Below are 125063 nucleotides of genomic sequence, written 5' to 3'. Positions count from 1 at the left end.
GTGCAAATGGAAAACAAAAAGAGCTAGGTTGCTCTTTTCTAAATTAAGCAGTCTATCATTACACCTACTAAAGAAAGCTGGACACTACCCCTACAAATTGCTTAATCATACAAAGTTATGTTACAAATCCTATAAACAGCATTGCTTTGTCTAGTCATAGCTGTCTTGTCTGCATACTAGCTTTATCAAACAGTGACATCACATGAAGTAACATGATGAAATGATGAAAGAATAAATTTGAATGGGGAGATTCAAACTGTCTTTGCTCTCAAAACCACTACAATTTTAACTTCTATGCTGTAAATGTAAAGCTCAATTCATTCAACTAAGGTTAAAAAACATCCTACTCCAAAAATGTTTGGGCATAGAACATAACGGGCTTCAATCTGTCTAGTTAATTAGTTATTTATTTACACAATAAAAAACACCAACTCCCAACAGATCCACCAGGAAATAAATGAAATGTGCTGGAGAGTCAGGCAAACTTCAAAGGGCTTATTATAAATCCTACCACAAAAGTATTAACTTACTTATTAAGTACATAGCATCATTAGTTTTAACATGTAGCCACACTGCCCTGCTCTGGCAGGTCTCCTGTGAAAACCTGTTCCCCCTGTAGAAACCTGTTCCCCCCTGTAGAAACCTGTTCCCCCTGTAGAAACCTGTTCCCCCTGTAGAAACCTGTTCCCCCTGTAGAAACCTGTTCCCCCCTGTAGAAACCTGTTCCCCCTGTGAAAACCTGTTCCCCCTGTAGAAACCTGTTCCCCCCTGTAGAAACCTGTTCCCCCTGTGGAAACCTGTTCCCCCTGTGAAAACCTGTTCCCCCTGTAGAAACCTGTTCCCCCTGTAGAAACCTGTTCCCCCTGTAGAAACCTGTTCCCCCTGTAGAAACCTGTTCCTCCTGTAGAAACCTGTTCCCCCTGTAGAAACCTGTTCCCCCTGTAGAAACCTGTTCCCCCTGTAGAAACCTGTTCCCCCTGTGAAAACCTGTTCCCCCTGTAGAAACCTGTTCCTCCTGTAGAAACCTGTTCCAACTGTGAAAACCTGTTCCCCAATGTTAAATTTCTGGAAAGTCTAATATATTTTATAAACTAACAGCTGCCATTATAGTTGGGTGTAGTACCCAGATGTGATACTCTAATGACGAGTAGCACTACTTCAATATAGTTTTAGTAAGTAACTGCAATAAACTACACAAGTAAGAGTAACACTGCGTACACTGCAGTCATTTTCGACCATTTTCACGGCACTTCTTATTGATTTCTCGGTAAAACAACTCATAATTATGTCAAGGTTGAGACTTTCAGTTTCATCAGCAGCTGATGTTACAAAAAGCAGTAACAAAATTGTGAAATAAATAAACTAGGTCTTGTGTGGACGTCTTCTTACACAGTTTTGTGTTTTAATCGCCAAGAGAATTTTTCCAACTTTTGTCACTTAAGCCAGACAAATACAAGTAAGTCACCAAACATAGTTTTCCATCACATTTTGTGTACTGTATTTATAATTGTAAGGTCTTGGTTTTTTCTCTGTGTTAATTTAGGTTTTTGTGTTGTTTTCAGTTAATTGAGTTTCCATGTTGTCCTGTCCACCCCTTGGTTGTCCCCAGCTGTCCCTTGTTTCTCCTTATTGTCTCTCTGTGTATTTAAACCCATCTGTGTTCCTTGTTCTTTGTCAGGTCCTTGTCTTGCTGTCTTGTTTGTCCAGATTGTTATTGTTTACCAGTTGCTACCAGTTTTGAGCCTTAGCCTTCTGCTCATGCTGTGCTACCTGGATTTTGGACTTTGGATTTGTATTTTCACCATTAAATCACCATTTAATTTCTACAACCTGGGTCCACTGCGTCTGCCTCACCTTCATAACCACACTTCTTGACAATAATTTTTCATTGCTGATATAATAGGATGGAAGCTGGTTAATAGCAGGACATGAAAAATAGACTTTCTGAAAAGATGAGAGTGGCTTTCTGGAAAATCCCATTCTAGTGTAAAATATTACAGATTATGGGATAAAAAAAATTTCTAGTTAATTTTTGGTGGCTAAATCATACTAATGTAACGGGTACCAGGGTTCCGGACCGTCAGCAGCAGATAAAGCTGAAAAACAGCATGTAAATGAGCACACGGGAGACGCAGTCTGTGTTACTCCAATTTCTCTCAGCTTATATTTATTGAACAAACCAGCTCATTTAACTGTCAATACAGCCCAATTTATAGCTCAGTAATTTACTGTACATATTAGACATATTCCATCATTGACATAAACATCAACATTCGCTTTCCTTAAACCAGAAATAATCAAATAACATCATATTTTGTCACAATTCCCTCAGGTAACATGTACCTTCAATTCACTGCACTTTATATGCATATTTAATCACACACAGTGACATATTTCATGGGCATGTATCTTAAAGTTATTGTAAACTGGCATAACTATCTTAGAATTCAAACTACTTTAATTAAGTGAATGCATTACATCACAGTTTAACCTTTCACCAGTGTTTAGAACACAAATAAACCCTGGAGCCTGATAACCGCATATTACTCTCATATCATGGAATATATACTGTATATCCCAACTTCCTTTATAAGCAAGTACACCTCGCTGCAGCAAACAGAAAGGGGCGGGGACGGACCAATGTCAGTCTCATACCTTATATGGAAATGGGACTATTGCATTCCGAAAATGAAGGGGGCGCTAGTGACACTATTTCCTGTACCAACCGTATTATAATAATTATAATAATAATAACGTATTTTATTTGACAACGCCTTTTAAAACACCCAAGAACACTTTCAACATTAAAAATACAAATTTAATAGTAACGAAATGGCTACAAAACGTGATATGTCACGTGGTATGTCTGTCACGTGGTATGTCCCTTTTTTATTTTTAAATCTTTATTTAAAATTATATTAGTAACAATCTAAAATAAGCAACAATAAGGAAACATGGAGATGTATTTATCTATCCTTACAGCCTATGTATCACAAACAAAAGTCATAAAACATAAATCAAATTCATATTTTGGAGACAAATGTACATTATATTAAGAGCACATTTATCCATCCATTATCATGAATTATCCCTATCGTGGGGTCATGAGGGCTGCTGACCCTGGACAGATCGCCAGTCCGTCGTAGATTAAGAAAACAGATATAAACAAATGAAGTTCAAATAATATATTTTGATGTTGTGAATGGTACTCTTAAAATAAATAAGTTAATATCTAAAATATAATAGCCTCTGGCTTATTAAATAAGAACTAGATGGAAAAGAGGTTTGGTCGGTAAAACATTTAGTCAACAATTTTGGCCAACTTAGTACGTCCATTCATACTGCACTTTTGTTGTTTATTTGCCAAATATTTTTCTTATTATTCACATTGTGAATATAATTTACAAACAAACCAAAGGACTTCTGAACTTCTAACAAGTGCCATTCTGAAAACTAGAATATTTTTGGTTGCAGGTGACCTGGCTCAGCTATTATCATTGTTTACCATAATGTCTCATTGGAAACTTTTGCTATAAGGACTCCAGTTCAACCAGTAAACTGATTGGTGTTCCACTATTCCATTTAGAAATCCCATATCAATTCTACCAATTGCAATCGATTCATAAAATAAAGACCTTAAATATCCAATTGTTGCAAAACCCAAAGTGATTCATTTAAAACTTTAAATGTAGCTTCAACCTGGAAAGACTCACACAGAAAGAAAGTAGGTTTTAGAAAGTTTATTTGACAAGAAATAATCTTTGGTGCTCGGACCCCGGCAGTAGACACTGCACTGGTAACTGCCAGAGAGAATGATCTTTTTTCTATATGAAAACCTTTTTGAATAAAGTCACTGGTTACATAAATTAAACCAGTGTGTAATTTCTAACTATAACTGTCTTTATCTCACCTGCTCAGGTAATCACCTGATCATGTGTCTCCATCCCAGCCTAACGGCGCCGGGCTCATCTCTCTTCATAAAGTCCGGCTCAGGATACCTTTAGTCTTATGTTTGTATTATGACTTTGTAACCGAACAATATGTTTCTGTATGTGCTTACTTTATTACAAAAAAACCCAACAGTTGATTCTGTTAAAACATAAAACAACTTAGCTATATGTCAGGTTTGTAAAGAAAATTTGTATTGATCAAAAAGTATAGGAAACATTGTATTTACACATATAAAATATTGCAAGTTATTAGCTTTGCTTGCATTTAAAATTTTTAAAACAAGGTTATCCTATTGCTAAACAACGCTGTTACAATATATTTACAACTACTTTATTGGTTCTACTCTCTCCAACAAATTACAGCCACAAAGTAACTTTGTGTGGAAACGGCACCATTTCTATGAAAACTAAATAATGCAAATCAACTGAGCTACAACAAAAGGAACATTCAAAAATGTAAATAATATTGAAAGAACACATTATTAAAAAGGATGACTGCACAAATCAAAAGGCAAATATTCTTTAGCAGAAATGATTTAAAATGGCTTGTCACAAAAAAAACGAACAATGTGTGACAACTGAAATGTGTGAAAGACTGAGGAAAGCAACTAATATTCTCCTTACATTCAGTATTGACAGTCAGTGCAGTGTCCAGGTCGGCCATCACAGTAGTAACCAGGGTACTCTCCTCGTCTTCCATTGCCGGTGAAGCCCACAGTCTTTATATTACCGGCTGCAGCAAGAACACGTTACAACCGCAAAAGGAATCCGGTTTTCTGCCTTGAATGTTTTTGAAAATTTGCCCCAGTTGATCTCACCCGTTAATGAAAAATCGATTTCATGTAGTTGAAATCTAATTTCACATGTTTTAGGTGAAAAAAGTCAAAGGTCCTTATCATCCAGCCAAGCAAAGTGAGTCTTCTTCCTGAAAACTGGCTCAGACTCAACGGCTTCAAAGCACTTGCAGGTCAATGCCAAGGTGAGGTAAGCTGAGTCTCCCTGTGCTGGTATCACCTCCTGGAGAACAGCTTCAAGAACATTTAAAGGCATCTGAAAAAAACAAAAAACCAAACAAAATAAAAAATCACATTGCACATTATGATCAGTAAAACAGTAGTTAATAATAGCCATTTCACCAAATACTTTGTTACTCTTACTTGTGTAGTTTATTGCAGTTACTTACTAAAACTATATTGAAGTAGTGCTACTCGTCATTAGAGTATCACATCTGGGTACTACACCCAACTATAATGGCTGCTGTTAGTTTATAAAATATATTAGACTTTCCAGAAATTTAACATTGGTGTACAAAACATATTTAAAAAAGATTAACCTTTAAAAATAAAATAAAAACACTAGAAAACTGATAAGTATGTAAAAAATATTTTATATTTTTCAAGTGTAGTTATACACACCGTTATGTTGAACCATAGCAGTTTGTGCTATATGGTTCTGTAGCTTGTATGAGCAAAGGGAACAGCAATATTTATCGTTCATGCAATACGGAAGAATCTTCTCTCCGTTCCGAATGTTGCAAATAGATACGTGGATCTGTATAATGAAAATAAAAAATAAAATTTGAGCATAAAATACATTTCTCAATTATACATGTTATCTATTTTTTTATTTTTATCTAATGGTGCCCTGCGGGATAATAATTAGCTATGCTACATGCTAAAATTAGCCTTCCCCTGTATGAATTACGAATTTCACTAGTTTACAGCTGTTAATTGTATTTTCAACCTAATCTAGAAAAGCGTATTGATTTACTATGTGAAAAAATTTAAGAAGGTAAAAATACCTTTTGTTGACTTTGTGAGGTTTGCATTGTTGATCGTGTGCCGAACACCAGTGGAAGAACTTCTTTCTTTCTTCTTCCTTTCCTCTCAACTCCGCGTCTTAAGGTATTTATACTAGTGATTATGAAAATAGCGCCCCCTTCATTTCCGGAATGCAATAGTCCCATTTCCAAATAAGGTATGGGACTGACGCAAAGGTCCGTCCCCGCCCCTTTCTGTTTGCAGCAGCGAGGTCCTTCTCAGCATCACGGCATGTTGGCTACTTCCTCTAGCCGCTGCTGGCTCCGAAACACATCAAAACTCTTTCAATATCTTTCACCCATTGACGCATTTCCTTAAACATTTCTCGAACAGTACCAAATAATCAAAAAGTACTTAATTAAAACGAACTTGAAGGTTATTCTCACCTGAAAAACAGCATATAAATGAGCACACGGGAGACGCAGTCTGTGTTACTCCAATTTCTCTCAGCTTATGAGAAACGGCAGAGCAACAGGCAGCTCAGAGTCTCCATGCGCCACCTACTGGTGAAACACCATTACTACACCCATCGTCATTAACCCCATAAACATTTAAAGAATTGCATTCTCCTTTTTTTTCTATTGTGAGCACACACCCGTGGGCATCACACTAACATACATAACAATCATTGAGAATTTCAAAACATTTTTTCTTTATTTGCCAAAGTTATGAGGGGAGAACGAAATATTTTAAATATTCCAAATATTCAAATATTCTCTTGGCGATTAAAAAACACAACACAAAACTGTAAAAAGACGTTCATACTGTGGTGTATCTGAATACAGTGCATTAAGGGTTAATGCTTTACGCAGGTTACGTTACAGAAAGTACAGTAGACCAATAGGATTGTGTGTGGGGGATCACGGGGTTGGACGTCTTACGTCTGGAGAGGGGGGGTTCAATAAAGTGGAGAATAACGTCAAGACACAGTTGGTCCGCGCTGAATTATGCTCCTTAAACAGGAGATACGACACGACATGGTGTCAGAAGTACTGTGTTTATGACGGGAAAGTAAAATTGAAACAGAACTCGGCCCACGGCGACAGAGACGGAGGGAGAGACATTGGTGGACATTATGACCGAACAACGTGAGGAAAACGTTAACGTGCAGCAAAGGGAAGTGAGCATGGCGGCTAGCGCACCCACTGCTACATTTAACATCCAGCCACCGGAGCCCTTCGATTTCGGCAAACCGCTCGAATGGACAAAATGGATCCGGAGGTTCGAGAGATTTCGGCAAGCGAGCAACTTGGCCTCGAACTCCGAGGTGAATCAGATTAACACTCTGATATATTGTATGGGGGATGAAGCCGACGATATATTGAGAGGGCTAAAGCTGAGTGATGCTGACAAGGAAGAGTATGACAAAGTAAAAAACGGATTCGGGGACTTTTTTGTTGTGAAAAAGAACATTGTGTTTGAACGCGCATGCTTCAATATGCGAAAACAAGAGCCAAATGAGACTGTCGAAGCATTTGTCACTGCCCTGCATGCTCTACTAGGATAGCTCAGTTTTCGAGTCCTTCCCATATCGGCTCACCAGGGCCAAAAGGCCGGAGTCCACCCTGACGACTCTGATGGCTCAAATTAGCATCCCTTCTTCAATTGTAAATGTGGTCGTTGACCGTCAGGCCAGAAGGTAGGAATGTGAATAGTCCATGTTGGGGGTGGGTGCAATCTATGATGGAGGCAGCTCTACAGTAGACTCTCCTGTAGGTAGTGCTCTTCAGTTTAGTTTTGAAGCATACATGAAGTGTTTTTGGAGAGATGTGACCTTTTGCAGCTGATCCATGATGTTGTGCTGCATTATCCAGGTCATTTTGCCAAATGTACATAGAGTTTGCAAAACATACAATCTGTTTCAAGAAATGTGCAAAGGTTTTTCTAAAAGAAATTAGTAATGTTTCTCTTTGAAATAAAGCTAAGAGGGTATAAAATGACAGTTTAGAAAGAGCAGCATGCACAGCGTGGTTGAGACTGAGGATACCACCAAAAGGAAGCCAAACACGGTCACAGATTACAACAAAACAAAGTGTGGTGTGGATGTGATGGACCAAATGGTGCGGGAGTACAGCGTGCGTGCAGGAACACGGAGATGGCCAGTTGCGGTGTTCTACAACCTGATTGACATGGCAGCACTGAATGCACATGTGCTTTATCAGGCATGCACTGGGGTGAAGGAGAGACGGGTAGACTTCCTTGTTGAACTTGCTAAAGAGTTCGGTAACTCTCATGTGAATGAGAAGAAGGCACACAAGGAGAAACTGCTTCGGGAACAACCTTCCACACCCAGCCCAGGCAAAAGGGCGAAGTGTCAGGTCAACCAGCGAACATTTTTCTCCTCAAACATTGTCCTGAGCCGTATGCAACGAAATTTCGTTCTTTATACACCCTGTGCATTGAAAATGACAACAAAGTCAGTCTAAGTCGAAGTCGAAGTCTAAGTCTATTGTGCAACTGTGAGATGCGTTGAGGCCATTACCAGGGTACTGATAAGGTAATGGCCCTATTTACTGAACAAAAGCACCTGCTAGATAAAATCCTTCAGGCCAGTTGGACTATCGAAGCCGAAATAGGTATACGTCAAAGTGGACTAACTTGAGCTATTCTAGTGCTAGCAGAGCACTGTATATACGGGGACTTGCATGATGAACTCATACGAGATAGGATTGTAGTGGGGCTTGCAGACACCAGACTTTCCGAACGACTGCAGATAGAGGGAAATTTGACTTTGTAAAAAGCCATAGATATGGCAAGACAGTCGGAAGAAGTAAAGAAGCAACAGAGCACACTTAGGAGTGACGCTAGCAGTGTGATGCAGATGGAGGGTAGCTCCATAGACAGACTGATAAAGAAGGGACAGAAATATTCAAACCTGAAAAACAGTAGTGCACGTGCACGCCAACACACGCAAGGCAGAGACAAAGACATGCAACGCAGCGCTCAGTGTTTCAAATGTGGAGGTCCTTCTCACGCCAGAGCGGAATGCCCCGCCAACAACGCAAAATGCCGGGGCTGCGGAAAAAAAGGCCACTACCAGCGCGTCTGTAGAAACAAGGCTGTAGTAGCGTGCATTGAGGAAGAAGAGAGGAAAAGTTTCTTCCTGGGTTCTGTGACATGCAAAACCAATAAGTGGGAGGTGGATGTGGAGATAAAAGGGAAACTGCTGAAGTTCAAACTTGACACTGGCGCAGATGTAACTGCCATTTCTGAAAGTGACCTGAAAGACTTGTACCCGGGGGCACAAAGGCCTGTTCTCCATGAGCCAGAGAAACCCTTGCTGGGTCCAGGAAAGATACAGCTGGAGGTAGTAGGCTATGCAAAAATGCAGCTGACTTACAAAGCCAAGCAGACAGAGGAGAAGGTTTATGTGGTCAAAAACCTGGGCACACCTTTGCTCGGGTTACCAGCCATTATTGCCTTGGGCATACTTATTCGAGTCGACAGTGTCACTATGGACTCTTTAAAGACAACCTACCCAAAACTTTGCAAGGGCCTAGGCGACATTCAACGACCTTACCATATCAAGCTCAAGCCAAATGCTATACCATTCTCTTTAAAGACGCCACGGAGAATCCCTCTGCCTCTGATGGAAAAGGTGAAGAAGGAGCTCCAGCGGATGGAAGAGATGGGGGTCATCAGGCGCGTTGAAGAGCCTACAGATTGGTGCGCTGGCATCGTCGTCATCCCAAAGAAGAAGAGCCAGCGACTACGCCTGTGTGTGGACTTCACAGGCTTGAACCAGTATGTGTGCCGCGAGAAGTATGTCCTGCCATCAGTTGATCAGAGCCTAGCTGGAGCCAGAGTCTTCAGTAAACTAGACGCGAACATGGGTTTCTGGCAGATTCCCTTAGCAGAGGAGTCAGCAAAACTCACAACATTTATGTGTTGTGAGTTTTGCTAACACCTTTCGGACGGTACCATTTCCAGCGTCTTCCGTTTGGGATCAACTCTGCGCCCGAGCACTTCCAGCGTGTTATGGCAGAGGTCATAGATGGACTGGACGGGGTAGTCTGCCACATCGATGACCTGCTGGTGTGTGGAAAAGACCAAGATCAGCACGACGTTCGTCTACATGCCCTGCTGAAAAAGCTCGAGCAAGCAGGGGTAACTTTGAACACAGACAAGTGCGAGCTCTCCAGGAGTGAGGTGGTCTTCCTCGGGCACGTCATCACCACGTCAGGTATCAGGCCCAATCCAGAGAAGATAAAGGCTATCAGGGACATGAAAGAGTCTATGAACGTGAGCGAGTTGAGGAGCTTCCTGGGAATGGTAAACCAGGTGGGAAAATTCATACCCCAGCTGGCAGAGAAAGACAAAGCTCTCCGTGACCTCCTCTCAAAGAAAAACTGCTGGCTGTGGGGTGTGGACCAGGCGGCGGCTTTCAGGGTGCTGAAAGAGGCACTAACCTCTCCACCGGTCCTGGCCATGTATGACACGAGCAGGGACACCAAAGTATCGGCAGACGCTTCATCGTATGGACTGGGGGGCGTGCTCCTCCAGAAATGGGACAGTGAGTGGAGGCCGGTAGCTTACGCATCCCGCTCACTTTCACCCACCGAGCAACGCTACGCGCAAGTCGAAAAGGAGGCCCTGGGTCTAACCTGGGCTTGTGAGCGCTTCCGGGACTTCCTGTTAGGAAAGCACTTCTGCCTAGAGACTGACCATAAACCACTCATTTGCTTACTGGGCGCACAAGCACTCGACCTGTTGCCACCAAGGATACAGCGTTTTCGAATGAGGCTCTTGCGCTACTCCTATGACATTGTGCATGTTCCGGGGAAGTCACTCTGGACTGCCGACACGTTGTCACGGTCACCGGTACAGAAACAAATGACCGCAAATGACACTGAACTGATGGAGAGCACGAACATTTACGTGGACTGCATTGTCAACAATTTACCTCTCAGTCCCACGTTTATGGACACACTCAAGGCACAGCTGGAGGCTGACAGTGTATGCTCTCGCGTCATGAAAATGTGTGCAGACGGATGGCCAGAGCACGCAAAGCAGGAACCACTCCTAAAACACTTTTGGCCCGAGCAGGCCACACTCACAGTACAAGATGGACTGTTGCTGAAGGACACGCGTCTGGTCATTCCAGCAGCAATGCGGAATGACATGCTGGACAGGCTGCACGAGGGCCATCAAGGGGTCGTGAAGTGTAAAGCACGTGCCCGTCAGACCGTGTGGTGGCCTGGGCTCGGACAACAAATCATGGAGATGGTGCTCAGATATAGAACGTGTCTGCAAGAGCGCCGCAATCACAGTGAGCCACTCATGCCGTCAGACTGCCCTGCGCGCCCGTGGCAAAAGCTGGGGGCCGACCTCTTTGAGCTGGGGGGGGGGAAAACCTATCTCCTTGTTGTTGATTACCTCTCCAGATATGTCGAACTTGCCCTGCTGACACACACAAAATGTAAGGATGTGATTAACCATCTAAAATCAATGTTTGCCAGGCACGGCATCCCAGAGAGTCTCATGTCTGACAATGGGCCTCAATTTTCCGGCCAGGCGTTCGCTTCCTTCGCCACAGCATATGGGTTCAAACACCTTACCAGTAGCCCCAAATTCCCACGTAGCAATGGCGAGGCTGAGCGAGCTGTACAGACCATGAAAAGTCTTCTGAAGAAGGCAACCGACCCGTACATGGCTCTTCTTGCATACAGAGCCACTCCTCTTCAGAACGGATACAGCCCGGCACAGTTGCTCATGGGTCGACGTCTCCGCACCACGGTGCCGACACATCCCTCTGAGCTTCAACCTGGCTGCCTGATCGCAGCTCGCTGTTTCAGAAAGAAAGGGAGAAGAGGATGTCAGATGCTGCAAACTTCAACAGGCATCATTGTGCGAAGCCACTCAGTAGCCTGTCACCAGGTCAGGAGGTGTGGATAACTGACAAAAACATCAGGGACAGTGATCCAGAGTCACACCTCGCCGAGATCATACCTTGTACATGGACGAAACCGCCTGCATCTTATACCACTCCAGTCTCCAGCACAAGACGAGGGTGGACAGCAGAAACAGGAGCCACTGCCGGTCCTAGAGCAGGATCATGCACCACCTGCTCTGGGGTCTCCCGTGCCCTCTCCGGGGGTTTCTACTCCCAGAACCAGGTCTGGGAGAGTGATTAAACAGCCCACTAGACTGAACTTATAAGTAAAAAAAAAAAAAAAAAAGAGAGAGAGATTTTGTTAATGTTCATGATGTGCTGAAAATGTTGTTTTACAATGTACCAGTTACAGGGGAAATATGTACTACAGAAAATAAGTTTGAAAACGTTGTATTTGGAAATAGGATTTAAGAAGTTAAGAAAGTAATAGAAAGAGTATCAGAAGTATTTGTTTAACAGGATTTGTTTAACCCTGCTTTCTTCCACAGGTTTAGATGGACTTTTATAAAAGAAAATAAAAAAAAGGGGGGGAGATGTGGTGTATCTGAATACAGTGCATTAAGGGTTAATGCTTTACGCAGGTTACGTTACAGAAAGTACAGTAGACCAATAGGATTGTGTGTGGGGGATCATGGGGTTGGACGTCTTACGTCTGGAGAGGGGGGGTTCAATAAAGTGGAGAATAACGTCAAGACACAGTTGGTCCGCGCTGAATTATGCTCCTTAAACAGGAGATACGACACATACAAGACCTAGTTTATTTATTTTTACAATTTTATTGCTTTTTTTTTAACAGCAGCTGCTGGATAAACTGAAAGTCACAACCTTGACATGATTATATGAGTTGTTTTACCGAGAAATCAATCAGAAGCGCCGTGGAAATGAACAGAAGATTCTGTTCCCATGTGAAAATCTGCCCCCCTGTGTCGGGACCGAGCATTACAGCCAGGGAGGCGGATCTGACGGATCTGACCATTTCCACAGCGCTTCTGATCGATTTCTCGGTAAAACAACTCATATAATCATGTCAAGGCTGTAATATTCAGTTTAATCGGCAGCTGTTTAAAAAAAAGAAGAAATAACAAAATTGTAAAATAAATAAATAAACGAGGTCTTCTTACCCTGTTTTGTGTTTTTAATCGCCAAAATTAAAAACTACTTTTTATTTTTTCCTACTTTTCCCCCCCTACTTTTGTCACTCAAGCTTGACAAAAAAGTAAGCCACCAAACACAGTTTTCCAACACATTGCGTGAATTTATAATACTATCACATAACAATCATTGAGAATTTGTCAGGATCTGTGGTTTTCGATGTGTCTTGAGTTTTCCGAGTCTCTGTGCCGTCCTGTCTCCCCTTGATCATTCCCAGGTGTGTCTCGTTTCCTTGATTACTCCCTGTGTATTTGACCCCACCTGTGTTCCTTGTTCCTCGTTGGGTCCTTGTCAGTTCAGTGTGGTATGCACCAGTCTGTTTTGCTGTCCCTTCATTTAGCCTGTTTGCTACCGACGTTGAGCCCTGGCTTCCGCTCAGTCGTGCTGCTTGGTTTTGTGGACTTTTTGGACTTCATTTTTAAAAATCATTTCCTCTCATCTACCTGGGTCATCTGTGTCTGCCTCACCACCTCACACCACCGCAATTCATGACAGAATTTGGAAATGGTTGCTCTTTATTTGCCAAAGTTAAAGGAGGGAACCATATATTTTAGCTGGATAAAATAACCTATTCTTTGTAGGGGGAGCAGAATATTTCATGTGGCTAAAATATTTGGTTCCCCTCTCATAACTCTGGCAAATAAATAGCTAATTTTACAAAAAATAACAGGACTTATTGTTGATGATGACAGGAATAAACACAGTTAAAAACTTGCTGGTAAATTAATTTGTTCCCATGTTATGGAGGGGGAACGGATTATTTCAAGCAGCTAAAATATGTGGTTCCCCCCTCATAACTTTGGCAAAACACCTGGAAGAATTTTCAAACTTGCAGGATTTATTGGTGATGAAGAGAGGAATGAGCACAGTTAAAGATTTTGAGAAAAAACTAATTAGCTCCCCTTTTTGGAGGTGGAATGGATTATTTAAGGTAGCTAAAATATTTAGTTCCTCCCCTTTAACTTTGACTAATAATGAGCAACATTTTCCAAAATCACATGATTTGTTGTTGAGGATGAGAGGAATAAATACAGTTAAAGACTTGCTGGTAAAGTAATTTGTTCTAATATTATGGTGGGGGCACAGATTATTTCAGGTTGCTAAAATAATCTGTGCCCCCAAGTAACCTTGGCAAATAATGAGAAAATCTTACCAAAATTACAGCTCTGTGAAGCTGACACCCCACCCTCGTCAAAAAATCCAGCAAATAGTCTGGGTGGTTAGTGCTCCGTTTGTGGGGAGTCAGCTTCACTCAGCTGATTTTCACAGGGAAACAGAATTTCACACAAGACCGCCTCTCTGGCTGCAATGCGGACTCCCATACACAGAGGGAACAGGTTGTCAGACAAGATCTCAACACAGAGAGGAGGCTACGCCTTGACTGTTTTCATAAGCACGTAACCTTCCGCTTCACAAAGTAGTGCCAACCAAAATACAACAGTGGCAAACATCGTACTCAACAATTTCTGATTCTATCGTTAACATTTTTTCAGAGCCATAGACTGAATTACAATTTAGATTTAAGTATTCCACAGTTATCTGTGGCCTGTATTAGGATTTGTTGTCAATAAGGTTTAAAATGGACCCCAGTATAGAGTCAGCCAGTTACTTTTATAAATAAAAGCAGCTTAAATATTTATTTTTATGCAAAGTTGTTAGGATCTTAGAAAATCCGTTGTTTGTGTAACAAATGAACTTTAATAATATTATTTTTAAACCATATTTGCTTGATGCACAGATTGGCTCGTCTCTTTTCGCCAGCTCAGAGGGTTCGGGTCTGTTCATCGGCCTGGCTGGGACAGGAGCCGCTGGCGGAATCGCTGTCGCTGGATTTGAATGGAATGTGAGTAAGAAGCACAGGATCCATCAGTATTGGTCTGGTGACCAGACACTTTACAACCTGCAATGAAACACATCTGGCCTGCTGATATCTCCGCATGTTGTTTCTTTTGTTATTTAATGGTTTGAAAAAAGTTAAACACAGAGCACAAAAACTAATCTCCCCTTTGTGTTTGCAAACAAAAGATCTGGATTTGCAGCTTTTGTATCCATTCTCTCCGAAGACTTGAAATATGAAATCACCTTCAGGTTTGGTGTAACATGCAGCATACAGCAGGTGGCAGCATGGCGACCCTTTAACCCAGCGGTGTCCAAAGTCAGGCCTCAGGGGCCGGTATCCTGCATGTTTTAGCATGTTTCCTGGTTCCACACACCTGAATCAAATGATGGTTCATCAGCAGAACTTCATGGCATCCTGAGGAGGCAGTTGCTCCATTTGAGCAGCTGTTAGAACAAAGACATGTCTAAAATTGGCAGGATGCTTGCGCTGTAGGACTGGAGCTGGATACTCATGCCTCAACCCAGCCCAGGCTTGCAAACATGAGATTGTTGTCTTCTTCTAAAGTGTTCATAGTAGATTTTCATCATGTGTTTCTTTACAGTCTGCTCATCATCATTTCTTTTGTTTGCCCAATTTCAGGCAACTTATGTGCTGCTGGCACTCGCTTGGATATTTGTACCTGTCTACATCTCCTCTGGGGTTAGTTTACACACACACACACACACACACACCCCTTCACAGGTGTGTGTTTTCTTGTCAAGGCTAGTTCTGCAGGTACATTTAGGTGCCAAAACATTTTTTCAACCAAGGATTCCCCGCCTTATAAATTCTTTAACAGGGTGTTTCACTCACAGCTACTATATCAAAACAAATGTCAAAGGTTACTCTATACCTCAATGTTGTACATTTAAAGTTGAAGTAATGTGAACTCATTAAGCTTGTCTGCTGTCAGCAATCAAAATACTGATATTTAATAACTGAAGTATTCACATACTTTTTTTTCTTTTTTTAAAAAATTTCTCAAGCTACAATTACAATTTCATGTGGTTAAATACCACATGAAATTGCTGACCCCTTTTTGCACACAACAAATGTGTTTGTCTCTATCAGATTTACACATCTAATCTGTGAATAAGAGTCTCGCCACAGATTCTCAGTTGGTTGGACCAGGACTTTAGAGACATTGTCCTGCTGGAAGGTGAAGCTCTGCGTTTTGTCTCTAACAGATTTTCTCCTGTCAGTTTTGGTAGATGACCTTGTCTTGTTAGGTTTCCACTACCATGCATGTTTTATTTGCTCAATGAGACATTCAAAGTGTGGGCTATTATCTAGTAACCTGCTTTAGAACTTAACTACCACTTTATTTCTGCAGATTGGTGTTTTCCTTGATTTTTATTCTTCTGTTTTTTCACTAATTTATTCAGAGATGAACTGACCCACATGTGGACTCTGTTTGCCAAATAGGTCACAATTTCACTGTGGCATCAGAGTTTGGGGATGGAGACAACAATGCAAAGTGTACTATTTAGATTTTTATAAAGTATTTTTGAAAATCCTTTTTCTTCCACTTTTACAAGTATACACTCCTTGATGCTGGCCAATCAACAAAATCGCATTAAAAGGCATTGAAATTGTGACTTAACATTCTGTGAAATTGAGCATTATGAATTGTTAATTCCAGTACAATGTAAGCAGTTTTGAAATGTAAACAGTTGTGGTTAGAGGCAGTCCTAACCTGTTGGGAGGCACTCATGCCACCCCCATAAGATGCCGCCCAGGGTGGTGGCCTGTGTCGCCCATATCAGAAACCGTCACTGATTGTGGGATCTTTAACAATGTGAAAATGCGTGTTTTCAGATCGTGACAATGCCAGAGTATCTGGGGCGTCGTTTTGGAGGGGAACGGATCCGAACGTACCTCGCTGTCCTCTCACTCCTGCTTTCTGTCTTCACCAAGATATCGGTACAGCAGGAACAAAGTGACACGAAGAAAAGTGCAACAACAGTACAGCTAAAAATAACAACAAAAAATTAAAAATGAACTTTTACTGCCTGCATTAAAAATGTGTTTTGTTTGCTCGGCCAGACTGACTTGTACTCTGGAGCCCTGTTCGTCCAGGTGTGCCTGGGATGGAACCTCTACCTGTCCACTGTCCTCATGCTGGTGGTCACTGCTCTCTACACCATAGCAGGTAGACACGATCATAAAACTGCATCTATTGCATTTTGACTTTTGCTTTTTAGGTTTTAGATCCAAAATATGACATGCACAAGTGTTGTTTTTTCTGCCTCTGATGATGTAATTAATAATAATTATATTCATTTGTTGTTAACAGAGCTGTTTTTGACTGTAATAGTTACTAAAAAGTCGTTTGGAAGACATCAGAAAACAAATGACTGGTGAAAATGTTCCTCTCTTCTCTTTAACCAGGTGGACTGGCTGCTGTCATCTACACAGACACTTTACAGACATTTATCATGATCATCGGTGCAATCATTCTAACAATTACTGGTATGTGCAAATTCTATCATTTCAAGGCAAATTCCATCTATAAAATACATAAACATATACAGTGTTGTCTAAATGTCATTTTCTCCAGGTTTTGCATTCAGGTATGATCATCCTGTGGTGTGTTGAATGAGCTTAATGAACATGTTTTTGAGGCATTACAAGGATGTTTCAACATTTTTCTTTAGTCTGTTTGCGTTTTCACTCATTTCCAGTCCAGTAACTGTACATTTCCAAAGGACCAGTGAGGTCCAATATAGGCTTCACTGCTACCAGTGACTTCTTATGGTGCACCAGAGAGTACTGCAGAGCCCCTGATCTAGTTCTGTATCTAAAAAAATATAAACAATGACAGCTTGATAGTTGGAACATAGTATTAGGACCACATGGTGATTCATGAAGGGCTACTGGTTGGAAATGAATGTCGTAGGTCTCATCCTGAGCAACATGTTAAGATGACTGGACTGAAAATGAAGAAAAAAATAATAAATAAATGTTTCAGGACCACTTCAACATATTACAAGAATACCCAAGTATTGAGTTTTAATTTTTAAAAAGTGTGTGTGTGTGTATGTGTGTGGGTGTGCGCGCATGTAGCTTTTAACAAGATAGGTGGCTACAACAATCTGGAGCAAGTTTACAGCATCGCGGTGCCAAGTAAAATTATCCCCAACAGTACCTGCCATCTGCCTCGGGCCGACGCCATGCACCTGTTCAGAGACGCCGTCACTGGAGACCTGCCGTGGCCAGGCATGACGTTAGGGCTCACCATACTGGCCACCTGGTACTGGTGCACAGACCAGGTACATGCCAAGTACATACAGAGCTGAAATTAGGTCTTCATTTATTAAATATTGTTATCTGTAACAGTGAAATATGTGAGTAAGGAAATTTTAACCAAGAGACCACATGGTTTGAGATTTTTTTTTTCTGAATGCTCCAAAGATTTTACTGCTTAGTTCAGCCCATGTAGAAAGACTTTAAGTTTAATTTATTGTAGCCAAGAGGCTTTTTTATTGATGGTAAATGTTGATTATAATTAACTTGGTTGATTTACTTGACAAGCTAAACATAAGGTGAGTCAGGCTAAACTATTTTAAAGAAATTCAAAGCCTCTGTGAAGAAATTTCTTCCTTAGGGTCTCTCAGTGGAACCTTAGAGGTCATCAAGTTGAGAAATTTGAAAAAAGTCATTCTTTTTCTAGTGGAGGTAAAACAGACTGAAGTAGCTCACTCTTCTGTTTTAGTGGGAATATTCTTCTTCTATGTTCAGTAACTGTTACTTCTGAAAAACACACGGCTGTTTTATCAGTCCTCCAAGAAGTACAGACATGAACATGTAGACCTCCATAATCCATGGAGGATTATTAAGGTATTAAGGTATTCACGTAATACCTTAAGTTTAAGTGAATACCTTAAATTTAAGGTATTCAAGTTTAAGTATTGACTTAAACTTGAATACCTTAACACTTTGTCATGTTACAATCACAAACTTCAATATTAGGGCCGGGACTTTAATTTTTTCTGCAAAAAACAATCTGATGGGATGCTGAAAAAGACTAGTATGTGCAGGTTTGTGCAGTGAAGCTATTCAAGCATAAAATAGCATGTCAAACACTTTAATAACCCTTCTTGAAACATTTAAACTGTCTTTCAGTTGGATTCTGGCTGATTTAGTCAACAGTTGGCTAAGAAATAGTCTCTCCTTTTATTTAAAACATTAATTTTTGGTCCCTTAACAGTACTTGATATTACATCTACATTTGCACAGGTTATCAACAACCTTTGTCAAATATGTAAAAGTAATCAACATAGCCTTCTGTAACCAATCACAGTGCTGTCAGTGCTAAAGGCTGATTTGTTTCCAGAAGTAGACAATCTCTCATAACTCAGACACATTTCATCTGTTTATGTTGGATATGAACAAACTTAGAAGGAAAAAGAAAAGCAACTGCGATAAGTCCAGGCTCAACATGCTTTGGGGGGAATTGAAGTGTCTGGTTAGGCAGAGAAGAATGCCGGAGCTCACTGGATGTAGTACCACATGGAGAAAACATTTCAGTCTTTTGGTCAAAACAAATTATCCGTGGTACATTTGCATTTCTGTAGACACAAATATGAACTGCTTTGTCACTACCCCAGGTTCTTCCTCACAGACATTTCTTCTTACCATAAATAGTTCTTGTAAGTAGGCCTGTCACAATAACAAATTTTTCTGGGAAATTAATTGTTTCAGAAAATATGATAAACTATAACATTGTCATTTTGAGACCATTGTTAACTAATAGCATAAAAATTGTCTAACAATGCAAATACACCCTCTAAGGGGTCAATAAACTAATTTCAAAAGACCATTTAACACTGGAACTGTAAGACCTTTCAAATCTAAAAAATTGTGAGGTGCTGGAGGGGTTCACATTAAGCACTGTTGATGGCAGGGAAGAGAGGAGTATGTAGCGGCTCTGCAGGTTCAGTGGTTCACCACGGTCATTCAGTTTGAATCCAAAGCCTCCCAGACTGAAGCTGTCACGTTCGGCTAAACCAGCGTTTCTCCAGCTCGCTCCTCCTCACTGGGCTTTCTGCTGCGCTCTGTGGTAGGAGACCAGGAGCCTGGCAGGTAACTGAGGTAATGGTCGCACAGTGACGACTGGAGACAGCGCTGCTCCCTCTCCATTTATTTCTATGGAGTTTGTGCAGTGAGGCGACAGACACTTGCACTCATCCCGACAAGTGAACAGCGTAATTCATTCATGTGAAATCTCTAGCTTGCACACGCGGACTACATAAGAAAGTTGAAAATTGTTCAACATTTGTCATTTTTGCCATCTGTCCCTTGTGTGGCAGGCTGAACCTCCACTCAGGTTCAGCCTGAGAGGAGGAAAACTGAGGCTTTTAGCTCCCTGTGTGTTTAGCCGTTACCAAGGAAACCAGAGGGGAGGAGTAACTCCAGGCAGCAGAATTGAGCTTTCTGTCATCCAGTTTCTGGTAGAAAGAGAGATGACGAAAACAAACAAGCAATAGTACTGCCCTCATTTTATTATTGAGCTCATTTTAATTTATCGTGCAATTAATTGATTTGTTTATTGCGACAGGCCTAGACTGTGTTACATTGTAGGTCTTAAAATGGAGATGACAGAAACGAGTCCAGACTGAAGTTTCCAGTTTCTAAACTGGAAGTTTTGTCAGCAAAACTCTCGTCTGTTTTGAGCCACTGCTCTACCTAGCAGCTTTATTAGTCTGAGAGGCTTTTTTCTGAGAGCTTCCTGCTCGCCCTTTCAAATTTCTAAAGGAGCTGAGTTTTGACAGAGACACTCCAAACAACCCCATTTGGTCGGCTGTTGGCTGAGGCGATGTCTTCCTGTATCCGGGGCTGTGTCTCCGCGGTGACCTCCCTGAGCGGGGCTCCACCTGCAGCTGGCCCAAGTCGGGTGGCACCAACTGCCCCTGCCAGTAACGGTGTCCTCCGATCACGAGCCCAGCGGTCCGGGGTGGGCGGTGGAAACTTCCTGGTTTTGCAAGGATTACTTTGGGTCCCCTGATCCTCGCTTCACGAGCTGCAGACCTTGAGGTCTGGAACCGAAGCAGAGACAGAATACAAAGAGATGAGTGACCGACTGAGCACCACAAGGCTTGATTATTGGTGTTATGTCTTCAGTTTTCATAAACTCAAGCATTTAAGCATTTTATTAGTTGCATTTTATCAGTGATTTCAACTTAAGTTGAAATTATATAACAAGATAAAGGCATATCAGAAGGTAACTTATTTATTTAGCTCCAAGATATTTTTTATGTTCTACTAATCAAAGCTCCCCTTGCTATCCTTGTAATAAATATTTGACCTTACAGACTGCTTCACTTTACTTGACATCCTTTCAAAATATATGCAATTTCTTATGACAATTTGGTTATTAGGATAACAGGATAACAATGATTACCAACTAAATCTCATGCATACAAATTTTATATTAGACAATTTAAGGCTCTGGCACATTCAGGGGGGGCTTGAGCCCCTGCCCCTTTTATCTTTGATGCCCCCACTGCCCTTTTTGGGTTTTTTTTGTTTTTTTTAATGCACAGCACATTGTATTAGCGTAGTGAGTCTAATGCAGTGGTGCCCAAAGTGGGTCCTGGAGAACCGGCATCCTGCATGTCCTAGTTCTCTCCCTGGTGGTACCAACAACCTTTTCAGCAGGTCAATGTTCTTCTTAGGCCTCTAATGAGCCATCATTGGATCCAGGTGCGTTAAACCAGGGAGAGTACTAGAACATGCAGGACCGGCCCAAAGTGATCAGGGGCCCCACTTTGCAATAGACTATGCTAATGGCCTCTAGTAAATGTGAATATCTAACTGCAGTTAAAGATTTTAAGTTGTGGCTAGATGGGCAGTTGGAGTGGAGCCACACAGTTTTTTTTACCTCTTTCGTCTCTTTCGTTTTATTCTTTTTGTGGATAAGTAACATTTGTATCGTTTTTATTTTTGAAGTAAACTGTTTAACTTTATCAAGAGGATCCAGTTTGGTTTTTTGTCATTTCGTCATCAAGTGGACCGAAGGGGAAATACAGAGAGCGTCAAGCTTATGGCTACATTATTATCTACAGAAAATAAGCTATAAAATATACCTACCTACTTAAAACTCTAGAAGTGTGTCAAACAAAGCTGACTGATTTATTTAGCCACCAAACTTAGTGGGGAAAATGGCAAAAGAAAAAAAGTCTCCAATGCTCTCAGTTAGAGGTCTGCAATGTTTTTCTACTGTGAAACTACACGATTGCAGAAACGGTTTATGTGTTTAAAGAATAATATTTCTGTATGTAATAACTGTAGAATTTCTCACTCTATTTTAACCCTCTTCAGCTTTCCACATCATTTTCTATGCTCTTTATCAGTGTGTTATTTCAGTATCTGGACCAAAATAATTGGAGTAAACTCAAAAATATTTCTCTCTCACTCAAAGTCATGCAGTTTGTCATCTCTTGCACCGAGTGGCGAACAATACACCAACAATCTTATCAGACGCAAACAGAAAATAAACTGAAGCTGCTAAGAACAGTTTCTATAAGTGTAAATGCAAGTACAAAAAGGAATAGGAAGCCAGTCACATTTTTATTTCATCTTTTTACCACACTGCTCCACAAGCTAAACCATATGATATGCAATAAAACTATGTCTACAGAGATACAATAACTCCCTTTGCTCACCTTTGTCACTGTTGATGTCAAACATTGCTAAAATGACTGCTTACCAAAGTCATTAATGTATATTGTGTAAAAATGTCTTATTTTTAACAGATACATTAAAATATATATCTTTTAAATGTGTCAGAACTCATTGCCTTAATTTTTAAGTGTCTAAGATGTCTAAATAAAAAACTACAAAAAACAAAATGGAGCAGCCATATCTATTAAAAATCTCATGACAGAACAAAAGTAGCCAGTCATTTATGCTTTAGGTATTTACAAAAGTCACACAGATGATCTTTTTTACTAATTGTTTTGCTCCTGAGTGCTACTCTGAGTTCAAAACTATCTTACTTCTAAAACAAACATGAAAATCCCTCAAATCCTCTTACAACACAATCTAACATTTTAGCAAGCGAGAACATTTGCTAAGAACAGAAAATTATTACAAGTGAAACTTTCTTTAATCTCATTGTAGATGTGTACAGTGTAAACTATCAATTCTAATTCTAACTTCTTCCATGATTATTACCAACCTCAGTAAAATGTAGAAAAAATGTAATCTTTGAATGCATTGACAAAATCAGTAATAAACTTAAAGTAGTTTTCTAATCGTAAACTTCAGGGAATATCTTTTAATCCCTCCCTGTTCACTGTGGGGAAAAACAGCTGGAAAAGAGTGATTTTGACCCAGCATACTGACGTGAGGGTCAGTAATAAACCACAACTAGTAACAGCACATTTGCGCTGCCTGAGTCAAATGCTGATGTTTGCATATCCGCACCTGGAGCAGGGGGTGAAGGTAGGTGAAGGGATTTGGGGGACATGGAGAGCCAGCTGGTGGGAGGTGTTAATTGACTCTCGTTTGTCACAGTTTCCTGTTGCTTTTAATGGTTTAGCCGTTGTTCTGACAGCAGGTAGGGGCAAATGTAGGCAACTGGCGTGTTTCTTGACTTGACTCACATCTGCCTTACTTAAAGGACATGTTGCAGGATGACGTGACAAAACTCATTTGTGACCCATTTTTTCTTAAAGTGGGATTTTATTTTAAGTTGGATCTTTCAAATCATATTACTGAAATTTGTTACATGTCTGTTATAGGGGTGCCAATAGATTTGGAGAATGCTGTTTATGAACACTTGAATTGAATCTATGTGGAGAACTGCAAAATCTCTTCTGAGATCGTCAACTTTTCCTGAGTCACTTAGCTTTCAAAAGTATTTACTTTTCTTTTTTTAATTGATGGTGGGATATAAATGGTATGTTATATTTCAATCAAATGTTGACAAGTATAGCATAACAATCAACAAATTCGTCTGATATGAAGTGTTCATCAAATGAAGGAACTAACAGTTGATCACAAGAAAGATTGATTATGTTAAACAAACTCACCTAACGTTGAATACATTTTTTTATTAAAATTATTAAGAAATTAATTCAACTGAGGTTATTTCTTTTGTCTCCTGAATAGCATTGCAGTGTAGAATTGGTTTAAACTTGTGTAGTGAGTGGAGAAAAAGGAAAATAAATGACATAAAAAACAGAAATAATAAACAACTGACATTTTTAGTTATTTTTACTTGACATGTAGAAAAAAATGAACTCTTTTGGTTCATTGAAATGATTATCTGTATGATCATTTAAAATTATATTTCTATTTATGTACATTTCTACAGTTGACCTATAAGTTAAAAGTAGGCATTATCAGAGTTTTGTATTACTGTTTAAGACTTCTCTGTTTTTTTCCTAAGTTTGAGTATCTGAATTGTCCCCTGTGAAAAACACAGGTTTGCATTTTATTTCAAAGGTAGTTGACTGGATTTAGTTTTAATGGAGAATGAACCTTATTTCACCCTGTCGGTTCACCCTGTAGTCTCTTGATCTAATCATTTCTTCCTGTTTTATTTCCTTTGAACATGCAGGTTATTGTACAACGGTCCCTGTCAGCTAAAAACATGAGTCATGTGAAGGGAGCGTCGATCTTTGCCGCCTATCTAAAGTTGCTGCCCTTCATCTTCATCATCCTGCCGGGTATGATTAGCCGAGCTCTCTATCCAGGTGCGTACACACACAAACACACACACACAAACACAAACACTGAACAACATGCTGGCACAGATTTTAATTAAGAAAACAAAGGTAAAACATCCCAGGTTTATGCAGGTAGAAACTTGCTTTGCTATCAGAGATGAAATGAACTGATTTTGACATCAGTTTGTAAAACAGGTGTGTGTATGAGAGTGTGTGTGTGTGCTGCTTGCGTATCTGTGTGCTTTTCTTGTAAGTCTATTGCGATTTCGGGGAAGCTCAGGACTTTCCCAGTGATCACTTTAACCTGAAGAGGTTAAAGGTCATGCAGGATAGCTGTAATTCATCTCGATTATTTTTTAGATCTAAAAATTAATTTCAGCCTTTTTAAAGGAGTGATGATAGCATGCTTTGATTTTTTTATTACACACTAAAAACAAGAAAACTACAAAATTTTAAATTACACAAAATATGCAAACACAACATCCTATAATTTTTCCCTTTTTGATTGAAGATTTACTTAAAATATACAACACCATAGTATGCCTACTCATTTAAATCTTTCACGTCACTAAACGTGTTTAATACAATTTTATGTCACTATTTGTGACATAAAATTGCACACTTGTAAAGTGAGAATGATGCATGGTTTGAAAGACGTTAAGGAATAAAAAGCTGAAGGTGTGCTGTTCGCTTGGATCCATCAGAGCTGGTGGAACCTCCTGGCCTCCTTTTCCACAGATGGAAATGCTACCCATTCTTCTTTGCTAATATCTCAATCTCTATCACACTGGATTTAGAGAATCTGAACAGAAATTTTCAAGTTTTGCCACAGATTCTAAGTTGGATTTGGAATTTGACTAGGCCATTCTAACACACTTTAATCCAAGCCTTTCCATTATAGCTTTGGCTATAAGTTTAAGGTCATATGCTTGAAGCCCTGTCCCAGTCTCAAGTCTTACAGCCTCTAACAAGTTTGTCTTCCTGAACTGCCCTGGATTTAGCTCCATCTTATCAACTCTTATCTCCCTCCTAGTCCAGCATCATGCAGAAGACATGAAGCTGCAGTAAACACGTCTTCTTATGGCCTCTGGGCTGCTTCTCTGAATGAGTCTGAGCCTGTCAGTTCAGGTCAGGGGTCTACAACCGTAGGCTCCAGAGCTACAGGCTCATCATTTTCTCAAAATGTATTAACCTGGATCAATAATTATGTCAGATAATAAATATTTTAATTATATAAACAATATATAGTCAGGCTGGTTTGAACAGTTGCTATATTGTTATGCATTATCAGTTTAGATATTTCCCACCAGATTGATCCTAATGGTTTATGGAATGTTCTTTTATATCATTTAGCTTATTTTCTTAGGTGGACTTTCTATTTTTCCACACTTTTTACATGTGGATGGAAAAGACTCTGCTGGCCTCATTTTACAAGAAACTTGTTTTCTTTGCAAAAGTTTAACTTTTATTTTTGAAATGATATTGCATATGGAGAACAAAGACTGACAAATTACAAAAATGACTAAACAATTTAAATGTGTGAAATTATTATAACTGGAAATAAATCAATTTAATACATTATTTGTGTATTTATTTCCAGTTTTAATAAATTAATGGCATTTAAATAATTTCATAAGTTATTTATGGGAATTTGGCACTCTTCACTCTCCATAAATAGAGAGCAATGGCCTTTATTAATTGATTAGATGACTTCTGAAAGCAGATGCTTCAACTGTATTTTAATTTATGGTATCAGTGAAATGGGAGCTGAATGAAAGTACATATTACATATTGTAAATCATTATATTTTTCTTCTTCTTTGCAGTTTTATGCTACCTTGTGTGAGTCTTTCACACAAAATCTCAAGACAGCACAACAAATTCTGTTGTAACCTGAGAAGAAGTGGAAGAGAGCATGGGGCTAGGTTTTTAAGGCCCTGGATCAAATGGTTCAAACCAAGCAAGTTGTCTTGACTGGTAACTGAAGAACCTAAACTCACACACAGCCAAAAACACAGTAAAGCCACACAGAGTATATGAGATGATCATAGGTCATTTTAGTTCTTTTCTGTGACCAGCTCATTCTTTTAGCACCTCATACAGACTAGCACGTGGGTAGAATTCTGTAGTGTGTGCTCACCTGTCCGAGGTGCCGGTGTGGGGAAGCATGTTCCAGTCCGCGTAGTTGCTGGGACTGACGAATGAGGGAAGCGCCTCCCTCCGATTGGCGGGGTTCACGCAGGTCCAGCATGCTCTGAGAGAAGCGAGCCATCATGTTGAGTCCGTCTCCATGGGACTGCCCTCTGCCGGATCCAGTCTGCCCGCCGTTGATCAGCAGGTCACTGGCCTCCTGTTGAGGACAGTCATAAAACTCCTCCTCTGATGCCGTCGATAAACTTGAGGGGTCTTCGTTGACTGCTCGGTCACATATGACCTTAGTGCTGTCTTGGCTCCCCTCTTCATTGCTGCCTGAGTCTCCGCCATCGTTCTTTGAAGTTAACTGGCTGTGGTTGGGAACCAGCTCCTTGTGAGCGCGCTCTGTGTGCAAATTATCAACCTGATCCATTTTTATCAGCGTGACCTGAGCCTCACCAGGGTGCTCTGCCGAGGTGGGGTCTATGACTAACTGCAGCGTGCGGCGTTTGGGGACAGGAGGTCCTGCATGTGCTGTATCTAGAGTTTTTCCAGCACTGTGTGTAGGATGTGAATCAGCAGCAACTTTGGCTTGGGTTGGAGACTTTGGCGGTTGTGGATTATGTTGTGGAGTTGTGGTTGGTTGCTGAGGGGGATCTGGAGATTCTGTTTGCTTGTTTTCTGCTGAAAGTATGGCCGTAGGACCTTTAGGATTGCTATGTTTTTCTGTTTTTAGCTCTTTTTTGTCCTGATTTGAGGTGGATTCCTCAGCTGCCACTGGCTGAGTCAGTGGTGCACTGAAGCGTATAGCCTGACTAACCTCAAACCTTTCTGACCTCTGTAAGTGAACCTGATGCGCCCTCTTTTCATCTCTAATATTGATGAAGCCGATCACGTCACTCGGGGGGTCTGGCTCTGGCCAGGTGGGAAGATAGGGGATTAAGTTGGCTTTCTCCAGATTGACTAAGCCCGGATGTAATGGCGCCTCTTTCATAACTTCCTTAAGACGTCCTTTCATCACCTTCAGCCCAGCAAGATTCTGGGTGTTTGATTCTTTTTTACTTGAGTTCTGGTCAGAGGAGGTGGGGCTGGTGTGATTTCCTGCTGCCACCAGTGCATATTTGGGATTGATGAGCTTCCTTGCGACAGAAGCCGGGACAGGAGCCGGTACCGCCTGAGGGAGTGGGTCAGGGATCGGCTCGTCCTTCAAGGAAACCTTGCTCAGGGACACTCCCCGGGACATGAGGTAGAGATCCCGGAACTGCAGGTCAAAGGTCTCCACTGCTTGCCCTGTGATGACGGTGATGAGGTTCCGGTCCAGACGGGATGAGGACCAGGTGAAACTGGAATAACACATAGATTAAAGCATAAGGTCACAGCGATAACTGAACATGCTTCGGTCTGCAGATTCCTACACTGTGGGTAATACTGTAATGTAGTTTAATAATTACACCAGATGTCTGTTTGCTGAAGTCAAACATCATCTAATTATGTTTTGATCAAATTGCACAATTGTCTAGGACAGGGGTCTCAAACTCACGGCCTGCGGGCCAACTGCGGCCCTCGGGACGATAGTTTGTGGCCCCCGCCTTAATATGAAAGTTTAATGTTAGTGCGGCCCGCGAGTTTGATATAATTGGCACTTTTCAGTGTTGTGTGCGGAGCTGAACGAACTTACCAATCACGGTTGAGTATATTGCTCTCGGGGGCGGGACATCGGCCGGGCCTATTTGCATTTTCTATTTGTCATTATTTGCATGCGGTACATGCACAATTTCCGCGGCCGCTCCTGCTTCACGTGCTTCAGCATCCAGTCTAGACCCGGAAGTTGCTGATCAGTGTAACGTAATTAAGGTTAGGCGCTGTAACGCTTGGGTTGTGTTTAAGGGAGGAGAGGAGGCGGCAGATTCGTCAGGACGGTCAAAAACTCACAACCACACTGGTACTGGGAATTCCAAAGTGTTGTCCTTTAATAAATACCCTCTTCACCAACCTTACAAAGCCCGATTGAACGGCTGCTATATTATCAGACATGAAAATTGAGCAGCGTCCAAACAACCCGTAACATTACTAAAAAGTTAGGGAGCTAACATGTCCGTCTAGCACGTTTCTCCCACGCTCTCTACAGAGAAGCCGTGGCGCATACTTCTGACATCATTAGCAATACTAGAGTATCTTAAAGAGACACTACACAATTACGGCTGTTACAGCGCCTGACTATGGCCAAATATGGTAATAGGCAATCAGATAGGTTCGGCTGAGGAGACCGTGTGTGTGAATGTGGCCCAGCCTCACCCAGACTCTACCTCCAGAGGCCCCTGGGTAAATTGAGTTTGAGACCCCTGATCTAGGAGGACATTTTCTGGAAGAATCAGTGGCGATGCAGAAGGCAGGAACGGCTCAGAACTGAAGACTAAGGTTTCAGTGTTAGCATGCAGGAAATTCAGGCTAATTTACTTCAACTGGCATCAGATGATGACAGTAATGCATCATGCAGCAACAGGTCTGAAAGGAAAACATTGGATAGTGAAACCATTACACAGGGTGTAATGTCTCTGAAAGTGATTTGCTTGTACAGAGGTTTCACAATAACTGATGAATTTTACTGTTTTGCCTTCTACTCCTTTATCATATTCTCAGGTCAACTGGCAGTCAAAAAGGAGGACATGATATGATGAACTGACAGTTCTAAAAAATCGTTCACTAAGGTCCTTGCATAAGTATTCTTATTCCTTGGACATTTTCACACATAAACCCCCCCAAATTTCTAGGGATGCAGCTATCCACGTTGTTCACTTCTGATACAGATATTTCATATCGGCTGCTACCGATCAGTTACAGAAAAACAGATGAATTATTTTTTGTTTTTTTTATTTCTAACAGTCAAATGTACTGAATTACAAATTTATTTAATAACTCTGCACCAGTACACCAACAGCTTCACAAGCTTGGTCAAGCATGTACAAACACAACTTTAATGTATTCAGTCAGTGCAATTAGGAGTAGAACAGCCAATGTAAAATAAAGAATAAAAGAAACTGAAACTGACAAAAACAATAGGTTGACTACCTTGGTCAAACATGTAAAAAATAAACTGCAATAGAATAGATCTGCTCTTATAGATCTGATTGTCACCAATACTGATCTGGAATTTCTTTCAATATTGGGACCAATACAGATATTGACATCAGACCGATTCACCTCTACAAAATCTCACGATACCTGGCCCCAGTCATCCTCTCCTTAATACAGCGCAGTCATCCTGTCCCATGTGCAGAAAAACATCCCCAAAGCATGATGCTTCCACCCCCAAGATTCACAGTAGGGATGGTGTTTTTGGGATGGTACTCATCATTCTTTGTCCTCCAAAGCTCTATTTTGCTCTCATCTGATCACATAACTTTCTCCCATGACTCCTCTGGATCATCCAAATGGTCATGGGCAAACTTAAGATGGGCCTGGACGTGTGCTGATTTAAGCAAAGGAACCTTCTGTGCCGTGCATGATTTTAAACCATGACGTCTTAGTGTACTACCCACAGTAACCTTGTTAACAGAGGTGCCTGCTCTCTTCAGGACATTGACAAGCTCCTCCCGTGTAGTGATGGGCTGATTCCTCGCCTTTCTTAGGTGAGATCTTGAATGGAGCTCCAGTCCAGAGGAGATTGACAATCATGTTTAGCTTCTTCCATTTTCTTTTTTTTTTTCCTCCCCTCCAGGGGGTCTTTTGTGGGCTTATATGGAAGTAGGCTGACAGGAAAGGGGGAAAAAAAGGTGGGAAGACATGCGGTAAATTTTCTAATAATTGATCAACAGTTGATCTTTTTCACCAAGCTGCTTGGCAATTGCCCCATAGCCCTGTCCAGCCTGGTGGAGGTCTGTAATTTAGTCTCTGGTGTCTTTGGACAGCTCTTTGGTCTTAGCCATGTTAGTGGTTGGAGTCTGATTGTGTGAGGTGAGCATGAATCTTTATGCAGCTAACGACCTCAAACTGGAAGTGGACTTTTTAGAGGTGAGCTAACAGGTCTTTGAGGGCAAGTCTTTTTGCTGATTGGCAGCAGTAACACACAAATAAATTATTTTTAAAAAAATCATACATTGTGATTTCCAGATTTTTTTTTTCAGATTCTCTCAGAGTGGACATGACCATAAAATGAACATTTCAGACCCCTCCATGATTTCTAAATGGGAGAACTTGCAAAGTTGCAAAGAGTGCTCAAACACTTATTTTCCTCACTGTATATATGCAGTATATTTTATCGTTCTGATATGATGCCCTCAAAGACGGGGCCAGGTTGTTTTGCATGGCTGGAAGGTTGCCATGGAAATTAAAGGATTTCTCAAACATGCATGAAAGAATCAAGGCAACACTCAGGTGTTTTTTGAGGAGAGGATAACATTATAACATGATGTAAAGCTAAAAAAAAAAGTTAAAGTGCATTTTATTTGTTGACACACTGGTTTCTCTGGATTTCACTAGCCGTTTGTGCTTGAATGCTCAGGTCAGATTTAAAGTGGCTTGATTTCACTGGAAATGGTCAGGCATTGAAAAAAAATATGTAAAAACACTGTGTGAAAACCTCAAGAAAATCTGACAAACCTTTAGTCTAAAAAAGTTAGACTTAAACAAAAATCCTACAAGGCAGTCTTGCAATATTTTAACACATTATATTCAGTATGTTAGTGTCAAAGCACTAACTCATGGGCTGCTCACCTGTATGAGCCGGAGATGGCTCTGTCTCCATCTACAAGGAGAAACTTCTCGTTCAAGGAACCCCGCACCTTCTGTGCCGATCGTGTGAAGAATTCCAAGCCTCCACAGCAGCGTACTCGCAGATTCTATGCACACATACGCATACATACAGTGTTAACACTATATAACTCTACAGGATTTGGCATTCATTGCAGAAAGGCCTTTAATGCACAAAGGAAACATAATGGCAACAACAGACTGGAGAGCCCCCCCAAATAAGCCTTTCCTTGTTGCTTAAGAGTCAGCTTTAATGACCTCCACATGATGTTGAGTGACTGTGCAGGTTAGAGCTTGGACTGTCGTGCTTCATTGACACACCCTGTAGTGTTTGTCTTGGGTTCTGTGATAAGGGTGTGGTTCCTGGCTGAGCAATAGTTCTGTGTGAAATCTCTCAGGAGCAGCTAAAGAAAGGAGCTGGAAAAGCTCGCAATAACAAAGAGGAAAGATAAAAGGGAAAAGTTAAGAGAGGAGATAAAGTTAAGAAAGCAGATAATGCTGTTTGAAAGTAAGAAGAGGAACAGAAAAAGAAACCTATAAGCAACAGCAAATTGAGAGTGTGTGTGGTTTATCTAATTGCCTGCAGCACAGACAGGAATGTATTCAGCATCTTCCTGGCCTCCAGTCTAAAAAAAAAAAACCTGTAGAAAATTTCCGTGAAACGCTAAGTATTTTCTGTTAGTGCCTGAACCAGTTTACCTCAGAGGCAAAAAATAACAAAGGGGTTAAGTGAATGACTGGCTGGTGCAAGTTAGATGCCTGCAGGCAAAAGCTTGCAACTCTAAATCAATAAAGAACTTTGATCTCTAATATTAGTGATGTACATCTAAATGTGTGATCTTATGGTTAAAAACAGTCATTTTCCTAAGAATATGTTCTCTGGGAGATCAAAACTGTTTTAATTATAATTATTGCCATTTATGTGACTCCAGACTTGTTATCTAATCCAAGCTTCTCATCAAAATAGTGTGTGTATGTGCATGCAGACCTTTAGGTGCCCCCGGTGCATATCAGCTCTGCCACACATGGAAAGAAAGCAGGGCACTGCAGCCATATCCAGAATGATGTACACAGGGATTTTACGCTTATAGGACGCGTCCAGAAGGTCTCGAAAGATATCCACATCTGTAAACACGTCCATCACCACAGCTATCACCTGCGCACACACACACAGGAAACCAGAAGTTGTTAGAGTTTCCTGTTTCAAGGGTGGGTTCAGTTTGTTCTACTGTTATCAACAATATTAAACCCATTAATCTACAGAGGAAGCTGGGCACTTTGGAGAATCTAACAATAAATTAAGAAAACATTTATTCCAGTCCAGAAAGTACAGGTTTCGTCAGATGACTGTTAGAGACAAAAAGTGTTTTGCAGAGAGGTGATAAAATGCTGTTTGACTGGACACTGTGTTCCTCTGCTGCACAGAAAAACAACAGTCCCATTGACTTAACCAAACTAGAAGCTTAAAACTGCACAGCTAGAAGATAATCAAGATGACTATAATTAATCTGCCAACAACATTGCACTGCCTCTCTTAGGTTCATTGGAAAATGAATCAATCAGTAGGAACTTATGATTTTTGGACCAAGTCTAATTATTTTAATGGTTTTTGCTTCTTTTGTAGACTAAACCAGTGAATAAGCATGTACCAAGATTTATGAGTAAGAAAGGTAAAAGTGATGTACATTGTGCAGGCATGTGAACTGGTTCAGTGACGTAAGTGCATTTCTTTCCACTGACACTTCAAGCTCAAACTTGTCTCAATAAAACGCTGTAGGCGTGTCTAAGGGTGGCACATGGATGAGGCGAAGCAAAATTTATGAGACAGAAAATTGTGGCAGATGGTGAGATTTAAACTGAAAAGTCAAAACAGAGTTTGCCAAGTGAGCGGAAACATGGCCGCTGGTTCTACAAAGAGCAAATCAAATATGCTGTTCTGTCACTAAAAGAATTTACAGTCAAGCAGTACTTATTATAGTGACTAGCATGTAACCACATTATCATTGTTATAAAAGTATTTTTTATTAATAATTAAGACCTCTAAACTTATTTTTCCACTGCAAGAGTGCAAACACACCAACACCTATCATGTGAAAGGGGAATTTGTTTCAGGTTAGTGACCAGTACACAGGAAGCAGCTTAAGTCACTATTAGTATTATACAAGATATGTATAACATGTATAAACATAGACATGCTCTATAGTTCCCTGGTACATGGCTGAGCTGACACAGTAGACCAACAGCAGCAGATAATACAGCTCTAGTGGGAAACGTCACACTGGACATCAACCAGATTGGATTCTGTGACTTTCCACTCTCCTCCAGCCTGGGGTTTTGATTTCCAAAATATACTTTGACATAAAAAAAAGTACTTTGCCGACTAATCATCAAACCACTGCTTTCTCTCCTTCACCAATGAGTGGGTCCAACATGAAGTTTGTGATAGGTATAGCTGTCTGTGTGTGTTGTCTGTGTTTGTGGTGACTCTTGAAGTCCTGAGGGGTTTGACTCCCAATTCTCTTAAGGCTGAGATTATTGCTGTTGCTTGTGTGTCCAACTTTTTTTTCTCCACTAAACTTTTCATTGATATACCTGGATACAGCCTTCTGTGAAACGCTAGGTTCTTTAGTGATTACCTTTTTGGCATTTCCTCCTTATAAAGTTAAGTCAGCAATCTTCTATCTTAACATAGCACTTGCTAAATAAATGATAAACATTATTTTTTTAAAAAACACTAACCATTTAGTTTATTAAGCTATAAGCTACAATGACCTGAGTTTAAGCTTAGCACAGCTTACTTTGACCAATGAGCCATAGAGTTTACAAGATTATCCTCATTTATTCATCATAGTATGTATCCCTAGTCTTTATCTAATTTTAATAAGCTCAAGACAATGTGCATCAAAGAAAATGTAATTTGATTAGCTTAAAGACAAAATGTGCATATCGTTTAATGGGTTTAAAAATCATGATGCACAGTGTTTTATTGTTTCACAAGAAATATTAGCTGTATTTTGGGTCTCCAGCTATCCTGATTTAGCTCGTGTATATTCTGTTTTTGGAGGAAAACTTCTGTTATTATTACTTTCTACCAATAAAGTCGTTATTATTGCCATACTCCTCATTACCACCTACCTTCTGGGCTGATGCAATGCTCTTGCGAACCACCTCCTTGATGTGCGTGTGACCCTCAGTGGGAGGCTGCGTGTACACGGTCACGCGCGTGACCCCTCGGTATGAGATGGCTTCAGGCCAGCCAAGGTCCAACTCCGCCACCGAGGCTTCGGACCGGTCTGGCCAATATGCGAGAGACACCTCCCCGTCTTCTGCGTCTTCCCCGGACCCTGGAGTCAAATTCCCCGGCCCTGGCGTCTCTGGCTTCTGGTGGTGTTCGTACCCGGGTCGGTACGCCTCCGCGGTGCGCGTGACTCGCTCCAGCTCTCTTTCCGAGAGGAACTCCCGGACTTCGTGTTTCTGGATGTAGTCCGTGAACGCATCGCGGCCCTTGGTGATGAGTGCTTCGATGGCCAGTCGTTGGTCCTCGCTGTAGAAAAACTCTGGCTTGCTCTCGCTAATGCGCCAGTTGACGTGGTTCTCATCCAGACACTGGATCTGAGACAACGCCATGACCTCCCAGTTAAAATAAACAGATAAGCACTAAAACTAGTCTGACCAAGTTTCCTCTCGTCGGTCAGAGGGGTCAAAACTCAAATACGTGCTATAAGTCATTACGGTTCACAGAGTCCGAGTGACCCTAGATTTGCTCCAGTCTTACTAAACGGATCCATTTAGTAGAATTTTAATAAGCTAACAGCAGCTACCAGCTCAACCCGGACCGCTCGGTTAACTGAATCTCTCAGTCAGGTGTAGGCTGAACAAAGCTCTCTCTCCCAGAGCCACGCCTTTCACCTGAAAGGGGCCGGAGAACCCCGGCCGCGGCCCCTTCTCCTCACAACGGCAGCTGCAGGGCTCAGCAGACTCGGGAGACAGATGTCCCGGTCGACGAGCTTGAATGTGTCTGTCCGTGAGTCAACGCGACGGTGAAAACACACGTCAGACACAGACAGAAGTTATTAATCCCCCGTTGCTAAAACTGCGTGACTCAGACTAACTGTTGCGCTGACGAGTCACATTTCCTCTTTGTTGTCGGAGCTCGGAGGTTTCTGTCCTGGCAGCTGAGGGAGCCGTGCGCTTCATGAACGTGGCACGAAAGAATCTCAGATGTCATTACTGTATCCGGGGTCACAGCAGTTCTTGTGTTCTAAACTTCTTATAAAAACTTTTAAAACTTTATCTAATTGATACAGGGACTGTATCTTAGTCATTGAATCCGGGAACGGAAGCTCGGCCCCGTGGGCATAAAGGCGGAGTGTACGGCTCGGAAGTTGGTGAGGAAAGAGAAGCGCTAAACCCCACCCTCCTCCAAACCGGACGGAGAAAGAAATATGTGTGGATTTTTTCTACCTCAAATCAGAAACCTTAAGACAGCGTGACAACCAACTCACAAAAAGATTAACTGACTTTGAGGAGCGTTAATGAGAAGTATTAATGGATATACTGCAGTGTTAGAAGAGTTTAGCCTAAATGAGCCAACTGTCAACCCATGAAAAGCAGTAAGTGCAGATTCCTCTCTAAAAGAAAATTGCTGAGTAGACTAGATGGCATGAATTTAAAGCAGGGGTGTCAAACTCAAATACACAGTGGGCCAAAATTTTAAATTGAACAAAGCCGCGGGCCAAGGTTGAACAAATGAATCTTTTAATATGGACCCAAACAAGTTTTGATTTAACAATAAATATTGAACAAGCAAGGCTTATATAACTTAAAAGTGCAGGCGTGCAAAATTGAATTGCTAAAAATAATAATAAAACATAAATGGCATATTAAATAAAATTTAAATAAAAATTGAATGCCTCCTTTCTGAGGTAAATGTCAAAATTAGCTTCGTACACAGACTAATAAATTTGAAAATAAAATAACATAACAACTATGAATAAATCATTAAATAAACTATGAATAAACCATTCAGGCCTTGGAGTAACAAGAAAAGGTGCATAGAAAACTTATTTATTGCTCATTTTGCGACACACTGATCTACTCTGATGCAGCCAAAGTCAGATACCTGGCATCTTTTCTTGGATGCCAGTTCATCAATGTCGGGGCTCAGGGTTTGAGCTGAGGAAACCTTCATTATCGAACAAAGATGTTCGTCAGTCAGAGGTCTCCTGTGAGACGTTTTCGTCATCTTCACTGAGGAGAAAAGTTGCTCACATACATATGTAAACAGATATTCTGTCTCCCACCTGTCCAGAAAAGTTCTATTTTCTGTCTTTCTTTTCGCCATGTTTTGGTAGGGTAACACAGTGACGGCTGTAGTTTGAGGTCGCAGTGAGGTTTGGGGGAGAGGCACGGGGATGCGGGGTGCGCCGGGGCTTTCAACCGAAGGAGTGCGCAAGAAGGCGGATCACCACCTTCCTAATACATCCATGTCCGCTACCATAAGTGCTACTGACACAGAGGAGGAGGCGTGTCTGCCTCTGTCCTGATTGACGCGCCAAAAAAAACAGCAGAGCATTATGGGATTTGTAGTATAAGCGGTGAATGCGGCGTCACAGCGTTGCCACCGTATAATACCGGCGGGCCGGCTCTAATATTAATTTGAAATTGCCTCGCGGGCCAAATATAATTACACTGCGGGCCAATTTTGGCCCGTGGGCCAGAGTTTGACACCTATGATTTAAAGGGTCTGCTGTTTTTGTTTTTTGTGATAAAACATAGTAAAAAAACTTTTTAAAATAAATTCGGTGTTTGGAGCTTGGTTTCTGGAATTTTAGGTATAACTTCATTAATTGTAAAAGTTCTTAGGATTTTGATATTAAGTATCTTTTTGTATTCATTAATAAAACACATTAAGCTCTACATATGACTTATGTCATGAGAACATTTATAATATATATCATGTTATAAAGATACCTACATTAGACCATAAAGGTCATTTAATAAAATAGTTTAAGGAAAGTAAGTGTGTGCTCTGGCTTGGTCAAAAAATTGGTACATACATGTAGAGCCCTGAAAATATTTTAGGAACATGATAATGTTTAAGTAATAAGTATATTGATCTTATTGGGTAAGCATTTATTTCATTTAGTATTTGATTAAAACAATTCTTTTGGTTTATGGCTAAATATGTGCTAAAACTACTTCATCTTTTTATTTCATAGATTTCTGTCTTAATAATGCCCCTTTAAGAACTACATATTGCATGATGGGAGTTCAAAGTTCATGACCTGTGAATGTGTATGGAAAAGAGAAAACTACACGCACTGTATGCTCGAACCTGGATTTTGTTTAATAAAGTTGCACAAAAGCAAAAAGCTGAGTTTTTAAGTTCTTTTTTAGGGTGCAACAAACACAGACGTTGTGTTTTCAGCTAATCTTATTTGCTGAAACTTTTTGTCACTACGTTTAGTGAAAAAAAATCTAGTCTCACAATCCTATCTACAAGTAGTACATCAAATTTGTGTAGCATTATTTCTACACAAATAATGCTACACAATGCTACTTACCAACTAATGAACTCTAGTTAGTCTAGACTTCATGTTCTAGACCAATTCCTGACCAGTAGTGAGTCATGATTGTCATTAGTTCTTGATCATATCTCATTGGCTTTTGTCCTGCATTCAGATAACTGTCCACAGGTTTTCAATAGGTATACGTTCTGTGGAGTCTCCTGGCCACAAGTCATGCATTTTAATGTGGTGACTCTAGATTTGTTCAAGTCTTAGAGTAGAAAATGCCTTTATTGTCCCACAAAGGGGAAAGTCAAATGTCACAGCAGCGTCAGATACAAAATATCTGCTCTCCATACTTGTCCTTCCTGCTTCTTTAATGTTTTTCTTGAAAAGAAGTGGCTCCTTAGCTGCTGTTCCAGTCACAGAGTCATCAACTAAAAGTCTTAACCTAACTGTATATCCATCATCTAAATATGTTTTTTCTTCTGGCGAAGAATTTGTAGCAGCCGTTTCCTTACATGTGGCAGCATTTTGATGATGATTTCATGCTAATCTTTCAGCTTATTGCAAATTCAAAAATATGGATGTTTTAGGCACAGATTGCTTGTTTAAAGCAAGTAATCTGTTAAATAAATTTCTTCCAGGCTGTCATAATATTATTATACAACAATTAAGTTATCTGCCACTGCCTTTCAGTCATTCCTGCTAATAAAGCTAGTTGCGATAAAGTCATGTGCATCTGATCAGTCTACACAATAATGTAAAGACAACAAAATGTCCACAAATATTCAAAGTTTGCAAAATACAATTTTTGCATCACTGCCAGTGCCTTTGGCCATGACACCTTAAGAGTTTCCTGCTGGGTGGAAAAAGAAACAGGTTTTGTTTTCCACTCCGTTTGTGACAATATTCAACTATTCTTTGTTTTTCAGACACTGTGGGATGTGTTGATCCAGAGGAGTGTGTACGGGTGTGTGGAGCAGAGGTTGGATGTTCCAACATTGCCTTTCCCAAACTGGTCATTGAGCTCATGCCAAGTGGTGAGTTTTTTCCCCTCTATGTTCCTTTCTGAATATTTCAGTCACTTTAAGTTTTTCCCAGCACACATCTCTCCATATGTGTGTGTCTGTTTGGACTGCAGGCTTGAGGGGGCTCATGATAGCAGTGATGATGGCAGCTCTGATGTCGTCTCTGACCTCCATCTTCAACAGCAGCTCCACACTTTTTACCATGGACATCTGGAAAAAACACCGCCCTCGAGCCTCTGAGAGGGAGCTGCTGTTGGTTGGCAGGTACCCTACATCACCTGTACACTTCATCACTAGGATGCTGTTTTATTATGCAATGATCCATAACAGATCAATAACAAAATATCTTTGGATTCTGTTACTGTTAATGTTTGTCCAGGATTGTCACTGTGATCCTGGTGGTGGTGAGCGTGGTGTGGATCCCCATCCTTCAATCAGCCAATAGCGGCCAGCTCTACGTCTACATCCAATCAGTGACAAGCTACCTGGCCCCGCCAGTCACAGCCGTCTTCACACTGGCAGTCTTTTGGAAGAGAACCAATGAGCAAGTACGACTTTAGCACAAACATGCTCACAGTTTGTGCTTTGCAAAACAAATGTTTGCTTTAGCAATAATTTATCACATACTTAACATTTTTCACTTGTTTTTATATCTGTTTTTGCAAAGTTATTATCAAATTTTAATAAATATAGAAGAGAAGCAATGCGTTGTGGGAAAACATATTGACCCATAATAAGCTGCAGCTACCTACAGAAGTATTAAAATTTTATAATAACTTTTCAAAAATAGATATAAAAAGCTCCTCCTTGGGCTGCCACCTTATCGTGGTGGAGGGGTTTGAGTGTCCCAATGATCCTAGGAGCTATGCTGTCTGGGGCTTCATGCCCCTGGTAGGGTCACCCAAGGCAGACAGGTCCTAGGTGAGGGACCAGACAAAGCGCAGCCCGAAGACCCCAATGACGAAAGAAAACCTTGGACTTGGTGCTCCCTTGCCCGGACGCGGGTCACCGGGGCCCCACTCTGGAGCCAGGCCTGGAGGGGGGGCACGATGGCGAGCGTCTGGTGGCCGGGCTTTTACCCATGGAGCCCGGCCGGGCTCAGCCCGAAGGGGAAACATGGGCCCCCCCTCCCATGGGCCCACCACCCGTGGGAGGGGCCAAAGGGGTCGGGTGCACTGTGTGATGGGTGGCGGCCAAGGGAGGGGACCCTGGCGGTCCGATCCTCGGTTGCAGAAACTGGCTCTTGGGACGTGGAATGTCACCTCTCTGGTGGGGAAGGAGCCGGAGCTAGTGTGTGAGGTCGAGAGGTTCCGGCTAGAAATAGTCGGTCTCACCTCGACGCATGGCTCTGGTTCTGGAACCAGTCTCCTTGAGAGGGGCTGGACATACTTCCACTCTGGAGTTGCCCAGGGTGAGAGACGTCGGGCAGGAGTGGGCATACTTGTTGCTCCCCATCTCGGCGCCTGTACGTTGGGGTTTACCCCGGTGAACGAGAGGGTAGCATCCCTCCGCCTACGGGTAGGGGGACGGGTTCTGACTGTCGTTTGTGCTTACGGGCCGAACGACAGTTCAGATTACCCACCCTTTTTGGAGTCCTTAGAGGGGCTACTGGAGAGTGCTCCTCCTGGGGACTCCCTTGTTCTGCTGGGGGACTTCAACGCTCACGTGGGCGGCGACAGTGAGACCTGGAGGGGCGTGGTTGGGAGGAACTGCCCGCCCGACCTGAACTCGAGCGGTGTTCTGTTGCTGGACTTCTGTGCTCGCCATGGATTGTCCATAACGAACACCATGTTCAAGCATAAGGGTGTCCATATGTGCACTTGGCACCAGGACACCGTAGGCCGCAGTTCGATGATCGACTTTGTCATCGTTTCATCGGATCTGCGGCCGAATGTCTTGGACACTCGGGTGAAAAGAGGTGCGGAGCTGTCCACTGACCACTACCTGGTGGTGAGTTGGCTCCGGTGGTGGGGGCGAAAGCCGGTCAGACCTGGCAGGCCCAAACGTGTTGTGAGGGTCTGCTGGGAACGTCTGGCGGAATCCCCTGTGAGACGGAGCTTTAACTCCCATCTCCGGCAAAACTTCGAACACGTCCCGGGGGAGGTGGGGAACATGAAGTCTGAGTGGACCGTGTTCCGTGCCTCCATTGTCGAGGCGGCCGATCGGAGCTGTGGCCGCAAGGTTGTCGGTGCCTGTCGCGGCGGCAACCCTCGAACCCGTTGGTGGACACCTTCGGTGAGGGATGCCGTCAGGCTGAAGAAGGAGTCCTATCGGACCTTTTTGGCCTGTGGGACTCCGGAAGCAGCTGACGGGTACCGGCGGGCGAAGCGGCATGCGGCTCGGGCGGTTGCTGAGGCAAAAACTCGGGCGTGGGAGGAGTTTGGAGAGGCCATGGAGAAAGACTTCCATACGGCTTCGAGGCGATTCTGGTCCACCATCCAGCATCTCAGGGGGGGGAAGCGGTGCAGCACCAACACTGTTTATAGTGGGGATGGTGTGCTGCTGACCTCTACTCGGGACATTGTGGGCCGGTGGGCAGAGTACTTCGAAGACCTCCTCAATCCCACCAACATGCCTTCCACTGAGGAAGCGGAGCCTGGGGACTCTGGGTTGGGCTCTCCAATCTCTGGGGACGAGGTCGCCGAGGTGGTTAAAAAGCTCCTCGGTGGCAAGGCCCCGGGGGTGGATGAGATCCACCCGGAGTTCCTTAAGGCTCTGGATGTTGTAGGGTTGTGTTGGTTGACGCGACTCTGCAATATCGCATGGACATCGGGGGCAGTTCCCCTGGATTGGCAGACTGGGGTGGTGGTCCCCCTGTTCAAAAAGGGGGACCGGAGGGTATGCTCCAATTATAGAGGGGTCACACTCTTAAGCCTCCCTGGCAAGGTCTATTCCGGGGTACTGGAGAGGAGGGTCCGTCGGATAGTCGAACCTCGGATTCAGGAAGAGCAGTGTGGTTTTCGTCCTGGTCGTGGAACACTGGACCAGCTCTACACCCTCGGCAGGGTCCTGGAGGGTGCATGGGAGTTCGCCCAACCAGTCTACATGTGTTTTGTGGACTTGGAGAAGGCGTTCGACCGTGTCCCTCAGGGAGCCCTGTGGGGGGTTCTCCGGGAGTATGGGGTACCGGGCCCTTTGATACGGGCTGTCAGGTCCCTGTATGACCGGTGTCAGAGTCTGGTCCGCATTGCCGGCAGTAAGTCGGGCTCGTTTCCGGTGAGAGTTGGACTCCGCCAGGGCTGCCCTTTGTCACCGATTCTGTTCATCACTTTCATGGACAGAATTTCTAGGCGCAGCCAAGGTGTTGAGGGGATCCGATTTGGTGGCCTTAGGATCTCGTCTCTGCTTTTTGCAGACGATGTGGTCCTTTTGGCTTCATCAGATCGTGATCTGCAGCTCTCGCTGGAGCGGTTCGCAGCCGAGTGTGAAGCGGCCGGGATGGGGATCAGTGCCTCCAAATCCGAGGCCATGGTCTTGAGCCGGTAAAGGGTAGAGTGCCTTCTCCAGGTCAGGGGGGGTGTCCTGCCCCAAGTGGAGGAGTTTAAGTATCTCGAGATCTTGTTCACGAATGGGGGAAGAAGGGAGCGGGAGGTCGACAGGCGGATTGGTGCAGCGTCTGCCGTTAAGCGGGCGTTGTACCGGTCCGTCGTGGTGAAGGAAGAGCTGAGCCAAAAAGCGAAGCTCTCGATTTACCGGTCGATCTACGTTCCCACCCTCATCTATGGTCATGAGCTTTGGGTCATGACCGAAAGAACGAGATCGCGGATACAAGCGGCCGAAATGGGTTTCCTCCGTAGGGTGGCTGGGCTCTCCCTTAGAGATAGGGTGAGAAGCTCAGTCATCCGGGAGGGACTCAGAGTAGAGCCGCTGCTCCTTCACATCGAGAGGAGCCAGTTGAGGTGGCTGGGGCATCTGGTCAGGATGCCTCCTGGACGCCTCCCTGGTGAGGTGTTCCGGGCACGTCCCACCGGGAGGAGGCCCCGGGGAAGACCCAGGACACGCTGGAGGGACTATGTCTCTCGGCTGGCCTGGGAACGCCTCGGGATTCCCCCGGAAGAGCTAGAAGAAGTGGCCAGGGAGAGGGAAGTCTGGGTCTCCCTCCTGAAGCTGCTACCCCCGCGACCCGACCTCGGATAAGCGGAAGAAGATGGATGGATGGATGGAGATATAAAAAGAAGTAAAAAAGGTTATGTATGTGATAAATTATTGCTAAATACTTAGGGCTTAATAACCATGCTCTCTGAAATGGGGTCCCGCTCTCACTCCTTCAATTTCTTGAATTTTGCAGTTCAAGAAATCTTCAAAGTGGGTGAGTTCCTTGGAAATTTATTGGAATTTATAAGAATTAACAAGAATTTATGGGCGCATATGTGATTTAAAATTACAGAGGTTGACCTTGGGAAAATATATGTTGTTATAATGTGTAGGCAGTTCTCTAAATCTGTAAAACAGTGCCTAGATAAATCTGTGGTCATATTTAGAATAATGACTGTTGCATATAACTGATGTGTTTTTAACTTTCTCTTCTGCAAAATTTTTGATTTTTCCATTTGAAACCAAGTAATTAAAATCCAACACATGTACAGATGATAACTAGAACATTAAACTATTGTGGCCACATCTTTTCACCCAGAGCACAAGACTACTGTAATTACACCTGTGAGTTTATGTAATACATAAAGTAAGGTACGTTTTGGTCATATTTAATGTCAAATATTTCACTTGCAAATATAATTCCTATGGATTTTGTTCTTTTTGGAACTTGATTTTGCATCTACATTTAAAATTTCAGCCTCTTTTTGACCATAAATCAACAAGTATATTAGGAAGTTTACCCCATTTGTAGCCCCGTACTGCAGTATAATACTGAGCTTTCAGGGTTTTATCTCGGAACTGTTTGTGTTTCCTTCTGTATTGTACTGCAGACTGTTTTATTAGCCTTGCACAGAAGTTCCTCTCACTGCTTTGCATGGAGTTGATTTCTTTTCTTTTTTTTGTTTATATGTGTGAACACACTTGAGTTTGTTTGTGGTTCTCACTCATTTTATGAAGTGTATTGTCTATCATTTCCTGTGTAGAAACCAGCTTGAATGAAGTTTGTGCTCAGATGAAAGAATGTAAGTCATTGTTTTAACAAGGTGTGAGTGAAAGTTTAGAGCTGCAATATAAAGACGATATGGAGTGACAGAAAGGAGATAACAATGCTGGAGTAAGATTGTGTGCTCAAAGATAATAAGTAGTGTGTTGAAATATTGTTTCCCTGCATGTAAAGACCAATCTGCTGCAGTTCGCTTTCTAATAGAACACGTTCTGGGTGTGTGCTGTCCTCTGGCATGCAGCTCAACAACTCAAACCAAGAGAATTTTTTCAAGAACAAGATTTCTCCCTCAGTGATCTGCTAAACATAAATAAAGGCATGCACCACTTCAGGAAGCAAAGATTATTTGGAGTTTACCATTAGCTTGTCTGAGGTTGCATTATGACACAGTGGTCAAAGAGCATTTCTGTTTTCTGAAATCCCATGGGATTCACACTAGCCTCATAATTTGTTACAACAGTCTGACACCTGGTCAGTAAACCAATTTAGTCCAATATGTTTTAGTGGATACTTGCTGACTCTGGTTAGCAGGTCAACACCCTGGTTTAAAGACTCTCAGATGCATTTCCATGAAATGTGCTACTTACATTCACACTGCTTTGAGTTTAAATTTGAATTTAAATGAGATTAATATGTTACTTCTACCACAAACTAATATAACTAACTAACGTTACTACTATAAAAAACTCACATTGCAACTAATATTACTTGTCTTCATGCGTTCCATACGGATAGGGTGTTGTCATTAACGTCATAAACTGTTTTTTTCTCCCACAGTACTTTAATGTGCTGCTGCTCTTACAAAACCAACAGTAGAAAACTAGTAAAAGTAACAGTAGCAATAATACTTTTGCTGTTATTGCTGCTTTTGGTTTTGGGGTTTTGTCACAATAAATCAGAAGTGTTATGACATAAAAAAAACCATACTGTCTTCAGTATCATTACGGTATGATAATTGCCCATCCCTACTCTTGGCTCAGTATTTCTGTGTTTAGTAGTTCCTTTCCCTGCATGGAACAACTGGTGAAGCTATTATTGCCATTAACTTGCATACTTGTGTAATGCTTTTTTCCATGTTGAAAGTATTCCTGGCCCAGTGCTTCTGTGTTTAGCTCTGTCTGAAACCAACTTTCCTATAGATAATGGTAAAGGCTTAGGATACCTGTGCTTGCTGTGTTTCTCTTTTAGTCAAAGTTGTCATGATGGTTGACGTGACGTGATGTTGTCCCAAATACAGATAGGCAGAAGCGGTGAGTCAATTTGGTAATTTAAATGAAAAAATGAAGAATAAAAACTTACAAAAGCCACAGGGAACCAGGACAGAACAAAAACAGGAATGCAGGAGCAAAGACAGCAAGGAATAACATAAGAATTACAGAGAAGTAAAGGGGTGTAAACAAGAAAGTAGTGGGAGGAGTGAGAGCATCACCCCGTTTCAGTTAGAAAGCAGTTACTCTGAACTAACCAACCCAGCTTTATGATAATCAGGATTTTTGGTTTCAGAACAGGAGAAATTAACTAGGTAACTCCATTCTGAGTCAAGTTACCACGAGTTAAGCGTGAGTGAGAATATAGAAGAAGCTCTCAATTCAGATAACACAATTCACGATGCATTTACTGGTATCTTCGAAACAATAAAGTTGCAGCTTAACAACTATACCATTTTAAATAAATTGTGTGGAATAAAATTCCATAAAGATTCTGGAATTTCCAAACACCTTTTAATCCATTTGACTTTTAAAAGTGTTGCTTAGGTGGAAAAAATGTAAAAGTTCTAACCCCCAACACCTCATAAAGTATATATTTTTAGGTGGTGATATTTGTTTTTCCAAACAAATTTAACAAATAAACTGTTGATTTTGCTACATAGTACATCACTAATGTAAAAGGAGAGAGCAGGATAAACAAACTTTGAATTTTTGACAACAACACTCTACCAAAAATAGAACAATCCTTTTGGAGCCCTATATTAAGAATTGATTTAGTTTTTTTTTTATCTTTGTTGTCTAAAAGTCTTTTATTTTGCTATATGATTTCCTAAATATTTAACACTTTGCTTGACTGGAATATTAAATGTATAGCATTCATCAGCATCATATAAACATAAAATTTCAATTTTGTCAATATTTAGTTAAGAGACCTGAAGCTTCTGAAAATATTTGAATTGCTTCTAAAACATCTATTGTCTGTTTGTGTCTAAGAAACAAGACTGTGTCATCTACAAATTGACATCTTAACTTCTTTATTAAAACTTGATAAACCAGGAATATTCACACTGAGGAAACATTTAAGAATAAAGGTTCAGCCATGATCAAAAACAAAATGTAAGAAATTGGACAGCCCTGTCAAAATAATTGAGCTGTTTATGTTGTTATAAAACATTTTAATAATCTTCATAAATGACTCTCCAAAAAATAAAATTTGTAGTGTTTGTTGAATTTAGTCAAATGCTTCATAAAAGTCAAGGGAAATCATCAAAGCACTGGAGTTTATAAAATAAGAATAATCTATTAAATCCAATGCCAGGAAATCCACTTTGGTTTTCACTTATTATCTTTAGTCTTTTTCTTAGCATACACCAGAGCAAACATTTTAGAATCAATATTTGAAAGTCAGACAAGTCTCCAATTTTCTATTTTTAAAGGATCTTTGTCGGCCTTATGTATGAGAGCTATTAGACCCTGTTTTATGGTTCTAGTCATTTCTTGCTTACTTATACAATCTTTGAACATTAGTTAGAGATGATCACTGATTAATTCCCACACAGTTTCCATGAATCCTAAAAATGAAAGCTCTGTCTCACAGGTACCTTTAAAGGCTTCCCATATCAGAAGTGTAGGAATCCCAATGTGATTCATAAATGTGCCACACTTACTTTAGTTACCGGTACATTTGAAGAATATAAATTGCTATAAAATGAGCAATTTTGGAGATTGCAATAGGATCTGAGCTTATAACACCAGTAATGTTAAGAGCCAGGATTCTATTTCTTTTCTCTAATGCAAAAGAGCAACTAGAGTTTCTCTCTCATTCTTCCAACCATTTAGCTCTGGACCTTATGAACACTCCTTTAGCTAAATTCACAAACATTTTATCAAGCTCATCCTTCAGATTGTACAGAATTTTCAATTCACTTTCAGATAAATCATGCCTAGATATCCAATATTATTATTATTTATGTACAATGCGTCATTGCCGCTCCAACAATCCAAAAGATTATTATGAAGTTTTCGAAAGCCTAATATGTGGTTGTTCCTTAATTCTTTTTAATGTAAGACTTATTCATTTATGATCTGTTAATGGAACATAAGAATGAGATTTATCGGTGACATATTGTACTCCAATTGTTGACATCAATGGTAAATCTATGGATGAGTGGGAATTCCTGCGGGAATTGGCCCATGTATACTTGTGGCATCAGGATTCATTATATTGCCAAAAGTATTTGCTCATCTGCCTTGACTCATATGAGAGTATGTGACATCCCATACCTAATCCATATGGTTAAATATGACATTGGTCCACCCTTTGCAGCTAGAAGAGCTTCTGGGAACTTTTCTGGGAATGGCTTGGATGCAGGTGGTCACCATGGAAACCCATTCCATGAAGCTTTTGTGCACTGTTCTTGAGCTAATCTGAAGGCATCATGAAGTTTGGAAGTCTGTAGTGATTGACTTTGCAGAAAGTTGTTGACCTCTTCGCACCATGCGCTTCAGGATCCGCTGACCCCGCTCTGTCAGTTTATGTGGCCTACCACTTCATGGCTGAGTTGCTGTTGTTCCCAAGCACTTCCATTTTCTTATAATACAGCTGAAATTTGACTGTGGAATATTTAGGAGTGAGAAAATTTCACATCTGGATTTGTTGCACAAGTGGCATCCTATCACAGTTCCATGCTGGAATTCACTGAGCTCCCAAGATTGAGCCAATCTTTCACATGTTTGCAGTTTTTGGGCTTTCAAATAAGTAGACATAACATAAACCCCAGAATGTGTCTGACCTCCAGTTAGTTTTAGTCAGGCTCTCCCTCTCCATCATTTCCCGGATCATCTGTCCCGCTGAGTCTTTGTTAATGTCAAGTTAATATATTACCTCTGAATTACGTTGAGCTTCGCTTTGCGCTCCAGAAAACTGCAAACATCGAGACTAATATGAACAACGCAATAAACGTGAAAACAGCCATGAATGAACGAGTAAAGTTGGGCTACTAAACGCCATTATAATTATTAATATTAAGATAAGTGTCACAAATCTGTGCAGCCATCTGAGTTGAAGAGCCGCAGGAGGAGCTCTGTGCGCTGCGCTCTGACAGCAGACACAGGGCCGTAAAGCACAACCTGGAGACTGGGGCAGGGAGGAGGGGGGGAGTGTCCAAAATACTATTTATAGTTTTCCAGACAATAGAAACGCACAAAAACATGCACAAATTACTAAAGATTTTTTTTTGTACTGTTGTAACCGTTAAACAGTCTCCCCTTCTTATAAGTGGAGACACATTGTTACATTGTTGATGTTAACATTATAAAATAACTTGAAATTAAGAATCGGCAAAGACCAATGTAACTTTCACAGGTGGCGAAGAATTGTTGTTAGCAGCTGCTGAAAGTAACTAAAAAAGTTACTTTTAATGAAACTTACCGTATTTTCCGCACTACAAGGCGCACCTAAAAACCTTCAATTTTGTCAAAAGCCGACAGCGCGCCTTATAATCCGGTGTGCCTTATATATGGACCAATATTGAGCCACAACAGATCTCGCATCTACGGTAAGCAGCCGCCGACTTCATTTTCCCCGTAGAAGAAGAAACAGGGAAAAGCAGACGCTGACTTCATATTCCCCGTAGAAGAAGAAACAGGGAAAAGCAGCCGCCGACTTCATTTTCCCAGTAGAAGAAGAAACGGAGGAAAGCAGCCGCCGATGCAGCCAGCGGTGCACGCTGGGTTTTGTGTAAAGACCCCAAAATGGCTCCTATTAAGAGACACGCTTACGACGCAGAGTTTAAACTCAAGGCGATCAGTCACGCAGTAGAACACGGGAATAGAGCAGCAGCGAGAGAATTTAACATGAACGAATCAATGGTGCAGAAGTGGAGGAAGCAACAGCTGTTTATTCATTTTGGGAATGAACGGAGTTTTCAGAATGCTGGTTTGTAATCTATTAATAACGTTTGACTGACCTACATGACTGTTTTGTTGACATTCCCTTTAGCACAGTTCCATCTAATGGATGCAAAACGTAACCCCAGCCTCTACTGTAGCGTCTATTCTATGCGCCTTATATATGAAAACAGTTTTAAAATAGGCCATTCATTGAAGGTGCGCCTTTAATGTGGTGCGCCTTATAGTGCGGAAATACGGTAGTTACTTTCCAAATCAAGTAATCAGAAATCTAAGTAAGTTACTTTTTCAAGAAGTAATCAGTTATCCGATTAAAGTTACTTTGAAAAAGTAACTATGCCACCACTGTCCATAAAGTGGTAATTTGTACTCAAGAATTCGGTAGACTTGATTCTTGATGATGTAAACCTGGGAGTGTTGCGGTCCGCAGTATCGTCTGAGACATTGTTAAGAGACATTGTATTTTGCTTTAAAATTTCAAGTTTCAGAATTCCTGAAAAACATTCTTTTCATGAGTTTAGCAGAGCTACCGCCAAGCTCCGCTCCCCCCTTAAGCTCTCGGAGGTTCACTTAGGCTCTAAGTAAGTGAGCCGAAGTAAGCGGCTTTAGAGCCCAAAGTGAACCTCCGAGAGCTTGAGGAAGGAGCGGTAGAAAACGGCTGGCCAAAATTAGCATTCATAAATCAGATCAACTTACACCGTGAAGCGCCAATATTCAACTTAACTAAAGTTGGCTAACTTCACTGTGGTTTCAACGCATGCGTGATCAGATCTCCAAATTATGCCCCGCCTCTTCCGTGACAACTCTCACACATACAAACAATGAGTCTCAAAAAATATGTGCAATCTTAGTCTTTTATGTAAGCATGTGACAAAAACGATTGTATGCGAGTGTGATATTTTAGTAGTGAATATGCGCAGCTTTAGTATTTTGTGTGTACATCTGAGAGAAAAATTGTATGTGTGTGTGACATTTTAATAGTATGTATGTGAAATTTTAATATTTTTTGTGTGTGTATGAGTCTTTAGTAGTGTGCAACAGTATTTTTCCTAAATGGCCCCTCATATGTGTGGGTGTGCGTGTGTTTATAAAAAACACTAAGTGGGTTACTATAAAAATCTACAGTGTTGATCCGTGGGGGTCAAAGGACACACTTTGCTGCACAGTTTATGTCACACCTGAGTTGTCTGAACAGAATTGGGCTTACATATAAATATGGCAAGTGTTACATAATCATCTTGTCGTTATTTAATCTTGAAAGCCAAAACAGAGCCTTGGATGATGTTACCTGGCAATACTTTCTTCAGAGCCAACAAACAAGACCCCAACATGATATATTTACTTCATATTCCTGGTTCCTCAGTAACTTACCCACCTAGTCTGGACATTGAGCAAATAAGAGACAATCAGCAGTTACTTTACATATTAACGGGATTACAGTGATCTTATTATTTGTCTGTCTGATTCATGATGTGACGAGACATTTGTTCATAAAGAGAGTTAAGTCAACTGGACTGTTTGCAATCTTTCTCAAAGATAATAGGAAATGGATACCTGATTGTGTTGTTGCAGATCTGTATTCATAGAGTCTCTGAGAAGTGACATGAAAGTCTAACATGGTGGGAAAGTTTGAGTGAAACAATCCAAACCAAGAGTTGTCTCTGGAATTACACTAAGTCTTCCAAGAGGAAGAAGCTTTCCATTTTATTCAGAAACCCAGAACCATATGCAGCAGTATTCATTCTCCGTATATTTTTTCACATTTTGTAATATGACAGACAGAGTTACAGCTGGAAGCATTGCAGCTGTAAGGGGATATCTCAACAAGCTTTGCAGACTGAAAATGTTGACCAATATTCTCTGCAAAGTAGTTTGAGTCTAGTTGATCTGAACATGATTTTTTTATTCCTTTCCACAGATTCTCAGTTGATGTAGGTCTGTAGTTTCACTGGCCCAGCAGGGGTGCCGCCAGGAATCTTGGGCCCCATGACAAAAAAATGAAATTGGGCCCCGTCTGTCTGTCTGTCTGGTTCAGAATGATGTGTAGAATTGTTTTTTTTTTTTGCCACATATGGCATTTTACATGTTAGCCCAAAAGTTTAAGTTATAAAGGGGAAGATTTGCAGAGTACAAATGCATATGCATACCTGGCATATGATCTGTTACCAGATTCTCTCTGAGGATCTCTGCTGCTCCAGCAGGGCTAACATGGTGGGCTCTTGTCTGCTTCTTTACCTGACCCATTAGGTCAGGTAAAAAACAATGTCTTACACTGGGGCCACATTCTTTCTATTTTCAGAGTTCTATGAGATGTTCACAGTTTGAGTAAACATCTCACAGATGGAAAATGCACACTACATTCTGTGTGTCTGTTGTTTTAGTTTGTGGTTTTAATGAGACAAAATAAGAAAATGGTTGAGTGGTGTAGGTACTTTGCTAGAGAACTGTACCTGACCAGGGCGGTTTCTGTTTTTTCAGGGTGCATTCTGGGGCCTCATGGTGGGTTTGGTGGTAGGCGTGTGCAGGATGGTGCTGGAATTCGCCTTCCCTCCTCCCAGATGTGGCATTGTGGACTCAGCTCCCCTGGTGTTACGTGGCGTTCATTATCTTCACTTCGCCATCCTGCTCTGTGGACTCACTGCTGTCGTCGTAGCCGTGGTGTCATTTGTCACACCGCCACCCAGCCATGAACAGGTTGGCACTCTTGCAAGCATAAAACATCAGATCCTCCAGAGAATGGTTCTGTAAATTGTTTGAAGTTTCATTCCAACAACATGACCTAATTTGTTACGTCTTTCATTGCTCAAGCAGCCTGTGTATGAACCCAAAAGGCAAACGTCAGCTTTCTGAACCAACGCCCTGTCTTAGCATGTTTTAGCAGATTTGTGACAGTCATTCCTGTCTAATACAACCTTTATACTATGTGCGTAAACTACTGCAGAGTCTCAGGTATTCAAACTGTGACACCACAGTATTTGCAAAAACAGTAAACATATTTGCATCTATCATATCCTTAGACATACAAACCATACTACTGTCCACACTGTAACCACAGTCATATGTATCCTCCCTTTTCCCTTAGTCATTCACTGAGTGGGTTAGTGCAACGGTTTTATGATAAAGAATGATTGCCTAAGAAAAAAGTGCAATAATATAACAGAAAAACAAAGCTCAGCACCCACAGTGGTTTCCATTAATCACAAATTAAAACACAAACTGTCCACAGTTTATGGGGGAACAAGATTTAATTTCTAGTTTTCCCCTCGTACATTTTAAATCTTTATATGGCATGTACTCATGTTTTATTTTAACTAGGCAAGTAGCTTAAAATTTATTCTAAACTTGCCCTGTTCAAATAGGTAGCAGCTTACAACAGCACAACTGTGCAAGATGCATCAAAATTTTATGCATTGCACACAAACATACCCACTGACACATGAAAAGATGCAAATAGAGTCAAATTGTCATAACTTAGGTTGGAAAATAAAGACCCAAATGCAGAGCAAAGATGTGGTTTAAATGGAAAACGAAAAGGTGTTCCAGGTCATGGAACATGAAGCAATCAAATGAACGAGGACCAGGAAGCTTAAATACTGAGGCAGGAGGAACCAGATCAACTAATCAGATGAGAGGTGGTACGACTGTGGCAGGGAGAAAGGAGGGAAACTGATGGAGGAGAGTAATTAATACTGAAATACATGTTCATGAAATACATGAAACTGAAAGTCAAACTGCAAACCATGAGGCATGCTGACCTACAGGTCCTCACATGCTGACAGACGCCTTAATCCTAGATACACCCACTGCAGTCTGCATGTTTCAATCAAAAGAAATAGTTGAATTTGTTCAATTGTTCAATAAACAATAAAATAACAGGCCAGAAGTGGAATTATGGTCAAGGGTTCTTACTTATTCTCTTTTATGACTTTTAATGGAAACTTGCCACCATAAAAACACAAAGTTCATAAATACATTGAGGTTATCAGTTAGGGCAGTGGTTCCCAAAGTGTGGGGCGTGCCCCCTAGTGGGGGACGCAGTGCCATTGCAGGGGGGGGAGGCGCAGGAAGCGGTATGGATGAATGAAAAAAAAAACAGTTACACAAAAGTGTTTGACTGTAAAGATGGTTTGTAGTTTGTTTTGTTGCAACCTGAAGTGTGAAGTAAACTTCAGTGGATTTTGAAAACAAAATGTGTGTTTAGGTTTATGTCTGGTTGAACGATGTGTGTGCCCAGTTGATTTTTTTTTTTCTTATTTGGGGGGGATTTTATTGTAATCAATAGGGGGGCCCAGAAAATCTTTGGAAACCACTGAGTTAGGGTATCTGCCAGTTTCTGCCAGGTTTAGTTTTTTAACATTAGTCAGGAAAATTATTTGTAGTTTACACGAGCTTCCCGACATGGTTTATAAAGCCAACCTTTCAGTTGTTTGTTTAGATTTTATACACCCAATATGAGAAGAAACCCAAATTGTAAATACCTATTTCTGTAAGCTGCTAAAGTCTTTCATGCATAAGCAAGGTAAAGAGCCTGTGGACGGGTTACATTAATTCAACCATTTTTCTTCTCTGTATTTAACCTTTCCCAGGTGTGCAACCTGACCTGGTGGACAATAATTGAGGAGCCAGAAAGAGAGATTCCTCTCCAGAAAGTGTCTTCTGTCAGCCTCCGTAACTCGCAGGGTAAGAGTGTGAGAATATTTCAGGTATTATTTTCAGCGTCATATATGTAACCATGTGGTTACATATGTGTGTGTGATGCAGGATCTGAACAGGCTCGCCGGGCGATGTGCGGACAGGGAGCAGGATTGTGCCTCTCAGCGATGCGGCACTCAGAGCAGACTGCCAGAGTTCCCACGATTCGGGAGAGTGTGTTCTGGTCCAGGTTCTGTTGTGCCAATGCTCTCCTCTTAGTCTGCATTAATATTTTCCTATATGCATACTTTGCCTGAACGGGTTGCCAGGTTTGGTAGTGTTCCTCACCATGCCTCCTGCTGAACTCTGTTCAACCTGTAAACTGCAAACTGGAAGAGGTTTTTGACAAGACATTTTTTTATTTTGTCTTGTTTACCTGTTAGATACCTGAGAGGTACAGCTCTGTGTAAAAGTTTTAAATCAACTTAATTTCTTCACACTTTGATCAAAATTAGCCTGATTGTTTCATAAACCCTAAGAGGTTTTCAACACATGGATGTATGAAGGTTTTTCTTCATCGGCTCATTTACAGTGTATCTCTAGTTTAAACTGGTCTGATTTAAATTAATATAAATAAAAGAATTGCAGCATTTAGAATTTTCAAGATCAGTATGAAAGTTCACAAACTGAGCTTTAAAGAATCTGTGTTTAGAGGTGTTTTGTGGTGCTATGATCCAGACTTGATGGGACTAACTGTTGTAAATGTAGAACCAGAGCTGATTATAGTAGGTCCAAATGCAGTCAGAGCAGCAAAATGCCCTTTTAGCACAATCAGAAGCCAGCTTCAGCATTGTTGATTTATGATTTGCAGATCATGCTAATGCCATTTAGTATATTTTAATATTGAAAATTGGTTGAATATTTTATAAAATACTCATGACTTTAGATATTGTTTGATCTAAAGTCAGATATTGTTTTCTGTTGTTTTTGTTCATTTTTACACATAACAATTTAACAATAAAGGAAAGATTTATTAGACAACAGCTTCTGAAATAAAATCAATAACTTTTTTTAATGTCTCCTGGTATTAACTTTTAGAGATGTTTTGTGAAATATTGTTTGTAGTAAAGAATTAATATTTTTTGTTTTTCATTGGCATATGTTAAATAAATTGAAAGATAGTTGCACAACAAAACAAACATGGACACAATCAATCCATGACTGGAAATATTTAGCAAGAAGAAAAATGTAAGATTTACTGCTGTGTTTGGACCCGGTATATGCTGATAACAGCAGGGTTTGTGACCAAAGACAAAATAATAAAACAGATTACAAAGTAAATGTCTTTCTAAAACTCTTTATTTTAACAGGTCACGTTGATTCACTCTAAAGCTGCGACACTTTTATTAAATTAAGAAGTGATGAGGTAAATCTCAGTCTTGTGATTAACTGACAAGTTAATCATAATGCCCAGAAATCAATGTGAGATCTTCAAATTGCTTAATGAAGAACAGAAAAATTTCCAAATATATTGACAGATTACTAAGGTAGATCAAACAACCACGCCTGATACAGTTTCTAAGATTTAAGAACATGGATTCAGGTCTGGCATGAACAAATGGAAATATGGAAAAGCATGAAAACATATGTTGGAGTGGACGGCATCATCTCTTTGAAATACAAAAGAAATTTTAAATCTTTGATGGCGTCTACCAGAAATCTAAAAATGGGTCATCATTGGGCAAATAAGCATAGAAATGGTTCATCAGACACCAAATCAGTGTTTTCCCATGACCCCTCAGTAGCTTAACCTAAACACATACACAGCACACACATAGCCTTGTTTTTCATACTGTGTTATAAGTATGAATGGTTGTATTTGGGTTACCTTTATATGTGCTTCAAGAACATTGTTGAAAGTTATTTACCTTGTAAATGGTAAATGAAGCCAGTTAGCTGTAGAGCTAATAAGCACAAACATTCAACAGCGTACAGTTCTGTACAACAAACATACTCTTCTCAAAAGTTAAATGCATAGCAGAATAAGTACAGTAGATAAACATAATCAAAGCAGATGACCAAGAACAGGTGATTCTACATTGTATCTACCTCTGAAGTTGTAACCTGGATCTAGAAATAGCATCAAATTCACTTTAATCAGATTTGATTTGTGGCTTGGGAAATCTGTAAGGCTTATTAATCGTTGTGCTTGGTGACCAGGCTAATAAGTCTTAGCAATAAAAGTTGTGATCTAAATAAAGTTAAACCCAACATTATATTTTCATTCAACAAAGAAATGTCTTTCTGACAGGAAATGAGATAGGTATCTCTCAAATGATAATAAAATGACTATTTCAAGTCAATTAATATTTATATCCTTCTCAATAATCAGTGGGAAAATCTTTGTTGGTGCAGTGCAGCTATCAACCTCTTCTTGTAATTGCTGACCAGTTTTTCATATGTTTCCACTGGTATCTTGATGCTTTAGCTTTGAGAATGATCTCCAACTCTTTGAGTTCAGAAGTCCTCCATGCCATGACTCTAATCTTTAGCTCCCTCCACACATTTGTTGAGAGTCTGGGGGGCTGCTTCAAAACGTTAATATTACAAGGCAAAAGAAATAGTGTGGTAAAACAAATAAAAAGTACAACAAATGGGAGAAGTCCACATTCTGTTCTAGTTCAGTTCCAAAATTTTGAGTGTTGCTTGGAGAACTTTGTATTTACTGAAGTGGTTCTTGTTATTAAAAGCTTCAAAAATGCACCTACGGAAGACTTTGGGAAAATAGGAATTGCAAAAGACCTCCCACATACTCCAACTTGGTTAATGTTTTCAGACAGGAATAAGTCCTGTGCTATTGACATGAAGGGGACATACAGTGTGTTAACAGGAGGTTTACCTTTTGAAGTGTGGTATTGGTTATATTGGTAAAAAAAAAAAAAAAAAAAGCAATTATTTCTAAACATTTTAATTCATTTTTTATACATGTAACTATGTATACAGTTATGCTGCTGCAATCAAGGTTAATTTATTATTTATAAGCTTTTAACAAATTTTTACAAGGGTGGTCAAATGTTGAGGATATCATATCATCATACTGGTTATGCATCTGTTTGCATGTATTCATCTTTAAATAACCACACTTTTTGCATTCTTTTGCAAGGACCACATCTACCCAGTTCCAAATATAGAGTGAAATAAATCCTGCTTTTCTTGCTCTGAACTGACCAAATGTTTGTTATTCAAAACATACCAACAAATACTTTTTTTATATATATATTTGTTTTTTATTAACCCGCAAGGAGTCTTTTTTGTGAGCTCTAGTGTCCCTTTTTCAAAGTAGGCTAACAGGAAAGGGGGAAGTAGAGGGGGGAAGACATGCGTTGTCGGGTCCGGGAGTCGAACCCGCGACAGCCGCGTCGAGGCCACGTTGCCTCTGAATGTGGGTCGCGCAAACCCCTCCGCCACCACGGCACGCCCCACAAATACTTCTTTTAACAGGATCAATCTGCAAAACCTTTCTTAGGTGTACACATCTCTTTCCAACAAAAAACTGGCTACTTCATTTGTTTAATAAAACTATTACATTATCAGGTAGGTAAAGAACACATCACAATATAAGTTTTTTATTAACAATATAACATTACTTGGTCCTTATGTTCAATTTTAACCCACGTGACAAAACGTTTTGACACCCCTGTTCTACCAACTACTCTTTAGAGCTGAACCACGTAATTTTAATAAGAAATATGTTTTTACATATTTGTTAAAACTGTCACCATGTGGTGCCAGCAAAATGAGATAGGTGATCTGTGAAAAGATTGATCTCCTCCCTGTGCTCTACTTCTATCTGACCAAAAACAACTAATCAGAACCAGAAAGAGGTTCTTGCTGCTATCAATCACCCTCGTGTACGTAGTGCTCAATATGATAAAGGCAGAGAAGCACCTTGTTTTTCCAGAAAAACCATTTATTTACCATCAGGATGAGCAGTGCATACACAAGCATGATTGACTGTGCCAAAATCCTCCTCCTGGCTCTGATTGGTTGTTTGTAGTTAGAACTGGGAGAAGGCAGAGGAGCTCAATTTTTTCACAGATTATCTGTGTCATACCATGGAAGCAGTGTTTTAAATATTTAATAAATATGTGAAAAGATTGTTATTGTATATATAAAAGCTTCATCCTGCAGCTCCAAAAAAATGGAGCCAAGTTAATGTAGGGGTAACAGTTGACAGTGGGGTATTTCCTGACCAGTGGCGCTTTTTGATCTGGGCCACAGGGCAGTGGCCCAGGGCAGCCGTAGGAAGAGAGACCACAAGCACCAGATAAAAAAAAATCTGTCCAAGCACTTTGGACAAAGTTTCTATTTGTATTTACGTGCTGTGCAAAGGAAGACTATCGTACATACCTAGTGTGGTACTGTAATGTATTTGATCTTGTCCTAGAAATGCATTTTCACTTTTTGGGGGATGGCAGAAAGGGGGGCTGCCCAATTTATCATTCACGCAAGAACCACCACCCATCCTGACTGAGAAGCATCAGACATAAACATCATAGACACCAAATAGCTGATATGGAGTTAATGGAGCACTGGTTGGACAAACTCTGGAGGGAAGATGCCCACTCTGCCGCGGCAGCTTCCCCTCCAGCTGAGGGAGCTGGAACAATCCAGCAGGTCAATGATTTCATCGCGCTGGAAGTGGAGGTGAGTGGTCTGGGAGGGGGTGTAGTCGCAGAGAGCACGGGCCACCCGAGGCTTCTGCTGAAAGACAAACCATGGCGTCAGACACACAGGTGTGCAATTATCAGCTGGTGAGAAAAAGTGGCTCCTTGTTATGTGTCATACCGCTAAAACTGGTTTGAGTGAAGGTGCGGAGGTCTGCCAGTCTCTGGGAGACGGGTTAGGGCGGCGGTGGGCTGAGTGAATGGACTCCAGCGAGTTGCTGTTATACGGGTTGGGGTAGGGGTTGAGTCCAAGATGTGAGTTCAGGTGAAAGGAGGGGTAATCCCTGAGGTGGACCACTTTCTCCATGGTGATGCTGTGTGCTCTGTAGAACTCCACTAGGCGGTTGAGGGAGCAGAATGCCTTATCCCAGATGTAGTACTGACCACCATCCTCCAGGACCCTGAAGTGCTCCACCATGTCACCATAGCTGCCAAATGAGAGAGGAGCATAAGAGTCAGGTGAAGAAAGGCAGGTATGTGTGCTTTATTCTGCTCCATCATCTACTTCGCCTTCATTCCTGGTGTCTGTTTCTTTGTTTGCAGGAATTCACTCGAGCCATTCTGCGAATACCTGGTGTGGGGAAAAAAAGAACACAAACCTTTTATGACAGATCATCACCAGGATTGTTTTGTTAAATGAAGTGCCTTGAGAAACATTTGCTGTGAAGTGGAACTTTATAAATGAACTGAATTGAATCTATAATCCACAGGGTGATGTGAAAAATGCAAAGACATTAATCTAATAACTGGTAAACAATTTCAGCTCCTAAACACCAAAAAGAGGTAACAGTCATTCAGTCGCTACAATGGTTGAGTGGCGACTGAATGACTGTTGTCAAATACTTGTTGTTTTGTATGCATAATAACCTTCAAACTAAGCAGTAACTTAAATCAGGTTAAGCCTTTCAGCTATAAATTTTCTAAATGCTGTGGTCACACCTCCACCAAGCAGGTAGGACAACCGCAGTCACAAAGTCTAACGTCACTGGAGCCGCAGCAATGGAGGTACAGAGGCTGAGTGACAGACAATGCTTTTAAAAAGTTGTTCACATGTTGTTAAGTTACAAGCATACACTTTAGATTTTATTGGGAAATAATGTGTTAAGCAAATTAAAAGTGTTACAAAGTTTTACAGTGGAATAATTTTTCCGTCCATCCATCCACTATCTTACATGCTTATCTTTAGGGAGTGTTGTGAGAGATGATGGTGCCTATCTCCAGTGGTCAACAGGCAATAGGTGGAGACACCCTGGTCACCAGTCCATCGCAGGGAATGATTTGTATTTACAAATAAAAATCTAAAAATGTACCAGAGTCCTGGTGCCCCCAAAATCAAACTGAGTGGCTTCTGAGGTTTCCTAATAAACAGAATCCAGAACCATCTTCTTCTGCAATTCTACCTGTATTTCTAATAGATTTTTATATATGATGACTTAATTCTGGGCATTTTTCTTTAGAAGGGCAACATTGTGAAAAATCAATTTTTTTGAGCATTAAGTCTTATTATGAAGGGACAAAGACCAAATTGAAAGGCATTGAATCAGGAAGTAAAATGTATTTTAAGTCATATTTTATATATAGAATTTTGATAACTGAAGGTAACATAGTTACTTGATTGTACTATGAAATGGTAACAGTGTGTATGGAAAACATATAACACTGCCCCTTTAAAGAATAGCTCCTATTCAGTCCGATTGTATTGGACTTTGACTGGTCCTAGCAAAGACAAGGATAGGCTTTGATCTAATGGAGTGGTCTCCATCTCCAGGTCTTAAGAGCTACTGTCCAGCAACTTTAAATCCATTGGTGCTCCAACACACCTGGAATAAATGAGTAATTAGATAAGCTCTTAATTACTCCTTCAAGTATAGAGACCAACTTCAGACTCACTTTAAATTTCCTAATTAAAAACATTCCCTATGCTGTTGACACGATCCATCATATTTAGAAATCATTTGTTTCAGACAAATTCAAGTACAGTAATTTTTGGTTTAACAAAGTGTTCCTGAGCACCTTCACATTTTCTTTGTGCATCTAGTTTTTGGAATAAGTATAAACTCAAACTTACATTTATGATTAATGTAAGCATAGAATGAAGTATAGCACAACTGGGTGGACAGAGGAGGAGTTTGGATGTTCTCTTTGCGGTCTGGTTAAAAGCGATGTAAATTGAGAATTTCATCTGTAAGTGAGCACATATTGCCTCAAGAAATCAAAATCACAAAAAGACACTGAGTTTGTTCACTGATCTTAAAGTGTTAGATTTTTATTCCTGTAGAACAACAGCTCCCTCTGCTGATCACTTTTTATATAAGAAAACAATGCGTTACATGCATTCATACTGTATGTACTGTATGTATGTATGTACAGTATGTATGTACTGTATGTATGTACAGTACGCACACAGAGAGATATCTATATAGATTCAAATAAAGATATGAAATCTGTTTTCTTATTTATTTGTTTATCAGGAGATTATACATTTATTGACATTACTTAGATTTAGCAAAACTTACATGTCTTCTTGTCATGATTTGAGTTTTCTCTGTGTTCATTTTGTGTTCTCTGTGTCTCCGTGTTGTACTGTCTCCCCTTGATTGCTCCCAGGTGTGTCTCGTTCTCCGTGATTACCCTCTGTGTATTTATTCCCACTTGTGTTCTTTGTTCCTTGTCGGGTCCTCGTCTCGTTTGGCGTCTTATCTGATGTTGTGCTCAGTCCATTCGTTTCTCCTGGTCGCTACCTGTGAAGAGCCCTGGTTTCCGCTCTGCAGTGCTGCCTTGGTTGTTGGACTACATTTCTGGATCAGTTCTGTCATTAAATATTCTTTATTTCACTTACCTGGATCTCCTGGCGTCTACCTCACCACCTACACCGCATCGTTCATGACACTTCTCCAAATTTTTTTTCCTTAATGAACATAAATTACCATACTGACATAACAGAAACGCTAAAAAATAAATACAACGGGGGCATTGAGGAGCTAAAAGGTAATAGTATTTTACCTATTTTTTTTAAAACTTAGTCACATGATGGGTCAGTTGTATCATTCTACGCATTATGAAGGTAGAGATTTTAGGTATTCCAGAAAGGGTGTCCATTTGTGAGTAAATTTTGCAGAACTGCTCCTCACTGTTAATGAAATTTTTTCCATCTTCAAAAACATTCTTACAGTATTAAGCATTTGTGATGTAGAAGGAGGTGTAGGAGATTTCCAGAAGAGTAAAATACAGCATCTGGCGAGAAGAGAACAGAAAGCCCACATCTCACCCTGCTGGGGGACAGGTTAAGTCTAGTCCCTGGAACTCAGAGGATCACTTTGGATCTGGATTTTAAAAAACCCCGAGAGTATGGAAAAGAAAGTACTCCAAAATTTATGCAAGCTTGGGCAGAAAAAAAACATGACTTAAGTTGCAAGGTGAAGTCCGGCATCTTTCACACTGGTCTAGAATTGAAGGGAACATTTTAGATAGCCGAGATTTTGAGAAGTGGACTCTATTCATTACTATTAAGCTGTACAAGCTGTAATCTGGCACATGGTGTACTTTGATGTATGCTGAGAATAATTTTATCCCACCATGAATCAGACAGTTCATCACTCAATGGACTATATGCCACGAGTAGTGGTAATGTACTTCCATTTAAACTTTCGCCACCGTTGCTCCAATTGTTTTTAGCCATAGCTGCAAAAGTTGTACCATGAACAAGACGCAAAATTTAAAATATATGCGAGCTACTGGTATAACATCTGAGTTTTGTTGTGTGCCGTGTTCAGCAATTAGCCGGTACCATCCAGTGCTTAGTTTTTTCATTTTCCTGCTGATATCAAGGTGACAACAGATCATATCCAAAACTTGGCCACTAAAGTGAACACACGGTTTATAGCTGCCTGGTATTTCAAACTTGAGGATATTTAAGATCCATCATCAGAAATGGGAAGACGGTGGTTAAAAGGGAGCTGTTTGTGCTTCGTTCACTGGAATAATTTGTGGGAGGAAAATAATGTGGGAGGAAATTCACTGCTATGGGAAGAGGCTGAGAACAGAGGCAGCGATTCAGCACAAGACAAGTCAATGTGTGTGTGTTGATGTATGCGTTTGTGTTATATGGAGTATAAAATAATTTTTAGGCAACTCCTTAGTTTTTGTTTATACAACAATTATATAAAATACACTTAACATGCAGTCGGAGCGCCCCTCCGATACCGAGCACGGTAGTTTAAGCACAGCCAAACGCTTCAGCCTGAAAATTATTCAATCTTTCTGTTCCACCAACACCGAGCAACACGGTCCAAACCACACAGGTAGCCGGTCAAATTAAAGTCCAAAACCTTTCATTTCCAGCCGTACACTTAATGGATTAAAGTGACACTTAATGGATTAAAGTGACACTTAATGGATTAAGTGTCACCTCTCCACATAAAAAATTCCACAGAACAAGTACAAATAGAAAAGAAGGGCTTATTTCCCGAATCCCCAAAATATGACATTTACCTTTAATGTTTCATAATTATAACCCACATTAGAGTGAATTTTTCCACTTGGCTGCTATAATCAGTTCTTGTGCTACACAGACGTACTTTGACTTTTTTCAATTGCCATAAGCTTTCCATATCTATTAGAAAGGGGTGATTTCAGATTGGGCCTCAAAACTAGAAGGTCGACCCAAAATTTGGAAACAGTAATGAGACACAATGTCTAATTTGGAAATAGAGAAACGGATAAGCAGGCAGGTTAAATTTTGAGTACAATTCTGAAAAACTAAGAAATAAACCATCTTTGTAAAGATCTCTCCTTGTTGTAATACCTCTTTCATGCCAAATTCTATAGGCAGCATTAGTCGCCGCAGGAGTAAATAGATGATTTTTTTAACAACGTCATTTTATTAACAAGAAACACAGATTTAAAATGGGATCTAAATTGTGACCAAATCGTAAGTGTAGAGAGCACAATGTGATTTCCAGTAGCAGAGGATAATTTAATTGGTAGTGATGAATATATAATTGAGGCAGGCAAAAAAGTTCAGAAATTGATTGAATTTCAAGTTTACACCAGATCAGATTAGGTGAATTTAGCCAGTAAATCAATTTATGAATGTGTGAAGACCAGTAATACATTGAAAAACTGGGCAGGGAAAGACCACCATTTATGGTGAACTGTTGCAGTAGAGAAAGTCTCATCCACTCCACAGAAAAGAAGAAACCATCTGATCCAAGGTCTTAAAGTACTGTTTAGGCAAAAATAGAGGGATACATTTTAATAACATTAATCCTCCCAATTAGAGAAAGAGGGAGAGAGTTCCACCTCTGAAGATCTGATGCGATTTGAGAGACCAAGGGGACAAAATTCTGTGAAAACATTGAGGGCAGAGTATGTGTGATATTAATTCCCAAGTACCTAAACCCTGAGGGGCTGAGTTTAAAAGGAATGTCATACTGCCTAAGTCCTAAAGCTAATGAATTTACTGGGTAGCATTCACTTTTAAATAGATTAATTTAATAGCCAGAGAAAAGTCAAAATTTTTCAAGAATCTTAAAAATAGGAGGGAGGCTACATAAAGGATCCGAAACTTGTAAGAGAAGATCATCAGCATACAAGGTGTAGGAGACATTTATCCTTTCCTATGCTTATCGCCACCAGGGGGCATATTTCATTTTGAGTTCTGAGTGTCTGATGGGGGATGGGGTTATTTAAGGTCAACCATGATTCTGTTCAGGTGTTGTTAATGGGAAGCGGCAACAGTTTTCTACTGTGCTTGGTTTGGATTGATGTCGAATTTATGTGGATCTAAATGGAAATAGTAAGACAATAGACATTGTTCTGACAATAAATGACTTTATTATAAGTCAAACTGAAGATAGGCATTATGAATCTTAACTGAGCGCACGTAAAACCAACGTCTTTCAGGAACAGCAACTAGTAGACAAAAATATAGGATTTTAGCCGCTACACAAGGACAGTTTAAACTCAACACCAGAGCGGATAATTCCATGAAAAGAAGAGAGGGATCTTAGGGCAACAGAAAGAGGTTCAATGGCTAAAGCAAACAGGAGGGGAGAAAGAGGACCACGACCTAATGCAAATACTGGACGGGATTAGTGACAATACAAGCCTGAGGAGATGTAGCTTGATCCAGGACACAAACCTATCTCCAAAACCAAACCTATTAAGAACGGCAAAGAGGTACTCCCATTCTACATGATCAAAGGCCTTCTTGGCGTCAAGAGAAATAACGTGGGGCAATGAGTTGAAAAGACTGTATTCAATAGCGTACGAATATTAAAAAACAACTGGCGGCCTTTGCTGAATCCATTCTGTTCTTGTGAAATAATCTGAGAAAGACCAGTCTCAAGCCAAGTTGCCAGCACTTTAGCCAAAATCTTAAAATCCACAATTAAGAGCGACAGGGGCCTATAAGGCTCACAATCAGTAGGATCTATACCTTTCTTCAACAAGAGTGAAATTGAGGCCAGGGCTAGGGTGGGGGGCAACAGGTCACGCCCCAGCGATTCATTATAAACATCAAGAAGAAGAGGGGCTAACTTGACTTTAAACCTTTTGGAAAAACTTGGCAGGAACTCCGTCTCAGCTGGGCGCTTTACCGCTCTGCATATTTTTGTTTGATGTAAATATTTCTTCCAATTCAATAGGAGCGTCAAGTTGATCAGAAATAAATGTATTTATTCTAAGACTGTCAATATTCTTAAGAAAGGCAAATAGCTCATCTAAGTCTGATTGTAATTCAGATTTATATAGATCCCGATAAAATCTCTTAAAGATGTTACTGAAAGATACAGAATCCGAAACGAGATTGCCTGACTGATCTTTGACTTGCGATATTGAGCGAGAGCTAGCTTTTCGTTTCAGTTGGTGTGCCAGAAGCATACTTGGCTTATGAAATCTGGATTATCAAAATTTGGTGCATAAATGTTCACTAATAAAACAGGGGTGTGAAACAAACAGCCTGCTATTATAAGATATCTGCCATTTGTATCATTTATTATTTTTGATGCTGTAAAATGAACCTTCTTATTAAATAATATGGCTACTCCTCTAGCTTTAGAGTTAAATCCCGAGTGGTAGATCTCTCCAACCCATAAATATCTGAGCTTGAAATGATTTTCATCCTGCAGATGTGTTTCCTGAAGAAATACTATGTCAGGGTTTAGGTGCTTCAGATGTGAATATATTTTAGATCGCTTCACCTTTTTATTAAGACCTTTAACATTCCAACTTAGGAATCTAACAGCAGAAGATGCTGAGGAAGCTAGGGTTAGGGTTAGGGTTGTGAACGGACATGTGACCAGTCGTTTACAACAGAGGTTGAAAAACACTGCCACCCCCCAGAAAAGAGGCTGAAAAAGAAAAAGAAGAGAAAAAGTAAAAAATAAAAAAATAAGGATAATAATAATACTAAGGATAAACAGGTACAACCATCTTTTCCACCCCTTGCTTGCACTCTGTGCTTCCCCAGGTGAAGGAACCATGCAGACTCCAAAAGGAGTCACTGGAAAACTTATACTTACAGAGAAATAGCGCAACAGAAGAAAACACTTCTAAGTACTAAGCGACAAACAGCGGCAAACAGATGTTTCATTCAAAACAATAATGTGTGAATTTTTTCATACACTGGTTGCATAGCATACCTATGCATGATTAAAAAGCTGCCTGGTGTTACGCAGTGCCCTGATTAATGAACACATTTCATTTACCCTCAGTGATTAAATGAGTCCCATGTCACTTTGCTGTTGACCCAAATAACAGCACTTCATCCTCACTCTGTGCTTAATGTGTGTGTCGGAGAGATATTTTTAGTGCAATGAGCACATTTAAACTCTCCCCGCTCTGATGAATTAACACACATTCAAGTCCTGGTGATTGTGTGTTAGATGTGGATGGAAAACAATCATCAGACTAACTGCACAGTAAACAGGAGATTCTGACAGAACTACTGTCTGAAACTGTTTGATTCATTTGCAAGTTGTCTTCTTGCATTTCAGGCTAGCTCCTCGGGAAAGATGACCAAGTTTTTCAGGTGTAAAAACACAGATTCGAAATGACAACATAGTTGACAACATTTAAAACATCTTAGGGGTTTAAATGGAGACTTCATCAGATAAAGAAAAGCAGTCTCAATGACAACAGCTTGAATGATGAATCTTTAGAAAGATTTACACGTTACCTTTTGGATATGACAAATTGTGTCATATCTAGCTCTCTGAAGATTTTAAAAGGAGTCCCCCAAAGCAATTTTTTTAGATAAATAGATATAGACAAACAGATAGACAAATGCTGCTGCCCCAGCAGATGACAGCAGAACAGATGGAGCTCTCAACAACAAACTTATAGAAGAAGATCTGCAGCATAATAGCTATAAACACCATACTGCTGTCTTGGCTCGCACGCGCTCAACCCGAACTGTCAAAAGCACGACTATAACTCAGCCTTCGGTCCCTGACATCACCGTTGTACCGCCGAGAGAGAAAAAAAGGGGATGTAAGCTCGGCGGCTCGGCTGATACAATTTTCAATCAGTCTACAGTTAACTCACACTTTGTGAATAATGTCAGAGTTGCTACCTGTAACTAGTCCAGCTCCTTCACTGGGCTGGCAGTTTTGACGGGTTTGAATCGCTGCCAACGAAAAAGTCTGGTTCATCTCCAAGATGAGGAACAAAATATGCGTCCAGTTTTTGGCTTTTCCTTGTTCTATTTTTTCCCTCCTTTTCACTTTGCCGCTCCATGGAGCTCCACTCATGTTAACTTAGTCTGTAGAAATGCTCCAGCTAGTTTGCCATCTGTTGCCAAGAGACTGATGATGGCGTTGGTGGACGGCTGGTGACAAGCTTTACCCAGAATACACTTGGAGACAATATTGGCGATCCTCTTGTAATTTTGCATGTCATAAAGTTAAATGTAAGAGTGAAAATAAAGCCAGTACTGTAACACAACATTTTTTATTTTTTTTTACCCCTCCAGGGGGTCTTTTGTGGGCTCTAGTGTCCCTTATATGACAGTGGGCTGACAGAAAACGGGGAAGAAGAGGGGGGAAGACATGCGGCAAATGTTGTCGGGTCCGGGAGTCGAACTCGCAACGGCCGCATCGAGGACTCAAGGCCTCCAAATATGGGTCGAGCTAACCACTACGCCACCATGGCACGCCCGTAACACAACATTTTATTCAATATTTTACACCTGCTATGTCACTAAAATCAGTCGGTCTTGTAAAGTTTTTAGCAACCATGAGTCAACAATGACTGGGGCAACCTCGCAGATATTTAAACTTTTGTATCTTGTTCATTGCTCTTGCAGCAATGGCTAAAAACAATAAAAGCAAGAGGCAACTGGAAATAATCAATGTGGCTTAAATTTAAACAGAAGTACGTCACCATTCGTGGCATATAGGCTATTGACCTTTTATGTGAAAGTTATAGCGTTTTGTTTGCTTTGGCGAGTACGCCAAGTTCACCGCTCGGTCAAGACCTCTGAACATATACAAAAACTCAGTTTTTCTGATAACTTTTAATGCCCCACCCCTTAACTGCATTCTGACCAAAACTGAAGCCGATATGTCAAAATCCTTAGGAGGAGTTTGTTAAAGTTCAAGGTGTGTAAAAGTGAAAAATTGTCAAAATTTGCCCTTTGTACCAAAATGGCCGCCTCATTTAGGAGGTAGCTCCAAGATCTACTTATGTACTGAATTTTAGATATCTACGACATAAGGTTTGTGCTATCTCACTTAGGGGGCACTGTAGACCAGTTTGGCCACGCCCATGTGCGATTCCACTGGAATCCAAAATTTTTAGTTGGGGGACAATTTTGGGTGACGTTTGGTGAGTTTTTGAATATTTTTAAGCCTCCAGAAAGCTGCATACTTTGTTGGAAAAATAAGAAGTCCTGCAATTACAATAGGCCTTCACAGTGCTTCCCTGCTTGGGCCTAATTAATAAATTCTGTCTTTTTGGAAGAAAAAGATGAAAACAATGATATAGAACTATTTTAGCACCATTGCTTTGAATTAGCCTTAACTGAAGAGAAAGTGTTTAGAGGTGTGGCGCATTCACTGACCTAACAGAGAGAGAGAACTCTCCTGGAGCTGATTCACTCGCCCTCACTAGAAATACTCCAGGATCCTGCCAGCACAGTCGTTGTTCAGCCTCCAGTCTTGATATCGCTCCTGCAAACCAGCTAAAGAAACAAACAGAAACTATAAACCTAACTGCAGATGATTCTTAGCTAAATCATAATGTTTAGTTTTCGTCAAAAATGATGGCTGTGACACATCAAATGTAGAAAATCATCAGAAAAAATTAGTGTTTCTTATTAACACAATTTGGATAATAGATTATTTACAGATGAGGGTGTAGAGAGATGTAGTTCTCAGGTATGAATCCACGTTTCCCCTCAATCTCAGCTGTGAACCAGAAAGAGTCTCTCTCCATTTCTACCACCTACAGTGCAAATCCACAAGCCTCCGTTACTCCATGTGAAGATGCAGAAAAACCATTCAAATATGCAGACATATGTAGCATGTCTCCATTCTTACCTTGACGATGTCTCCTTTCTGGAAGCTGATCTCATCTGCCTCTGATGCTGTGAAAGAGAAGAGAGCCACAGCCTCCATCCTGCACAGTAAGCATCCACCAGTTTTACTTCACAAGTGAGTGGAGTGGAGTGGAGTGGAGTGGAGTGCAGCGCAGTGCAGCAGAGATGACAGGGTGAGATAATCAGCATGTTCGTGCTGACCTGCTGCAGCTCTGAAGTTAATCAGAGACGATTCTGAAATGTCTGTCACTGTGTTCGTCCATGCGATGGAGTTGTGGAGAGGCTGTGAGTACATGGAGGTGCTGACTGCCCTCTCAGTCTCCATCTGCGCAGTCTGCATCCTCCAAACACTGGGGATTTAACAAAGAGCCTCTAACCAAGGGACAGTGGGGACACGGAAAGCTTGACACAGATGAAGAAATGAAAATAACCAAAAATAGACAGAGTAGTGACTTTTTCTTTTAATAACAGAAACCTTGATGCAGCTACTGATACGTGTGATTGTCTACACACCTTGATCACCTTCAATAATCAAACCTGTTTGGAGTTAATCTGCTGAACCAACCCTGTTTTCTTTTTAGTGACAATGAAATGACCCCATAGATGCATTTCATGCGCTTCAGCGCACAGACCAATGCGTTACATCTTTATGAGACAAAAACTGAGGAAAGTACTATTTACATTCGAGGGAAGTTTTCACATCCTTTTATCTTTTTTTATTAATTTGTGTGCATGTCAGGTTATTGTCTGAGGATAAATGCGGTTGAGTTTCATATTTATGTTTAAACAATCAAATATTAAAATCATGAAAAAACATTGGGTTTGATGCTTCTTGGTCTAAATAACTGAATGGAGTAAGATTTCAGTGCATTTAGGTGAGTTTTGGTGGTTTGTAGTTTGTTACTGTCCACAAAAAAGTTTGCGTGGCTGCCGCACATTTTCACGCCATGGAAAAAGTGTGCATATATTTACGCAAACTTTGACGCAAAGTTCATTTTTATACATGCTGACTTGTGAGTAAAATATGGCACCGCATATATTTTGTGCGTACGCACACTTTAGACATGAAGAGCAGAAGCTGTTCTTCTGATGCAAGGTGAGGTGTGATTGTAAAACAGTGTGTTTCTAGCGAAGTGCTCTGACTTGCTGGGGTAATGAATGACACTAAAGAACAGGATAATACACCATAAATTAGATTTCATGTCAAGTCTTGACCTCTGAAAGAAAGAATCACAATTAGAGTAATAATAATGTGCTGGGACCATATACTCCTTTCATGCTGTGCAGTATTTAATATTGTTAATCCCCCAATCTAGTGGACACTTCATTATTTAAGTCAGAGATGCTTGATTGCACTCGTACAAAATCTCCCCTGAAATAAAGCACCCTGACAAACAGCTTGATGTGGATGTAATTGGATGAATATGCAGAGTAGTGGTGGCCAAGGAGCAGGCACAGGAAACAGAGGGCAAATGGTTGCATCATGAATGAAGTTATGTGTACAGGCAGTTACAGCGTCCACTAATGAGTACAGTTGACCAGATGTAGAAGATCCTCTGTAGAGTGCAATTGGATGCGAGTTTTGGATATACATGAGCCTCTGTGACTGTACTGTGCTACTAGATGCTACATAGTTTATACTCATTACAACATGGTGAATTGATGTGAAGTATCACCTTCCTTTTATTGGTTGTGTCGTTGCATGTTCAGATACTTATTCCCTCTAGTTTGACATGCTTAGGAACTGGAAGAATTTTGGTATTTACTTTTGGACAGTTGCCTTGATGCGCGACTGTGACATCAAAGTATTGTTTTTATAACTGGGAGGAGCTGACTAGCATCTCAAAACTAAAATAATACCTCAACAATGATATCAAATCCCAGAGGAGTTGGAAAGGAGGCTTCATGGATGGAGAGCAGGACCAAAGAGCAGAAAAAGGAGGCGGTTCAAGCTACGTATTCCTAACCATGAGACCAGAGAGAGATTTAGAGAGCAGTAGCACAAGCAAATGAGATGGCCTAGCACCACTTACCTGGATGGTGTCATCCAGAACATGTTACTGTGGAACATCTTCTCTGCTGGATAATGAGCTGTTAGTTGTGTCTTCAGTCAGGGGCTTCTTCAGATTTACTGCAAAACAAACTGTTACTGGAGATCCTTCCTGCCCACAGCGTCATAATCCACATCGAGTCTGAAGATTCTTGGATATGAGTTACATTTAATTTTTCTTTGAGAAAATAAAGTATTTTTGGATAGAATTTGAATTGAATTATACTTAACAGTGGGCATTAGGCATTTTTTACACATCCTTCATCATTCGTATAACTCCAGGCCCACATGCTGTGTTTCTGGAAAAAAGCAATGCAAGCTATTTTATTGCATAAATTTATTAGGCTTTTTACAGATATCTACCAGGATTGCTAATGTATTTGTCAGTGTTTGTACACAAAGATCGATCTTAGCATGAAAAGGCATTACAAGAGGCTGGAGGTCTGGTCATAGCTGAAAGTTGTGCAAAATCACACATGAATCCAAACCCAGAAAGGTCTCAAGATGATATACTCCTGCCTCTGTCCATTGTATTTAGTTTTTTCTTAAACCATAGGAAAATCTACAAAACATTAGGCAAGTTGTATTTTGAGTAGGTAATGAGACACATCACAGGTAATCCTGTCAATAAAAGATCTAAAACTGAAATTTGTCTGTTTAAAGCTGCAATATGTAACTTTAAAAAAAATCATTTTTTTACATCTTTTTTTCTGTGAAAAGATTGATCTCCACCTCCTCCCTGAGCTATTATTGCAATCTGAAGTAATGCACCACTCCTGACTAAAACAGGAAAATCAGAGCCAGGAGGAGGGTCTTAGCGCTGTCACTCAACCTCATGTACTTGCTGCTAAATGTTCTAATGGCAGAGAAACAACTTGCTGTTACAGAGAAACTGTTGGTAGCCATGCTAACTAGCCTTAGCATTCACTACAGGCTTTGTTAGCTGCAGCATAGCGGGCAGAAAGGGGGTTGGAGGGATCAAGGCAATGAGCGGCGCCACAATGAGGGTGATTGACAGCGCTAAGACCCGCCTGATTGGTTGTTTCTAGTTAGTGTTGAGAGATGGCAGAACAGCTTGATTTTTTCAGATTGTGAAAAAATCTGTGAAAAAAATCACAGATATGTCTCATAACATAATAGTATATTATGAGACATATTGTCTCATAATATACTGTCACCAAATAGTGACAGTTTCAACAAATATGTAAAAAAAAATTTTTTTATGAAAGTTATATGCCGCAGCTTTAAATCAGCATGTATGACCTACAGTATGTGATTGTACTGATTGAAGATGGTTTGTTTCTGTGTGTCTGGCTGTTAGTAACAGTCCATTACGAGCTCCTGGTGCGGGTCCCGGCCAGGCTGAGAACTAGCAGCAGCGGCTGTCAGGATGTCCTGGAGCAGAGAGAGGGGAGAATTGTAGATGTGGTCGCTGCTTTGGGTCAAGATGCTCAGCTTCTCATCTAAATCCAGAAGCCTCAACACCTCACACACACCAACACGCTCTGGGTCAACACTTGCACATATGCCTTCCTTGTCTGCCTCACTGCAAGCTTCAGAAACAACATAGGTGTCCTTCCCCATTGCCTGGATCTTTCTGACCTGCTGCATCACACTGCCTTCAGCCAGTTGACAGAAAACTGTGGTGTCTGCTGCGTTACCCATCACAGGACAAACAACGCCTCGGAGCTTTAGCAGCAGCTGGCAGGCCTTCAGAGCAACAGGTCTGTCACAGTCAACCACACCACACAACAGAGCTGAGACCACTCCCCGATCGACCAAATCCTTCAAGCTGCTGAGCAGGTCTGACTGCTGACCTGCAATGTGAAGTCTGTGGGCTTGGTCAGACATCACAGCATAGGGATGAGATGGAGAAGGATCCGGAAAGGCTTGGTCCAGCAGCAGCTCTGCCAACTCCAGGGTGTGAAGTTTGACCTCCCAGTCCAGATCGTTGACACCCTGAGAGAGGACGGTCGGCACAGACTGCATGAGGAGCCAGCAGGAGGAAGGCGAGGAACAAGCGGAGAGCCAGGCAATGAAGTACTTCACAGCAGCTCTCCTGGGAAATCCCTCCGAGTCCTGGAAGAGAACTTCCTGCAGCTGGGTTACTATGTCCTCCTGGAAGGAACAAATAACTTCAGGTCATTAAAAATGTCCCAGTGAGACTGTTGGGTGGGATTGTAAAATCTGCTGTTGTTTCTGCCAACCTGCTCCTGTGTTAATACTGCCCCCTCCTGCCAGCTGGGTGTCAGTGTCTGCGCCAGAGCAGAGATGGAGCTGGCTCTCACATAGCTCTCTGGATCCTGCAGCGCCTCCTTGAGGAGAGGAACCGTAAAGCTGCAGCCACCCAGGAGAACATCTGATGGTTCCGTCTCCTGTTCAGTGAACGACCGGCATGAGGGCGCCCCCCCCAAGTGACCCAGAAACTCCACCGTGGAGTCTCTGGCCTCCCAGCGCGTGTCACAAGCACGCTTTCTCACCGTTTGGATGAAACCTAGCAGTGAGGAGAGAGCAGATCCTTTCTGTCTACGTGTGCTTCCTGTCACACAGGGACAAATCCAAGAGCTGTACCTTCTCTGAGCTGGTCTGTGATGCAGGACAGATCTGGACAAACACCCACCCACTTTATCACAGCCTGGTAGGACTTCTGGAGCACCTGGCGCATAAACACAAAGATATTTCAAAGACATAAAAAACACGTCATAACTGGCATTTCTTCTATTTTAGTTCTCAACTTTGAAAAAATTTTATGTTGTGATACTTTTCAGAGAGCTTTACTAGAGATAAAACCTGAGCAGTCATCATGATCTGGAATTATCCACTGGAAGGGAACTGGAAAACCTTCAGCTATATCAGCTCTGACTGGTGACCACATGGTCATAAACGCAACAATATGATTTACAGATGGGTCAGAATAAAAATATAGGTTTCAATTTGTCGGGTGAAGAGAGGTGCGGAGCTGTCCACTGACCACTACCTGGTGGTGAGTTGGCTCCGGTGGTGGGGGCGAAAGCCGGTCAGACCTGGCAGGCCCAAACGTGTTGTGAGGGTCTGCTGGGAACGTCTGGCGGAATCCCCTGTGAGACGGAGCTTTAACTCCCATCTCCGGCAAAACTTCGAACACGTCCCGGGGGAGGTGGGGGACATGGAGTCTGAGTGGACCGTGTTCCGTGCCTCCATTGTCGAGGCGGCCGATCGGAGCTGTGGCCGCAAGGTTGTCGGTGCCTGTCGCGGCGGCAACCCTCGAACCCGCTGGTGGACACCTTCGGTGAGGGATGCCGTCAGGCTGAAGAAGGAGTCCTATCGGGCCTTTTTGGCCTGTGGGACTCCGGAAGCAGCTGATGGGTACCGGCGGGCGAAGCGGCATGCGGCTCGGGCGGTTGCTGAGGCAAAAACCCGGGCGTGGGAGGAGTTTGGAGAGGCCATGGAGAAAGACTTCCGTACGGCTTCGAGGCGATTCTGGTCCACCATCCGGCGTCTCAAGGGGGGGAAGCGGTGCAGCACCAACACTGTTTATAGTGGGGATGGTGTGCTGCTGACCTCTACTCGGGACGTTGTGGGCCGGTGGGCAGAGTACTTCGAAGACCTCCTCAATCCCACCAACATGCCTTCCACTGAGGAAGCGGAGCCTGGGGACTCTGGGTTAGGCTCTCCAATCTCTGGGGACGAGGTCGCCGAGGTGGTTAAAAAGCTCCTCGGTGGCAGGGCCCCGGGGGTGGATGAGATCCGCCCGGAGTTTCTTAAGGCTCTGGATGTTGTAGGGTTGTGTTGGTTGACGCGACTCTGCAATGTCGCATGGACATCGGGGGCAGTTCCCCTGGATTGGCAGACTGGGGTGGTGGTCCCCCTGTTCAAAAAGGGGGACCGGAGGGTGTGCTCCAATTATAGAGGGGTCACACTCTTAAGCCTCCCTGGCAAGGTCTATTCAGGGGTCCTGGAGAGGAGGGTCCGTCGGATAGTCGAACCTCGGATTCAGGAAGAGCAGTGTGGTTTTCGTCCTGGTCGTGGAACGCTGGACCAGCTCTACACCCTCGGCAGGGTCCTGGAGGGTGCATGGGAGTTCGCCCAACCAGTCTACATGTGTTTTGTGGACCTGGAGAAGGCGTTCGACCGTGTCCCTCGGGGAGCCCTGTGGGGGGTTCTCCGGGAGTATGGGGTACCGGGCCCTTTGATACGGGCTGTCAGGTCCCTGTATGACCGGTGTCAGAGTCTGGTCCGCATTGCCGGCAGTAAGTCGGGCTCGTTTCCGGTGAGAGTTGGACTCCGCCAGGGCTGCCCTTTGTCACCGATTCTGTTCATCACTTTCATGGACAGAATTTCTAGGCGCAGCCAAGGTGTTGAGGGGATCCGATTTGGTGGCCTTAGGATCTCATCTCTGCTTTTTGCAGACGATGTGGTCCTTTTGGCTTCATCAGATCGTGATCTGCAGCTCTCGCTGGAGCGGTTCGCAGCCGAGTGTGACGCGGCCGGGATGAGGATCAGTGCCTCCAAATCCGAGGCCATGGTCTTGAGCCGGAAAAGGGTAGAGTGCCTTCTCCGGGTCAGGGGGGGTGTCCTGCCCCAAGTGGAGGAGTTTAAGTATCTCGGGATCTTGTTCACGAATGGGGGAAGAAGGGAGCGGGAGATCGACAGGCGGATTGGCGCAGCGTCTGCTGTCAAGCGGGCGCTGTACCGGTCCGTCGTGGTGAAGAGAGAGCTGAGCCAAAAAGCGAAGCTCTCGATTTACCGGTCGATCTACGTTCCCACCCTCATCTATGGTCATGAGCTTTGGGTCATGACCGAAAGAACGAGATCGCGGATACAAGCGGCCGAAATGGGTTTTCTCCGTAGGGTGGCTGGGCTCTCCCTTAGAGATAGGGTGAGAAGCTCAGTCATCCGGGAGGGACTCAGAGTAGAGCCGCTGCTCCTTCACATCGAGAGGAGCCAGTTGAGGTGGCTCGGGCATCTGGTCAGGATGCCTCCTAGACGCCTCCCTGGTGAGGTGTTCCGGGCACGTCCCACCGGGAGGAGGCCCCGGGGAAGACCCAGGACACGCTGGAGGGACTATGTCTCTCGGCTGGCCTGGGAACGCCTCGGGATTCCCCCGGAGGAGCTAGAAGAAGTGGCTGGGGAGAGGGAAGTCTGGGCCTCCCTTCTGAAGCTGCTACCCCCGCGACCCGACCTCGGATAAGCGGAAGAAGATGGATGGTTTCAATTTGCAATTCCTCCACCAGTTTCCTCTGCAGCAGTGTGAACACTGCTGCAGAGGAAACAGAGTAAACAACATTTAATCTAGAGACGAGTAAACCAGCAACAGGTATTGGGAGTTGAGTTTCCTCAGGGACTCTGTCACTGATCGGATCCGAACATCACTAAGATAAAAACAAAAACAGATCCAACTCGAGCCTCGCGGAACACCATAACTATCTTCAATATGCAGAAAGGAGCATGTTTGGGTGGTGCAAGCTAATTGTTAAATAATCTATTCCTCTAGGAATCATTTGTGGATAACATCAATCTGCCAAGGGACAAGGTATAAAAATGAATCAACAAGTACAGTAGAATCCAGCATAATTACATGTAAATATTCAGTTATGTGTCACTAATATAACAAATTAAACTTAAAATCCTTTAAGTGTTTTCTGAAATGCAGGGGCGCCGCCAGGAATCTTGGGCCCCATGACAAAAAAATTTAAATTGGGCCCCCCGTGCGCAGGAGCTGTTACAGTTTCTTGAGTCTATTTGACCCATAAAAAGCAACTGCTCTGCTTTCTTTGGTCCAATACTGATACTAGCACAATATTTATCCATCCATCCATCCATCTTCTTCCGCTTATCCGAGGTCGGGTCGCGGGGGTAGCAGCTTCAGAAGGGAGGCCCAGACTTCCCTCTCCCCAGCCACTTCTTCTAGCTCCTCCGGGGGGAATCCCGAGGCGTTCCCAGGCCAGCCGAGAGACATAGTCCCTCCAGCGTGTCCTGGGTCTTCCCCGGGGCCTCCTCCCGGTGGGACGTGCCCGGAACACCTCACCAGGGAGGCGTCCAGGAGGCATCCTGACCAGATGCCCGAGCCACCTCAACTGGCTCCTCTCGATGTGAAGGAGCAGCGGCTCTACTCTGAGTCCCTCCCGGATGACTGAGCTTCTCACCCTATCTCTAAGGGAGAGCCCAGCCACCCTACGGAGAAAACCCATTTCGGCCGCTTGTATCCGCGATCTCGTTCTTTCGGTCATGACCCAAAGCTCATGACCATAGATGAGGGTGGGAACGTAGATCGACCGGTAAATCGAGAGCTTCGCTTTTTGGCTCAGCTCTCTCTTCACCACGACGGACCGGTACAGCGCCCGCTTGACAGCAGACGCTGCGCCAATCCGCCTGTCGATCTCCCGCTCCCTTCTTCCCCCATTCGTGAACAAGATCCCGAGATACTTAAACTCCTCCACTTGGGGCAGGACACCCCCCCTGACCCGGAGAAGGCACTCTACCCTTTTCCGGCTCAAGACCATGGCCTCGGATTTGGAGGCACTGATCCTCATCCCGGCCGCTTCACACTCGGCTGCGAACCGCTCCAGCGAGAGCTGCAGATCACGATCTGATGAAGCCAAAAGGACCACATCGTCTGCAAAAAGCAGAGATGAGATCCTAAGGCCACCAAATCGGATCCCCTCAACACCTTGGCTGCGCCTAGAAATTCTGTCCATGAAAGTGATGAACAGAATCGGTGACAAAGGGCAGCCCTGGCGGAGTCCAACTCTCACCGGAAACGAGCCCGACTTACTGCCGGCAATGCGGACCAGACTCTGACACCGGTCATACAGGGACCTGACAGCCCGTATCAAAGGGCCCGGTACCCCATACTCCCGGAGAACCCCCCACAGGGCTCCCCGAGGGACACGGTCGAACGCCTTCTCCAGGTCCACAAAACACATGTAGACTGGTTGGGCGAACTCCCATGCACCCTCCAGGACCCTGCCGAGGGTGTAGAGCTGGTCCAGCGTTCCACGACCAGGACAAAAACCACACTGCTCTTCCTGAATCCGAGGTTCGACTATCCGACGGACCCTCCTCTCCAGGACCCCTGAATAGACCTTGCCAGGGAGGCTTAAGAGTGTGACCCCTCTATAATTGGAGCACACCCTCCGGTCCCCCTTTTTGAACAGGGGGGCCACCACCCCAGTCTGCCAATCCAGGGGAACTGCCCCCGATGTCCATGCGACATTGCAGAGTCGCGTCAACCAACACAACCCTACAACATCCAGAGCCTTAAGGAACTCCGGGCGGATCTCATCCACCCCCGGGGCCCTGCCACCGAGGAGCTTTTTAACCACCTCGGCGACCTCGCCCCCAGAGATTGGAGAGCCCAACCCAGAGTCCCCAGGCTCCGCTTCCTCAGTGGAAGGCATGTTGGTGGGATTGAGGAGGTCTTCGAAGTACTCTGCCCACCGGCCCACAACGTCCCGAGTAGAGGTCAGCAGCACACCATCCCCACTATAAACAGTGTTGGTGCTGCACCGCTTCCCCCCCCTGAGACGCCGGATGGTGGACCAGAATCGCCTCGAAGCCGTACGGAAGTCTTTCTCCATGGCCTCTCCAAACTCCTCCCACGCCCGGGTTTTTGCCTCAGCAACCGCCCGAGCCGCATGCCGCTTCGCCCGCCGGTACCCATCAGCTGCTTCCGGAGTCCCACAGGCCAAAAAGGCCCGATAGGACTCCTTCTTCAGCCTGACGGCATCCCTCACCGAAGGTGTCCACCAGCGGGTTCGAGGGTTGCCGCCGCGACAGGCACCGACAACCTTGCGGCCACAGCTCCGATCGGCCGCCTCGACAATGGAGGCACGGAACACGGTCCACTCAGACTCCATGTCCCCCACCTCCCCCGGGACGTGTTCGAAGTTTTGCCGGAGATGGGAGTTAAAGCTCCGTCTCACAGGGGATTCCGCCAGACGTTCCCAGCAGACCCTCACAACACGTTTGGGCCTGCCAGGTCTGACCGGCTTTCGCCCCCACCACCGGAGCCAACTCACCACCAGGTAGTGGTCAGTGGACAGCTCCGCACCTCTCTTCACCCGAGTGTCCAAGACATACGGCCGCAGATCCGATGAAACGATGACAAAGTCGATCATCGAACTGCGGCCTAGGGTGTCCTGGTGCCAAGTGCACATATGGACACCCTTATGCTTGAACATGGTGTTCGTTATGGACAATCCATGGCGAGCACAGAAGTCCAGCAACAGAACACCGCTCGAGTTCAGGTCGGGCGGGCCGTTCCTCCCAACCACGCCCCTCCAGGTCTCACTGTCATTGCCCACGTGAGCGTTGAAGTCCCCCAGCAGAACAAGGGAGTCCCCAGGAGGAGCACTCTCCAGTACCCCCTCTAAGGACTCCAAAAAGGGTGGGTAATCTGAACTGTCGTTCGGCCCGTAAGCACAAACGACAGTCAGAACCCGTCCCCCCACCCGTAGGCGGAGGGATGCTACCCTCTCGTTCACCGGGGTAAACCCCAACGTACAGGCGCCGAGATGGGGAGCAACAAGTATGCCCACTCCTGCCCGACGCCTCTCACCTTGGGCAACTCCAGAGTGGAAGTATGTCCAGCCCCTCTCAAGGAGACTGGTTCCAGAACCAGAGCCGTGCGTCGAGGTGAGACCGACTATTCCTTGCCGGAACCTCTCGACCTCACGCACTAGCTCCGGCTCCTTCCCCACCAGAGAGGTGACATTCCACGTCCCAAGAGCCAGTTTTTGCAACCGAGGATCGGACCGCCAGGGTCCCCTCCCTCTGCTGCCACCCATCCCACACTGCACCCGACCCCTTTGGCCCCTCCCACGGGTGGTGGGCCCATGGGAGGGGGGGCCCATGTTTCCTCTTCGGGCTGAGCCCGGCCGGGCTCCATGGGTAAAAGCCCGGCCACCAGACGCTCGCCATCGTGCCCCCCCTCCAGGCCTGGCTCCAGAGTGGGGCCCCGGTGACCCGCGTCCGGGCGAGGGAACACCAAGTCCAAAGTTTTCCTTCATCATTGGGGTCTTTGGGCTGCTCTTTGTCTGGTCCCTCACCTAGGACCTGTCTGCCTTGGGTGACCCTACCAGGGGCATGAAGCCCCAGACAGCATAGCTCCTAGGATCATTGGGACACTCAAACCCCTCCACCACGATAAGGTGGCAGCCCATGGAGAATATTTATTGCTTGTGAATTTTACATGCAACAGTTCGCATACAGTATGCAAATAATTTAATTGAATTTTTTTATTATTATTAGCTTTAGCTTACTGAAATGTCTCTCTCCACCAGCAACAGTCATAGGCAACATGCAAAATATACATGAAGCAATCCAGACTTCTAAAAAATGCTATTAAGTTGCATTTTGTTCAAGCTGCAGTATATAACTTTAATAAAAAATATGTTTTTTTCATATTTGTTTAAGCGATGACCATGTTGTGCCAGTTTGTTATGAGACAGATAATCAGTGAAAAGATCAATCTTCTCCACCTCATCCCTGAACTACTATTACTAGCTAAAGTAATGAAACATTCTGACCATAAACAACCACTCAGAACCAGGAGGAGGGTCTTAGTGCTGTCAATTAACCTCATTCACTCACTGCTAAATGTGCTATTGACGGAGAAACAACTTATAATTACAGGAAAAATGTTTACATGCCGTCATTGGTAGCTATACTAAATAGACTGAGCATTCACAACAGGCTGCACTAGCTACAGCATAGGGATGAGCAGCCACATGAGATTGTGATTGACAGCACTAAAACTCTCCTGCCACTGATTGGTTGTTTCTAGAAAGCACTGGGAGAAGGCAGAGAAAATTATTTTTTCACAGATTATCTCTCATACCAAACTGTCACAACATGACAGTTTTAACAAATATGTGAAAAATTTTTTTTAAATAAAAGTTACATACTGCAGCTTTAATTTCACTTAGGAGAGGACGGGTCAGGAGGGATGTGGGTTAAAGCTGCTGCTGATTGACTCATCTGTTGTTAAGTGTGGTAAAAGATATAGGGACAAGTTAAATATATGAATATCTTGGTAATTTTTTTCCTTAATTTATTAAATGCTAGTGAAACGGAGGCAAACAGTAGTTTGTAGCTAAGCTAACTATGCTAAATGGTTGATGATCTCACACAGTCTACCTACCTCTAGGAGAAAAACTATGTTACAAATTGACACTCTTACCTTTTTCTCTCTCCCTCTCTCTATTTTTTATTTTATTTTATGAAAACCTGATTTTATCATTTTTCTTAGCAGCACAATAACCCCCACAGTCGTTCTTGTCTTCTACTGACTGCTGCTGAACATCGTCACCTTCAAACCTCCAAGCAGGAACTAACCATTTCATACAGATCCAGGGGGGTTCAGGGCAAACATGGATGTGTGTTTTTTGGTCTGGGAGGGGGAACATTCGATTTTTACTGATAAAAACAATCTTAGAAAACACAATATGATTAATTTTGTAATTGACAGGGCCCCAATTTTTTGAAATTTCTATGAGCCCTTGCTGAAATGTGACTAGTGTCAAACGTACACAAACTTACAGATGGGTCAGATGAAGGACTATTTAAATATTCAGTTAGAACTTTGAAGACGTCAACCAGAACCATCTTCACTCCTGAGAAAAAACAAAAACAGGAAGAATATAAAATAAACCTACAGAACTCAGTCAGCTTTTGTTTTGCATGAAGTACCAGAACATTTTAAAATATCACACAAAGTGCTTCAAAGATCTTACAAACAAAGGAACAAAACAACCAAACAACCACAGCAGAAAATACCAGATTAGATATTTAAAATGTGAATAACCCCAAATTAAGCTCCTTATTTGCTGTATCCCCTTTTTAGCGCTAATTGTCTTTATTTTGTTTTATTTGTATAGTATATGGTTGACTTCCAGTTTTTGATTTTATGCCTTTCTTTTGATAAGATAACTTCCGCTGTTTATAGGAGAGCAGCTTAACAACAGAAAAGAACGGACGACAAGTTGCAACAACGTTGTTAAAATGTATCTTGTTATTAGCGACACCATTGATAGAGGCACAAGGTATGTTTATTTTATAAATAAGGATATTTCTGTTATGAGAGGCCCAAAAGGCCAAAACTTACAAACTCTCTCACGTGTACTATCAAACTCTCTTACTGTCATTTCCGAAGCCGCCTCTTCGGAAATGACAGTAGAGCCAGCCTGCACTCGAATTTTGACGTGCGCGACGGCACCAGTTACGGCGCCCTTCTTTACAAGCTCCTTTCAAAATAAAGCTCACCTCCGGTTTATGTTTCATTCACTTCAAGTTTCTTTCCAGCGACTGTAAAAGTTACCAGCGACTTCTCTCTCTTCAGGGTGACACTGGGACACCTCTAGAAGACACCCAGCAATTGCCATCCACATCTGAAGTCTCATTTCAAATTTAAAGCCCTTCAAAAGAAGAAATTTGTAATTGGTTTATCGTTAAGTTTTCTCTTTTTATTAACTTTGTGTTTTTCTTCAGCTAAATAATTAGTGCATGCATTAGTTTGATCTGAACTTCAGATTTTGATTACCAAGAAAGAATGAGAGACTTAGTCATTTTTCTTTTAATAATTTTTTGAGGCAACAAAGCTGAATTTGTAAATTTGGCTTCCAATTCCAGAAATAGCTAAAAGGCCACTCCACTTGATTTCACACTATCCTGAGCATCTTTAATTTGCTCTACTTTAAAAACCACAACCACAGACATTTCAAACTTGGACTAGAATATTCTAAACTAGCAGAATATATATATAAACAAATGTGTGATTTATGAAATCTTTCTTTGATTTATGAAACTTCATGGAAAGTTCATATTAGTACTATATATCTTTGGAACACATTGAAAGCACTCCAGTTCCAAAACTAGTACAACTCAACAAAACAAACATGGGTTTGACTCTTAAGTATTAATAGCTGAATAATTAAAACAGTTTGTGATTTGGGAAAACTTCATCTGATTTATGAAACTGGCCAAATTAGTTATTTTAGTTATTTTTGTTTCTTCTCCTATATTGCAAGTCTAACATCATCAAATCTGGATGGCATTTGGTGGGTGTCTTCTAGAGCTGTCCCAGTGACATCCTGAAGTGAGAGTAGTCACTGGTAACAAATTATTTATGGAATCAGAAAGATCTTTTGCCTGTCAAATGTCACCAATTTTGATTGAGGTTGCACATTTGTGGTTTACAGGATTTTTTCCCACAACAATATATTTTAATTTATTTTCAGATACATAATTTTCGTTTCCAAATTAATTAACACAAAACTTTAAACTTTTACAGCCGCTGGAAATAAACTTAAAGTGCGAATCAAAAACAAACAGAGGAGCGCTTTTATTTTGAAAGGCGGTTGTAAACCTGGGGCCATAGGCGTCTTATATTCTATTATTGATTGGTTGAAATTTTAAATTTGTTTTATTGTATATGAATACTGGTACAGTTTTTGAATAAGAGTTGATATTTTATTAGTGAATGTTATTTTTTGGTTCAAACGTTACGGCACAGGTGTCAAACTCCAGTCCTCGAGGGCCGCAGTCCTACAGTTTTTAGATGTGCCACAGGTACAAAACGCTGGAATGAAATGGCTACATTACCTCCTCCTTGTGTAGATCAGTTCTCCAGAGCCTTGCTAATGACCTAATTATTCTATTCAGGTGTGGTGCAGCAGAGGCACATCTAAAAGTTGCAGGACACCGGCCCTTGAGGACTGGAGTTTGACATCCCTGCGTTACGGTTATAAAGGCATGTTTTGGTGGCTTACGCTGTCTTTTCTTTGTGTGTCTGTACATACAGCTCTTATTGTGAAATTCAGGGTTTACTTCCAATAAACCTCACTGTTCATCAGTAAAGCCACAATCCTTCATTTGGGGGATCTGCTACATGAAATAATAATGAAATAACTAGAATTAAATGTTATAAGAAATGTAAAAATGAACAACACCGATGTAAAAATAAAAAGTACTGGTAGAAATATTACATTTTAAAAATACAAATGAATTTACTTTAGCTAAAAGCAAAATAAAAATAAGCAATATTTATAAAGCAATGTAAAAATAAACAAACATATAAATAATTTAAAATAAAATGCCTGCATTTTAAATTGTGGGCTTAGTTGCCATTATTTATCTAAAAAGATAAATAGTAATGTGAAGAAAAATTAAAATACAATAGCAACAGACAAAACAAAACTTACAAAACTGTTCAGCATAAAATAAAATGTAAAAACATGGATTAATAATACAGATTTTAATTTGATTTAAGGGGAAAGTATTATGTAAGATTTAGCTTTACATCATATTATAGCATTATTCCCTCTTCAAAATTATACCTAGAGTGTTGCATTGATTCTTTCATGTTTAAGAAATTCTTTAATCTCCATAGAAACAATTTAGCTGTGCACAACTCCTGGGTGGACCTAGCCCCGCCTTCAAGGCTCAGCTCTGAGGCTGTGGTAGCTTCTGATCCCCGGAAATCCCCTCCCTGACGCCCCCTCAATCAGCTCCTTCAGACTAGCCAGAAGCAATTAGCAAACACCTGCTGGAACTACACGTCAGTTGAGCTCATAGGAACTACTTTTCAGTGAAATGCTAAGAAGTTTCTGAAAACATTGTTAAAGGCCTAATCGAGGAGCCATGTTGTGATGACTTCCTGTAGGTGGAGTTTAAGAAAGAGCAGGAGTTTTTAAAGAGACAGAGGCCCAATTTCAAGGTGTTACAATGTCAAATTTCTTTTAAGTCATATTGGAGATTTACTGCATTTTTATTAATGGCACAATGTGCCTAGAAAATACACAATACTACCCCTTGCTGCTTTCCCTGTCAGATCACCCACCAGCTTGTACACAGAGTGACAGAGAAGAGATGTTGGATGCTTTGCTTCGTTTGGAAGAGTCAGAGTTTTACCTGGACTCTTGCTGAGCACTAACAGAGCCTCCAGGGCACATTTTTGAACTTTGCTGTTTCCTGTAATGAATCTGACAACTTCAACACAGCCAGCAGATGAAGATGAGGAGTCCACACAGCACAGCCTCAGTAACATCAAAACTGCAGTAACAATTAGCCTCTGAGGACAGGGGAGGTGGTCCGAAGCCTGGGGGGGGAACAGATCAAAGTATGACAATTTCAACATGGAATAAAGATAACTGATGCTCCTTTTATCTGCTGATTTTACTCACCATTAGTGTGATCTGAGGTATGTTTGATAGACATACACAAATCATGGAGATGCAGCTTTTCCTCTTAAGCTGCTCAGTTATTAAAATTCGAAGCTCTTCTTCTGCAGGATTCGACAACATGCTCTTAAAGGAAGTTAATAAACATTTATTACACATGTAAAAACACACCAAAGTCATTTGTTCACCTGTGGAGTTCTCATCCAGTAAGGAGACACCGGTAACGATGTCCAGGGGTAGCAGCAGGACTCGAGCAGAGTGGGCAGAGAAGGCGGGGTCACTGGACACAGAGGAAGATAGCCCAGATAGCAGGTTCTGCTTTAACAGGAAAATCAAAGGTTTTCTAGCTTACTGCTACACTCACCTATGGTGGCTGTGTAGCACAGCAGCTGCAGCCTGCATAACAATGGCAGGCTTCTTCATGTTCAACATGACCCACAAAAGTCGGATGAGTCGCTGCTTTGGGACAAAATTGTCCCTGAGACCACTGTGCAAATAAACATAATCCATTCATTAAAATTTAACAGTGAAGGACATTAGTTTCAATAATCTGTTTCTTCTTTATGAATCCTGCAAAATCTCTGCTTAAAACAAAATTATTCATTTTTAAGCACTTTAAAGTTTGATGTGGAGATGTTAACACAGATTTATAGTCAGAATTAAAAGTCTGATGTTTTTTGTGTAAGCCTGAGTGTGGAAAGAAACTGGTCCAGCTTCATTCATTCCAATTACTTTTTTTAAGAAAGCTTTTTTTAGTTGAAAAAATGTTTTCATATTCTACAGTGACAAGTGACATTAGATATAGTTATCTTGCAATCCATGTATACAATATTTAAATACACTAACAGGTGACTCCTACTCCCCTCTAGGAGATGCAGTTCTACAGCCTACTTGAGGTTTTTCAAGTTTTTTTTTCTTTGGACTATTCCTTTTTGCTGCTTTTTCTCACACCACCATATCTGACTCATCTTATTTAAACTCTTTAAAACAAATTTCAAGGTCTTCACTCTCTAAAACTGTGAAAATTAAAAACTATGTTCCCCCAGAGTGCTGCAGAAAGCCCATAGCATGCCTTTGTTACTTCAAAGCTGGACTATAGTAGGACTACACATTAAGTCTCTAAAATATCTTTATCATAACAGCCCAGCCAGTATGCATTTCACAAAGAACTGCTTTGAGTGCAATAAATGTTAGCTTATAGACTCAGCCTCACTATGCCCACAACACGTTTGATTGCAGCATAGAAAGTTTTAGAAGGTAAATGAAGGATCTGTACTAATGAAGGATCTGATGAAATTACAGAGAGATCCTTTTTCTCTGATTTTAGCTTCCCATCCCTGATGTGATTGATCCATATGGTCCTAACAGAGCACTTCACTCAAAGTCTGCTGGTTTACTGCTGCTTCCTGGATTTTCTAGCAGTAGAATGAGAGGAAGATCTTTTAGTTCTCAGGCTTCTCTCCTCTGGAAGTAGATTTCAGTTTTAGTCTGTAAGGCAAACTCTGAAAACTTTTAAGACTAGGCTTAAAACTTTCCTTTTTGATAAATCTTAGTCTAGTTAGACTGGCTTCAGTTATCCTGAGCTATCCGTATTTATGCTTCTATAAGCAGGGGTGCCCAAACTGTATTTTTTAGTTCACTCCCTGGTTTAATGCACCTGGATCCAATGATGGCTCATTAGAAGAACACTGACATGCTGAAAAGGTTGTTACTACCACCAGAAAGAGAACTAAAACATGCAGGATGCCGGCTCTCCAGGACCCACTTTGGGCACCACTGTTCTATAGGCTTAACTTTTTAAGGATTTTTGATATTTAATAATTTTATCATTTTTGTTTCACTGTTTTAGTGATACTTTGTTTCTCAGTTTTCTTTTATTTAGCTCACTAGAGGCAAGGTATGAAGAAATTAGGGGAGGATTGAAACTTTTGCACAGTATCCTGCACAAGAGGTTGACAGGCATGAGATTTATATATATATATATATATATATATATATATATATATATATATATATATATATATATATATATATATATATATATATATATATCACATGGATAAAAAGATTAATTTTTATATTCACCCAGAAGATAATTTTCCTTTTTTGGTCTGGTATCAGAATTTAGGCAATTGGTTTAGCTAGATGAAATACATGTGCTTCAGTGAACTGTGCTTATTGACTACCAACTATCTCAGTACTGTAAAGCATAAAGCTTGCCATTAGCCTTTAGCTTATAGGGTACACTAGCAAGTTAGCTACTGGGCTAAAACAAATCTAAGGTAGATCTAATGCTGCTGCTTTAATGCTAGAGCAGAGACTGCTAGCTGCATTCAACAGCAGTTTAACACCTGACTAAATGATCTCACCTGTTTGCAGCCAGGATGACATCCATGAGAGGAACTGTGAGCTGACTGCAGCTTGTTGTCACCAGTTCCTCCAGAGAGTTCATGACAGCGAGCAGCAGTGTGTCCCTCAAAGGAGGCCCAACCTGGACCAGGAGCATAGCCAGTAGCCTGAGGATCTGCTGGCATCCAGGAAGCTGTGAAATTTCCTTCAGAACCACTGACTTGTTCAGATATTCAGAGACCCTTGTGATGATGCCACTGTAATTCTGGGTGGTTTCCATACTCACACTGTTGTGTTCTAAGTATCTATTTTTTGAACAATTATGACCCACAGAAGATAGAGACTGACAGAGAAGCAGGACCTGAGCGAGTGTCTGATTGGCAGCTGAAGCAACAAAAAGGCTTGAGTCTGTCTGAAGTTGAAGGAGTGGTTCAATAAGATCTGCAGACAATAAAGGAACATGGCCAGTCTCTTTGTGACTCTTATTCTCTTATGTTTGTTACTCTTATTAAGCAAAGTGAACAAAAGAAGGTCAAATGTCCTACATGATGAATTACCTTCTTGCGCAAAAAAACTGAGAGCTTCTGAGTGCTGCAGAATCATCTTTAGACCCTGGATCCAGCCAATCCGCAAACACGGATCCTCCCAAAGTCCTGCCTCTTGCCAGTGATGAGGATTAAAGACCAGTTTCAATACAGAGCACTCCTGCACATTAGAGAGAGTGATGGAGGGATGAAAGAAAGGAATACCAGGTTGGGGGCTGTTTGGATTCTTTAGTCGTACCTTCAGAACTTTAAAACCATCTTCAGAAGCACTGATCAAGCCAGTGAGCTTCAGAGTGAAAGAAAGGATGCTGGAGCCTGAGGCGTGGTTAAAGGCCACCTTGGAGACGAAATCAACCAGACATGGACACGCCTCCAACAGTGATGCCCCTTAATAAAGTGAAAACACAGACAAGTTGAAATTGAACAGAAAACCTCTTTTGTGACACTACAACCAAATGCATCAATGATTTTTTTGTTGAATTTTATGTGATCGATCAGCACATTCCCTGCCCCGACTCCCCTCTTTGATTTTTATTGCAAAAAAATTACAAAAAGAATCGGAAAATTCTGAAGGGACTGATCAATGTAAAAGATGTTCAATATTATTTTATCTTAAGTAGTACTTATTGAATGCAGTGACTGTTATCAATATTTTAATGGTTTGTTAATGGATTTGATCAATTCAAAGAGAATATTCATGATCTTGATGTGGCCCAAAATGAAAATGAATTTGATGAATCTGCCTGTATGTTTGGGATTAAATCATATAGCTGGAAGTGTGGTAGGCGAGTCTCAACGTTAGTCTCAATACCTCTCTGTCTCATACCAGGTCTTGCCAACTGCAAACTGTGTTTTTTCATGTTTTTTTCCAACATTCACTGTTTATATAGACTAGATTTTCTCCTGAAAGATTCTCCCTGCCCAGCTGTGGATTTCTGAATATATTTTGATGGAATCCATTTTCTAATCAGGTAACTTTTGAAGCCATTTTAATTAAGGGAATAAAAGTAAAGGGAGCTAGATACAAAATACCACACTTTTCAGATTTATTTTTTATTACTACGATCAAAAAAAGAAGTTCAAGGGGTACAGACAGTTCTGGAACTGAATGACAACTTTAATTTTATTATGACATTTTTATATAGATAGGTCTAATCTAGGAGAATGTTGGTCTTACTGACCAGTCTGCGCGATGGTTGTAAACCAGTCCAGTAGTTTCTCCAGACTGGTGTCATCGGGGAGAGAGCTTCCTGACTCCAACAGAACTCCACAGACGCGGGGCAGGATGGAAACACACTGGCTATCCATGTCTCCAGCACGTTATAAAATCTATTAAAGTTATACAGACTTTCGGTTTAACTCCAAGAGCTAAAGATAGCTAAAATACGTCTTCGTTTGATATGTTTCATTCAGTCTAAGCTCGACTTTTTCTCGCGGGAACTGAACTCGCATTGACCAAAAAAACAGCGAGACACTTTGTAGATCTATAAGTAGTTGGATGGGTTAAACAGTCAAAGTATGTGGCTACCTACCCATCATTTTAATTTACAGATCTGGGTTTTCTTCGCAGCGCTCCCACGCGCCTCCGAGCCGCTTCCGGCGCTCCGTTTCCGCCTCTTCGTCCATTTTCGCACATGGTGCCGTACCGGCCGAGCATCGTTAGCCTCACGTTTTCCAGGAATTCCGTTCCCTCTTTGACAGACATTTGATCTCTTGCCCTGGTAAATGCAAGATACATTGGCTATGGTGGACGACCCTGAGTACGAGGAGGAGGAGCCCTCCTTCAGCGACCCGGAGGACTTCGAGGATGACATCGAGGATGAGGGTGAGCAGCGGCAGGAAATATGCCGGCTTTCTGGCCTGTTGCTAATTGTTAGCTGAGAGATCAACTGTGTTGTTACCTAAATTTTCAGACACCTCACTATATCACATTTAATTTACTGGAACTTAATAGTTATATTTTTATAATAATGTTCAGTCTTGACTTATTGAACTGAAACGTCATTCTCTTTGAGGACTCACTCCCTTAAACGACCGTTTTAGCCTCACGCAGACCCCACACAGCCCCTCGCTCTGACGTTGTAGTTGTCTTTTTTTATTTAAACCCATTATACGTTATATTTGTAAGTCTTGATAAATCTTTGATGTAGAAATCAACACCAAAAATAAAAACTGTAACTTTCCTTTCATATGATGTAATGAAACATCTGGTGACACTTCAGATTGCAACCCTGGGGTTTGTTCTGCATGTAAAATGTGCTCTGACCTATTTAGTTAAAACTGTGAAGGTTTATAACCAGCCGTTTACGCAGTACATGAAATATACTAACTTAATTTTAATCATTCTAAACTCGGTTGTTCTCCATCTATTTACACCTGTGACATCTTTGTGTTTGGCAGTAGGTGTTATTACAGGAAAAAGCCTTTAATATCATCAAGCTGTTGAATCATTAAATCTCTTAAATAGAGCTATAGTAAAAGAGTCTCACTTGGACTTGGGGCAATGGTATTTGTGCATTAAGAGTCTGTTTTTAGTTTAAGTGTATTTATAGAATGGATATGTAATAAATTATTGTGACTGAAAATAAAATTGCGTAAGAATAATTTTCTTCCATCCATCCATTTTCTTACACCCTTGTCCCTAGTGGGGTTGGGAGGGGTGCTGGTGCCTATCTCCAGCGAACGTTTGGGGTGAGAGGTGGGGTCACCCTGGACAGGTTGCTAGTCCATCGCAGGAATAATTTTCTTATAAGAATTTTTCTATTGGATTTTTGCTAGAGATTCGGTGTTTAAGGATTTTCTGGCAGCGACTATGCTGCAGGTTCCTTCTGATGTAGGGAATTATAAGATTATTATATTGTAAATCAAGGATCAAATAATGTTTTCCCAGCATTTAGCTAAAATGCATTAATTCATTTGTGCATGAAAATACATGGTGTTGGTTGCTGCATTTCTCGACTAAAATCTAGTTTTGGTGTATAAAAAAAAGTTTTTTATGCTTGACGTATTGACCGTTGATCAATGTCAAACAATGAAAAAAATTTGTCAGTTGATTTGTGAATCCTTAAAATTTCACCTTAGTTATGAACTTATAAAGTAAACTTAGCTTTATGTTGTTTACTTGATTAAATTTCAATCCAGCCTTTCTTACCGTGTTTAAGTCTTTTTATACCCAAGTTTTGAGTATGAAAATGAGCCCGGGCCACCAGAATAAACACTTTGATTAAGATAATTTAAAGAAGTTTTTTATAAAGTAATTAACTAGCTTAAATAAATTATATCTGCCAGCAGGAGGTTGCTCATACTTATTTTGGTTTTATTTGCTGTCATGATTTCTATGTCATAGTCAGAAGGCCCAAACAGAAATCAGAACTGCAATTCAAAGAAATTGGATTATGAGATTTTCTGAATCGTAATATACTGTCAAACTAAAACAAGAATTTAACATTTCTTTGATTGCTTCTTTAATGAATGCTCAATATCCTAGGTAGTAAAATAATATTTGATTGTTGAGTACTTGGAAATGGAAGTATGTTGGTATGAAATGGGAATGAGGAAGCTTAAAGTATGGGTTTGACCCAATTAGCTTTTGGGAGTAATATAGTTTTAAAAAACATTGTAGATATGATATTTATTAAAGCTATGCATATTTAAATGGTGGCTGTCAAAAAATACATAAAAATCTTCATGTTTGTTTTGTGGAATAAATGAAAAGTCAGCAGGTTGTGAAGCAGCAGGCTGAAGTAGTGCAGATGTTTTCTGCCTGAACAGATAAGTCAGTCCTACTCCTCTGTCTTTCTTGCTCTCCAATTATTCTTATTCTTATTATGTTGTGTCAACCTGTCAGAACTTCTGGAGGACATTTTACGGGAGAAACCCCAGGAGGCTGACGGGATTGACTCGGTGGTAGTGGTGGACAACGTCCCGCAGGTGGGGCCGGAGCGGTTGGAAAAACTCAAGAATGTGATACACAAGATCTTCTCCAAGTTCGGCAAGATCACAACTGAGTTTTATCCGGAAGCCGACGGCATGACCAAAGGGTATGACCCCATGAGCTCCCTGCTCTGCCTGATTTGTTGCTTTTCGTGCCAGTTGAAGACATGAAACGCTCTCTTGCTCTTTGTAGATACATCTTTCTGGAGTATGCTGCCCCCACTCAGGCTGTGGAGGCGGTGAAGAATGCAGATGGCTACAAACTGGACAAACAGCATACATTCAGAGTTAACCTCTTCACTGACTTTGACAAGTATGTGACATCAGTCAATAGAGTGGCAGGCAGAGATCTATCATTATAACATTAATTAAAAGCCCATTCTTTTTTTACTTTTGGTTTCAGGTACATGAACATCAGTGATGAGTGGGAGGCTCCAGAGAAACAGCCATTTAAAGATTTTGTGAGTTTTACTCAATTATCTCTCGATCTCAGTTTATTTGGAAATTAATTTGGTTTCTTATCTCTGGTTTCCTGTTCAGGGTAATATGCGTCACTGGATTGAGGACTCAGACTGCCGTGACCAGTACAGTGTCATCTATGAAGCTGGAGAGAGGACAGCCATCTTCTCAAATGATGCTAAAGATCCCATCTTGGCTGAGGAGCGAGCGGTGAGTTACCCGACAGCTTCATGTAAGGTGGAGATTATCAGGATGTGGAACATGCAGAAGCCTTAACTGTTTGTGTTTGGATGCAGCGCTGGACAGAGACGTACGTTCGCTGGTCTCCCAAAGGCACCTACCTGGCAACCTTCCACCAGCGAGGCATTGCATTGTGGGGTGGAGAGAAGTTCAAGCAGATCCAGAGGTTCAGCCATCAAGGCGTATCTCTCATTGACTTCTCACCATGTGAGAGGTAATCTATATAGGTTCAGAGGTCAGAGTTGAGTCTCTGAAATCTAATTTATCTTTTTACGGTGCCAGTAAGGCCAAAATTAATAGTAAATAATAAAGACTTTGTGCTATTCTGATTTAGTAATGTAATTAGATTAGTTGTGTTACCATCCTCACGCCACTAGAGGCAGTATCAGGCCCGAAAAGATGCGACTAGGGAGCAGATTTAGAAGTTCACCGAAAGCTACAGAATCTGTTAAAAAACTGTGAGCTCTGCTGAAGTAAACAAAAGAGAGAAGTTCAAATACATGCTGAGAGTGAACATCCTTCCTAAAGGTGAAGATGTATCACAGATTAAAAAAAGAAAACGGGAGACCGCGGATAACATAGGAAATAGCGCCCCCTTCACTTCCAGAGTGCAATGGTCGCATTTCCAAATAAGGTGTGAGACTGACAGTGGTCCGTCCCGCCCCTTCCTGTTTGCTGCAGCGAGGTGTACTTGGATTAAGTAGAAATAATCGAACCCTGGGTTTGTGTCAGTCACTTTTAAAGGCGTGTCTCTTAACAGTGTTACCCAGAGTGTTTGCAACTTGAAGCTTTATTCCCTTAAACCCTTAATCTCCTCTTAGCTGTGATCAGCACATGCATTACGTTATTAAAATCACCCAATTATAGTGCAGATATTACCTAAATGATGAGACTTCTATAAATTATTGTGAAATGAATGGCAAGCTAGTCTTATTTCACCATTCTTTAACCCACTCTAAAGCTGGTTGAGGTTGCACCAATGACCAAGTTTAAAGATTGTTTGAAATTCTCATCAATTATTCTCACTAGGGAATCATTACAGCCCAGCTAAGTTAGCAAGGGCTGTAATGATTCCTCGAATGATTCGAGTACCTCGATTATTAAAATTCCTGGGGGAAAATTAATCTGCCTCAAAGCTTCGTTAAACTATGTTTAGGCCTGTCACGATAGCAAATTTTGCTCAACGATTAATTGTCTCAAAAATTATTGCGATAAACGATAATATTGTTTGAAGACTTTTTTAAACTGATTTAATGTAAATGACGTAATAATGCATGCAATTTCCTGCCAAAGTTAGATACACTTTATTTTCAAAAGAACACTTAACACTGGAGCTGATAAACAAAATAAACAAAACAACCAAAAACAAAAATAAAATGGATTCTCAGTCTCCATTAACAAAAAACTCACTTGAAAAAAAAAACTAAACATAAAGCCAAAGTGGAAATAAATACTGCATTCAACCAAAAGAAGGCAGATTATGAAGTTTGTATATTATGTTGCCCTTCAGTAATAATTAGATTTAAATAGAGAAGATGGGCACATCGACTACCTGATGCAATAGTTCACACTACATGATTTTTTGCGCCTATTTTTCCCCTTACGACAATCTTAAAACGTTGATCGGTAGATCATCGTTGTCGCTCTGATCCAAATCAGGGGTTTTCCCGACTGGGAGCTTTAACACAACCTGTTGAATGTGACAGGCAGCCAATCAGAAAGCGCGGATTCTCCTCAGTGCTTTCTGAGGGGAAATTACGTCGGGGAATCCCAAACAGCTGACACGGTGCAACCCGAAGTCCAGCAGACATTGGAGATAATATGTGGAAACAACATTAATGTTTATTCAACATGCAAAGAATATAGAAATGACAAGAGGAGGAGTTGGAGCGAAATTGCTACCGCAGTTGATAAACCCGGTAACTTTTCAGCTGTTCTTCGTTAACGTGACGTAAATAGGTTCTAATGATTTTCATTCGGTCAGGACTGACACTAGCAACATGCATTGCAGGTAGATTGTAGTAAAGCATTGATTAATGCCTGGTTTTAAAATTAGTTCACTGGACTTGTAGCCATTATTTTGTGCCCATTGTTGGACACCACACGGCAGGAACGAACCCGATCGAACAGTTATACCTAGGATTTCTGTCGGCTAATGTGTGATCTGTCAGGTTTTGAAAATGGGCCGTCAGCTCGTGTGCGCTGGGCATTACACTAAGTAAAATGAGGAAGGGAGGGTCAGTGGAGAGCACTGGAGTTGAGCCTTTTTTCATTCAGTGTCTTTAGCTGAAAGAGAAAAAGGTCGGAAGAGACGATAGTGCCGATAATTAAAATGACGTCGATAGTTTTAATTTATCGTACGATTAATTGATTTATCGTTTATCGCGACAGGCCTAACTATGTTTTATTATGTGGCGCACCGTGTTCCGGCCGGGTCATTATTTGTGTTGCTCAGTGCTCTCATTTCCGCCTATGAATTGTTGATGAAAACTAAGTGTTGGCAGCATAACAACCATCAAAATAAACAATCCTGAGTTACTAAATCATAACTGGCCAGCTGATTAATGCTGGTTCTGATTGGTTGTTTCTGTCTGAGCTGAGTAATTCTGCAGAATGCCAGGAGGAGGCAGAGGAGATTGATTATTTTTCTTCAGATTATCTCTCTTGTATATCATAAGTCTTATGTTAGGACAGCGAAAGTTTTAATACATATGTAAAAACTTAGTATAAGTTACATGCTGCAGCTTTAAGCAGACATTCGGTGTGACTTCACTGCCGGGTGGAGCTTGAGCAGCGCCACGTGTGTGAAATGTTATGTCCCAGTAGCGCGTAGCAACAGGGGGAGCAGAACCAGCATCTTACACCACCAGCTCGAAGACTTAAATTATTTTTTGGGTTATTTGTTTAGCTTTCTGACCGTCATGCTCTTCCGGGTGAGTGTTAGTAGTTGTGCGCTGCTTTACCTGCTGCCTGGCCGCTCCGGCTGTCCTTTTGTCCTGAGCCTCGATGTAGCCAAACTCCGTCAAATGCTTGTTTTTTAAATGTCATATTAGATTCGTTGTTGATGCATTTTGACGTGCATGCACCGCCGAGGTAATTTTCCACCTCAACACGCAAACGTCCCCATTCACTCTCAGAGCGTTATAGTTCCACACGACATTGCTTAGGATTTGCTGCCATGCGCTGGCGCAGTTTGAGGGAAAGAAGAGATAAGCTGGACAGGCAGGCTGCGAAGTGAGATACAGGTGATCAGTTTGTGTGATCGGCAACAAGAGACAGTGATTGGCGATCACCGATCGTTCACTTTTTCACGAAAATCGGCCGATTATGATTGGTGACCGATCAATCGGCACACCTCTAGTCTGGGAGGAATTTTTTGATTGATGATAAGGTCTGTGTTTTTGTTATTTTTGGGGGGATTAATAAATTGACTTAAATTGACTGGCGCGATGCCTGGAGTACAGCAGCCTTTCTCGTCCCAGAGTTGCTGCCTAGTGGCAGCGAGGAGTGCTACAGGTGTATTTATACAGGTGAGCAGATAGACTGAATACTGTGGGCGGCTGTTCTTGTAGTTTATGTTTAACGTAAGTGTAACTTTATGGACAAACCCCAAAATAAATTTCATTTCATTTCATCGCACAAATGGGTGGCGGAGCGCATCATGGCGGTACGTAGCTGGTAGATGAGTTTCTGAGTGTGACAAACGCAGAAGTCAAATCCCTTCACTAACATGGACACAAAAGCTACAGATGGCTGGACAAGGTGAAAGTACATATATTAAATTGACTGAAAATGAATACATAAACTATAGACCTTTTGTGTCTGTGAGCCTGCCTCTTTATTATTAAATTGAATATAATTTCAGATTTTTGTATAACTTTTCTTCAGGTTAACTTAGAAAGAGGGCTTCTATTTTTACAGGTTAATTTTCTAAACTACATAAAAGTAATTGTTCAGGAAGCTCAAGTATGAAAATTGGACTGATGTTGATATCCAATAGTAACACTGCTGTTAGATTTACCAATATTTTTTTTTCACATTTTTCTTATCCGATTACGCGATTAATCGTTAGAATACTCGATTACTAAAATATTAATTTACAACAGCCCTAAAGTTAACAGATTAATAACTTATCAGAAAAATAATATTTGTAGTGCGCAATCCATTTGGCAGAAATATTCTTGGATTGCAAAATCGAGGAGGATCAACATGCACAGCATCAGCAGATATCCCTTCTATGAACAGCATGTTGAGGCATGGGAGATTAAGCAAGGGATTCTAGGTACTGAAGGTTTTTAGTAGCATTGTGGAACCACACCTTTAAAGACTCATTTCAGTAAATCTTTGGAGTCCTGTGTGTTTGGGCCGAGCAGGTATGTGAGATTCTTCACTGTAAACATGATTGGTGGTCTTAACCTTTATTTTGTGTGTATTGCTGCCTGTCAGGTACGTAGTGACCTTCAGTCCGTTGTTGGACACTAAGGAGGATCCACAGGCCATCATCATCTGGGACATCTTGACAGGACAGAAGAAGAGAGGCTTCCACTGTGAGAGCTCAGCTCACTGGCCCATATTCAAGTCAGTACAGCACTTATCAGGCTGCCATCATTTCAGCAGGAACAGTCGGGCTAACTGTAGATTTCTGCTTTCAGATGGAGCCATGATGGGAAGTTCTTTGCAAGGATGACTACAGATACACTGAGCATCTATGAAACTCCAGTAGGAAATCTCAAAATAAGGGGTTTTATTTTTAAAATATTTTAGATGTGATCCTAAAGTATTTTTATTTTTTTTTATTGTTTTAGTCAATGGGCTTGTTGGACAAGAAAAGTCTCAAGATCAATGGGATCAAGTAAGCTTTCTCTCTTTTTCAACTATTTGGTGCTGTTGCAGATTTTTGACACGTATTGAGAGTGTGTGTGTGTGTTTCTGCAGGGACTTTTCTTGGTCTCCTGGTGACAACATCATTGCATTCTGGGTACCGGAGGACAAGGACATCCCTGCAAGAGTGACTCTGATGCAGTTGCCTTCCCGCCAGGAGATCCGTGTCCGCAATCTGTTCAACGTCGTGGACTGCAAGCTGCACTGGCAGAGGAATGGGGATTACCTGTGCGTGAAAGTGGACAGGACTCCCAAAGGAACACAGGTACCTAAAAAGAAGGCACCTCCTGTTTGGATTAAAAATAAGCTGAAAAAATCTAAATCTGTCTTCATGTTACAGGGCGTTGTTACCAACTTTGAAATTTTCAGAATGAGGGAGAAACAAGTTCCTGTTGATGTGGTGGAGATGAAAGGTAGGAACAAAGGCACAAACTCCAGGGGTTGGAAAAACTTCTTTCCAAAAAATCAATTAACACGGTTTCCTAGTCAGTATAAGTTTATCTTGGTAAAAACCTCTTATTGTACTCTTTGCTTCGTCCAGAGGGATATGGGCTCTCTGCTGTTGACAAATGATTTCATCCTGGAGGCATGGCCTCTGTTGAGGTTCTAAATTTTTCTAGTGTTTGCCCGTGATGTATGTAATGTGCCAGTTCAACACTAAGAAGCTTACCGGACATTGCCTGCACTGTAAACAACCGTTCTCCACAGTGGAGAGAGAAAAGCCGATCCAAACTAGGCGTCTGTTCATTTTAATTCAATATTTAGAAGCATGGCCTACACGGACTGAACGGCTTCCTTCACTTCCTCCACTGCCTTTGCTAGAACTGCAAGCAGACAACAATTCTAAAACATCATTCTCAATTTCTCCTTCTATTCACTGATTGGTCTGATATAAATTCTATTGGAGACAATCTAAGTGAAGGGAAGAAAGCTAAACTGTGCTGTAAGTGAGATTTTTTTTTAGCGGAATTGCACATGAAGGGTTAGGGTTAGGGCAGGCTAATAAAAGTTCTTAAATGTTTTTCACCTTTTCCTTTTTCAATTATTTCTCCATTCTTTGGTCTGTCCACATGTGTCGGGGTCAGCAGCTCACATGTGCAGATTGTCAGGATTGACTGAAGGGACAGTGGCTGATTCCAGACCTGTGTGGAAATTGATTAGGTCTCCTTGAAATGTGTCAGCCGATCACCCAAAATTAGGGAAATCAAGGACGATTTACTGGTGCACCTTGACAAGTTTCCACCTGTAGATATTTAAAATTATTATCATAAATTCTGGACTATAAGCTGCTACTTTTTTCCCACACTTTGAACATTGCGGCTAAGGTGCAGCTAATGCGTGTTTCTTCTTGCTGGCAAAACAGTAGTCAATCAAACTGATAAGATTGAAATTGTGTGATAACTCAAGAGCACTTTTCAATGATCGGTATTGTAAATCCAGTAGTGCCTGCAGCTGTATGGCTATAAGCCTTGAAATTTTCTTTTAATTAAAGACAAAGTTCCTTTATTTTTTTTATTATCTAACCCCCTTTACTATTAACAACATTGCAGATAAAAACTGTATTTTGTGTCAAAACATCTTGTACGTAGCCTGCATCTGTGTGAGTCTGTGGTTGTGGGCACATGTATGTTCTAATCCTAAATGTTATTGGTCAGTTTACGTATGTTTATTTGGCAGCTTGGCACTCTTTCTGTTAGCTAAATACTTTACAGAAGTCATATTTAGCTGCAGTGAAGCTAGCTATAAACAATAAGCTGAGTTTTAACCCTCCCGTAGTTTTAAGAGTAGTTGAGTGAATGCCCCTTTGAAGTGGCAGGGTTGCAGCTTTTTATGTATGCTTTTTACATTGGTAGCTCTGTCTTTCTGAACAAATTTGATTTAGCTGGAGTGAGAGTCAGAATGGCACTGTGGCTTGTAAAAGTGCAGGCCCTGGTCTGTCTATTCCTTTATCCTGCTTGTCTTTTACCCCTCCCAGTTTGAGGGGTTTGTTCAGATAAGGTTTTAAAGCGTGATAGCTGCAGACGTATTTCATGTCAGTCTACAGTGTAGTCTTTATATTTATACTTTGATGTGTGAATCTTCTGTTGTTTGCAGAAAGCATCATTGCATTTGCTTGGGAGCCAAATGGCAGCAAATTTGCCGTTCTCCATGGAGAGTCCCCGAGAATCAACGCCTCCTTCTATCATGTCAAAAACAATGGCAAGATCGAGCTCATAAGTGAGTAAATACAACAGATGCGCAGAAGAATGCTGTCTATTCTTATCTAATGTGTAAAGCTCTTTGTGTTTTTGTTCTGTTTTGTCTGCAGAGATGTTCGACAAGCAGCAGGCAAACAGTATTTTCTGGAGTCCACAGGGACAATTCATGGTGCTGGCTGGACTTAGGAGGTCAGAGGTCAAAATGTTTTCGTGTGAAACAAACTCAAGCAGCCGCTGATGAAAAAGCAAACATTTTTCTGACACCTCATATGAGAGCTAAGCTCCTGATTCTAAATCTGTTCTGAGGCTTGCACCCCTGCTCCTCCTCAATGCTGCTGAATGCCTCCAGATGTTCTCACCTTCCTGTCGGTGTGTGTGTGTGTGTTCAGTATGAACGGGGCTCTGGCCTTTGTGGATACCTCCGACTGCACCATGATGAACATCGCAGAGCACTACATGGCCTCCGATGTGGAGTGGGACCCCACCGGTCGATACGTCGTCACCTCCGTCTCATGGTGGAGCCACAAGGTTGGCAACGCCTCCTGCTGGCAGACCAGGGGACACGTCCTCAGATCTAGTCCTGTTTTCCGCTAACGTCCCCTTCACTCTCTGGGCTCAGGTGGACAACGCGTACTGGTTGTGGACCTTCCAAGGACGTCTGCTTCAGAAGAACAACAAGGATCGCTTCTGTCAGCTGCTGTGGAGGCCCAGACCTCCCACTTTGCTCAGTTCAGATCAGATCAAGGTTTGCTTCCACCTCAATCCTAGATCTTCTTCATGCAGACAACACACACCTGCTAAACCTTAGTCGAGCCTTCTGTTGATTACAAATGTCAAATTTCTTACAGATGATAAAAAAAGATCTGAAGAAATATTCCAAGATCTTTGAGCAGAAGGATCGTCTGAGCCAGTCCAAGGCCTCAAAGGTTGGATTTTTTTTCATTACTGTTTCTGATGTTTATGCTTATTGCAGGGTTTGTAGTATTAATTTCCTACTTTTTAGAAAAAGCATCAAATTTGATCCAAGTATTTCCAGATCTGGATATGAGTGGAGAAGCAGTAGTAGTTGCTGTTTAAAAACCCTAAGGAAACCTAACAGATTACATCAAGTCACTGATTTGCAGCATTCACTCCTCCTGGATCAGCAGGGGGCGACAGTGGAGAGGAAAAACTCTCCTTTAACAGGAAGGAAGCTCCAGCAGATCCAGAAGTGGGCTCAGTACCAGCGGCCAGCTGCCACCACCAACTAAAGAGTTGATGATAGTACTAGCTCCTTCAGTCGCTTCTTCTAGGAAAGACATGGCTAAACAGAGTAGCTTTGAGCCATCCGACTCTCTCTGTGCGTCTGATTATGTATGCATTAATGTAGTCTTCCATGAATCTGTCTTTCTCTCGGATCGTTTTTGCAGGTTCTATTTTTAAAACGGCAGTATGTAAAATGGACTTTTCTGAGCTTCCCATAATGTTATAATGTTATTCCCTCATCAAAATCCTTCCATAGAGTGTTTTCTTCATTTTTTCATGCATGTTTGAGAAATCCTTTCATCTCCATGGTAACCTTTCAGCTGTGCAAAATACCTGGGTGGACCTAGCCCACCTTCAGCTCCTTCTTGGAGCTGCCGTGTCCAAAAAAGACACTTATTGTTAGTGTTAAAAGAAATTTTACTTCCTGTTTTAAGTCAAATTTTATATATACAGTACAACCAAAAGTTTGGACACACCTTTTAATTCAATGAGTTTCCTTTATTTTCATGACTATTGACATTGTAGATTCACACTGAAGGCATCAAAACTATGAATAACACATGTGGAAATATGCACTAAACAAAAAAGTGTAAAACAACTGAAAATAGCCCTTATATTCTAGTTTCTTCAAAGTAGCAACCTTTTGCTGTGATTACTGCTTTGCACACACTCTGCATTTTCTTGATGAGCTTCAACAGGTAGTCACCTGAAATGGTTTTCACTTCATAGGTGTGCCCTGTCAGGTTAGTAAGTGGGATTTCTTGCCTTATAAATAGTCATGAAAATAAAGAAAACCCATTGAATTAGAAGGTGTGTCCAAACTTTTGGTCTGTACTGTATAATATAATATAATTTTTTAACAATTGAAGGTAAGCAGTTACAAAATAGCACTATATGCCTGGAAAACAAATAATACTGCCCCTTTAAAAGAGTGAGTTTTACAATTAAAAATGTCCTTATTTGAGTAGTGCAAACCATGCTGATGCATGCAATAATCCTAAAGAAATCAGGCAGGTTGGTAATGCCTGGGATGGTCGATTGTGAAAGTCAAACAAAAGTTTAAAAGTTCTCATAAAGCTGTGTGTGTGTGTGCGTGTGTTTATGCGCATGTGAGAGCAGGAGCTGGTGGACAAGCGCAGGGCCATGATGGAGGAGTACCGTCACTACCGGGAGGCAGCTCAGCAGCTCTATCATGAACAGAAGAGCCTCCGCCTCGAGCTCAGAGGGGGTCAGAAATCACTGGTATTTTACTGAACCCACACTCAGATTTTCAGTCTTTAAAATGTTGCCATGTCTTCAGGTGTGGACACCGATGAGCTGGACAGCAATGTGGACGACTGGGAGGAGGAGACTATTGAGTTTTTTATCAACGAAGAAATCATTCCCCTCGGAGATCTGTAGTCCGCTACACATGTTGGTCCTGTTCATTCAGCCCAATATTATGAACAGTATTGATAATCCTGGAACCAATATTCCAGGATTATTTTTCTGGAATATTGGTTTAGGATATGAATACGATATAATCCTAACGATGCATTTTTCTGGTTGAAAAGCTTCATCACAGGTTTCTTCTTATATCTTAGGTTGGGAAAGAATGAAAAATAAAAATGAGTAAAAATCAATACAATGTTGCTGGGTCAGGCACAGATGACATCTGGAGTTGTCTTTGCGAATAAAAAAGGTTTTATTTACCTTCACACAAAAACTCAGCGTGTCACACTCGGTGCCTAACGCTCCTCAGCAGAACGAAACAGCACTGCCTCGCGAAAAGACCCGTTCCAGGAAAACAACTGAACAGTCGCATTCAATGACATATAGGAAATATCAGTACCAAGGGTCAAGGCAGGAGACGTACTTAAAACAGAGTTCTGAAGGAATGGACAAACTACAATGAAGAATGAATGAACTTATAATAAACAAAACAAATTGAGTTGGGTATCTGAACTATAATACACATAAACAGTAAAATAAATAAACTAATACATTTGGTGTCTCAGAATAATTTTTAAATTGGTGTGGAATACTGCAATGTAGTGTCTAAAAGTGGATACAAATATCTTAAATGATTTAAATGGTAATCTGTAATTTATGAAATGATATAGAAAACCCAGATTGTAAAGTAATATATCAATATGCAAAATATAAAACGTCAAAATAGACCATATACAGTGCTATGGAAACTAAAAAATATTAAAAAATTGTCAATTTATGTAGAATAGTATATAAAATAAAAAGGAAACAAATCAAAGATAATTGAATAAAAATATTATCTATGAAGGTAACAATAATACAACTAGTAAAGAAAAATAGACAAAGATAATAAAATTGGAAATAAAAAATCTGCATATTGAATTATATATACTACACTGCTCAAAAAAATAAAGGGAACACTTAAACAACACAATATAACTCCAAGTAAATCAAACTTCTGTGAAATCAAACTGTCCACTTAGGAAGCAACACTGATTGACAATCAATTTCACCTGCTGTTGTGCAAATGGAATAGACAACAGGTGGAAATTATTGGCAATTAGCAAGACACACTCAATAAAGGAGTGGTTCTGCAGTTGGGACCACAGACCACTTCTCAGTACCTATGCTGTCTGGCTGATGTTTTGGTCAGTTTTGAATGTTGGTGGTGCTTTCACACTCGTGGTAGCATGAGACGGACTCCACAACCCACACCAGTGGCTCAGGTGGTGCAGCTCATCCAGGATGGCACATCAATGCGAGCTGTGGCAAGAAGGTTTGCTGTGTCTGTCAGCGTAGTGTCCAGAGGCTGGAGGCGCTACCAGGAGACAGGCCAGTACACCAGGAGACGTGGAGGAGGCCGTAGGAGGGCAACAACCCAGCAGCAGGACCGCTACCTCCGCCTTTGTGCAAGAAGGAACAGGAGGAGCACTGCCAGAGCCCTGCAAAATGACCTCCAGCAGGCCACAAATGTGCATGTGTCTGCACAAACGGTTAGAAACCGACTCCATGAGGATGGTATGAGGGCCCGACGTCCACAGATGGGGGTTGTGCTCACAGCCCAACACCGTGCAGGACACTTGGCATTTGCCAGAGAACACCAGGATTGGCAACTTCGCCACTGGCGCCTTGTGCTCTTCACAGATGAAAGCAGGTTCACACTGAGCACATGTGACAGACGTGACAGAGTCTGGAGACGCCGTGGAGAGCGGTCTGCTGCCTGCAACATCCTTCAGCATGACCGGTTTGGCAGTGGGTCAGTAATGGTGTGGGGTGGCATTTCTTTGGAGGGCCGCACAGCCCTCCATGTGCTCACCAGAGGTAGCCTGACTGCTTTAGGTACCGAGATGAGATCCTCAGACCCCTTGTGAGACCATATGCTGGTGCGGTTGGCCCTGGGTTCCTCCTAATGCAGGACAATGCTAGACCTCATGTGGCTGGAGTGTGTCAGCAGTTCCTGCAAGATGAAGGCATTGAAGCTATGGACTGGCCAGCCCGTTCCCCAGACCTGAATCCGATTGAGCACATCTGGGACATCATGTCTCGCTCCATCCACCAACGTCACGTTGCACCACAGACTGTCCAGGAGTTGGCGGATGCTTTAGTCCAGGTCTGGGAGGAGATCCCTCAGGAGACCATCCGCCACCTCATCAGGAGCATGCCCAGGCGTTGTAGGGAGGTCATACAGGCACGTGGAGGCCACACACAATACTGAGCCTCATTTTGACTTGTTTTAAGGACATTACATTAAAGTTGGATCAGCGTGTAGTGTTATTTCACTTTAATTTTGTGTGTGGCTCCAAATCCAGGCCTCCATTGGTTAATAAATTTGAATTCCATTGATGATTTTTGTGTGATTTTGTTGTCAGCACATTCAACTTTGTACAGAACAAAGTATTCAATGAGAATATTTCTTTCATTCAGATCTAGGATGTGTTATTTGAGTGTTCCCTTTATTTTTTTGAGCAGTGTATATAACTAGAATGTTAAGGAAGTTAAAATAATGAAAAACATTACATTTTTTCACTACCTTTTTTTCATTTCTAAAAGAAAAACAACTCTTTAAAAATGCTTTCAAAAACATATTATTTCTATTTAAATTATATTTATCATTCAAATATTCTGATCTGGTTTAGAACTCGGATAAATAAATGCTCAGTTTCTCTTCAGAAAACTAAGGAGCAGTTCTGTTAGGAACTTGGAAAAATCTGTGGTGCTTAAACATTTTAACAGAATATGTTCAAGCTTATAAAATTGTTGTTTTTAACATTTGTTTTATCTATTTATTATTTATTATCTATTCTATCAAAATGTAGAATAATTGAACCCTAATCTGAAAATTGGTACAGATGTTGACCTGGAGCTGATCTAGATCTGTACAGTTCAACTTAAATGTTTTGCACTGAAATGTCTAAAATATTTTACTTGTCACTGAGCTTATTGGTACCAACCAAAACATGAGAATGTAGGAAAGAAACGCAAATATTCAAGGTAATTCCATTATTTTATTTTTCTATAGGCTTAAAAAGTTCTAACCTGAACGTTGTAGAAGCGCAGTAGATAAGCAGTCTTGGTATGTTGTGTTTTGCAGTTGATCTGTTTCTGTGTGGAAGGAGTGGAGAGCAGCAGTGCATCTGACTGGAGAAGGACGACGGCCTCACTGTGAATCTCAGGTTCATCTCGAGCCTTGATTTTCAACATCATAGCAACACGCCTTGTGGATCAGCAGCCACTTGAGGGAAAAGAGAAAATATTTAAGCTGCATCTTTTTGTCCCTCAGAATCTCTTTACCCCATTCTCTTTTCTGTGGAACTTGATATTTAGTAATAATGCCTATTTTTTCTGGACTCACCACCTTTGAACCTCAGCTTATTGGACCTTGTTCCTGCTGGAGTTTCGTCAGAACTGGCCTCATCGTGCTAGTGTGTTACTTGGAGACCACACAGAGTGCCATACCAATGCAGAGTGAAGGTGTTGAGACTAAACGCGTAGCCTTGTCAATTAATGTGCTGATGTGGCGTTATAGTGGCCTGTTTCCTCCTCCTTTCAGATTAGGCTTTCACATAGGGAGGGAGGTGCGCAGCGGGAATAACAATAAACATTCAAACGACTCGGCTCCGTCTCTGGTTCTTTATTATTCATGCAATTCTCTGCTTTCATTTTACTCTTTGCAATTAAAAGGCTCTTCTTCAAAAAACAGAAGTGGAACTTTAAATGAAATCATAAATCAAATATATAGAAAATTATTCCATATTTAACCTCTTCCACATTTAGTTTCTATTAGTTCTAATTTTGAAAAACTGGAATTTCTGAAATATGCACTCTGCATTTATAAAGAATACTTGTAGTTATGTTCACTTTGCTACAATAAAAATTAAGAAGACTCAAAAAAAAAAGTAAGCTACTCTCATACTGTCTAATCTCAACTTTTGAAAAAGTGATTTAATTGCACTTTAATACCAAGTGTCAAAATCCACTAAGCAAAAGTTAACTTACTTAGAGGTCATTGTCTTGTTATATGTTCAAGTTCTGCTTCAGTTTTATGAATTTTAGAGGTCTTTTATTTCCCTCAAATACCCAGTAGATTCATGTGCACCTAAGCTAAATATCAGATGTTCAAATAGGGAAAACCTCTTAAAATACTGAGTTATCATATTGTAACCATGTGCAGCTAATGTTAAGCAGTGTAAATAAATGAAAGTCTTCAACTCCTCACTGGAGGTTGGAAGGAGGGCTAACAGAAATGGAGAGATTATAGGATTGGGCTGTTAATGAACTGAAAAACTAAAAACATTAAGTACTTGATGTTTGGATGCAGTGTGGGAGATGGGAATTGCAATTTTCCCTAAGGGATTAATAAAGTATCGGTGTCCCAATTTAGTCTCCATCAGAAATTGCTTTTTTGATTTGTATTGTGTAGAAAATCTTTTTTTTCTTTAATTCTTGCTTGTTTCTATCGGTAATTCTTCAAAATTGATCAAATTGAAATTGAGTATTAATGTGTCAGAAAAGCACATGTTTTATTCAATTAAGGATATTCTACCTTTTCTGATTTATTTAGGAAAAGACTAAATTCAACATAAACTGAAGGAAGACATGGGACTGTCATCTGATTAAAATAGTTAAATGAACTTTTTCACATTTTGGGGTTCTGTTACCCACATACAGTGAGTTGCGAAAGTATTCATGCCTCTTGAACTTTTCCATATATTGTCACATTACAGCCAATTATGAATAGATTTTATTGGAATTTATCACACAAAGTGGTATACAATTGTGAAGTGGAAAGAAAATTATACATGATTGAAAACGTTTTACAAATAAAAAACTTAAAAGTGTGGAGGGCAAAAGTATTCAGGACCCCTAAGTCAACACTTTGTGGATCCACCTTTTGCTGCAATTCCAGCTTCAAGTCTTGGGTTTGTCTCTACCAGCTTTGATCATCTAGTGACTGAAGTTTTTGCTCATGAAATGAAAGTTACATGTAGAAGTGCACAGACACACAGGTCCTGTGTAATACTAAACGTAAAGTGCAGGAATAGGGAGGGCTGTTTTCTAAATTGGGAACAAACTCACATTCAGTGAGTGTTCTTTACATTTCAGATTTCCAAAGATGAACTGTGTCAGGACGAATGCGGATCCCGTTCAAACTCACCAGAGGTAATTTTGGTCTCCTATGACCTATTTATTTTCCAAAGTAAAGTCAGGAGAATGATATTCAGCAGTATTCTGTAACAGTTCCAATGTAACCTTAACATGCAAGAAGGAGAAATTTGAAGAACTCAGTTTTGAAATTACTGGTAGAAAAGAATAAAAGTTGCATTTAGAAGAGCGTACACAAAGGTCTTGTGTAATACTCAACTGGACAGCTTCATACATTAGGTGGACATTGTTTATTTTTATTTTTTTTTAGAAATACTCATTCAGAGTTCATCCCTTCATTTAGCTCTCCATATAGATGCCTTGTCAGGCTGCTGATTTGGATGCATCAAAATTATTTTCAGGCAACTCACCAGAGGTAAATTTAATCTCTAATGCCTTTTTGTTTTAGCTTTTCAGACATGAACTCATAAGAATTGTATCTAGTTGTGTATATATTCACAGGTTTTGTGAAATGTTAAGTATCATAAGTTAATACGTTATGAAGACAGCAAAACCAGTTCAGTCTTCTGAAGCTTTGTATGTTCAGATGTTTTCTTTTGGTTGAAATATCTGCTCACAATGTTTCTTAGGAAACCAACAGAAATTTTTCACATAACTGTGAAAAATCTCACGGTTAATCAACCCTCTTATTTCATTAATGTAGCCATGCATGTCCGATGAACGGCTGCATTAAAGACAAAACAAAGAGAGCTACTCTGATCCCACATTGAAGCCACAGAGTCTTTCCAATGGTCCCCCATCACAACCCGATAACCCCGAAAACGTTTCAGAGTCAAATCCAGTCTGACCCGACTTGGCCTCAAGCAGACCCTAATCCTAATCTCAGATTATCTTTGTAGTCAAATAAACCAAAATGTTCGTCAGATTAGACGAACATTTTGTCTAATCTGACAAAATGTTCAGCACCCTGTCCTACCCACCCCTGGTAGGACAGGGGTGCCCAAAGTGGGTCCTGGAGGGCCGGCATCCTGCATGTTCTAGTTCTCTCCCTGGTGGTAGTAACAAACCTTTTCCTTTTCAGCAGGTCAATGTTCTTCTTAGGCCTCTAATGAGCCATCATTGGATCCAGGTGCGTTGTAGGGTTAGTGCAGGTTCGGTCCACAAATGCGATTTCCCCGGTTCATAGATGTCCGAAACCAGGATCAATAAGCCCAGAATAATCCCCTGATCACCGCTATGTGACTCCCGTATTCCTGGGATAAAGTTGAATTTTCGGACTTCCAGAGGGGGGTGCCTGAGGCAGGCGACTGAGTCCGCAGCACCTCACTGTCCTCGGGCTCGATGCTCAGGAGGCACCGGTGATTTTCCACTTCCATAAATTTTTTTTAAAATGCATTTCCCCGGGGAAAGCCGCATATTGCCGGAAAGGCCAGAGTCTGGAGAGTAGCCTGGTGTGGTCGTTTGGCTTCTGCGACGTCCGCAGGAGGAATTAAAAATCATAAACAGTAATTGGTCAAAGCGGTCAAAAATACACTTTCCCGGGCACCAGGAGCTTCAAAAATAGGATCAATAATCCCAGAATAATGCCCTGATCACCGCTATGTGACTCCCGTATTCCTGGGATAAAGTAAAATTTTCGGACCGCTGGCCACACATAGTACACTGTTATAGCTCAATTATAGCTGCCACACCAGAGGCACAGATCCGAAAAATTTCTAAGTGCGGACCTCCAAAGCATTGCCCATCCGTTTCGCCATAGGCTTGAGCGATAGATACGACTTTGGGACCTTACGGAGAAAAACCCCCCCGGCAGGATTATAGGAGCGAGTTGGAAAAGAGGACTTGGAGCGAAAAATGACTAAGTGTTTTCATCCAGGGCGGTTCTAGGGGGCTTCTGAAGCTCAGATAAGGCCGCTTTATGACACTTTTTCGGCTTTTTCCAGCGTTTTAAGCCGTTTTCCCAGATTTTCTCTCTGGTCCTCTGGAACGCCGGGGCGTTAAGGCAGCGGGCTCCGGCCGGTCCGGTGAGTGTCCTCGGTCCTTCTGATGGGCCTGGCGCCTCTCTGGGTCGGTTGTGAGCTCCGTGGAAGCGATGAAGCACAGTCAAAGGTGGACCGGGCTCAGGCCGAAAACGGTGCGCTCTGAGCGGCTCTGCTGCTCTCCCAAGCGCCCGTTGGAGGTCTGAGCTCCAGGTTTGACCTTTCCATACAACCAACAGCACCACACACGTACACCTGACCGAACAGCACTCGTGGCTCGCCATGGAGGGCCCCCGTCGGCCCCGGCACTCTGTGTGTCGGCGCTTCGACGGACGGTTCCTCCAGCCTTGCGAGCTCGCCTCCAGGCCCGGGCACGGGTGTTTCGGGGCTGTGCGCCCCGCCCTCAGTCCCAGCCCGCGGCCGTCCTGTCGGTAGCGAGACCGAGACGCCCCGTCTCCCCCAGTGGCTCTACACTGTCAGCCCACTGCAGGCGGGCAGAGAGGTGGTGCGTGCTCCGGTTGGAGCGCCTCCTGACCCGGCTAAGCAGCAGTTGGTTGCACACAGAAGACATGTGATTTCTCAAACCCTGTCTCTCCGTGACCCTATAAGCTCTTGGATGTAGGGCTCGCAGCTGCATTCTCCAGGCTCTCCCCCGGATGTAGCCCGCTGTTTCCACAGTGGCACTGGGGCAACCTTGGAGGTGCTAGCTCAGCGCTGCCCTCCCATTCAGGGAAAATCCATAGGGTCTCTAACCTGGTTGATCCTGCCAGTAGAAAAGTTGAAAACGGTCCAAAGACCATCCGCGCCCCCTTCGCCAGACGCTATAGGGGGCGCGATGCGCAGGCCATACTGTCCCGAGGACCCCCGACGCCGCGGCGATCACCTCTCGTTTAAGCCCGAGGGTGAGTAGTATTAAAAAATGAGGATCATTAAATGCTAGCTTTGGACAAAACCTTTGGATCCTTCCTCTTTTCCTTTTGCCCGGGATCGAGCGGCGTTCTCCATGAGCGACCCGCAACCGCGTGCTGTTAAAACGAAACAACAACAAAACGTGTTGACGTCACAGATCACGGAGTTTAATCTCATACAAAGCAATCGACAACAAAGCTGCAGAGGTACAGAGATATACATTTTATACAGACAAGAGAACAGACAACACGAAACACAAAAGACAGACAAAGGCGCCCAAAATGTGGAGGAAAAAAGATGGAAAAAAACCTCTCTCTCTGGCTTGCTGACCTGTACTTTTTAATGAAAGAGGTGTTTCCCTATTTAATATATGCAGTCAAGGCGTTCCGTTCTTTGACCAATTAGAAACTTAGAAACTCCCGGAAACTCCCCTTCTTTACAGCTCCGATGTCTGGTTTTTATCTAACCACTTCGTGCCCATCTCCGTCCGACCTGGCCGAGAGGCGCCAAGAAGTCTGTTCTGCTCTCTCGGAATTGTAAATTTTATTGCTGTGTCTGTCAAAAGGGGGAGGAAAAAAGGCCCTGCTTTGTCTGCTGAATTCCCAACTGCTCAACAGAAACTATTCCAAATTAAAGTGTTGGCTATACCTTTACACATGTCGTGGATTAGCTATATTAAGCACCAAACAATAATTATTTTCTTTACAGTTCCCCCTTTTGAGGTCTTCAAAAAGACCTCAATAAAAATTGATTAAGCCTTCTAATACAGAGCCAAAAACTGTGTATTAAACTAAAAGAAAAACGAAAAAAACCAAAAAATGAAAACCAAAAGAGTGACGTACCCTAATTATATCCAGTCCCCCTTTTTAAACAAAACCCAAGGGTAAGAAATACTTATCCTCCCAAAAATAAAATCATAAAACAAAATTATCACAATAGAACCAAAAACACAGGACAAACAAAACCCAAAGTATAAAATGAAAAAACAAAACAGAAACATACATAGAAAAATTAGTAAGAAATGTCTGCAACTTAAAGGACAACATTCACCACAAAATTACAATCTGCCAAAATGAGAAACACACAAAGTTACAATCTGCTGCTCGTCTTTTTCTGTTTTTTTTTTTTTTTTTTTTTTTTAAATGTCCATCGACAGTCTCTTAAAAAATATGAAGTCTTCGTCAGGAAATGTTCAAAAAATGCGCGCAAAAAACGAAACGAAAGTCCTTTTCAAAGTTCCCAACGAACGAAAAACACGCAATAAAAATTAATGTCGATGATGATCCTCTTGTAGCCTGATCTTCTTCGACTGGAAACCTCAAGAAACGACCTGTCACAGGTCATTACACAGACATTTTGTGTTCAACATGAATTTCATTAGCATCAGAAACACAATTACCACATTCTTTAATATCATCTTCATTACAGTCAGCATAATCAAACGATGGTTTCACCTAAAAATAAATTTGTTTTGTTATTTTCCATCCAGGGAAATTATTTTAATCCTTTTTATCAAAGAACGCAGACTTTGAAGGAGACCACATCCGCAGGGCACCAGGAAACCAGCTGCAAAACTATAATGACAAGACAGAGATCAGATTTATCCAAAGGCATCATTCATTTGTGTAATTCAACACAAACATCTTCAAATCACTGTGTGTTCGAGTGAATCCTTCCAACGCTCGTGGCTCTGTGGCTGTTATCTTCGAAATAAGTGTGAAGCCGCTTCTCCAAGCAGCCCCACCCCCGCCTCGCATGACACAGCTTGTATGACAGAGTCCAGAGTCCTGGAGCTCCGAGCTCCAGGGCAGTCTGTGTGTAAAACCATGAGCAACACATCACTTGAAACCTTATCTCCTACTCTGTCCAGTTCTGTTCATCAAATGGTGGATGTGATCCCTTCAATTTACGTTTCTATTATAATATACTATAGCTCCTAACCGATGGAAAACACCAAAACCCTGTAATCATTTGCTTCAAAAGACATGTTTCCAAAGTAACGTGTTCCCAGAATGTTAAACATATGCAGATCTTTTCTTAAACCAATCTTGTAAAAATAGGATTAAACAAACGAAACAAAACAATAACAAAAACTTAAAAATGTAGTTGTAAAGCTTACATTTACCATCAAAATGAATAACAATGTGAATTAAACAGTCCAGTTTAAATTACTTTCATAGAACAAACTAGATCTTATTGGTTATCTGTGTAAATCATTTTACATGCGTTCCTTAAACAAAATTCAAAAGTTAGACTTGGAGAAATTATAATGAAACAAATCCAGACATTTTCAAAATACACCAATTGTACCCAGGCTTATACTTGTCGTCGAATTTAAAGTTTTATTCAAAATCGTTTTAAATGGATGTAAATCAAAACAAAAATCAAGTTTAGAAAAAACCATTATAATCCCACCTGTGTACGTTTCCTGATTAATGATAACTTTAATCAATGACAGATTCTTCAAAACATTTCTTAAAACATTCATGCTCCATTAAATTAATGCTCTGAACATGGCTGACACAATAATATTTTAATTTCTATAATTATTTTCCCAAGTTAATTAACCAAAATATGCTTCATTATCACTATAAATTTATCTATTTTCTCAAAATATGTTAGCCCATTGTCAGAAAATCTTTTAATGGAGAACAACTCAAACCTATCTAAAATAAGCACATATATTACCAGAAAATATTTTCCTTTCACTTTTATGTGTAGCACAGATCAGACATGTTCTTCAAAAATTTGTTTAAGTATTATAAAAGATGAACCCATGCATCTTCTCCCCCTTTGATACATTACTGGCTAATGTATCACTATTTCTAGTATGTGAAATAACGATGTTGATGAAACAGGGTTATTATTCAAGCTAAGAAAAATCCCACCGATATGCAACGTTGCCCTCGTCTAAAAAGTAAACCTTTCAAAAACAAACAGAACAATTTATTGTAGCATGCTTTAAACCTTCAAGATTATTATGTTCAAAAAACATTTCACATTACAGTTTCAAAACTCAGTATTCAATTTAACTCTCATGATTATCAAATAATTCGTTGTAGAAACTTCTCAAAAATTTTCAGCAGTGTTTGACAAAACGTGTTTACCAATTAAAAACTCAGTGAAGGTTATGCATAAACCAGGCAGAGAGACGTTGAAAGAGAAAAAATATAGTCTTAGTCAAGAAAATCTAAAAATGATAAATTTCGAAAAATACTGGTCAGAATATAACCAAATCTACAAATGAAAGAAATTAAACTAAAGACCAAAGTTCCCTATCCCCTGGTGAAGGGTCCAGAGGAAACTGATAACTCAAAAAAAAAAAAGTAATTCGTTATATTTAACAAAATAAACAAAGAACTGACACAAATAGCCAAATAAAAAATCAGACTAATGTAAAGAAATGTAAAGATTAAAATCCTAAATTACTCACTACTTAATATATAAAGTAATATGAAAGGAAAACAGAAAATCATTACCAAGAGTGTCTGTGTGTGACAGGCGACTCAGTGTTTCGATGCTACAAACTTATATTTTACATTTTCCAGGAGGTAGTTTAAACGATGGGAGAGAAAATTATTTGCCTTACAGTTGTTTGTTCTTTTCTGCTGAGCTGCTGTGAGCAGAGGTTGCTTTGTACTTAAAATTAGTGATATGCAAAAAGGTTTCACATGTTAATTAGTTGAATCTAGTGGGGGTAGAAATTACAGCACAGCTGTAGCTTGTTCTCCCGTGCTGAACTTCTGTGAATGGGGGTTGAAACTCCTCCCTGAGCTCCATTATTCTCATATCTTAAATAAACATACTTGTCGCTTCTTCTTGTTTTGTTCTATGTATTTATTTTACTTAATTTTCTTATTTTATTTTATTCGAAGCCCTCTCGTCTGTCTATAGGCAGTATTGAATCATCTCGTATTACAGTTTAATATTGATTCTCTACAATAGTTCCATATAATCTTTTTTATTTATTAACCAATAAGTTATTTCAAACTTAATGTTATCCTTCAACAACAAATCTTGTAAATTTTAGCAAACTTTTCTATATTTAACCAATTTCTATTTAACAAGAGAGTGACTTCTAATTTATCCTGTCTAATTATCCGTAAGTCCTGTAGATTTAACAATATTTTATCTATCTTAAAGTTTTGGTCTGTTTGAAAAAGACTGATTGTGAAAATATCTAGAGTCAGTTGTATATTGCAGTTTGTTGTTATCTGAACAATTACCTCTTACAGTTAGAGCCTGTTTCTCTAAAAATCTTCGTTTTTTTTTCTTATCCTCAACTCATGAAAAAAATCCTATTTTACTCATTGTATGTTATTCCATTTTCCTACTACCTTCACAGCCTTAGAAGGAATAATTAACATTATATCCACTATTCAGTTCTCAAGTCTATATAAATTTTTATTTAATTTATTTCATAGCTGTACCTAATCAGTTATGTATTTATCTATTTATCCATTCAGCATATTTATGTATTTAACTATTAATTTGCCAAGACAGCATTTCTAGAATCCTCTGTGACCTAATTTTCTTGGCTTATTCTTTCTTTCGTTATTTATTTATTCATTTATTTAACCGTAGAACCCATATTGTAATTTCAATTTGTTCAGATAATGTATTTTATCAAGATTCTATCCTTTAATCACCTTCCAAACTGTACACTGCAGGTCACAGTTACTGCTGTTATTGTTTAATTTTAAGAAGTTAGTTCAATTTAACACAGAGGATGTTTGTAAAAACTAGAAATTTTGCACCATCAAACAGCACTGAGAAAAATTCAGTAGTTATATGACATAAAATACCAAATGGTATTTTATCTCCAATCACACACTCTGTCAAACCAACATGAATTATAACACAAACAAAAACACACAACACATTACAGAAAACACAAAACACACACATCTGGCCAGGTTTTATAGTCAGTCAAAATTTCATCAGTCCCCAAGTGTCAGTCTGTGGTCATTATTCTATCAAATTTTACTGTAATTTATATCAATTTTACTAAAATTTATATGAAATTTACTGAAGCTTCAGAAATTGTCCAATGTTGTCATGTGTCAATTTAATTAATTTTAAACCCCAATCGTCAGTAACCTTTTAAATCCCCGTGCACGTTTAAAAAGAGAGACATCTCAAAGTTATGTTAAAATCAAACCACAACCAATAATTTTGTTTTCTGGTACCAGTTTTATGTACTGAACTCCTATTTATTTTATTTATTTATTTATGTTTTAAACTAAACGACCACGTTTTCGCCATCGTTGTACTTTCCCCGTTACACTCTTCAACGAACCCCGACCATAAAATAGCGTACAGCACGTGTCGCAACTCAGTGTCCATAATAACTTCACAATAAAACGCAGCAAAATCAATGCAAATTCACACACACAGCGCTATCCAAACAACTTAACACTCTGCTGAAACACACAGCCAGCCCGAAGTCGTGCACGCGCACACACACGGCCACACACACACACATATACACACGCAGAGCTCTGCACGCACACTTCACACAAAAGAGCCGCTAGCTTCAAAAACACCACAAACATACAAATACAGATAACACTAAACAGAACAATAGACAAATAGAAAGAGAAGAGGAGAAGGAAAACAAAAATACAAAGAAGGCGCCAACTAAAAATAAAAATGCAACCTCAAAGCTCACCACAAGCGTAAAATAAGAATTTACCACAAATTCTATCTGACGGCCTACCTCAGACCTGTCTAGTGTCCCACACACTCAAAGTTTACCACAAACTTATAATATGAATTTACCACAAATTCTATCTGACGGCCTACCTCAGACCTGTCTAGTGTCCCACACACTGAATAAACCTACCCCAGGTTATTTCAAAATACACAATTCCTAAATTTCTTTCTTTAAGGAGCACAGCCATGGGTCTCCAGGGAAAAAGACATAAACTTAAGAAAACCCAGCTTTTACAACTGAGGGAGCGCAAAATCCTCAGTCTGAACCCGCTACGGTCCGCTGTACATGCGTATTTCCATACAGTGTACCACACACTCAAAGCCTACCGCAGGCTATCGTTAAATTCCAATTATAACTAACAACAGACTATTTTAAGAGCAAAACTATCCACCCTTGCAGCTCCGAAACTCCGCGTGGCTGCGCACAACAAAAGAGTAATTAAAAAACGTCTTACCGCACCAGCCGGACGGATCGATCGGGGAGAGACCGCCACCCGCCAAGATTCCAGAACCGGACGAAGCCCCCAAATATTAAAAAATGAGGATCATTAAATGCTAGCTTTGGACAAAACCTTTGGATCCTTCCTCTTTTCCTTTTGCCCGGGATCGAGCGGCGTTCTCCATGAGCGACCCGCAACCGCGTGCTGTTAAAACGAAACAACAACAAAACGTGTTGACGTCACAGATCACGGAGTTTAATCTCATACAAAGCAATCGACAACAAAGCTGCAGAGGTACAGAGATATACATTTTATACAGACAAGAGAACAGACAACACGAAACACAAAAGACAGACAAAGGCGCCCAAAATGTGGAGGAAAAAAGATGGAAAAAAACCTCTCTCTCTGGCTTGCTGACCTGTACTTTTTAATGAAAGAGGTGTTTCCCTATTTAATATATGCAGTCAAGGCGTTCCGTTCTTTGACCAATTAGAAACTTAGAAACTCCCGGAAACTCCCCTTCTTTACAGCTCCGATGTCTGGTTTTTATCTAACCACTTCGTGCCCATCTCCGTCCGACCTGGCCGAGAGGCGCCAAGAAGTCTGTTCTGCTCTCTCGGAATTGTAAATTTTATTGCTGTGTCTGTCAAAAGGGGGAGGAAAAAAGGCCCTGCTTTGTCTGCTGAATTCCCAACTGCTCAACAGAAACTATTCCAAATTAAAGTGTTGGCTATACCTTTACACATGTCGTGGATTAGCTATATTAAGCACCAAACAATAATTATTTTCTTTACAGTAGGTGCCCAATTTAGCAGTCCAAATCAAGGCTGCTTTTTTTCTTTGGCCTAGAGTCCAGGTCGGATCATGCTCCAGTACCATGAGCCTCACGGAGCTCCATCCATGCTGCACGAAATGTGCATTAAGCAGGGAAAATGGCTTCCTCCTCAACCGTCGGGCTACATCTCGCTCATGCAAAACCAGTCGGGCCAGCATTGTATTTGCCGTATGACCCACAAATCTGGTTCTGCAAACCCGGCATCTTATTAAATAAACACAATTTTGTGTTTGTGGGCCCCCGCTAAGCGGGATAAAATAAACTTTGTGGGTATGGTGGTTCAGCAACCATTTCTGGTGTCTGAAACACCATCCCTGTCCAATTGTGCTCGGCTCAGTCTGTGATCTGAGTTTGGCATGAACGAGATGGTCCTTCAGGTTTCTGTTTCGTCGGAAAGCAGGTATGACTCTCCTGTCGGTCAGCCTTCCACTAACCGTTTGGAACCCTACAAAATTTTGTCTCAAACCACAGGCCAGATTGACATTAGCAGGTGAGTAGGTGCTGATGAAAGGAAGTGTCACGGTCTCATCTGGCTGCTTGGATTCAGAAAAGGCCTTCAAACACCTCCGTAAGAAGGACCTCTGGTACCCTCTGCTGGACAAAGCCGAAAACAGCACCCTAACCGCCTCATAAAAATCAGATTTTTGTGTGCAAATCCTGTGAAATCGAATTAATTGTGATTTAACTAATCCCGCAAACGTGTGCTTTGGATGGAAACTGGATTTAAACAACAATGCATGCGTATCAGTGGGTTTGAAGTAGACTTTGATGTCTAATTGGCCGGTGTTGGTGAAATTTTGCCCTTTGAAAGTGGTGGTGTCTAAGAAGTCCACCGCAGTAAGGCTGGTGGACGACTTTAATTTGATGGAGGCGTTGTGAGTGTTTAGGGTGTGTAGAAAGCGGTTAAACTCCTCCTCTGAATGAGTCCAAACACCCCAGATGTCATCCAAATACCTGTAATAATGCAGCGGTTTCTTATCGCAGGCATTTAGGGCGGACTCCTCCCATTCGGCCATGAAGATGTTCGCGTAGGCCGGCGCGAACCTCTTTCCCATGGCAGTTCCCTTCACCTGCAAGAACCACTCCCCGTTGAACTGGAAATCATTCCTGAGCAGGTTGATCTCTAAAAGTTGAATGATTTCCCGGTCTGGTCTCCCTCCATCAGGATTCTTACGAAAGACATTTTGGACAGCGTTTATACCCTCTGCAGTGACAATATTTGTGTATAAGCTGTCTATGTCAATAGTGAAAAGCAAGGAATGTACAGGAATTTGGATGTTTTTCACAATCTCAATAAAATGATAGGTGTCCTTGATGTAACTTTTGTGCAATTTTGACAGGGGATTTAAATAAAAATCAATAAATTCAGCCGTCCCATACGTCTCGCTGCTGCAATCCGAGACGATGGGCCTACCCGGGGGGATTTTGTATGGCACCGACCATTTAACTGGTTCCTTGTGTATTTTCGGCAAGATATAAAATAATCGGGGCCTAGGTTCCAATGGAGGTGACAGGTAAGTCTTTTGTTTTGCCGAAATGAACTTGTTTTTGTGTAACCGATTAAGAATTTTAACCACAATGGGGATGGTTTCCGGGTAGATGGGCTTCTGCAACTTCTGGTAATAATTCGGGTCAGATAGTTGTCTGTAACATTCCCACAAATATTGCCGTCTGTCCAGAATGACAATTGCACTCCCTTTGTCGGCGGGCTTAATGACAATCTGCTCATTATCAATTAATTCCGCTAGTGCTAAAAACTCAGCCTCCGTCAAATTAGGCTCCGATCAGGTTTGAAATTTTGCTGGAAAAATTCCAGATCGGTTCTGATTAGAATTTCGGTTTCAGGAGGCAATTCCCGCATGGGGGGAGACCAGAGAGATCTGTTAGTAAAAGGCTGAGGCTCTCTGCTAGGGTCAGCATTGAAAAACAGGGCCAGCTTGACCCTGCGATGATACTGCTGGAGGTCATACCTGCTTTCGAGTTTCCCCCACCTGTTTGTCGTAGAGGGCACGAAGGTCAGACCTCTGTTGAGCAGTCTCAGCTGGGCCTCCGAGCACTCGAACCCGCAGGACAGGTTCAGGACGGTCTCTCCCCCACTCGGCGCATTCCGGCTCACGGGGGTGCCTAGTTTTTTTGCACACTGTGCCAGTGAGCCAGCATGGCCGCCGCCGTCGTGGGCGTCCAGTGGATCCCGTCCTTCTCCGTCGCGAAGCCCTCCGGCAGAGCAGGTAGGTGACCTGGACGGAATCTAATAAAACTGTTTAAATGTTTTAACATGGCCTGCTCCCGGTGACTGAGGAGTGGCCCAAAGTTTACCTCAGGCACCAGGATGCGTGCCTCCGGGAACCTCTCTGAGGCAACACGCAGGGCGGCTTGGAGTTCGATGATCGGAGTGGCCTTTGCCCTTTGACACCTGTTATTCAGGCCAAAGGAGAGGATGATCTTTTCGACCGGGCTCCGGACCGTCGCCTCCTTCAGGAGCGCCACTGCATGCTTCCATTTTGCGCCTGGGAAAGCATCTATTTGCAGGTTCTCCGCCTCGAACGTCGGGATCCGAGCGACGTTGGAGTCCCCCAGGATGACCCACTTCCTGGTGATGGTGAGGCTCCAGTCGTTGAACTTATCCGGCGTGGAGACGTGTCTCGTGGGTCGCCGAAGTCCCTCCGGTCTCGCAGGTGTGGCAGGAGCCGAAGCAGCAGCAGGAGCAGCCGCAGCAGCAGCAGCAGCAGCAGCAGCCGCAGCAGCACCACCAGCCGCAGCAGCACCATCAGCAGCCACAGCAGCAGCACCACCAGCAACCACAGCAGCAGCAGCAACGATCTGGGGGGAGGAGGAGAGCTCCCGCTGTGGCTGCGCGCAGGAGAAATCCGTCCCCTGAAGTAAACGGTCCAAGTCCTCCCCTGAGAGGTCCATCAGGGGGGACGACGTACATGGTGGAGGCGGTGTCGTCTGTGTTGGGACCGCCAGAACCACCAGCTGATCCTCCTTTGGACGAGGCGTCACTGATGGGCAGATATCTCCCTCGCCCTCTGAGGTAAGTCCCTCAAAATCGGACTGGAGGGGCTCGAATAAGTCCTGGCTGTGTGCCAGATCTCTGACAGAGTCCCTCTCCTTCAACAAATGACGGCGTTTTTCCGTCCTTTTTCTCGGAGGTCGCGGGGTCAGCTCGTCCGGCCGTGTCTGAGGGTCGGCCGCGACCCCGTTCGGCTCCTCCTCCGACCTTCCGGTTATTGGAGACCAATCGTTCGGGAGCGGGTCTGTCATTACAGCAACCGATGTTGCTGTAATGTGCCCACGGTCGTACAGACGGGCCGGCTCCACGGCGGCTCCTGTCGCCGAGGCCGCAGGGGGTATGACCAGGGAAGGTCCGGCCACCGGTTCCAACTCCGGTCCGTGAGCCTGCAGTTGCTCCTGAAGCCACGTGCGGGCCCGGAGCACCGTCGCATCCTGCAGACGGCGTCCCAGGTTCCGCCGGGCCCATTTGATGGCTATTTCAAAGGGGGCCTCCCAGTCCTCCAGCCCAGATTCAATCAGGAGGGCCAGGTCCCTGTCTCTGCAGGACTTGTAGTGGTCCCTCAGGATCAGAAGAGTGGTCCAGGTTCACTCCTTAGCGTTTCCTCTGATCTTGAGGGCCGTATCTTGGGTCGGGAAGGCCGGCACAATAACCCCTGCCAAATGCTCCATCAGCCGACGGAGCGAGGGTGGGTATTGTTCAGTGTCATCAGCCTCCACGTTGACCAGGTGATGCATGGCTTTGATGATCCGGTGCAGGATCCTCACCTTCCCGGTGAAGACCGGATCATCTTGCCGGTGTTCGTCCGCTCTTGGAGGGGCGGGCCGTGATCGGCCCTCTCCCCCCGCATTTGGAAGCACCAGTCCCTCCGCAGCGTTCTGGCGCGGTCCCTGCGCTCTATGCGGTGCCAGCAGATGTTGTGGTGCAGGGTCCCCATGCTGGTTCGCGCGCGATGCCGGTTCTGTGTAGGGCATGCGTCCTGCGCGCTGTGCCGCTCTGTGTGGACCAGTGCGCTGCACCTGTACTCTGCGCGGCGACGAATCCTGGCGCGGCAAGAAGCGCGGTGCAGGGACGTACCTCGGAGCCGGACGTGGTGGAGGTTGCCAACGTGGTACCTCACGGTCTGCCTGCGCCCAGCGTGGCGGATTGCGCCGCACCGGTTCCCAGCGCGGTCCCTCGCGCGGTGCCTGCGCATAGCGCGGAGCGGAATTGCGCAGCTGCGCTTCAAAGTCATAGCGCGGCGGCCTGTTTCTCGTACGCCTCCGCGAACGAGAGCCAAAGTCCGGCTCCGGTAGAGTCTGAAGCCGGTTTGGTTGCCTACCGGGCTGATGTTCCGGTCCCGGACGCGGCCACCTCGTAGTCGGGGTCCGCGGAATCCAGCGCGGACCACGGTCCTCTCGTGGCCCACGGTAGGGCGATCTCCATCTCGGAGGAGCAGGATCCACAATCCAACGGCCCCGGGCCACCTCTGCATATGTGGGCGGTCGTGGACGTGGGACCCGTTGCTCAAAGACCCTTCGTGGGTCATCAAGTTCATGGCGGTGGGGGGGTGGACGGGCTCGTGGCCCGCGGACCACTTTCGTCCACCCCGGGTCCTCTCGATCTTCGATATAATAAACGGGCATTTTTGTGTGCCCTATGCGGATTCGGAAGTAGAAAAGATAAAAAATAAAACTAGCTAACACTGATTGGTAACCTAAAAAGAAAATCTAAGTCCGGTTTGGACAAAAACGAGACTAAACTTTAACACAAAAGAAACACTTCCGTGACGCCAAAGACTGAGACAACCCAATCGTCGTTCCGGAGAACTTTAATTTTTAAAGGTAGTCACAGTTAGCAAACAAACTTACACAACGTTTCGGACAACGATCATCCTTCATCAGGTGTTTGAATGCGTTTGCGTCTGATCCGCTCGTTAGATCGTTCAGAAAGGCACCAGGTAGGAGGAAGTTCCCGCCCGGGCCTCCCGTGGACCAATCCCAACCGCCGAGACGAGGATTCAAACTTCAGGCCAATCACAGTTGGCCAAACAACCGGCTAGGCCGGAAACAAGTGACAAACCGTGGCGGAACAAATAAATTAAAAAACAATTAATGAACTCAGGTAAGTCACATATTCGTTACAGACAGTCCATTGTGGATAATTTTACAAAAGAATTACGTTTCTATCAACTATTCACATATTATAAACAGAGACAAAAACTACGGCAAGTCAGATGGCCATTCGAGTGCGCTGCGGGTCCAAGAAGAAACTCATAAAAAAGTTACCTTTGACAATAAATTGCTCAATCTTTTTTAAGAAACTTTTTTGATTTTAAACATCCCATGTAATATAAATCTATTTTGTAGCTTGTATTTAAAACCTTTTAATGAAAACTCTTTTTAAGAAAAAAAAATTTTTTTTAAAATTACTACATAAACGTTTTCAGTTTTTTTCTGTAAAAATCATGAATTAAGACCACTTTTTTATAAATAGTTATACAAATCATGAACCGTGAATCCAGTTAATATTATTGTTTTTTAAGAAATTGTTGTATTTTCAATTAAACATCAGGTTTTAGCCCATGAATTCTGTTTGAAACTGGATTCAGTTATGTTTTGTGGAAAGTAGTGTAAGATAATTATTTTTAAGTATAAAAGTTCCACATTTGGAGTAACAGGCAAGCTCTTCAAACTGGCCATCCGTTACCACAGTTCCAATCTAATGAAACCACATATGAAACACAACAGAACACATAAAAATATATATATATATAAAAAAATATATATATATATATATATATATATAAAAATCTCAGGAAAACCATCCATTTGGTTACAGCTTACAAAGAGTATTTTTCTAAAAACATGTTTCCAGGAACTCAATCGGTCAGTATTTCAACTGAGTCTGTTATACAAAATCACCCCCAATCAGGTAAGTTCCAGGTTGAGAGTACGCCTTCTTCCGTCCTTTCTTGTGAGTATGCAGGTAGGCAGGTAAGTATTCCAGCAGGTAGGTAAACATTCAGGTAAACAGGTAAATCATCAGGTAAGTATACAGGTAATTAGGTAAACATTCCGGTAGGTAGGTACAAAGTCAGATAGGCAGGTAAGTAACAGGTAAGTAGGTAAACATTCAGGTAGGCAGGTAAGTAAACAGGTAAGTGTTCAGATAATTGTTTACCTCTTAACGTCCCTGGAGAAACATCCCAGTTCAACAACCATCCTCCACCGTAGGAAAACAGCATGACAACCCAGGTAAGTGCAATTTTATTTACAGGAATTTCAACCCGGTCCAGGTTTTGAAGTCCCATCTTCTTTTCGTTGGAGAAGAGCACCTCCTCGCCGGTAAGTATGTTTCTTTTAATACAGTTGTTCTCTATGTATTGTTGTGTGCATTTTCTTTTTTCCAACAGAGGAAACCACCAACATAGGTATGTGAGCTGACCTTCGACCCCCAAACAGTTCTGAACTTGAATAAAAATTGAATAAAAGCATTCCAACAACCAGTTTTGAGTCTGTGTAACACATATCCCAACACATCTACATATTTATATATGTTCTCATATATTAGTTCCGGTCCTCCATGCCGAGCTCCCTGTATGATGGCTACTCAGGTGTGATAGAGCCAGAATAAAATATTAAACAGAAAGAGAGGGATAACACACCTACGTCCCTTTAAAAATCTCTCTCTCTCTCTCCCCCCCACAGGGAGAGACAGAGACAACCACGTGCAGGTTAAATGATGAACAGTGGCCCAACCGGGTCCTCTCCTTTGTAGGAAGCTATCCTACAAAGTCCAACTAAAAAGACTAAAATGAGCCTGGCTATTTTAACATGCCAGGGCTAAACCCAGCCAGGGTATAAATCCGCTAGGGGCCCCACAGTGGTTAGGGTAAGTGAAGAATCTTGGGTGAGGTTAAGTGAAGAATCTTGGGTGAGGTTAGGTTAAGTGAAGAATCTTGGGTGAGGTTAGGGTTAGGATATAGGATGAAAACCAGAAAACGAGTGTGATCAAGCTCAATAACTCCAAAAGTATTTGAGGTATGGGGCCCATACTTTGCGTGGAGAGGGTTAGGGTTAGGGTTAGGGTTAGGGGATATAGGATGAAAACCAGAAAACGAGTGTGATCAAGCTCAATAACTCCAAAAGTATTTGAGGTATGGGGCCCATACTTTGCGTGGAGAGTCCTTGGGAACATGTCCACGTACCCTGTAAGTTTGGTGGTCGTGGCTCCTTCCGTTGACATAGCTGCCATAGACACCCATACAAAAAAAAAAGTGATCAAGCTCCATAACTTCCGAACCATAGGATGACATGTCACCAAACCTGGTGTGTATACATGTGTCGACCCCCTCCAGGTGTCCACCGAGTTTGGTGTCCCTGGCCCCTTCCGTTGTTATAGCTGCCATAGACTGCCATTCATTTTTCAAGTTTGGATAGGAGCGTCGGATCGAGGTGGGAGTCGGTTCTCCGTGCTCAGGGAGTCGCCCTGAGTGCGGGGATGTGTGACATGACAGGGTTGGTGGATGTGTGAAAACGGGTAAAATAGCTCTAAGTGTGGTAGTTTGGGGTACTTGTGGGACCCTTACCAGAGTGCGTTTTGGAGTCTCCCGAGTGCTTGGAGAGTGGTCCTGGGAGAGGTTTTTGTGATAC

The 125063-nt window shown here is 41.8% G+C and overlaps 5 protein-coding genes, 1 long non-coding RNA gene and 1 other non-coding gene across 12 annotated transcripts; 3 read left to right on the top strand and 4 right to left on the bottom strand.

Annotated features, from left to right (window-relative positions):
- Positions 1-4948: 4948 nt before the first annotated feature.
- Positions 4949-5902, bottom strand: LOC116719531 (uncharacterized). Its single transcript, XR_004339207.1, has 3 exons — positions 5752-5902; positions 5366-5501; positions 4949-5000 (listed from the first exon to the last, which is right to left on the bottom strand). It is a non-coding gene; the product is annotated as an uncharacterized LOC116719531 (long non-coding RNA).
- An 8481-nt stretch (positions 5903-14383) lies between these two features.
- Positions 14384-56587, top strand: slc5a10 (solute carrier family 5 member 10). Its single transcript, XM_032562067.1, is given in 13 exon segments — positions 14384-14658; positions 15295-15354; positions 16513-16617; positions 16741-16846; positions 17086-17166; positions 17761-17966; positions 24263-24398; positions 38697-38804; positions 38906-39168; positions 39170-39340; positions 51486-51701; positions 53594-53687; positions 53769-56587. Coding segments are annotated over 13 exon segments (1887 nt in total). The 5' UTR covers positions 14384-14505; the 3' UTR covers positions 53957-56587.
- fam83gb (family with sequence similarity 83 member Gb) lies at positions 18852-35617 on the bottom strand. Its single transcript, XM_032562065.1, has 5 exons — positions 34388-35617; positions 32241-32408; positions 31217-31341; positions 26511-27846; positions 18852-20732 (listed from the first exon to the last, which is right to left on the bottom strand). Exons 1-5 carry the CDS (start codon positions 34877-34879, stop codon positions 20379-20381), a joined length of 2475 nt encoding a protein of 824 aa, XP_032417956.1. The 5' UTR covers positions 34880-35617; the 3' UTR covers positions 18852-20378.
- LOC116719528 (GRB2-related adapter protein-like) lies at positions 54981-69242 on the bottom strand. 3 transcript variants are annotated; one of them, XM_032562069.1, is made up of 5 exons: positions 68908-69238; positions 68715-68812; positions 68430-68549; positions 58488-58794; positions 54981-58400 (listed from the first exon to the last, which is right to left on the bottom strand). In XM_032562069.1, the coding sequence occupies exons 1-5, from the start codon at positions 68983-68985 to the stop codon at positions 58221-58223; spliced, it is 783 nt and encodes a 260-aa protein (XP_032417960.1). In that variant the 5' UTR covers positions 68986-69238; the 3' UTR covers positions 54981-58220. The 3 variants fall into 3 exon arrangements, with proteins under 3 accessions (XP_032417960.1, XP_032417959.1, XP_032417961.1); XM_032562068.1 differs by having other exon boundaries at positions 54981-58403; positions 68908-69236; XM_032562070.1 differs by lacking the exons at positions 54981-58400; positions 58488-58794 and adding an exon at positions 67531-68318 and having other exon boundaries at positions 68908-69242.
- A 2033-nt stretch (positions 69243-71275) lies between these two features.
- brat1 (BRCA1-associated ATM activator 1) lies at positions 71276-89474 on the bottom strand. 3 transcript variants are annotated; one of them, XM_032562064.1, is made up of 12 exons: positions 89191-89474; positions 88248-88396; positions 88022-88169; positions 87485-87905; positions 85480-85602; positions 85119-85395; positions 84847-85033; positions 81478-81551; positions 73528-73612; positions 73164-73450; positions 72774-73074; positions 71276-72351 (listed from the first exon to the last, which is right to left on the bottom strand). In XM_032562064.1, the coding sequence occupies exons 1-12, from the start codon at positions 89315-89317 to the stop codon at positions 72326-72328; spliced, it is 2205 nt and encodes a 734-aa protein (XP_032417955.1). In that variant the 5' UTR covers positions 89318-89474; the 3' UTR covers positions 71276-72325. The 3 variants fall into 3 exon arrangements, with proteins under 3 accessions (XP_032417955.1, XP_032417954.1, XP_032417953.1); XM_032562063.1 differs by having other exon boundaries at positions 71276-73074; positions 85119-85219; positions 85304-85395; positions 89191-89472; XM_032562062.1 differs by having other exon boundaries at positions 71276-73074; positions 89191-89473.
- A 142-nt stretch (positions 89475-89616) lies between these two features.
- Positions 89617-106046, top strand: eif3ba (eukaryotic translation initiation factor 3, subunit Ba). Of its 2 annotated transcripts, XR_004339204.1 has the most exons (20): positions 89617-89834; positions 91857-92049; positions 92136-92255; positions 92346-92403; positions 92483-92611; positions 92698-92855; positions 97088-97219; positions 97294-97360; positions 97447-97493; positions 97577-97787; positions 97863-97935; positions 99617-99739; positions 99831-99909; positions 100110-100248; positions 100340-100465; positions 100569-100646; positions 102085-102193; positions 102266-102378; positions 105527-105601; positions 105999-106046. XR_004339204.1 is itself a non-coding variant. In XM_032562066.1 (19 exons), the coding sequence occupies exons 1-18, from the start codon at positions 89735-89737 to the stop codon at positions 102364-102366; spliced, it is 2043 nt and encodes a 680-aa protein (XP_032417957.1). In that variant the 5' UTR covers positions 89617-89734; the 3' UTR covers positions 102367-102378; positions 105527-105992. The 2 variants fall into 2 exon arrangements, 1 of the variants encoding a protein (XP_032417957.1); XM_032562066.1 differs by lacking the exon at positions 105999-106046 and having other exon boundaries at positions 105527-105992.
- LOC116720862 (small nucleolar RNA SNORD60) lies at positions 99950-100030 on the top strand. The gene has a single exon (XR_004339476.1). It is a non-coding gene; the product is annotated as a small nucleolar RNA SNORD60 (small nucleolar RNA).
- Positions 106047-125063: the final 19017 nt, after the last annotated feature.

The sequence above is a fragment of the Xiphophorus hellerii genome, chromosome 5, assembly GCF_003331165.1.
Source record: "Xiphophorus hellerii strain 12219 chromosome 5, Xiphophorus_hellerii-4.1, whole genome shotgun sequence".
Lineage (NCBI taxonomy): Eukaryota > Metazoa > Chordata > Actinopteri > Cyprinodontiformes > Poeciliidae > Xiphophorus > Xiphophorus hellerii.
Note: the sequence above shows the minus strand (reverse complement) of the source record. Positions and strands in the feature narration are given on the sequence as shown.

Excerpts from the sequence above, each read along its gene's own strand:
- LOC116719528 (XM_032562068.1), bottom strand. The coding sequence starts at position 68,985 with ATGGAGGCTGTGGCTCTCTTCTCTTTCACAGCATCAGAGGCAGATGAG. Across the intron at positions 68,550-68,714 it reads ATCTCTCTACACCCTCATCT|CTGGTTTGCAGGAGCGATAT; the intron begins GTAAATAATCTA and ends TTGTTTCTTTAG. Across the intron at positions 58,795-68,429 it reads GAGTTCTCTCTCTCTGTTAG|CTATGGTGACATGGTGGAGC; the intron begins GTCAGTGAATGC and ends CTCATTTGGCAG.
- brat1 (XM_032562062.1), bottom strand. The coding sequence starts at position 89,317 with ATGGATAGCCAGTGTGTTTCCATCCTGCCCCGCGTCTGTGGAGTTCTG. Across the intron at positions 85,034-85,118 it reads TACCTCAGATCACACTAATG|GCTTCGGACCACCTCCCCTG; the intron begins GTGAGTAAAATC and ends TTCCCCCCCCAG. Across the intron at positions 73,075-73,163 it reads CAGTATTAACACAGGAGCAG|GAGGACATAGTAACCCAGCT; the intron begins GTTGGCAGAAAC and ends TGTTCCTTCCAG.
- eif3ba (XM_032562066.1), top strand. The coding sequence starts at position 89,735 with ATGCAAGATACATTGGCTATGGTGGACGACCCTGAGTACGAGGAGGAG. Across the intron at positions 92,404-92,482 it reads AACAGCCATTTAAAGATTTT|GGTAATATGCGTCACTGGAT; the intron begins GTGAGTTTTACT and ends TTTCCTGTTCAG. Across the intron at positions 92,856-97,087 it reads GACTTCTCACCATGTGAGAG|GTACGTAGTGACCTTCAGTC; the intron begins GTAATCTATATA and ends GCTGCCTGTCAG.
- fam83gb (XM_032562065.1), bottom strand. The coding sequence starts at position 34,879 with ATGGCGTTGTCTCAGATCCAGTGTCTGGATGAGAACCACGTCAACTGG. Across the intron at positions 31,342-32,240 it reads TGCACCGGGGGCACCTAAAG|AATCTGCGAGTACGCTGCTG; the intron begins GTCTGCATGCAC and ends ATGTGTGCATAG. Across the intron at positions 27,847-31,216 it reads GCCATCTCCGGCTCATACAG|TTTCACCTGGTCCTCATCCC; the intron begins GTGAGCAGCCCA and ends GTGTTATTCCAG.